This window comes from Lonchura striata, chromosome 6 (assembly GCF_050655825.1).
Source record: "Lonchura striata isolate lonStrDom1 chromosome 6, ASM5065582v1, whole genome shotgun sequence".
NCBI lineage: Eukaryota > Metazoa > Chordata > Aves > Passeriformes > Estrildidae > Lonchura > Lonchura striata.
In genome coordinates, this window is record NC_140708.1 from 37,254,160 (window position 1) to 37,394,173 (window position 140,014).

Sequence of the window (140,014 nt, forward strand, 5' to 3'; positions counted from 1 at the left end):
AGTTGTGACACATGGCTTTATTACCTGTGACTTAGAAAGACACGAGTGATCTCCTGAAGATCATCCAGGACGAGCACAAAGGAAACCTGCAAATACCCTGCAAATACGTGCGAGTGTTTAGGGCACAGGGAATTTCAAGTTAGCTGAGGCTTTTTTAGTGGATCCTGCTTTTTCTATGTTCTTAAGCTCAAAATATCTTGAGTGTTGTGGGAGATTTGGGCAAAACTTCACTTTAAGTGCTTAACCCATGTATTTCTTAATTCAAATTATCTGTATTATCTTTTTGGTGTACCCAGCTCCACACATCTTAAGGTCCAATATCTCATAAACTTTGTTTAAAATACCAAACCTTCAAAGGGATATAGCTCAGATTTCCAAGGATATTAAAATCTTTAAATGAAAGCTTAACCAATAATCCTGCTCTATTACTGATGTCACTGCTAGAACTCTCATGTGTCTTATCTTAGTGCATGACAGTGTGTGCAAAACCAAAATATTCATCTGTGTACATGGTCTACATGAAGGAGTGAGATAAAATACCTTCCTTGTAATCTGGTATTTATTGGATACATCTGGAAGGGCTGAATAAAAGAAATGGGTTTAAGTGTACCAGGACAGTAATGGGTGAGCTCCAGGAGTGAGAGACAGCTTTGCATAAGATGTAACTGGGGAAACAGAGACAAAAATTACACCACCCTCTCCTCCCTAACAGCACCTTAATTGAACCTGTTTTGGAGATTCACTTTCCTGTATTGCCATGGGCTTAGGATATTCTGAATTTAAGAACACGGGTCTTAAACAAAGCTCATAAAACTCTCAGATAATTTTTCTGCACATAAAAATACTCCAAGTTCCCCAGCTCTTGCAGAATTGAAAGCGCACAGGTTCCCTTGAAAAGGTGGATTTTTTTTCCCTTCTCAGCTGTCATTTCTAGCTGCAAATAATCCACATATAGAGCATGTAACACCTTTAAATGTGTCATATTCTTTAAGAGAAAGACAATTTGTTATGAGAACAAACTTTTCCTCCAGTATTTATCTCATCATGTCGTGTTAGCTGCTCTGAGCCTGGCAATGTAAGACCAAATTTAAGATGGAACAGAAGAAACACTTTTTCTTTAACACAAGCAAAAGGAACTCATTGCCACAGAGATCACCAAAACACAGTGAGATCCTCAGGACACAACATGTGTTTGGGTGTTGATAAAACATTTACAGATGAAGTAAATAATGTAAGGGTATGGCCATGAGCCTCAGAGCTGTGACAGTGTGGAGCCAGAGAGTGAATCATCAATTAAAAATGTACAACAAAAATGGAAAGACCAATGCCAAACAGTTGGGTTATATATATATATATCTAAGTGCAGGACATGGGCCAGCCCATTCAGTTTGCCTGAGAAGTGACTGTGCCACTGTGGGATCTGTGCAAGGAGTCAGCAGCTCTGCCATGTGCACAGAGAGGGGCTCAGGATGCCAGTCTGGCTTTGCTGTGCCCTTTCCAAAGGGATTTATTGGGGCACAGGCAGTCCTGGCACTGTGGGAGATACCAGTGCTGCCCAATCCACCAGCCTGGAGTGGACAGGAGCTCACCCACTTCCCTCAGAAACCACGGGAGCACAGGAGTCCCTCAAACAGGCAGAGGAGGAGGGTGAACTTCCACATTAATCACTGTTTTCACAAGCCAATGTGCTGATTTCAGGGATTTTTTTTTGCACTGAAAGCAAAGTCTCAGCCCTATTGGCACCCCAAAGTGATTCAGAACTTCTGGTGGGCTGCTGAGACCACCAACAGAAAACTCAAAGGAAAATCTCCCGTCCCAAAATACCATCGGTAGGAAAGAAACCAAGGTGTGACTGATTTGCAATTGTTTAGCTAGAAACAGAGCTAGTTTGAGGTGAGGAATGAGGATATTCCAGACTGTGGATTTATGAAACAATTCCAGCTTTGGGGAGCATTCAGCCCTGCAGATCTGATGGGAGGTTTATGGCCACACAGCTCTGGGACACAGTGAGAGCTCCCAGGTTGGGCTGGAGGTTCACAGTGCTCTTTTTCCCATTATGATCTTATTGGTTTTTTGGGTATCTTGCTGGGATATTTTTCCTCTCCAAGGCAGTGGTGTTGAAATTCCTGTGCCTATCCCACTCTGGATATATGGGGATTTTTGAAAAAATTTTGAATGAGTTAGAGGCAGAACCTCTAAATTGCTTGTGATGATGAGGTTTATTTTCTTATCTTCGACATAGGAAGGGTGAGTTCTGCTCACATCTTCACTGCATGGTTCAGAAGGTAACAAGACCCTTAGTTACAAGACCTTTCTAAGGAGTTATTGACCAATTAAACACTGCCAAAAAGGATATTTATTTTTTTGACCCAATCCTTAAATATTTTGTCTTATGGACCCATGCTACAGTGTCAGCTTTCTTAGCCAATCAAGTTGTGACACACAAACCTACAGTACTGAATTCTAAACTCCTTGTTTACCTCTGTACCTAATTTATTTTTTATATCTCAAACTCTAAAACTCTAAACTTTCCTCTTTTTAACTTAACATGTCTCTGCTTTAAACTATAAATCCACATTCTCACTTCTAGCACCTAAGTTTGGAGGCATTTTCCAAGGTCTCAGATCAAATCCTGTGTTCTAAGCTTTGGCTTACAAGCCCAAAGTTCTGAGAATTCCCTGCATGTTGGATTCAAACAGGATATCTTCCAAATCTTTGAGTATCTTGCCTGCAAATGCAGCTTACAGTAGTTCAAGAAGGAGCTGCAAACTGAATCCAAGGATGAATTCCACCAATTTTTCTATAGATCAATTGCTATAATGGGGGTGTGTGCACACAAACATACAACCAAGTATTGGTCAGGAACTTTGTGGAGGGTAAGACGAACAGAGAATGCATTAATATTTGGTTTTGTCCCATTTGAACGCAGTGCACCTGTTATTGGCTTACACAATTAAAACAGATTTTTCTCCATCATTCCATGGTGAAGCCATTGGGATTGTTACTGGTGCTGTTGGTGACTGATGTCCTGGTTTGTGTTGAATGTCACACAGCGTGCGGGAGCGTTGTCTGGAGGAGCAGAGGAGACGGAGGCAGCGGGCGACCAAGAAAATAAGTACCTTCATTGGTACTTTCATCCTTTGCTTTGCACCTTATGTAATCACAAGGTAAGTGGGAACCTACATCCTGGGAAAGGCTGCTGAGATGCACTCCTGGCTCAGGGAAGTAGGGCACTCTGTCCAGGACAGGATTAAGGTCTCCTGGGGAAATCCGACACGCCGTTTCCACTCCTGTAATGGAAGTTGCATTTACCGAGCTAACAAATGATGTAAAATGTCCCAGTGCTTCTCCTCCCAGTCCTGATGCAGTCTGAGGGGCAGATTCTGCTCACTCAGCCCAGTCAATGTGCTGCTAGCATGGGAGGGATTTAGGAAGTCAGTCCATAAGGATTTGCAGATGATGCCTCAGGTTCAGCTTTTCTATTTCTCAGATTCTGTGCTGCTTTAGTGTGTGGATCTGAGCTTCATACCAGGGGATGCTGAGCTCTCCTCACAGAGCAGGGAGACAAAACAATTCCTGCTCCAGCTGGGCACCAAGGACAAATGATCCAAACCTCAGCCCAGGAGCACAAACACCGTGGGCTGGAGAGAGAAAAACCAGCAGGGTGGGACTGCCTGGGCTGGAGCTGGAATGGGACAATGAACTCCAAGGTGCCAATGGAGCAGAACTGATCCCAGGGAGAGCCCCGGGAGCGCTCGTGCATTTTGGGACCATTTTGGGTCATTTGGGTGCAGCTCTGGCTGGGCTCTGGTGCTGCCCAAGGTGGATCCATGAGGAGATCCTGGAATAAATACCTGCTTTATTCTGTGACTCTGCCCAGCCTCTTCTCTAGGGCAGCCTCACAAGGCATCACAGACATTTTTTTTTTTTGTCACCTACTGCTCTGATTGACTTCCCAGTCCAGGGGTTGATGTCCAGGGAAAATCTTGCCTGAATAGCTCAGACTGTAAAAATTTGGTCAACAAGATTCAGCTGAGGTGAGAACATGGTCCACAGACTTAAACAGTTTTGTCTGATTGGGTAGGGTTTATTAGTCATAAATATCAAATATCAAAACTATGCTGGCTCATAACTGACAAATCTTCTCATGATTTATGGTAGATATCCATCCACCAGCTTATCTTTGGAAATGGCTTCTGTGGGAAACACTAAATTACTCCTGTGAAATAAAAAGTGTTAGAAAGTGAGTACTTCCAGAAAAAAATATTATCTGGCTGTTAAAGGAAATTTACAGCCTGCATTCTTTTTTATAAGATTTTGGAAAAACTGAGATGCTGCTATGCAACAACAGAGAAAGAAAAAGGAATTAAAGTATCTCCTATTCCAATACTGTTAAGTAGAAATTAGTGGAGCCAACCTCATTCAAACTCAGATCCACCTTGAAAAAAATCATTGAAAAATCTGGATTAGGAGTCAATATAATTGAACACTTGGCCAACCGTGAGCTTTTCCAATTCAGTGCAATACCCTGAATTCACAGAAATAGAAAATTAAAGTAATTTACTAGAATTACCTTCACTGTCACTTCATGGCCACAAGACACCACTGCAAGCCATGCACTTAAATAGTATGAAAGGACTTGTAATTAAGGACATTTAGCCTTAATTCTCAAGCTGTAAGATATTAAAGTACTTGTCTTTTGGCAAATGGTTAATTTTTATTTCATGTTAGGTCTGTGAACTTACTGAAAATCCTCCCAGTCACAGAATAGCTGGCAGCTCATCCTGAGTGACACTGAGTGCTCTAAGCAGAGCTGTCAGGAGTATTTCTGTGCTCCTGCAAAGTCATCTCAGCGCTCAGGCACCACCTCCCCACCTCCTCCTCACTCCATGGCATCCCAGTTTGTGTCCCAGTAGCCTCAAAATACAGAAGAGGGGGTAGAAGAATCCTGAGCCTCCTCCCTTTAGTCTGTACAAGGATCACTTCAATGTTCTCCTGCTGAGGAGCAGCTTCTCCACAGAGGGTGATGGTGAGGAGGGGGAAATGCAGGGTCCTGGATGCATGAGGACGTTTTGGGGTAGGGTGGGAGCTGGTCAGACGTGTCAGGAGGGGTGAAGTCTCCCACATTCCTGGCCTTTTCAACCCTGACGGGTAAAAAGATCACTGCATATCATTGTCACTGCTAGAAAGGAAGGGATGGGACTATTTTCAGGTTAAGAACAATTTACTGCTCAGATAAACATCAGTCTCAGGCCCTGAGATTTTAGAGGAGCAGGCATTCAGCCACAGCTCAAGAGCAGTCACAAGTTCTTGGTTACAAGGCAGTGCAGAACTTTCTAACCCAATGACAGCTGCCACAGGGTTTATTTTGCTTTTCTAACCCATCACCTTTACTCACTTCTGCTGCACTGTGGATACTTTTGTCCAGTGGGCTTCTAACTCACAGCACACATCTGCTTCTGTTAAAACTTCTAAACTCTCAGTTTGTTCCATACAACCCCACCCTTACATTAGAAACCCTTCACCATCTCACCCATCCAGTTTCTCACTTAAGGCATTTTCTCACCTATGACTACGGAAATACGAGTTTATGATTTTTCTGCCTAATATCTGTGTATTGTATTTTTACATCAATCCAAGCTTCTTCTAAGACTGCAGATCAAACCCTTCAGTGTCTGTGGGAGTTTCTGTTTTTCCAATTCCCACAACTGCACAGCAGGCTGAAGGGGAATTCCCTCCCCGAGAGTCAGGGATGCTCCAGGACACTCATCCCTGCCTGCCCTGAGCCTCACACACAGGGCTGAGCATCCAGACACCGAGGGGATTGGGAGAATTGGATTTTCATTGTGTGAGCAGGTGTGTAATTGTGTGTAATTCCTGGACTCTGTCCAGTGCTTTGCATGCTCAAGAGAGACACGGTCAATCACAGTGCAAGCCGTGGACAGAAGTCAGGAGAGGGAGTGCCTTGCCTCTCCTAATCAGCAATATATTTAAATTAAACATGCTTTTAAGTGCTCCCTGAACTGGGGGCTGACAGCAGCAAATCACAAGTTTTCACTATAACACCTTCCTGTTTCCACACTAAAAATATTCCATGGACGAGTGAAGGAGTTGTGCTCATGACCCCAGGCAGATATATGCTTCTCTGGGTAAACCAGAGTTTTTCAGATCACACTGAGGTAAAAATCAGATTAGGCACTTCATTTATCAAGGAAACACCTTCTAATTAGTTCAGTAGATGACCTTAAGTAGCATATCAGAATCTGATTGTCTTTGATCCAGTGTTTCCACTTTACCAGCATGACAGGTGTAATCCCCCATTATATATTTCTAGGCATAGCTTTTTTTCTGTTTTGTAAAATAATCTGCTGGTACACATTTCTTCCTTTGCTGTATTTATCATTATGCAATTAAATATACTTGTTCCAAACCTCTTTTCTCCAAGGAACTTTTTAGTAAGAAAAATGAAGATAAGTCATATAAATTTCTAAAATTAATTTCCAACTCCAGGCATTTCATACTGAAATACAGAACTCTGCTCATGTAAGTTACTAAGTGCTGTCAATGTGTGAGGAAATTTGCCTTAAATTAAAAATCCTGAAGTAATAGTAGGCAGAAGTTCATAATCCCAAGACCTCAGGTTACAGAGGAGGATGGTGAAATGGGAAGAAGATGATTAAAATTCTGTTGTATCAACTCTGGGGGATAGGGGGAAAGCAAACCCTGGTTTTGAACACAAAGCAGAATTCTGCAATTTGTGTTCTTCAGCATCCCAGCTGAGTGGGCACATATTCAGTAAAATATTTGAGTGTAGTGATTAACTGCACATGTAAATAAAGGATTTCCAGTGTGCATTATGTGTGTAGAGATCAAGGTCCCACTCTTCAGCATGGCATTCTTGTTTGTTTACTGAAGGGGAAATAAAATAATTGGATAGCCATGTGAAATGACACACTCTACAGAGTTGTAAGTTTCTAAAAGATGAACAATATATCACAGCAAAAGAGCTTAAAGCTTTGAAATAAAAAGATTTTGAAGACCAGACAGTAGAAGAGAGGCTTATGAAAGCAAGGAAGGGAATTATGTAGTTGATATTGTAAAATTTAATTTACAGGTGGCACTGAAATACTAATGTTCCTTCACTGAAAATGTCTTCTTTTAGGCTGAAACTTTTCATGAAAATGGAAGCTGTGCATATAATTTCCCTCACAAATGAGAAACAAAACCTTTCAAAGGCAATAAATTCTGTGATGTGCCTTGAAAGGCTGACATTTATTTGTACATGAAATGGAAATGCATAGCTCAGGGTTTGGCTACATTTCTGTGTTTGCTGCTTGATAACAGCAAATGTAATTTACTATAAAAAATAACACATGAGAATTGAAAAATGTGTAAATGTCAAGGAAGCTTACAGAACACAAGGAAAATATTTAAGATCTTGTTAATAAAAGTGTAGGCTTTTCATTTGATCAGTCAATGAAGGTAAAATTAGCAAGTCTAGGCTTGGAACCCTGAAGTGTCTGCTTGATGTGCTTTAAATGGAGATTGTTAATGCCTCATGGAAGTGACTGACAGAGCCTCAGACACAAATTTGTCATATTTTGGTTTTTCAAGGCATCTGCTGAATTTAATTAAATGTAATCAAATTCACATCTGTAAAGCACTCAGTAAAAATAAATCATCCAAATGGGATTCAACGTGGTGAAATTCAAAACATGAAGTAGGCATTGAATAAATGAAGTGGAGAACAACAGGGATGGCTCACGGTAGATTACAAAGCAAATATGACTCAGTAGATGAATAATTTCCAAATTGTCAATTCTCATTTTAGAACACGTTAATGTGGATGCCTTAAGTTGCATTTTATTAAAGAAGAGAGAATACACCAGATGAGACCACCTGGAAACTCAAGCAGATGAAAATTATGTCTCAGTTCTCATCTTTGTAGGAAATATAAAGATCATGAATTACCAGGAGAGGTTGAAAGAACATTCATTTAGTTGAGATGGGAGAGAAATGGGACAGATTAAGGTTCTTTGGGGCTTCAGACCTGCTGAGCCAAGCAACACCAGTGGAGTGGCACAAACAATTCCCAAATATTTTCATGTGACATTCCCTGGTCACCTGAAACATCCCTCACATTGACTGGACTGTGACATCTGCCAGCATTATTTTAAATAATACATCGTAGTGAAAGGTTATGAAATGGTATGACTGAGGTAAAAAAAAAAATCCTCATCTCCAAACTGCTTGAAGTACCAACCTTATTGTCATTGCTGCTTCAGGAGCCACCCTGCAGAATGTTCTTTGGAAGTGCTGCTTTGTCTGGAGAAACGTGAGCAACTGAAGTATTTCCCTGGAGATTTAAGAACACCTGCTGCTGCAGACAGGTCCAGCAAAGACCTGACCTGCCTCGTGGGGCTCTGTAACAGCACACGTGGCTCTTTGACCTCTGTAAAATCAATAGTTTCTAACAGCTACAGAGCCATATTGAACAGAGCTGCCCTTTGATGCTGCTCAAAGGCGTGGGGTGTTATCAATATTTCCCTGTCAAAAATGCTCTCAGTGCACAGTGAACTATCTGGGCTAGTGTAGGTATGAGCAGTATATTAAGCTCTTTCCTCTCCCCCTCCCCTAATGATTTAAAAGTTTTGTCTTGCTAAATTTGTTGCAAATGTGAATCCTTGCCCTTTGAACTGGCCAGTTTTTAAATTCAAGGTATGACACGCTGTCTCTCAGCAATGTTTTTTCCGTGTGTGCTTCTACAGCTCAAACTGTTCAAAGGCATTGAGCTCTCTCCAGGAGCTGGACTGGCCAAAAGTGCTGGGCAGCCCTGGTGAGGTGACTCAGGTGCTCTAGAGAGGACCTAGAACCAGGAGTTCTGACTGATGCTGGGTTTTTAGGTTGCTCACAGCAGAGGAATTTGATTCCCCTGAGACCAAGCAATGGCACTTTGGCAAACAGGCCTCAAGTTTACATTTGCAGCCTTTAAAATTTTTAAGAGGAGGACAATATACACATTTTCATGAGCAGGGCTTTCTTTTCTTTAGTTTTGTTGCAATTGCCCAACAATAATTTGAGGGTGTGGGGTGGGTTAATGTAATTTTTAACGTTAAATCCTTCACCCTCCCTCTCTCCCCAGACTTGTTGAATTCTCCTCTGTGGTCCACATCAACTCCCACTGGGGGATCATTTCCAAGTGCTTAGCTTACAGCAAAGCTGTTTCAGACCCTTTTGTGTACTCTTTGCTACGGCACCAGTACAAGAAGACGTGGAAGGACATCATAAACAAGATCCTCAAGAGAAGCTCCATCAACTCCTCGGCGCTGGCGGGCGAGTCGCACAACCAGAACCCTCCGCAGCTGAACGAATGAGGAGCCTGGTATGGGACCTGCCGAGTGATATTTGGGAAACAACAGCAACTGGCCCACCCCTAGTAGATCTCCTCAGCTGTCCAGGTTTTGGGAGGTGGCTGTGGGCAGGGTGAAGTCCCTCCAGCAGCCCAGGTAACATCCAGGCTGCTCTGGACCTCCTCCCTCCGACTGGAAGAGCGCTATTGACCCGTGGTCCTGCAGGCTCCGCAAATACAAATCTCCCATTGATTTCCATCAGCAGCTGCATTTAAGGATAAAAAAACAGTCCTCAGCAGAGGGATCCATGAAGGTAATGGGGAGCAATCTGCTGCTGGTGTAAGTTTATTCTGAAAAGCTGCACAAGGATATTTGTGCTGTGTTTGTCGTTGGCTGCAGGTAAAGCTCCTTCTGATGTAGCTGCCAACGTGGCTTTACAAAAACACCCCACCCTAGTGGCTTGAGAAGGTTGTTTGTAGAAAATATCTTAATGGGAAAAGCTTAAAAAAATCATCTCAATATTCATCCAGTGCCCAACACAGTTCAGCCTTTTCTGCTATATATTTTAGGAAGAATCACGTAGAATTGAAGGAAGAGAAAAACCACTTTTGGAATGTGCTGGATTCAGCCATGTCTTCTCTAAATTTTTAAAGTTATTTACATAGAATCCCACTAATATTCTCCCCATTAAATTTCAGGGAAATACAAATGGTAGGCAGGGTGGAAAGGTCAGGATGCCTCCTGCCTACCTTCCATATATCTGAGCTCTCGAATAGCTGGATTTTGCCCAAAGCTGCAGATCTGGGCCCTGTGCCCAGGAGGAAAAATAAAAAAAATCTCTTTTTCTGAGGAGTTATTAATAATGGGGTTTTTTCCTACTTAAAGGAAAGATGAGCCTAAATCTGAGTTTTAAGTATAATTTCCAAAGCAAGTGGAGCACAAATAATAGGCCTCCCTCTCCACCATGAAAGTGGAGGCAATAATCTGAATACACATCTGAATGTGCAAATCTCTGGAAGTGTCAGTACAAATCTTTATAGCTCTGGATTGCAGTTCTGCATAGGAACATTATTAACATTTACCATGCACTCAGATGCCTGCCCAGATTTTAGAACAGGCTTGGTTAATTAGGCTTCATGAATGCAATGGCAGCTTCAATAACAGCTGACACAACTGGCTGTGCTGCCATCCATCCCTGCTCACATCCCAGCTGTCAATGACACTCTGAGGAACTAAGGCCACAAGTTGTAAAAAATGTGGGATTACTTTTTACTTGCCACCTTCTCCCATGCAAGAGAAGGGCTTGGTATGTTGCAAAAAAAAGTCCACTGTTGAATTTTCTGGCCTCTGATTCAAAGCCCAGCCTGGGGACTCCATGAGGGGCTTCATCCCAAAGTCAGTGAATGTGGGGTAATACCTCAGTTATTATCTGAACATTATCAGATACCATGTAAATTAAAATTTTCAGCTTAAATCTTAATTTCAGTTATAAAAAATACCATAATTACAATAAAATCCACACATCATTGTAGCCACAGGATTTAAGAAAGCTTTTACAACACTGCATTCAAATGAGCCCTTAGCAAGATTAAATAGTCTACCTCATCTTAATCATTTTGCTTCTTAGGCTTAACATAATTTTCTCAGGTGCAATAGACAAAAACACCCAATTCAATACTTGTTTCTTAAGAAATTCAAGACATATTGATGATTGGATTGTATTAGAATACAGGATGTTAGAAAGTTAAATATTATTGAGTTTAAAAAGATAAACAGCTCCATATTGAGCATGTATGACTTAAATTGCACCAGGAAAGGCCACAGCTGTTGTAAACTTACACATGGAGCTGATGCCAAAGCCAATGGGAGGTTTGTATGTCAATAAGGGCAGCTCCAGAAACATTTAAACCTTCAATTTCAATTTTTAGTAAGCTAATTTCCCAGGAGAAAAAAGCATAATCCGTTTAGGATGTCTAGTGAAAGAGAATACAGCACTGGACTTGTCTCATTATGCTTGTGTATCACAGTCAGTCACTGGTTGATTTATATCCCACCATGAGCAATAAATCTCTCCCCTTGTATGTGTTTAAAAATTTGTCTCTCTTTCATGGTGCCTTTCTTCCCTAATTAATCTTATAACAGAGAATAGATATAATTTCCCCTTCCTTGCATCAGCTCTCTGTCATTTTTTGACCATCTGAAGCAAGCAGGAGTTGTAAATGCTGGTGCTTGACAAACTGCCTCAGTACATGAAATAAAAACACCCCAACATTTCCTGATGACATTTTATAGGATACTCAAAATATGATACTGTGGCTTGTTAAGTGCTAGATTTTCAGCTGAATTCTTACAGGCAACTGGCAAAATTTTCTAAAATGTGTGTCTCAGTGCTGAATGTAGATATGAGTAACTTATCTGTCTGCTGAGTATTATATGTACTATACAACACTCTGACTTACTGGAGTGAGTTGAAATCATGCTGGTAAATGTAATGCACAGTATTTATGATCTCTGCTCATGAAGCAGAGCTGTTCTCTTGTCTAACACACATGTGTGCAAGGGTGGGGTTGGGGAATTTCCATTTGTTGCTTAAATATTTTTCGCAAAATTTGTCAAGTTTGGCTGCAACCTGTGCCCAAAATCTGGAGCTGCATGTGCAAAATCTGGGCAGCTGCTTAGGCAATATGCAGATTTCTGTTTGTTGTATCTGTGACCCATATGCAATATCTACTCCTCACACGCATGTTCAATTAACATTTCCTTCATCTCTTGTGAATTTGGCAGGCAGAGCACTGGCAGATGATTAAGGGAATGGAGTCCACCACGTTGTTTTGTGGATTCTGAGCTTTCTCCTTTGTTCATTTTAATGGTTTTTACACCGTTTCAGAGGCCTGACTGTGAGCTGTGATCCTGGTTTCTGTTGTGCTCTTGAGCCACTTTGAATGTGAAGATCTGGGTAATTGCAATTGGCAAAACAATGAGAATTGATAAGGGTTTGTTGAACAGTTATTACGTACCAGGCCCTCTCTTGACATAAATCAAAACAATGGTGGTTTCACCTGAGGATTGGGTCCATTAGATGATTTAATCCAGGGTTTATAGATTTCTTCTCTATGTGTAGGGCCCTGTTTTTATGGTGTTTACAAATGGAAGGATGTAAATAGGATTTAGGGAGTTCCTCTGATGTGCAAATGCTCACTTCCAATGTCAGGCAGCCACATAACTAATTCAGTTCTATCCCTGTCCTTACACTTTGAGTAGATGAACCTAAAAACCTCTTTTCAGTAGCCCCAAATCAGACCTTTCAGAGCTTCTTTTATGTCTGAAAAAAAATCCATACAAACCTAGAGATTAAAGATGCTTCAGACAAATCCTTATGGAGCCTGATGACTGCTGCAGCTGTAGCCACACATATCACATCATCCCAGTCCAGCTGAGATTGGAAGGAACCTCAAAAACCCCCAAAAACCCCCAAAATTCACATCCCTGCCTCTGGCAGTGATTTACCCTCTCAGTTTTGCCAGTGCATCTAGGTAATGATCTTGATCTGCTTCAGGTCAACAGTAAAATCTTCTAGCAAGAATATTTTTTTAAAAATATATCTTTGAGAAAACATTTTAGACTAAACTTCAAAAAAAAAAAATTGAAATTTTAGTCATTATTTCCAAAAAAACATTTAGTTTTAGTCATTTTAGACTAAGCTTCAAAAACCAGCTGTATCAGAACATCTTAAGGTGTTCCAAAAGTGAGGCAGGAATGGATGTGAATGGGGGCTGGGAAGTCCAAACTGGCTTTGCTGCAATGGTTTGGGACTCCTTGGCTGCAGTGAGCTTTTCCCATGCCCTGTTTCCACCTCTCCAAGTCTCTCAGACCTTCACTCATTCCAAAGAAAAAGGTGAAAATCCTGTCAAAGCCCTGTAGCTGTGCCAGGGATTGGGCTGAGGCTGCAAGACGATCCTTCTGGGTTTGGGAAGACTCTCATGGTCTTCAGATGGTTTTTATGGGAGCTACTCAAATGGTTTGAATGATCAGAGAGTCTAATTCATAAAGTCCAAGAGGTTTAGGTCACTTGCAGAATGGGAATTTTTCTGGACCTACATACCTAAGGTTTCACAGCTCCCTCATCTCTCTTAATCCTAAATGAAGTTTCTGAATATTTTGTCCTATAAATTTTTATGTGTACAGTGAATATCGCTGGAATAACACTTTGGAAATTGCTTTTCTCTGCTGTTAGGTCTGTCCTCTCCCCACAGTCTTCTGATTAAACAAAGCTTAAAAGCAGAGACTTCACACCTCTGCCAGCTCGTTGTTTCTTGACTAAAAATCACTGATCAGCAGGGAAAGCTCAGTTAGCTCCTGACCCCAGAGTCACTGTGAGTTTGCTTGGCTGGATTGTGGGGCTGAGCACAGGCTTTGTGTCTGCAGAATCAGGGATTATGTCTTTGCAACCTCCCCAGACCTGAATAAGTGAGAATAATGACATCGTAGCCTTAAATCTATTTATTTTTAATTTGCTTCTTGTGCTTTCAGCATTCAATATAGTGAAAATTTTCGATGGGTAATTTTTTTTTTTTTAGGAAAACTATCCTGCTTCAAAAGGCAGCTGTCCCTGTTGGGAGGTATAAAAGTTTACACGGAGAAAAAAGCTGCTGCAGTCTTTGTAAAATGTCAGTTTCTCACCTGTACTCCTGGTGTTTGGTGTAAATATGTATTTAGGATTGTTGGTTTTTAAGCAAATACTGCTTAAAAAAAAAAAAAGCTGAAGAAGTTGCTGTAGTTTATCACATATGTCTGTATTTCTAAGGAGGAGGATTAGCCCCACAGGCTGCAAGTGCCCTTCAGAAATGTGTGTGCCAAGAAGAAAAGCATCAGGGCTGTGACAGCAGGGGTGGCAACTGAGGAGTAAAATAACATATATTTTTTTTTTTGGTTGAAGAAATGCTATTTCACATGCTTTCAATATACCCAAAGGCACAAGTCCATATGGCTGATTATTTACAAACAAAGTCATGCTAGGAAAAGGATTTCCATCTGGAATTACTAGTGAGTCAGAGACTCATGGAGGGGTTTGGGGTTGGAAGGGAGCTTAAATCCCATCCCATGCCACCCCTGCCGTGGCAGGGACACCTTCCACTGTCCCAGGCTGCTCCAAACCCCAATGTCCAACCTGGCCTGGGACACTGCCAGGGATCCAGGGGCAGCCACAGCTGCTCTGGGCACCCTCACAAGAAACAATTCCTAATTCCCAATATCCCATCTGAATCTCTGTCAGTTTGAATCCATTTCCCTTTGTCCTGTCACCCCCTGCTCTGGTCCAAAGTTCCTCTCCATCTTTCTGAATTAGAAAACTGATTTCTAGTCACTGTAGTTCTACAATTAGAGCTTTAAAACAAATGTTTTTTCAAAGGCATAGAAAGAGCAAAAAAAAAATCAAAAGTCCCCATTCCCTTGGGATTTGGATCCAGTGGTTTTTAACGCAATGCCAGAGCATCCCAATGGGATTTTAGTGGCAGTGCAGCAGGTCCGTGGTGCAGAATTGGCTGCAGCCTTCCCCCTGCTGCCCTCCCCTCTGTCCTGCTCTGCATTGCACTCTGAGCCCTTGAACAAAAACTTGAAAAAGCCCTGTCAGACACCAAAGTGTTTTAATTTACCTCCTAACCACTAAGCCCTTGTGCACGGACAGGTAAATTCTTCTCCTGTTTTGCTAATGGGATCAACGACCAACAGAGGGGTAAAAAAATACAAAGGAAGAATTCTCATTAATTGAGTGACTTTTGTGAGGAAAGTCAGTGAAATGCTCGGTGCCCTCAACTTGTGACAAGGTTGGGGACAAATTCTCTGTGCTTTGTGCCCAGCCACATTTGAAAAATAGTAAAATAAAGCTACCTGCATCATCCAGACTAAAGAATGGGTCTTTTTATAGCAGAAACCATAGGGCTTCCCAGACAAGATATTTGAAAACTATTATCACATATTGCCTTGGAAAATAGAAATAGGTAACTAAGAGGTGCCTTGATTAACTTTATTTATACACAGGGCATTTTTCTAATCCTTAACATTTTTTTCCACTGCGTTTTTATTTTTGAAGATTATTTTAGGATTAAAATTTCCATATATTTGTCAATCACTAATTGTTCCCTTCTTGCAGGAATGTAACTTATTACCTAATAATCCTTCCAGGTGCAGTGGGAGATAAACTTTTGTCCCTAGATTAGACTATTAGAAGATTATTTGATTTTTTTAAAAAAGTCGTTAGGAGCTGGTTTTACAACTCCTTGCTGCAAGGACAGTGGGGTTGCTTGGGTGAGTAAGAACCATTCATATAATGAGAAGTATAAAATGTTCAGTCTATGTATTTAGAATATTTATTTTGTTTTGCAAATATTGAAAATAGATGGTTTCCTATTTCTAAAAGCACCTAGAGCCAGTCTGAAGGAAGATAATTATGAAATAACATTAACAGCTGCTGTAGATAGGGCATGTTTGATTATATTATTATAAATATTCCACTATAATTTATTGCATTTAACTTTTTTTTTGTATAAAAAATGGTGTCTAATTGCAGGGGCTATTTATTTAGGGGGAAAATGGGAACATAAATGAAATATTTCTAAGTTGCATGGATAAAGGGATGCACAGACCTCTTTGTAATGACAAAACACTTAAGAGTGCCATGAGTTAACATGGATTTTAGGGTCCCAGGTAAGCTAAATTCTGAGTCTCCTGAGAGATATTTCAGATAAACAAATCCATTAATGCAAAGGCAGACACGTAAAATTCTCTGTGGCTACAGTTTAAAGGAGTGCAACAAAATAATTATTATTCCTGAGTTCAGATTTTGAATAATGGGGCCTGTGCTGTCTGTTCTGTTTACAATGGCTTGTGCTTTGTGGATACATATCAAATGTTGTAATATATTTTTATTACATAGAGTTAATGGTTGATACAAAGTGATATATATAAATAAATACATATTAAATCTGTATATTGTGATTTTGTTAACTTTACTGTTAATGAAATGTGATTATGACAAATGACTTGGCATGAGCTATTTTTTCATATAAAATTAATGTTTTAAAAAGCCTGTTTCACTTCATTGTTGCAAAAGTCAAGCCTGTGGTGTCATTGCAATGATATGATCTGGTCAGTCCCTCCCATATTTTTGGAAAGCAGCTACAAAGCCCATTGCAATGGAATATTACTTCATTTCAATATGAGCAACACAAGTGGAATAATTGGAGAATCTAAGTACGCAGTGCTTATATCTGATCTTGGATATATATTTAGCCTTGGTACACGTGATTCTACTTAAATTGAGTTATTCCCTGACATCTTGGGCAGGTTTCAGGGCTGGTGTGAAATCAAAAAGCAAGGTTGAGTGGCTTCCTTCTCCTGCTCCCTGAACATCCTCCCCCATTCAGAGCTCCCACAGAAAGGCTGAAGACTCTTCCTCAACACCACCCAAGTGGTTTGCACCCTGCACAGGGCACAGCTTCTGGTCCTCACAGAGCAGAGTCTTTCATTTCCATGTAAAGTCCAAATTCTTGCTCCCCAAAACCAAATGCTTTGGGTTTTTTTTTTATTTACAGGGATTCATCATTAATACTTTAATAATTAATAATGAATTTCATTAACAACATAGAATCACAGAATAGTTTGGGTTGGAGTGGACCTTAAAGGTTATCTCATTCCGCACCCCTGCAATGGGCAGACACCCTCCACTCCCTGGAACCAGAAACATTTCCAGTCTTCTCCCTGTGATCTCCAGACAGAGATTTGAGCTGAAGATTAAATTCCACTCCAGTGCACACATTAGGCCTCTTAAGGGCCCTTTTGCTTCCCATACAGGTGTTAAATCTCCACTGTAGAAAAGCACAAGAGATCCCAGAAGAGCTGAAAATTTGCAGGCGTCGAATAATTTCTGATTTAACCACCATGATTACTTTGTGCTGCGTCTTTTATTCCCACTTCCCCCCATTATTTTAAATAACTATTTTCCCCACCTTTCTCTGTGCATGGCCCACCTCCCTGCCAGGCACACATGAGCAGGAGGCTTCACAAATTCACACCCTGCTCCCACAAAGGCTGGCAGGGCTGGGTGAGGTAAATCATTTATTCACATTCAGCCTGCAGCCACTTGGAATTTTTACTGAGAGCAAGGCACAAATCAGGCTCCAAAGGCAAAGATTTCACTGTTATCTTTGAAAGGAGGGAAAGGCATTTCCCAGGATCCCAGCTCCATCCTGGGCTCCAGGCTCAAACAAACAGGAGAGGAAAGCTGCTAAAAGCATGTGAGAGATTCTGGGATGCTGTTCCCTCTCTGAATCTGTGGGAGGTTTTATTTTGCTCTGGTCTCCATTACAACTTTTTTTTTTCCCATCCCTTAGGAAGGACCTAAATATTGTCTTTCACAGTACAAAGGCAAATGCAAAGTAATATTAATTCCTGGAAAGTTTCGCCTGGAGATTTAGCAGAGACAGAATAATTACCCTGGAAAATGCAAGTGTAGTTTCAAAGGACTTGCCATCCACATCATTATATAACTTTTTTTTTACTAGCATCATGCTAGGAGCAAGTTAAAAGCCTCATGCCAACTTCTGCTGGCCTGGCTTTGGGAGGAAAGCAGCTGCAGTGCCAGCAAGAGAGTGGGCACGTTCCTAGCACCTCCAACAATGCCAATATTTACTTGAATCCTTTGTACTCAGTAGCACGTGCAGTGCAGAAGAGGAGCCCAGCCAGAGCTGCAGGAGCCCCAACACAAAATAAAGAGTTCAGGTGTGTCCCTGAGCCACTCTGGTCCCTGACACTGGAGCAGCAGAGCAAATCTCAGCACAGCACCAGGGACCCAAGAGACCTCTGAAGGGAAAAAGGTTGGGAGCCATTCAGTGGCCTCTGGGACATTTGGTGACAAGCAGCTGACCTAAACTGATCTTACATCTCCTTGTGGGCTTGCACAGATTGTTTTCCAGTGGGTGTGCTGGAATATGCTGTGCAAACATCACAGAAATATCCATTTTGATCAGAGGGATGGAGCACCTTTGGTATGGAGCAGGTTGGGAGAGCTGGGGGGGCTCACCTGGAGAGGAGCAGCTCCAGGGAGAGCTCAGAGCCTTTCCAGAGCCTGAAGGGGCTCCAGAAGAGCTGGAGAGGGACTGGGGACAAGAGATGGAGGGACAGGACACAGGGAATGGCTTTAAGATGAAAGTGGGTAGGTTTAGATGGGATATTGGGAATTAGGAATTGTTCCCTGGCAGGGTGGCATTGCTGTTGTCCTGTCACCAGCTGCCTGTATGCAATGTCCCTCTCCCTCCCTTCTACACCCCCTCTTAAGCTGCAGAATAACCCAGAGACAAACAGCAAACCTGGCTCAGAACTGATCCATGCTGAGTTTTTTCTGCACTTGGGCAGAAGAATAGAGCCAGGGTTGCACTTTCCTCCATTAATATTTACAAAGGCCTACACTTTCTCAGGGCTGCAAATTCTTGCTTTACAACTAAGACAAAAAACCCCAAGATTTAGAGTTTTTAATACATACAAAGTCATCATTTGTTAGTTAGCACACGGCTACTTTTTCCTTCCATTTTTTTCTGATCTAAAGATTGCTTTCAGTGCTTTGTCATCTGTCCTCATTTAATCCATTTCAAAATTTATCCTTGCAGCATGAAACATTGCTGTTGATCCCATTAACTGTCTTCTAATAATTTCAGGGTTTAAGAAAGCTAAGGACAAGAACTGACTGAAATTAAGCTTGAAATGAATAAGAACATGAAAAAAAAAAATGAGTAGGAGTATGGTAATTACATGCTTATGACTGTGACATTAGGCAAAAGAAAACAGAGCAGCAGATGGTATCTGAATCTAAAGAAAAATGTAAATGGTGATGAACTCACACCATTCCCTAAATAATGGTATGTTTAGCAGCAGGTAGATGTTCCATGTAAAGAAGTGCTGCCTGGTAATTCAAGGACATACATCCAATCCAGGAGGGACATACCAGCATCCCTTATCAGATGAGAAATCACTTTCTCAGTTTCTGTGTACTGCAGGGCCTGTACCTCGCTTTCCTGGCCATCTCTACCATTGTGCCTGTCAATAAATGCACATTAGTGTTGCTATTTGTCACTGGAAATCACATAAAACATCATCTTCTCCTGTGACCTTGGTAGCCTTAACACAGCAATTGCAGCCTGGGTTGGTTTGTTACAGATATTTTTTCTCAGAATTTGTCCCTTCTTTGCAATGCAAAAGAAAGAAGAGGAAAGGAATCTATATCTATGCATTTTTTCATATTTATATACTTCTATATTTGAAGCACCTATAAATATTTATGGTCTTTACAAACATATTCCTCCAAAGGAATACTACAGAGGCAATAAAATCTATTATCTAGTAAAAATTGGTCAATTAATTTTATAGAAGATATTAGTATTTTGTAATTATACTCTCCACTTCTTCCATGTCAAGATTACTGAAAGAATATTTCTGCCAAGCAGCAAACAATGAATATACATGGGCAGTGAGATCATCTCAGAATTTGTAGTTACTTTGGATTGTTTTCTCCTCTATTTTTTGGCCAGTGTTCACAGACTCCTTCCAGGGACTGGGGCATGTTCTTGTTATGGCAAAAATGGGCACAGTAGATGGAGTTGATTAGGTGACATAGGTACTACTGATGCCTCAGGTTTAGGTTTTCTGTTTTTCAGATTCTGAGCTGCTTTAGTGTGTGGGTCTGGGTTCCATACCAGGGGATGCTGAGCTCTGCACAGAGCAGGGAGACAAAACAATTCCTGCTCCAGCTGGGCACCAAGGACAAATGATCCAAACCTCAGCCCAGGAGCACAAACACCGTGGGCTGGAGAGAGAAAAACAAGCAGGGTGGGACTGATGGGCTGGAGCTGGAATGGGACAATGAACTCCAAGGTGCCAATGGAGCAGAACTGATCCCAGGGAGAGCCCCGGGAGCGCTCGTGCATTTTGGGACCATTTTGGGTCATTTGGGTGCAGCCCTGGCTGGGCTCTGGTGCTGCCCAAGGTGGATCCATGAGGAGATCCTGGAATAAATCCCTGCTTTATTCTTTAGCTCTGCCCAGCCTCTGCTCTAGGGCAGGCTGCACAAGGCATCACTACCTGTGCCTTTATAATTTTACTTTTTCTTCCTCCATAACCCAAATTCCTTGTGTATTCTAAAACTTCTGTCAATTCTAAGAGGGAGGCAAATATCCAGTGTGAGCTTCATTACACCATCCCAGGCTGCCTTACACTGTATTTTCTCTTTTCCCAGTCCCCCCAGTTCCCACCAGCTCTTCCCATGCCCCACAGATGGGCTGGCAAGTTTCAGCCTGTTATTCCCTATATTTTACTGCTTTTAATGGATGCAGGTGCACACACTGCTGCACTGCTTTCCACAGGAGTCCACAGCTCTTCATCATCCTATTAAAGTGATTCCATACTTGCCATCATTTTCACATTAAGATGATCTGCTTTGACTGCACACACAGAGAAGTTCAAATTATTTGTCGTGAACAGCTGATCAAATTTAGGTCTGCTTGCTCACAAACTACCCCCTGTCTATTTGAAGGGTTAGAGAGCTGCTGAGTCACTGGAGTTATCCAAGATGTTTCAGGTGTTTTGGGCTAGAGGAGCACCACTGCTGCTTACAGAGAGCTGATGTGACAATTGGTGGCTGAAATGCCAAGGGGCACTTTGTAGGGAGCACCTTGGTGGTGGCAATGCCTGATCTACAGGAGATTACCAGAGTTTTAATCATCATTAATTCACATGTGCACAGAGCAACACCGCAACACAAACAGCCCCAGGGCTAACCAGCGGCTCTGTCGACAGAGCACTGAGGCATTAAGCAATTAAAAAAATATATATTATTGTCCCTGCTGTGGCCTCAGGACCAGGGAAGTGCCTGTCCCCTGTGCTGGCACTGCTGAGGGACCTGAAATCCTTGTCCAGTTCTGGGTCCTTCACAACAAGAAGGACATGGAGGAGCTGGAGCATGTCCAGGGCAGGGAATGGAGCTGGGGAAGGAGATCTGGAGCCCCAGGAGGGGCTGGAGCTGGGAAGGGGCTGGGGAACTCCTGAGGGATTTGGGAAGGGGCTGGAGAACTCCTGAGGGAGCTGGGAAGGGGCTGGGAACTCCTGAGGGATTTGGGAAGGGGCTGGGAACTCCTGAGGGATTTGGGAAGGGGCTGGAGAACTCCTGAGGGAGCTGGGAAGGGGCTGGGAACTCCTGAGGGATTTGGGAAGGGGCTGGGAACTCCTGAGGGATTTGGGAAGGGGCTGGGAACTCCTGAGGGATTTGGGAAGGGGCTGGGAACTCCTGAGGGATTTGGGAAGGGGCTGGAGAATCCTGAGGGAGCTGAGGGGCTCAGCCTGGAGCAAAGGGGGATCAGGGGGACCTTGTGGCTCTCACAGCTCCTGCCAGGAGGGGACAGCTGGGGGGTCGGGCTCTGCTCCAGGAACAGGGACAGGAGCAGAGGGAACGGCCCCAGGCTGGGACAGGGGAGCTCAAGGTGGGAACATAAAATTTGGGAACAATTTCTTTATAGAAATATATATATTTCTTTATAGAAATATATTTTTTTTTCTTTATAGAAATATATAAACCACTCTTTATGGTGGAGTCCCCATCCCTGGAGGGATTTAAAGCTCTGTAGATGTGGTGCTTGGGGACACGGCCTTGGCAGGAGGAATGGTTGGACTCAGAGACCTCTCAGGGCTTTTCCAGCCTGAGCAATTCTATTACATGAAAGGCTCTATAAATTTAAAAAGATACCTCAAATTACATTTTTATTAGCAGTTTGTTTCCAGCAGCACCCACAATGTGCTGGACCTTTTATGAACATCCAGGTGTGGATGAACTTTGATGTAGAAAATCCTCCTAATTTCCCAGTGGGAATCAAAGAGTAACTCTTGGCAAGCTTTGGGATGCTGATAAGGAAGTCATCAAGTGCAGTGCCAAAGGGGCTGGGCAGTTTTATCTCGACATAAGCAACCTTTGTATGGTTTCAGCAGATGAGAATCTGTTGTTTCCTCTCTAAAGTCTGTTTACAACCTGGCATGAACTGTGGCCAAATTCCCAAGTATTTCAAGGTAACATTTTCAGATACAAAAGTCACAGGAGACTCTGGGGTTTCATCAGCAGGATGGGGCTTCTGTTTTGTTTGTTTTCTTTTTCCCTATTTTTTTTTTTTTTTTTTTTTTGGATGGTGGGAGGGATGTTTTAAGCACTATTTTACATCCTGAGTTCTTAGGCTCACTGAAATTCGAGGAGATGCAATCAGGGAAGCTGAGAAACACTGGGGACTCCTACACTCTGCTCTGACTGTTACTATATTAAGTCTGCATTTGTACAATTTGGGGTTTCCAGTGTGCACCAATTGGCAGCTCTGCAGTGCTGATGCCCTCTCATTTCTTGTGTGCCCATACACCCCACTGCTGCTGTGGGTCACAGACATTCATTTCTACTTCATTTTTAACACCCTGATTTGCTCTTTCTTCCCCCTCCACAGTTTATATTTTTCTTTCTAATAACAAACATTTATTTTATTTTAAATTGGAAATGGGTGATTTCAACATCCTCAACATTTCAATCAACAGTTGATTGTCAAATCACAAACTCATTGAAGGAATGCTGCTCTGACCATCCCTGGGCTTTTATCAGCTTTGAGGTCCTTTGGTGTGAAAAATACCCACTGAGCTTTCTGCCAGGTCCCAAATTTCAGAGTAATTTTCTGTTTGATGATAAACTCATTATCAGATTTTGCTGAAATATAATTTGCAACCATCTGCTTCTGAACTCTCTGGCTTGGGCTGGCAATCCTGAAATGCCACCACTTATGATGTTCTTTGTTGTTCACCTCAGTGGCTGCTCCAGGAACGTGGACTGTTTGAAAATCCAGCAAAAAGAAAATTTATTCAGGAAAAATAAGGGACTAGAAGATTTCAACTGGAATCTTCTTTTCCATCTTTCAGTTTTTCTTCTGTAGTAGACGCTCTGTTTCTCCCACCCCAATCTCACACTTTTTCTAGTCTCATTTCCCAAAAATCTACCAAGTTCCCTGCAGGGGAATGAGTTCTAGGGAATGCAGGGATGAGTTCTAGGGAAGCTCTATTGATTTATATTAATATTAAATCAATCATGCAGCAGTCAAGGCCTTAATAATACATCTAAAGAATGTGATAATCTGAAAAGTATCCTCTGGAGACTCATACTGCTTTAAGAATGATACATTACTTCTGCAGCCAAGATGGAAATCAGCAATTAATTTCTATGGACACTTTCATTAGTGAGAAAAAGATTTTAAAATGCTGGATTTTTCCCAAATCAGGTAGGTTCTGCACACAGTGCTGAGGGTGCATTGACTGAGGGTGGACAGGACCATCAGTACCCAAATTTACAGTGACTCAGAGTCATCAGACTGGTCCTTGTTGACCTTTTTAGGGCAAAAGTCACAGAGAATGTGTAAGTAAAAGCAGATAAATACCTCTGAAGAACAACTCTCAAAGTTCTAGCATTCAAGGAGTTTTTGTTTTAGCATTTAAAAATGACCATACAGCAGCCAACAGTAGCAAAGCCCTTTAGCATTAACCTGAATAAGGAGATTTAACAGCTTATGTCTTTCTGGTGGAGCTGTTGATTGATTGTCTTGGTCCTTCAGTGCAATCATTGGGGTTTGGATGTTCCCAGAAATCATTATGTTCATTACAGTGGCTCCAGCTGCCCTTCATTAGCCAAATATAGGAAAATAAGGCAGATACAGGTGGATCATAGAAACAGTCAGTTTTCCCCTTCACTTCCCATTCCTCTCCCAAGTATTTTGTAAATTCACCTGTTCTGCTTGTGAGGACAACACTGGAGTCAGGAGATGATCCCTGAGCTTGACCAACCCAAATTAATGATTCCATTCATCTGTGAGTTCTGGGGCTCACAAAACTGCAATAAATAGCAATGTGATGTTACCACTTTTTACATGGAGGCCATGGAACCAGATCCAGATCCTTGTGGCAAGAAACAGAACTCAGATTTAAATCCCCCTGGTGTGCTTAAGTGAGATTATGCTGCCATTGCTCCTTATTAACCCAGGTATTGAATTTCTGTCACATCCAAACATCAAAAAGTAATCCCATTTCTCATATTTTTTTCTTCTGAGTAAAAATACTGGATGAATAGTTAATCTTTAAATGACAGTTTACCCTGAATGCTCTTTTTTGTTGTTTTTTGGACAGCAGAGTTAATAAGAATGGTTGGGCTGTTGACATAAGTGATGTATTGAATTTTAGAAAGCAGCTGCTGCAAATTAAGGGAGAGAATTAATGACTAGCATAATTAAAATATCAGGTGGTTGAGATTACTTAATGCAATAATACATGGGAACTGTTACTGTTTTCTCTAAACACCAGCAGTATTTCAGAATACACAATGCAATGCTCTTTTGTAGTGTTTTGGTGGGAAAAAAATCACTTTCAAAAGTGCTGCTGTGACGTGAAAATCCAAATGTTCTCTGCTGGAATTCCAGTCATACTCCAGGGACCTTCCCTGATGAAGGCTGGACCTTCCCCTGGGAGAGGCAAGTGCTTGAAAGGGGTCTGGTCTGAAGTTCAGTTTAGTAAAGAGCAGAAAACTGGGATATTGGTTAATCCAGCCTGTGGGAATCACCAAACACCAGCGAGGGGAAGGAAGATTTAACACCTCTGAGTGTGACACCCAGCAGGTGAACAAAGGCACTCAAACTCCTGAAAAGGCAGATTAAGTATTAAAAACATGCACCTGTAAAGTACCTTTGTGTTTACTGCCTGGAGTTATTTTACAAGCTGTCACAAATCCCATTATTATTGTCATTTTTTACTGATGAAAACACTCATTTACCTATTAAATTGAAATGTTCCACCAAAAATTGTGGAGTCAATACAGCCCCTCTGAAATGTGTGAAATTTATAAAAATATTCTTTATGTGTCTAATGAGAAAAACTGAGATGATAATTAAACTCAAGCATGTAAGCAATGTTTAAAATTTTAATGGAAACTGTTGGAAAATCTCCATCAAAATCAAACTGAGTTTCTTGTCAGGTTAAGAGGACAGAGAAGCCACAAAAGTGATCAACAAATTATTCTGCAAATCTCAGTGTGGATTTGGTGGATCTGTGAACCTCACCTAGCTATAAAGTGACCTTGGATGCTGCCAAATGTTGATTTTTATAAATGGAAAATGGCAGAGAATGGTTATTTAGTGACAAGATTGCATTCACTGTTATGGCTTCACTGAATGCAATTTTTTCTACTAAAAAAAATCTTACAACATTACAGTGAAATACAAAAATGTCATCTGAAGTTGAAAGACCTTCAAAAAGAAATTAAAGACCAGTAAACACTTCAGATTAAGCATATAGATATGATTTAAACTTGGAATATTAAGGAGGTATCAGAAGAAAACACTAAAACTTCTAGAAGTTAATCACCTGAAGCCAAGAGGATTTATAATTGTTTATTAAGGACTGGAAAGAGCCAAAAAACCCTGTTTGTCTCTACGATAACACAAAGCAGCACAGCCAAAAGTGGTCCTAAAAGTACCCATGAAATCAATGTAAAAAACACTGGTTCTTTTCCAGGTGTGCAGCTGCTGCAGTAGGAGAGGAAAAAGGCTTTGAAAAGTTGTGTTCATGGGGACTATGAAGCAGCAGAACTCCTGTCCTGCACAATTTATACAATTTATCTGTGCTTTTCCACTTCCCCTCAGGCTTAGGGCTGCTGCCTAAATTCACTCCGAGCCTGGTTACAAAATAAAATTTAAAAAAGCTCCAAACTTGGGCTTTTTCAGACCCACAGCAAAGGAATGTCATGCCAGTTTTTAAAGGTTAGTTAGTGGAAGGATTGGTGAGAGTCCACTTGTGTCCTGTTTCAAATTTGTCTCTGTTTTGGTGTTTCTCAGAAAGGTCGAGCACCTGCCACAGAGTGACAAAAGAGACAAGGAAATCTGGCTGGATCTCTGTCACTCACTGCTGAAATCCACACTTGGGGAGATGTCCCAAATTCTGTGAATATTATGAGCTGAAGTTAGAGGGGAAAAGCCACAACTATTCATGGATAAGAGAAGGGAAAGTGGATGGTGACAGAAGCTGAAAATATGTGACAGGCTTAAATGAAAAATTGTACTTCCTAACTAGCACAAACAATTATTTCATTCACATTCATTTTCATCAGTGTTTTACCCACACAAAGCTCAACCTCCTAGTAAAAGCTGTACTCAGATATTCCTAAAACTCTTCTGCTGCCAGGAAATTAAACTTGAATTAGAGATTGCCAAATGACACTACATTTTTACCAACATGTGTAAGCAGATATCATTTCTGTAGATTCCCAACCTGACTCACCCATCCCTGGAAGTGTCCAAGGTCAGGCTGGACAGGACTTGGAGCAACCTGGGATCATGGAAGGTGTCCCTGCCATGGCAGGAGTGGAATGAGATGGATTTTAAGATCCTCCCAACCCAAACCAGTCTGGGATTTGCAGGTACTGAGAGCTGTCTTTGAGATGTTACTGCACTTGTGGTTATCAGGCTGGATGAGAAAAACCCAGACGATAATGAAACCAATAAAAATGAGCAGCTGGATAACCTGACAGGGATAGTTAAGGAGAAGCCAGGCAGCTCCCACTGTGTTTTATGATTGTCAGGGCTCTGCATGGGAGCAGATGACTGATGGTTGGTATTATCAAGCAGAGTGGAGAATCTCCTGTTTTAACCTTTCATTTGTGCAACCTTTCCTGTGTGGGTGAGGTTGTGCAGCTGAATTTCTTATTACTTGGAAGGGAATGTATTTGTCTCTTTTATATTGGGCATGATCATGATTTAGCAAAGTTCTCACATAAGAGAACTGCTATAAGCTGTTCAAATGGATCTTTAATTACAAAAGGGCTGAATCCACCCTCAAGTTTTATTTCTTGGCATCTCTGCAGGGTTGTCTGTTTTCCTACGACACTAAAAAGAAAAGAGATTTAAAGAGCAGACTTTAGAAAAAATTACCTGTTCTAAAGAGGTGGAAAAGGCAGCTAAACAAAAAACATTGGTATCCAGATTTACTGGTTTGTGGTTTGGTTGTGTCTGAAGGTTAAATAATGGTGCTATGTATTTCAAAGGAAAGGAACATTTTAACTCCCAAATGCATAACTACAGCAGGAAATAGGGCACACATCAGTTTGCCATCATTACATCCAGGGAAGGCATAAACAACACAAGATATTCACACATTTGATATTCCTGGTAAAATTCCTTGGAGCCTGAGTGTTTTCCAGTGCTGGACAATCAGAAAATAATTGCACAGACAAGTCCACTTGACAGCTATTAGGCTATTTATTTAGGAATGCCTGGACTAAAATGGAGTAAGGTCACCTGCATTAGTCCCAGTTCTGCTGTGCCCAAACTCGTGTAAGCACTAGTGACAGCCAGGAAAGAACACCAAGGCCACTGTCCCCAGCACCTGAGGCCTCCAGCAATCACAGTCCATCCAGTCTTAGCCAACAGATGTCCAGGAATTCCCCACCAAATCCATTTCTTGTTATCAAATGGAAAATAATTTCTCATGGGAAACCTCAATTCTGAGAACAAAGAACCTCAGTTCTGAGAACAAAGCACAGGAACCTCAAGGTTTGTAAAGTAAAACTCTCACATCATTATCTCAAGGTAGAAAGACCTCACCTGCCAGGACTAAAGCAGTGGTTTCCACCTTCAATCCCATTTAAATTTGGCTATTTTGTTCCACTTTTGCCAGTGCATTCCAACCACCTACAAATTGCCTTTGTGGGACTCAAGAGAGGATCCACCCAAAAAACTCCATTCTTAACCCAAAAAAATCTTGTGTGCTCTTGATCATCATGATGGTCATAAAATCTACATCTGCCAGTGAGCACATCAAATTTAACTGCAAACAAATTTTCTGCTGTCATTACTCTATATTCCAAAATGATTTCACTTTGTTACCTGCACAAAGACATCATTAATTCCTTCCCACCTCTCAAGAAAAAAATATCCTTCTTTACAAACTGCAGTTACATTTGCTATACAGAAATATATGGCATACAGGATGCTGTAAGGGTGCAAAGAGGGTGAAATTAGTAAAATATAATTCCACATGATGGAATGATTGGATGAGTTGTTTACTTCTGTTACTTAATTGAAATGATACTGACTTGGAGGTGTTCCATAATTTCAGTCACAGAGAATTAAAAGTGCACTTTTCTGTTTTATTGGAACCTTTGCTGTTATTTAGTGGTATCTGCAGAACAAGGAAGGGCTGAAATTGCCTAAAAAAATTAGGAATATGATTATTTACCATGCAAGGGCTCTAGATTATGTTTTTCATTCTGCAGTCTTTCACCTTTTATGTGTTTCCTTCATTCCTTGACAATAAAAAATAATTAATACAGATGGCACATGGTGTTTTTACAGTAACTTTTCTGCTCATGCTTTATTTTTTCCTCAGTTTCAATGACATTTTGCTGAACGTCTTTTCCAAGAATCCTATCAAACTGGCAAAAACCGTAAATAGAAATCAAAATTTTCTGTTTAAACAGAATTGTATTTGGAAGAGTAAGCTGCAGTCTTCTACCAAGCATGTTAAGAGATGTTTATTTAGCCACAGACTGGCTAAAATAATGCAGCTGTCTCCTTTTTTTTTTTAGGTATAATTTAGGTCATAACATTAAAGCTGATGGAGCAAAGTCGTATTTTCATCAGGCACTTTGCCCAGTGTTGGTTCTTTCCTAGATGTGCTCTGCATCTTTCCTGAACCACAATCCCGTCCTGCTGTACAATTTTACTACTCAAAAACCAACAAAAAAGCACAACTCCTGCTCCCAAAGAGGCATAAGGCCAGAAAAGCAGCAGCAAGAGGAGCCGGCTTGCAGAGGAACCCAGAACCCCTTGCATGTCACAGAAGACAGTGGCATGAGAAGTGCAGGAGCACAAAAGGCACTTCAAGTCAGGCCAAAAATCAAGAAAAGAGATGGTATCAGAGGATTTGTGAATTCAGCACCTCTCAGTGGCTAAGCCTCTCCTCTCATACATGACACACCTGGCTGTATCCTCAGGAACAGCTTTGTCCAGGTCCTTCTCCCACATCAGGGAAGAACTGCCACACCACAGTGCTGGAGTGCTCCTGATCCCAAAAGCTTTTGGTCAGGTTTAGTTCATGGAGCAAAATTGCAGCCTTAAAAAGCCAGACAAGAAAACACTCCTGGCATTAAACTCTGGCAGCACAAAGCATCCTTAAATCTAAACAACCCAAGCAGGAAAGCAAAGGTGGGTTATTCGCTGCAGGCATTTTTCCTGAAATATAGTGCTTATCAAAAGGGGAACTTTCAGAGAAAGAGAGAAATTTTGACACAAGTTTTAATCACATTAAACAAAAGTTGTCACCCCTCAGCTTTTCCTCCCATATGAGAATAGAATATAAAGTGTCAAAACTGTTCTGAGTTGCAAAAATATACCAATTTCATACTTTAGATACGTCTTTTAATTTTTCATTCAGAACACTTCTCCTTTATAAGTATCTCTTTTTTGTTGCTGTTGTTTTTTATCCTCTCTCTTCAATTTTTAAAGAAAACAGATTGACAAAGGATTGAACAACCCAACAAAGCAACACCATTTCATTCCAGCTCGACTCAAAACACCTTCCTCCATTCTCCCTGTCTCTCCCCTCAACCGGGAGCTCCTTTTGCTTCGACTTGAACTTCATTTCCGATTCTTTTCCCACCACAAATGAGAACCCCCCGAGCATCCATCCAGCTCCACAAACAGAAAGGCCTCGTGCAGAGAAAAAGGCATGAAGAGATGGGCTATGTAACTCTCACTACGACTACAGCCAGGCTGAGAGAAGCAGAGCCGGCGCCGAGCTCTATCGCCGCTGCCACCGCCGCGCCCGCTGCCGCAGCCGGCGCGCCGACAGCCCGAGGGGCTGCTTCCCAAACTTCCTCATGATCTCCTTGATCCTCGCCAGGTTGGTCTTGGAGATGGTGAAGTCGCACTGGGTGGCCCCCATGTCGTAGCCCACCTCACAGGTCTTGGTGGCGGTGGTGTAGCCCTCGGCCTTGACGCCCACCACGTACTCGCCCGGGTTGAGGAGACGCCAGTAATCCCCGTCGGCTCCTGGTGGGGGAAACAGAGATGGTTTTCAGGATTTTGGTCCTTTCTCCTTGAGGAGAGTGATGTTTAGAAAGTCACAGAATCGCTGAGGTTGGAGAACATCTCTAAGATCATCAAGCCCAACCGTCAGCCATCGCCATCACGGTGACCACATGTCCTCATGTGCCATGACAACAGATTGTTTGAACACTTCCAAAGATGGGAACTCCACCACATCCCTGGGCAGCCTGCTCCAGTTCTTTAAAACCCTTCCCATGAAGAAATTTGCATCCAAACCTTTCCTGGAGCAACTTGAGTGCATTAGATGAGGACACAGGATCACACAGGAAGGAGCCCACAAGGACCATCGAGTCCAACTCCCAGCCCTGCACCAGCCCCAGGAGAAGTCCTTGGCCATGGGTAAGATGACACCACAGGTAAAACCCTCCATCCTCACACCAGGAGGGTGTCCAAGGGGCTGCCCCCACAACAAATACCCCTCCTTGTCACTATTGGACAGGAAATGAATACACAAAAGCTTGGTAAGTTCAAAGGAAAAAAAGGGGATTTTATTCAAACTTCTGATATTTATAGAATTCCAAAGGTGACCGTGGATTGGAAGGTGGAATTACCACCTCTCCAACCACACTGGTCCAAAGATCAATCAATCATTTCTCTCCACCCACAGAGAACTATGTAAACTATTCCATTTTTACATGAAATTGTGTAGAAACTCTGACTCTCAAATATGTAAACATTATCAGAAGGCTAAAGAAGTTTTATGAGAACTTTAACACTTTCAAAAGAATTATAAAAGAAAACTTAACACTTCTAAAAATCAGGGCAACATCTCCTTCTCCTGCAAACCCTAGAGAAAAACACACCTCAACAATATTTTCCAAATGATACAAAAAGCAAACCAGCTGTAGGTTTTTGACAATTGGAAAGGCCTGAGGCAAAATCTGGTGATTCCCATGGGGTTGAAAAGACCTTTCCCAAACGAATCCTAATTGAGGGATCCAGAGGAGCCCCAGTGAAATATCCACATCACAGAACCCTGATCAGACTGCCAGGACATGGATTTTGGTGCTATTTGTTAGGAAAAGTGTGCGAATACATAACATGAACTCACTTTGAGGTGTAAAAAAATACTCCTTTCTATTAAGCCTTACATTGGGGTTTATTACACTGATTTTCCTACAAAGTAAATTCACCAGGATGTTTAACTACCTGGTTAAATGTAGATGCACAAACCAAGCTCTTGCAATCAACTAACCTACTCATAAAAATGTATTTTAACACCTCATTGAATCAGGAGTTTTGGTTTTCTTCTGAGATATACCCATTTTATGTACCCATATGGGCAACAGGATCGTTTTAGGCTTCTTTTAAATATGATTTTAACCACTGAGTATTCTTAGCTCTAAATTGAAAAAGGGGAAAAACTATTACCTAAAATTAGTTTTGCACTCTGTCCTGGAGAAACTCCCTGTGAATGAAAGTACAAATTCAAATATGCAATTCCATGTAAAAATAGAAATGGAACATATTCTGCATGAGGAGGGGTTGGGGTTTTTTAGCACTGATGAGACCTGACAGCCTTACTAACACCAGCCTGGGCTCACTGGCAGTGAGTAGCAAAAACTGAAGATGATTTGCATAAAAATATTATATTTGGAGAAGTGTCAGGCTGGTCAGACTGTTAAAAGAAAAACCATTTTAATTTAGAGTTTGGTAAAATAAAAAATCTGTTTGCAAACAGCCAGTGTTAACAAATAGCAATATTGACTATACCCTGATAGAGCAGCCTCAGAGTATGCCAGAATTGTACCTGATCAGGTCCATTCTTAGATCTCAATATGATCAGGGGGTTTTTAAGTCAATTTGACCACATTTGGGGTGATAACAAGGCCCAGATTTTCTGCTCCTCATGAGTCGGGTGTTTTTAGGAAAGGCTCTAAGAGAGGCTCTTTATTTAGTTCTCCCTCACCACTGAGACTGTTGGAAGCTAAACAAAAAACCAAACCACAAATCTGCCCAAATTCCTCCTATTTATCCCCCAGGGCTCATTTTTAGCTGTAAATGCTCTGGCAGTGGCACGGGGCAGGCAGAGAGCTCTGCATCCCCCCGTGTGTGGCTGTGATCACATCCCTGCTCCCAGCCTGCCTTTAGCCCCAGGACTGCAAACCTGACCCACATTTTTCTGACACATTTAACAGTCACTTCATCACAACCCCACACAGGGCCAGGAATAAACCTACACATTCACACCTCACTGGGAATTTGTTGCAAAGCTGGGTATTAAGCCTTTAGCAGGATGCACTTTCCCTGCTTTCCACTTAGAATCAAACAGACAGGAGTATTTCTGTCAGCTGTCAGTGCCCAGAATTTAATACCAGGCTAAAAGGTTGGGTTTTTTTTGAAAATCAGATTAAATCCAGTTAAAAAAAATATTTCAGAACAGATGGCAAAAAAGAAACACAATTAAAACATGGATAAATTTAGTAAATAATAGGTTTGCTGAAATAATAGGTTCCAGTGGGAGCAGGCTGGAGGCAGACTGCATCCATACCCACCTATTGGGGCTGGAAGAGGATTGTCATGTCTGCTTAGATAAAATAACAATGCATTACAGGACAAAGATAGCATTCCTATGAATGTAATATGTCAGACTACTCCATAAATTTTACAATTAAGAGAAATGTCCTTTGAGCCTGATAGGACAGGCCTTAGTTACAATTAAGTAATTGTAAAAGTGCAAAAGCAACTTTTACATTTAAAAGTACCAAACTGATCTGATTTAAATAGATTATAAAAATCTTTCTAATGCTTTTTTGCCAACAAAAGACTCTCCAGGAAACCTGGCCATAGTGGTCATACTCAAAGCACGTAAAAACTTAAACTCAACTTTTCTGTGTGGACTAGGCAGCCAGGAGTGAGGCTGCAGAGTTGTAATACCAGAATTATGCTTAGCTTGGACTAATTAAATAAATATTTACTATATAAATATATTTAATATATTAAATATTACTAAATGCTACTTCAAAATCCTTTGGTTTTGGTACATAAAGTATACTGAAATCACTGCAAGCTTACCAAGATATTAATAAAAATTTCTCTGGACACTGTGTGAAATTAAATTAATTACACTTTGGTTCAAAAACCACACAGAAGCATCTGTCTTTGAAGTCTGGCTGTGACACAGAAGTGTTTCACCAGGAAGAAACTGCACATTTCTCCATCAATATTTACTTTATCATTTCCCAAATTACAGGAAGCAACCCCCAAATCTGCCTTGGCACCATGGAGGGGGAAAGGTGTATTTGTTCACCCAACTGAACTCTTTTTCCAGAGGTTTTCTCACAGAGTCCAGCCCAAATCTGACTGTAACAACGTGGAATCGCTCAGACTTAATCAACAGTTACATCTGCATTGAGGGAAAATGCTGGAATAATTCCTCACAAGAAGCTTTGCTCTTGTAATCGATGCCTTCAATTAGCCCATTAATGGTGTCAGCTGAATGCCAGCATCCCTCTCCTTCCATCAGGGATATTGTATCCAGGAGAAAGCCAAACCAAGCTGCTTTTATTTCAGCTCACAGGAAGAGGCAAAGGAATTTTCTCAAATCTTTAAATGTTATTACAGGGCTTTTACAGGCAACTTGTGTCTGGCTCTACGGGGCAGCTGACCACGTTAATGCAGCAGTGAAACAGCAGAGCTCAGCTCACTTGAAACAAAACTTTTGTGAATAGAGATACTGGCCATAATTCTCCTGCCTGGCCTATTTTTATATCAAGGCAACTCAGAGGTTTAAATGGGCATATTTTTCATTTTAAAAGGTATAAATGAAAGAAGACTGCTGACAATTTGCCTTCTTTCTCTGGAGTTATACATGTCATTTTAGCTTTTTGGCTCCAGCATAAATCCTCTAGTTTCAGGGACTAATGAGACGTGTATTGTTATCTGGATAATATGAAACAAGATAGAATTTTATGTTCCCATCTCCACAGTGATTCCAGAGTGTGAGCTTAAACGTCTCATTAAAAAGAAAAATTAAAGGGAATGAAATAAGTAATTTTATTTTTACTAACAAGTGCACATGGCCTTGAGCCATAGAGGCTCAGCAATAAGTCAAGATGTAAATAGCTGCAAGATTCCCTGAGTGTTACAAGGTGGATTTTGGGATCTTGCACATTTATTGCACTTTAATTTTTTTTTCATATGACAATCCAGAGCACAGAGAGCTGGAGATTAATCACATATTGCATTAACTCAGAGCAATACATTAATTTTGTTAACAGAGCAATACAACCCACACTTTATGGCAGACTTTCAGCACTGCTGAGGCTTCCAAGACAAGAAAAAACAGCTGATTACTTTAATTCCCACTGTCGTTTCCCAGTGGTCCCATTTTGAAATATTTAAGGCAGAATCATTATTGCTTAATTAAGTATCTGTCATTCAATGCTTTCTTTTACAATTGGAGACACAGTAGGCACTAAATTAATAATAAACTAAGTTAGATATTCCAAGATTCAATGTTGGTTCAGATCACCTCTTGTGGCAAACATTAAAGATTTGGAAGTCACAAAGCTCTATGGTATTCCATGGCCTGAAATCAGTTTATGTGTCCAAATCTGCCACTCTGTACCTCAGTGGCAAAGCACACGGAAGTGGCAGCAAATGAAGAACACAAAACACCCATAAAGAGATAAAAATACATAAAATTAGCATTCAAAACACATGTGGATGTGGTACTTAGGAACATGGTTCAGTGGGGTTTTTTTTAAACCACAAATCTGTTCTTTTGCACTGATGTTTTGCATTTTTATTGTGTGTTTTTTTTACCTGTGCGAATGTCGTGGTTAACACCTTCCACTGAAATAACAGCATTTGGGATTCCCTTTCCATGCACATCTTTCACAATGCCTTTGATGCCACGATGGACCTGAGAAAAGAATAAAAGAAGCAAGTAAATATTGCACAGCAAAGAACAGTAGTATTCCTAAGAACTTACAATGAATCTTTTTCCATAAGTGAATTCTAATTTTATATTCCTACTTTATGGCTCACAGCATTGTGGAATATCATTATTAACCTTGTAGCAGCCCTTCAGGCATTAACTTGTGAATCAGTTTGGGAATTTTGATAGGATTCCCAAGGCATCGAATTCAAGATACAAGTACAAAAAACAGATGAAGCAACAGACACAATATCAGGGTCTTTTTCTAGCAGCCCTTTCTGGCAACCTCAGCATCCACATCAAATTTTCAGAAGCTTCATTACTTTATTCCCTGAAGTCAAACCAGCCTGGCTGAAGTGCAGTGTCTATCAAAACTAATCACATAATTAGTCATACAAAAAAACCAATAGGTGTTGGAACCCTAGTTGCTAAGAAATTTAGACTTTGGACTATCAGGCACTGACCCCCAGAAACCACTACATTTAACCTAAAACTATTAAAAAATTTCAAAAATTGAATAATAAAATTAAAATTGTAAGTATGTAGTTTAAATAAAAGTGTATGATATCACATAATAGAAAACTTAAAGTTTTAGACTATAATAATATGTATAAAATAAAAAAAGTTTTAAACCAGAAATGAATCCTTCTTCTTTACCTTCTTCTTCACCTTCTTCTTCATAAATTTAAGTAGTATTATATCATTAAATAAAAAAGTCCACATTACAAAACCCAAGTAATTGAGTTAAAAATAAAAATAATGTAAGTATCATTTCTTAATTTGAAAATTTATACTTTAAAAATCTTAAAAAAATACAACTCCATTTTTTAGTTGATCAATAAAATACTCTAAAACTCACAACTTACAAAACTGTAAATTTAAATATTTAAATTTAAATAAATAAAAAATTTAAATAAAATCTAATGAAAATCTAAATCCAAACAAAAAATACCAAGTGAATACCTGTTCCATAAAAACAATCAGGGACTCGCGGTTGTTTTCCCACTCCTCTGGCAGCTCGCTCTCGTGGGGATATTTGTCACAGCCAACATAGATGGAGAGCTCAAAGCAGTTTGTGTGCAGGTAGCTGAAGTCATTGATGCCTGTCAGTATTGGAGAAAAAGGGAACAACTTCATGGCCTTTTTAATCTATTGATCAGATCTCAGTTTTTATGCAAATTAATGGAACTTCTATAAACACAAGTTGGGTATTCATCCAGCTGGCTTAGCCCACAGATTTGGAAGGGCAAAAAGGTTTTAGAAATGCCAAATGTTCTGTAACAAAGAACCAGAGTGCTCAAGGCTAGGTTGGGCAGGTGTCCTGGATTGGAAAATGTGGCTGGGGCAAGGGGAGTGTGTTCTGTTCCCATCTGCCAGAGCTGGGGCAGTTCTCTCTGTTCTTTGGGCAGTTTTCTTTATCTCTTCCACAGCAAATCCTCCGTCCAGGAGATATCTCCTGTTCATGGTCCATTAATTATTAATTATCTTCTGTTCATGGCCAGTGAGTGTCCATGCATGGCTGAGAAAATTCCATCATCCATGGGGAGATTCTCCACCCAGGGGAGGAGTCAAGCATTCCTACCTGGATCCAATCTGACCTGGGAACAGCACAGCAGCCTTTGCCCCCTGCATTCCCAGAGGAGCAGCTTCCTTCCCCCTGCATTCCCAGAGGAGCAGCTTTCTTCCCCCTGCATTCCCAGAGGAGCAGCTTCCTTCCCCCTGCATTCCCAGAGGAGCAGCTTCCTTCCCCCTGCATTCCCAGAGGAGCAGCTTCCTTCCCCCTGCATTCCCAGAGGAGCCCAGGCCCATCTCCCCCAGCCCTGGAGCTCCAGAGGAAAACTCCCCTCTTGTGCAGGATCCTGCTCCAGCAGAAGCACAGCTGGCACTGCAGGAGGCTGAGCCCCCCTGGGATGGGACTGAGCCACCTCCCTGACCCACAGGGGACAGGGCATTTCTGACTCTGTCAAGGTTGTTTTGTATTACTGCATTTTTTATTTTATTTTTATTTTCTTCCCTACTAAAGAACTGTTATTCCTATTCCCCTTAATTTCAAAATCATAACAGTTCAGAAGGAGGGAGTTTACATTTTCCATTTAAGGGAGGCTCCTGCCTTCCTTAGCAGACACCTGGCTTTCAAAACCAGACGACAGGGCTTGTAGCAATCTGGGATGGTGAAAAGTTGCTCCAGATAGGGGTGGAACTCAATGAGCTTTAAGGTCCCTTCCAACCCAAACCCTTCTGGGATTCTATTGATGTAGAAGATGGGGACACAACCAGCAGAAAGGTCTCTCTCTACAAGAAAAAATTGTGCTTTTTTAAGAAAGCACTAAGCATTCCTAATCCTGGACATTGCCCATGGAGCAGCTCTCCCTTATGAGTGCCCTGGCTGGAAAGGGAATTGTCTGTGTTGGGTGTCAGGGAGGTGCAGCTGTTTAACCAATTCACAGAATTCCCATTTGACAGAACCCTGAATGCCAGGACACAGAGCAATGTTGTTATGTAAAAGAGATTTATCAGAGCAGTTGGTGAAATAGTTCCTCAGTCTGTTTTCCTCCCTGAGTAATCTAGCAGATAGAAAAGCCAGAAAAATCAAAGCAGTAATTTTTTTAAAATATTTTATGTTACATATGGTGTCTGTAGTTTGTAAGAAATGAGAGGGTCTCTTTTCTCCCTATCACAGTGCTGCAGAATACTGGGATCTGCACTGTTGCTCTGCAATTGGGATTTCCATCAGAAATATGTCCTGATCAAGCCCCAGGAACCTCAGTGCCTCCACTCTCTGAGGAGCTGCAGTTTAATTCTGCATTACAGAGGCCACTATAACCTTTGCAAAGGTCTGTGGCACTAAGGAAGGCTGTCTTTACATACAGAGCTCAAACATTTCCATTCTCCAGGCTTCTCCTCCTCTTTCTCACCATTATTTTTCCTCCCTATTAGTTCTCCACTCTCACACAGATAACGAGATACAGAACATGAACACTAAAGGAAGAAATTCTGTGAGCTTCATTTCTTGTTCCACCTGCATTTCTAATAAGAAAATATTTTAAAATATGTTTGTTAATGATCATTAATTGTTATGTTTTAAATAGCAAATATCAGCAGGAGTTGGATTCACTGAGTGCTTCTTACCAAGAAGAGTTAACCCAAAATCCCTGTTCCTGTTCAATTAGCACAGAGCAGTAGTCAAGTATTTAATGAGCCCTCAGTGCCTTCTGGAAGCAGAGCAGGAGGATTATATAATACAGATGTTAAACTTTTCACTTTTGTTGATGGGGAAAACCTAAACATCAGCCAGTGGCATATGCTACTCTACATAAATGTGCTTCCCCTCCACTTGAGAAACAGCCACAATTATTTTCCCCTCACATACTGTATAACATTCTGATTAATCTGCTGTGAAATGTTTTGCCATACACACTAATTGCTCAGTTTTAATACATGTATTTAAGAAAATGGCTTTGTGCTGCCAAGAGTGACTCTTTTGAGTGCCTGAACATGCAAATCCAGCCTCCAAAACACAGGATATAAAATTAAACCAATCCCTTTTTTCCCTCTGTGCAGTTCATCCAGTGCAGAAATTTTATATGTAAAATTGCTGAAGAACTTGCATTTACTGCAGTCAAAATAATGTGCAGGAAATATCATGGCTGGGTTTTAAAGGCATGAGGAGGTGCTGGGTATCTGTGGTGCACATGCTTCTCTAGGGACTGACATGAAATTAGAAAAATCCCATTTAAATTTTCCCATGGCATAAGCAGTGAGAAGTTTCTGTGCAGGACCACTGCAAGGAAGCAGATGGATGAGGAGAGAGGGGACAGGCAGTTTCAAGGCATGGTACACTGAGGGGATGCCACTCACACAAAAGGATGGGTGGGAGAGCGTCTGCAAGCACTTTTTTGGAGGTCTTACCATAATGTAACAGAGCAGGACATAAATCATAATTACAACATCATCAAGAAATAAAGAAATCAGATGAAACAAATCCAAAATGTAATTGGTCCTAAGAAATCAGGGTAACATTCAGCATCTATATTGTCCATCTTTACTTAATGGAACTCATTGTGACAGCTGTTAGTTACAAGGCCAATGTCATATTTTCTGGACTGACTCCTAATGATGTTTCTGTAGCACTCATGAAAATTAAATTCATAAATTAGATAATTAAGTGGCCAAGTTAGCTCTCAGAGAATGCTTTAGAATCTGCAGAAATGTATTGCATTTCTGTACTGAAGAAATTACAGAAATGTAATGCATGGGAATGTTCTGTCAGACCTAAGAGTTCAAGGTTTCCCCCTCAAATTCACTCAACACTTTTTAACCTGCTGAAAAAAAATATTTGAAAAGCTAATTCTCAACTGTAGTCTTTAAAGGCTGGCCAGCACTAACTCCACATGGGCCAATATAAAAGTCATAAAAGCCATGTCCAAAATCCCGAAATGTTTATGCAGTGGAAGGACCTGCAAGTTCCAAACATGAGCCAGGTTCAGCTAAACCTGGATTTCAGAGCCACTGGCCTGCATCTGTTTGCCATTAGTCCTGCTCCTGTTGTCAGCCCACTGGTGGCAGATGCCTGTCTCACTTCCTAATTTCAGGGAATATGCTGTTTGACTGATGCACTTAGAAACATATGAGGATTTTGAGCAAAGGCAAACGTGCCTAATGCTGTTAAAAATGGGCTTCTAATTGGGCTTTCATGGAAATTGAGGTTTTTGGCCACACCATAGGCCATGGCTTCCTCTCTGGGCTCCTTAACAGGGTGACAGGCTTGGGTGTGGGGAGATTGATCCAGGCTGTGATTTATCCTGGCAGCAGGAATGCCTGTGGAGCTCATGCAAAAATTAAGTGTATGGACATCCAGGTGTTCTAGAAATAGGAGAGTAGCAGGCAAACGGTAGCTTTTTATGGCATTTCATTGCAACTCCCAGTGAATGTGAGTGAGAGCTGATCTGAGGCTTAGTTCAGTCAGCAGGAGGCTGAAATCAGTATTTCCTTATCTGAGAGCCACTGGAATAATTCCCTGGATCCCCTGCTTCAGCTCTGACACTGGTTGTGGTGCTTGGCAGCAGTTTTCTTCTTGTCACCTTGTGTGGGGGTTTGGACTGTGTTGGTTTCTTCCTGATAAACTGTCTTAAGTGCACAGAGTTCTTAAAGCTAATATACTGCATGTGCATTTTTGGAAAAATTGGCTGCAAAAGAAGTAGTCACCGGGTATTAATAACAGTAATGACATCTGGAAATATTCCTCTTAGAACACACATTTCACTACCCCCGCTGCTGCGACGTACACCGGGCAGCGCTGGCTTTACCCTAATTAGCAAGGTAACGCTAATTGGAGTTTCTACCACTTACTTCCAGCCACGGTGTGCCACGAGGCTCCGTTGACAGTGCCATCCTCCTTCTGGAAGTCCTCGGTGTGGCAGGCTCTCCTCCTGGCATCCGTCATCAGGCGGTGCGTGGAGGCGTAGGAATAGGCCAGCCAGCGGAACACGTGGTCGTCCGGGGTGGGCGTGTAATCCTGGGTTTTCCACATGGATCTCACCATGTCGTAGGGATAGGCCACCACCAGCTCTCCCCCCTGCAAGTTGCCACCCAGCACAAAAGGGATTTTTTCCATCCAGGCGATGATCGCCCGCGTCTCCACCGCCACCTGGGAGAAAAAGTCACAGCGGCTCTGGTTCAGCCTGGAAGTCTGATCGTGCTGTTTCAAAGGGAGAGCTCAGGAGTTCCTGGGTGTGAGGGGCCAGCAGAAGGGATGTGGGCAAAGAGAAGGCCTTCTTTAAATTATGGTGCTTATCAGCCATCCTTGGGAGGTCACAGACATCCCTTAAAAGCTAACAAAACCTTCACATCAGCAGTGTAAGGAGCAGGAACATCTGTGTCAAGTGAGGCCAAGAGCAGGAACAGACAGAGGTGTCAGATGGTGACATCGCTCTCCCTCTTTGTTTCCAAAATAAGGGATTTTAAATGTAGAAATATTGGTCATAAATTAAAACACAATCCTCAAGAGGAGGATGAGGGTGGCAGAGCGCTGGAACAGCTGCACAGGGAGGTCATGGAGTCTCCCTCTCTGGAAACATTCCAAACCCACCTGGATGTGTTCCTGTGTCACCTGCTCCAGGTGACCCTGCCTTGGATTGATCTCCAGAGACCCTTTAAACTGTAACTATTCCAAGATTGTGTGATTCTAAAGTAGTAAAATAAAAACTGCCACAGTGAAACTGCTATAAATAGATGCCATTATATTTAAAAGGTCAGGCCAAAATAAGTTACATTTCTGGCACTACAATCCAGTAAATAACTTTAACATAAGCCACAGCACAGGGTTTGCATATACCAGATATGTTGCTGTGTTTTTTGAGATAAGAATATATTTCAAGTAAGAGTAATAAAATCCCAGGACAAATATGTGAGTGAGTTTTCAAAGAGCTCATCTATGCCACAAAACTTGGGAGAAGCCTGATCCACATGGCCGAGGTCATGCTGTGCTTCTCCTTGTCTACCTTGCTACATAAAAGTTGGGGTTTGAGTCCTTCAAGTTCTTACTGATGGGAAAGAAAATCCTCTAGGAAACAGTTTCTTCCTCAAGATCTGCCTCTAAATCCTGGGAGAAAATGGTGTTTTTGTGGTGCATTTTTTATTTCCACTGACATAAAGGGAACTACTGACTTAGATCAGGTGTGGAACTTCACTCCCAGGTTATTCATTTCTTGAGAAATGTAAATCTCACTCTCTCAGCATATCCCAGCCTTTGTGTCCCCTCTCCTGGCCTTACTCACAGTGGCATTTTCAGACAGGTACCAGTCAGGGATTGGGATGTGATGGTTTGGAACTTTTCTTTTACTCTTCTTCTGATCTTCTGACTCCCAGAGCAGAGAGTTTAAGTCAGGGAAGTTATTGTTGATGTCAATGCCATCCTGAGTCCAGCGTCCCAGAGACCAGCCCCCCAGTTCTGAACCCTTAGATTAAAAAAAAAATAAAATAGAAAAAGCAAGGAAAAAAAAATTAATGTTCATTCAGAATACAGAAACATGTGAGCCCCTGCAGAATGTTTGGGAATGTGCCAGAGGTAATTCTACGCAGAGAAATGGAAGATTAATTATTTAATAAACTGAATTAAATAATTGGCACTTTTTAAAAATTTTGAATTAAATCTTGAATGAGGTGAAGGAAAACCCATGAAAATTTACTTGGGGTTAGCCAAAATATATCTCTCAATGGAGACAGCAGACATTCCCTCCCATGACTATGATTTTGACTTTCCTGTTCAGTTTTCTGCAGACTGCTCTGGAAGATTTTCCAGTGCATTTGACCGGCCCCTACAATTTTTCCTGGTGTCTGTCTTCATCCAGACTGAATTATTACAATGCCCATCACATCATGCTCTCCTTAAAGGCACACTATTAAATTTCAGCTGCAGAGGAATGCAAATTTTCACGTGAGAAACAGATTGCAGGGATTTTCCATTTTCCATAATGGTGTTCCCATGGTTCCGTACACCCCAGGATGGTTTGTTCTGGCAGCCTTTGTGACCCTCCTTTCATGTACATTTTCCTGTTAGCCCACATCACATCAAATACTGTTTCTTTCAGCTTTCTCCCAAGATAGTTTGTGTCTACTTTGACACGCCCATCTTTTCATTTTTAAATTTCGATCGCGCATAAAAACATGATCTTTGAAGAAAATGAAGACAAGAGAAGCATTTTTGAATCATTTACTGGGAAGAAAAGAATTTCTTGATGTGTTCATAATCCTAATTACCGCTTTGTAGGCCTTGTCATATCCATCAGGGTTCACTGAGGGCAGCAGGTGGATTCTGGTGTCCTGGATGAGGTGCACAATGCGTGGGTTCCCAGCCAGGTATTCCTGGCACATGAACTGCATTAGCAGAAGGATTAGCTCTCGTCCAAGCACTTCATTCCCATGAGCTCCTGCAATGTAGTGGAATTCTGGCTCCCCTGTGGAAAAAAAACCCAAAAACACAGAGCAGAGTTGTAGTCAGAGCAGCAACTCAAATCTCTATCAAATGGCATCGATGTCAATCGGCAGCGTTTCACTTAAGGGGTGTTGGAGAAATGTCTCAGCTGCACAGATGAGTGGCGAAAATGTCACTTGAGGGAAATAAATTGCTTTCTGTTGCTATTTTAGAACAGGCTTATGTAGTAGTGATATCTAAAGCCACTGTGTAAAACCTCTAAAACCCATATTTGATTAACCATATCTTATTATACTCACATATTCAACATGTTAGAGGTAGATTTTAAAAGTTTTGATGGTCTAAAAGTCACATGAAAAATAATTTGCTAGAAGAGAATTTTCCTAACAACCAATCTAAACACATTATCAGGGTATTCATGGATAGAGCAAAGCACAAAATTCCTTTATTCCAACAGCTGTCCCAGGCACTATCACAGTGAGAAGGACCAAAGACTGAATTACTTTCTATGCTGAAGAATTATATCATGGTAGGAAATTGAACTGCAGACCTCATGAGTGAAAAATTATTTGGAGATTTGACCTGTCCCTGCTTGCAATGCATTAAGGTAAATTTCTATCCAAAGCTACATCAATCCCATGACTAAAATCCATTCCCTGGTATTAAAGTTCACTTTTATTTTATTACTGTGAAGAATGATCATTAAAGAATTTGATCCCACATTCAAAATGTCCTCGAGTTATGCTCACCCTCCCCTTCCCAATTTAGAAATACAGTGCTGAGGTTCCTCCCACATACATTTGAAATCTTTGCTGCCATGAATATAATTCCATCAGTGATAATTAGTGCAGATACAGAGAAAGAGGAAGGGGGAAAAAGCCAAATCCCAACACCCCTTCAACAGATTTAGTTAAGATTAAAATCCTAACCAACTTCGTGTTCTCCTGGGTTGTCAGAAATCTCGACTGCATACAGCTTCAGTCCTTGGTTGCTTTTTCCAATATTATAGATTCTTGTGATATTTGGGCACATTTTATTCACAGTTTTCATCAGCTGTCAACAAAAAAAGAGAAAGAAAGAGAACATATTTAGACAATGCAGCATCAAAATAGATCCACAATAAATTGGTTCATTCTAAATTGGATGTGGCACAAGCTCTTCATTGCTTCTCTGATTACCTCTTAGTTGTAAAAACTTTATGTTTAGTTCATGAATTTATAGCTCTGCTATCTCCTTTTTAAAACATTATGCCATGGAGAATAATTAAAATAATGGAGAGTGATTAAAACAACCACACTCTGTGAGGCACTATAGATAAGGTGACTGAGGGTGTCAGTGCACAGAAATGCATTTATTTTGCAGGCTGCCACATTTCAATAGAAATATGAATTTCTTTTTCCCTCTGCCAGCAAGTAGAGATATTGCATTAAAAGCAGTTCTATTTTAGCTAAAGGCTAAAACCCTAGTGTATAAATAATGTTACTGACTCAGAGCTGTGTTTACTAATTTCTCTCCTCACACCTTCTTCCAATTGAAGCCAACTGAGCTGGCTGTTTGTTTGTTTGTTTGTTTGTTTTTAATAAGAAGTTGACTCTGGCAGTTATTTCATTTTGCACTGAAGTTTTGAGAATAATTTTGGGAATATAAGACTTGTTGCAATGCAATCCACCATATTCTGCCCACCAGTGATTAAAATCCAATAAGCTTTACAAAAAATAACTATTTTGACACAGAAGAAAAAAGAAATTGGGAAAGTGCACAGTTCACAATTCTCAACTACAGTCACAGATTTTCCATTTGTATGAAGAGTGCAAAAACATTCTGGTTTAAAGCTGTGTTCTTTTCCCCAAGATATTTCTAACCTGACCAACCTGCAATGACAACCTAAATACATTTTATTTTATTGTTCTTGACAGTAATTATGCCAATTGCGTTCCTACTCGTCTAATCTTTGTGCTAAGAAATATAGGCCATGAAATCTCTACCAAAATAAACGTGTGACTCAGTACACAATTGCTCAATAAAACCCAGTGGTGATTCATGCAGTATAAATACACTGAAAATCCAGCACACAGCAAGTGATTCACACACACCAAGTCCAAACATATTATCTTTATATTTGAAGAGAAAGTGGGCAGAAATATTTCTTCAGGATAGCCCACACTTGTGTCTGTGGTGATATGAAGCAAGATTAAAAACAATAACAAAGGCAAGAACTTGTTTGAAGTTAAAGGAACAAGATTAACAAGGCTGGTAGATTTAAAATTATACAAGCAGAATTTTTTTTCTGGTGTTTCTGGTGAATTTTTGATGATTTTCACAATTGTGAATATGGAATTGGACTCTAGAGTTTATTCTGATTATTCAAACCCACTGAAATATATGAAAAAACTGATGTCTAAATCAGAGTAAAATCTAGAAGGAGAAACCACTGTGTCATTCACCACTCAAATACATATGGAAGAAAAAGATTGGCACATTATATGAAAATTCTTCCTCTGTCACATAGTGTCACCTATTTCAGGTTAATTTATGTACAAATTAGGACTTTGGGACTTTATTGGACTGCTTCATTTAATAGATTAAAACAGAGAAAATATTTAAAAAACATATTGCAGACAGAATTTATTAATAATTTAAAATTAAAATAATATTTTTATTTTTGTGGAATTTGGATTCCACAGGACTGAAAAGCCTCACCCATCCACCACCCAACACACACCAGCCTCTTTGCCTACCTGCCTCATCTCCTTGTAGTTGTGATGCTTAAAATCCAGATTATCAGTGGTTGTCATTTCATTTCTTCTGTGGTAGTAATTGTTTGGGTCTGAGAAAAGAAAAAAAGGAGTTTTCTCATGCTTAGGAATTTCAAATATAGAGGTGATTTGGCACAATGCATGTAAGGAATGTGGAAATCTGAATTCCACTGTCCTGTGTATACTTAAAACAGGTTTTCGAAAGCAAAACTCAGAGAAACAACTAATTTTAAATATTTCTAATCACTGCACAAATCAATTCATAAAGATCCAAACAAAAGTAAGGAGGCATCAGCTTTCCAGACAGCTCCTCTGAACAGAAAACCTAAACTTCAACAGAAAAGCAGAAGGGCAGCCTTAGGCTGCAGAGGAGGGAAAAGTCATTGGGAAATGATGAGTCAGATGCAAGATAAAAGAGTGGAAGAAAAATCAAATTAGAGAGAAAAGCCACACTAAATGTTTTGTGTCCACTTGATTAATTTACTTTTGCAAGGAATTTTAGTTTTCCTGATGAGTATTTTCCATGCCTATGCACTGATTGCAAAACGTGGAAAGGAATAATTTGGTATATTAAACATTCTTAATCATCTTCCAAAAGAGTTCCTGTGGAAGTCAGAGGTGTTTATTACTAAAAATTTACATATTCACTTATTTATGGATGTAATTTATTGTTTGTTCATTTTGAAGTATCAAAAGTATATATGGTTAGAAAAGAATTTTTTGTCTCCTTGACATTCCAAGCCCTTCACCTGGAAAAAAAAAAAAAAACAAAACAAACAGGTCAAGACTGTTATGGCTCAGCTTTGAAGTTCCTGATAAATGTGCTCCTAGCCTAATCTATTATGATTTATTTTCAGAGACAAACAAGTCTATTTGGAAAACATCAGACACATTCCTTAACTTGCCACATCTGGGATGTCTGGAGTTCTCAGTAATTATTTGTCAAGCCAGTGGTTGTCAGGCTTCTATGAAAAATTGTTTCCCTTCACACAAAATCATCTTCATTGGTTTAAAATTATTGGGGGGAAGTGAAATATGAAAAAGTCTAAATATCATCCTGTCTTATTGCAACACAAAAAGACATTGTCCCTAGAGAAAAAAAAATTGGTTTTAAACAGTGTCACCTGTCAGCTGTGCCTTTTTTTTGGGGGAAAAAAGAACAATTCTGAGTAGGAAAAATATGTAGTTACCATCCTACAGCAACAAATCCTCACTGAAATTATGGAAAACTCACAACAGTGCAAAATACTTTATAACATTTTAAGTTTCATATTTCTGGCATTAAAACCACTAAATATTCCCATAAAATCCTAACATTTTTGGGATGTTTTGCACTATTTAAGTTATTTATGAAATGAAACATGCATAAGCTTCACAGTACCATGACCCATCCTTGTCTCCACTTCCATTTCCTAATCTACAGCAGAGATGCTGGAAGGTCAGTTGAAGTCTGCTCTACAAATACGACAGAAAAATGTCCAAAAAAATCTTGTCTCATCAAAACCCATATTAATTTGTAGAAATTACTCATTAATATACTGATGAGGAATGGAAATCATAAAGAAAACCCACACTTCTCAAAAGAGACAATGTGTTCAATGCCCCCCACAATATCTTCATCATTGAAAAAACACCTCCATGTTGCAAAAATATAAAAATAAACGCCATAAAACTGCCAGGATGTTGAAAGTTTTCTGTATCCCCATGAGCCAAAATATACAGCAACTGATTTTTTTTTTTTTCCCTGATACTTTAATCCCATTCCTTTCAAAGCCTGGCTCTTTTTCCATACATCAAACACTAATATCATGGGAATGACTGTGAATGCTGTAGAGTTAGTGGAAACTTAAAAAAAAAACTATGCAGTGAGAATGATGGTATCTCTGGCCCTTCCTCAACAACAGAGCTCAATTTGACAGTTCCCTGGGGAATTAACACTCATACTTTGCCAGGCTCTGCTGCAGCCTGCTTGGATCGCTGGATTTCTGCTGCAGCAGGAATACAGATTAGAACATTAAGAGCTAAAATATAGAAAGGCAAACAAGGCTTGCACACAGCTGGATGGGTCCACTTTGGCAATTTTTTTTTTTTTTATAAAACTGAGAATAAGAGACTGAAAAACTCAAAACAACGAAAGAGTTATAAGAGAAATAGACTGATTTATTCACAGAAATTCTGGAGGAAGTCTGGCTTTCTTCCATGCAGAAAAGATCCTGCAAAACTGTGGCACTCATGTTTATACAGAGGGATATATTAACTTTTTCTGCCATTAATCTGTCTTTGTATCACCAGTAGAGGTAATGAAGTTTGCTGGTAGAGGCACCTTGTGCTCTTCATCCTTCTATTGTTGTAAAGATGGACAAGTGACTAAAGCTGTTAAATCATAGAGTCATAGGAGCACAGAATTCCTTGGTTTGGAAGGGACCTTAAATCCCACCCAGTGCCACCCCTGCCATGGCAGGGACACCTTCCCCTGTCCCAGGTGTTCCAAGCCCCAGTGTCCAACCTGGCCTTGGGCACTGCCAGGGATCCAGGGTGGGCACCCTGTGCCACAGCCTGCCCACCCTGACAAGGAATAATTCCTTCCCAAAATCCCATCTAACCCTGCCCTCTGCCATTGGGAAGCCGTTCCCTTGTCCTGACACTCCAGGCCCTTGTCCAAAGTCTCTCTTCATATTTTTTTGGAGCTTCCCTCAGGCACTGGAAGGCCTCAGTTAGGTCACCCCAAGGCCTGCTCCTCTCCAGGATGAACAATCCCAATTCTCTCAGCTTTGCCTCACAGCAGAGCTGAACCATCCCTCTGATCATCTCTGAGGTCTCCAACAGCTCCGTGTCCTTCTGATGCCTCGAGTTTCAGCTTTTCTATTTCTCAGATTCTGTGCTGCTTTAGTGTGTGGGTCTGGGTTCCATATCAGGGGATGCTGAGCTCTGCACAGAGCAGGGAGACAAAACAATTCCTGCTCCAGCTGGGCACCAAGGACAAATGATCCAAACCTCAGCCCAGGAGCACAAACACCGTGGGCTGGAGAGAGAAAAACCAGCAGGGTGGGACTGATGGGCTGGAGCTGGAATGGGACAATGAACTCCAAGGTGCCAATGGAGCAGAACTGATCCCAGGGAGAGCCCCGGGAGCGCTCGTGCATTTTGGGACCATTTTGGGTCATTTGGGTGCAGCCCTGGCTGGGCTCTGGTGCTGCCCAAGGTGGATCCATGAGGAGATCCTGGAATAAATCCCTGCTTTATTCTGTGACTCTGTCCAGCCTCTGTTCTAGGGCAGCCTCACAAGGCATCACCTTCTGTGCTGGAGATCCCAAAACTTCAGGTGGGTTAATGCCCAAACTACCCTGCAGCATGAGGGCTCAGAAAACTGCCCAGCAAAAGTACCAGAAAGGATGAATTGCTTGGCAGTTGATGGGAAAAAAGGGCATTTTCACTTATTACAGCTCTACAGCACCTCAGCCAGTGAGGCCCTGATGCTGCCAGCAAGTTTCAGCTTCTCAGAAGTGCTGCTACAAATTTAGGGCATATTGAAGGCAATCCAGGGATTCAGAGAAGTTTTTAATAAAATGAATATTCTGGTTTAAATCCTTTAGGATGCCTTAAAAACCCCAAAGTGCTATTTCACAAATGACTGGGTTTTTTTTCATTTTTTTAATTTCCGTTTAATTTAAGTGAATTTGACTTGTCTTCATTAAATTGAACATCTCACAGACAGCAAATGTGTAATCTGGAAATAAATCCACTGGCAGCCACATCAGGTGATCCTAAGTTTTTTTCCACATGATCTATTTCATGGCAGACTCATGAGCATTGCTCATGAGCATTAACATCACACATGAAATCAGCAATGAAGTAATATTTTTCAACTATAAACTGATTATTTTTTCCTTTTATTCTCAGAAGTAGATGTGGATTTAGAACTGCTGTTTACATGGACATTTATAATGAAAGATACTTGTAAAAAGTCACATTTTTATCAAAAAATGAACAGAACTTTAGACTTGACCAGGTAGCCTGGAACTAAAAGAGAAGCAGTAAAAATCAGACTGAAGCCACTGCAAAACATAGTACTCCATTACAGAGCTGTTAAAATTAATTTTATATCTTGGGTTCAAAGTAATTTCATGATCATGGTACCAGTGATAGTTTTCTATATAAGAACTATTAAAAATTAAATTTCATCACAGATTTATTCCACTAAAATAATTGTCTCCTGCCCTGAGTACTCTACAATATAAATAAATGCATGAAGGACTCAACTGATTTTCTCTTCCAAGTTTCTGGGTGCTTTGGATCCCATGCAATTTCATTTTGACCTTCCTTAGGTTTGAAAAAGAGAAGGCAAGGAAAGCACATCCATCCCTCTGAGGCAATTGCAAAGATTGTGTGTGTCAGTCTCCCTCTATGTAAATACCAGCATTTTTGGAAAGTGGAGAGGGAATTAGATGTTTTTGGGTTTTTTTCTCTTTTTGCCCTCTTTTTTGAGACATGGCAGCACTGATTGTTGTTACAGGTAAGATTTTCTGGCATCTTTCCTCCACGGAGAAATGTCTTTCTCTTGGTGAAACAGTAAATCCCTTCTGTTGCCCAAAGATAGCACTGACAGTTGAACAACACAGCTTTCTTTTTTTTTTTTTTTTTTTTTTAGAGCTACTGCAACAATCTAGAAAAGGTTGTTTGTCCAAATACAACAAAAATGTATGTTATGGAAAAGTATAAGCATTTCACTGATCAAAATTATAATTATCTTATATAGTACTGATTAGATAAGTATGTTCCAGCTGTCCAAATAGTGTTTTATCATGATTTATCCAATTTTTAGTGCATCTAGCACATGCAGCAGGTTTTATGGACAGAGCCCAACCCACAGGAATGGATTCTAGCTGTCTTTAACCATTTCCATCTCATTCTGACAGTTAATCAAACCTGAATATCAATCTTATTCAGGTTTTTTCTTTTTCTTTTATCCTTTTTCCTTATTCCTTTATTACCCACCCTTGAGAGCCTGCTTGATGGAAAGCTGATACAGAGCACAGACTGAATGCAAATGGTTTAATATATTCAGGTATTAATGAAGGCATAAACCCTAAAATCACAAGTCTAGATGACATGAAAAAAAATTCAGAATTATAAAAAATAGGTTTATTTCCCTCCACCCTCCTTTACTTGTTAGGGTATTTCCCTATGCCCTGGGCTTTGGAAAGGCTATAAAAGTGTGAATTAACAGAGATTTACCTCCTAATTTTGACAAATTTAGGAAAATCGGTCATTTTTATGGGAAAAAACCTGCCAGGCCTTAATTTCCAGTCCCACAGTCAATACAGAGTGTTAGAGCAGCACTGTCAAAGTTGCTGCTCTCATGGCCAAACCAGCCAGAGATTTAACTTGGAATGAGCAAAAAGACACCAATAAAGGGGTGAGGAATCCACTTAGAGGGAGCTGCAAACACAAGTCCCATCCCAGAGGAAGAAAACGTGCGTGGAGAGGCCTCTGGAACCTGGGGAAGAGCTTTGTCCCGGGCGCCTCGCGTGCGATGCGCAACATGAGCAAGGAGAAAGAAATGCCAGCTCTTTCTGAGCTAAAAAGATGGGTCAGCACTTATCAAAACCTATTAGTTCTTCAGTCCAATTACATTCTGAATGAACACACCCCATTCCCATTGTGTTTCTCAATGAATGATTCTGGCATTTTCTTTCAGGAATATACTGAATCAGCCACTGCGGGCAATTAACTCAATAAATGACTACCAGGGGGATGCTCTGATGCTGTTTCCATGTGAATCCAAGATCTGTGAAAAGCTGGAAGAGCACTCAGCAGGACAGTGCTGAAAGTGGGGATGTGTTCCCAGCTTCACCCACTGACACAAACCCGTGAAGCTGAAGGATAACCAATGCCAGCACTGCCAAGCACAATCTGGCCCTGGATGGGTGTAAAGCCAGTAAGAATCCAGGGTAAAAAAACTGCTGCACTCAATAAAAATCATTCTTTCCAAATGTCTTCAAAATATCTTTCCAAATACTGCCTTTTTCCTGTTTAGATGCAGTTTTAGGGGAGAGAAGTGGATCATAAGGATTTCCCTACAAATTGCCCTACAAAACAGTTTGGGTGTCATCTCTGTTGTTCCCTGGAGACCTCTGTGTGTGTGTCCTGTGTGGCAGTAAAAAGTCATGGTGCTGAAGAAAGGTTCCTCCTCCTTCAGCCTAACACCCTGGTTTATAGAGAGCAGATCCACACAGGAATTTGGGAGAAATTTCTGCTCTCAGGGAGTCCTTTTAGGAGCTGAGAGGAAATGTTTGCTGTGGACTTGCCCATCACAATGGGAAACAAGCAACACACAGAGGTGCAGTGTTCTAAACCCACAGCTGAAAGAAATCAGAATCCTCCTGAAAACAGGGAAATTCACATGTACAGGCACCTTTGGTCACTGCCATCAAGTCCAGGATGCATTTTTTACCCATTGACTATCTGTGTGCTGCTAAATTTCAGTGCTTATGATAACACATCTACAGACTAAAATTTATGACAATGCTTGCCCCACACTTCTCTTTGGCAGAGAATTATCCCTTCCATGCCCCAAATAGTGTTCTTTTGTTTTGTTTTTCCCTGAGTGTTTAAAGATCTAAAGGACAAAAATCAAGCTTGGTCTGCTTGGCATGTGAAGACCCTACATCACCAGAGGAGCTGGAGGCAGCAAGTTCTGAACAGAAGAAGGAACAGTAAAAGCAACGATGAAAGGCTCTGGTAAGGCAGTTTTTTTATGGCTCTAGTATTTCTTAAAACACTAATCACAGACCTCTGCAAAAAAAAAAAATCCCCATGGTGCCAGAATTTGAGATCAAAGAAAACAACAACAACCAAAAAAAAATAAAAGCAGATGAGAGGTGTGGAATGAGTAGTGAGTAATTTAGAAAATATTTGAGAAAAGAGGGTTTTTAAATATTTATATACATGTACACCCAGAAAGGAAGACATAAATCCACTACAAGATTATTCACAATTTGCCTAGCAGAATCATGGCTTTGGCAGAATTTGCAGTATTGAATGGTTTTGGGTTTCTTTTTTTAAGTGGCTTTGCATAGCATAGGACAATTTCCCCTCAGTTCTGATTTACCAGGGATGATGCTGGATTTAATAACACTTGAAGTATCCTAGAAATTCCTTACAGCTCAAACTCCCCTCCTTCCTCCCTACTAGCTAAGCACTAGTTCAGCAACAGGATTTGCCTTCAAAATATTTCAGGGAAGTCCTATGACCTATATAATGAAATAGAAATAAAAATTGAAAATCAGGCTCTATGATTGTTATTTCTTGCCTTACAAGCTTGAGACATCTGCAAATGCTTGTCCTAGTACATAATCCAGTTGTCTCCATTGAACATGTGCACTCAGGAAGATTTACTGATAGATTTACTTTACTGCGCTGCATTTAAGCCCAAACAACAAAGAAAATCTTGTTAGATCACCAGTGCAATCATGTTTAATTAATAAAGGGAATTGCCTTTATTAATAAAACAGATACCATGAGTTGCATATCAAAACTTATACTGTCTGTGGGCTTGGGCAGACATTTCTGTTTCTTTTTGCATAACGCTACTCACTAAAGATAAATATTATACCGAAAGCAAAGCTATCCAAAGGAAATGCAATTTTTGAGTCTTGCCACATGCAGCCATGCCAACATTAATGAAAAAGGCTCTCACCTGGCAAGGGGCAGCCCAGGATTTCCAGCCTCATGCAGATGCTGCCCTCCTGGAACCAGGAGCGGGGGTTGATGCGGATGTACCGCGCCACCAGCGGCACCGGCAGCATGTTCAGCACTGGGATCTCCTTCTCGCTGTTCCCTTCAAAAATCTGGCCAGGCCAAACAGGGGGAAATGGCAACGTCAGTGCTTCAAACTGTCTCTGAGTTCTTTTGGTAAGAGAAATGTAAAATCACCTTTCAGGTCCCGGCTGATGGTGGCTCGGGCCAGAGCTGCTCTTTGAGGATGGCAATCCCCCCATTCCCCCTGGGTAAATCTGTGCCTTGGGATTTGCTCTTAAAAGTCATGGGACCACTGAGAGATGCTGCCACTGACTAATCTGTGGCCAGCCCCTGCTTTCCCACCTCTGTTCTTCCTGATAAAACATGTTTTGTTGTACTCACCACATCTCCAGATTCGTTTCTGACAGCAGTCCACGCATGGCTGTCATTGCTCACCAACACTCTGTAAGAGGTCACCCAGTTACTCCTTGAAAAAGAGAATAAAAAACTTACTTTTCATAACTTAGAATGACTGTACATTATTTAGCTTATAAGGCTGCTAGAAGTGGAAATCCCATTTGGCAAAGTCATGCCAATCTGGATTCAACAGACTATTCAAAAAGCCTGGCACATAGAAGCAAAATCCTGGTGAGATAATATTCTGGGATTCCAGGGGGTGAGAAACTCTCTGCTCTCCTCTCCTTTTATATGCAGAGTTTGGGATAAATGGCTTGCCTAGAACAGATTTATGCAGTGTTCAAAGATCATCTTTTCAGCTGCAGAACATTTATTAGTTCTGCTGTTATTATCAGAGAGATTGGGAAAAAAGTAATAAATCCTCAAGGATGAACCATCTGTGAATTTCAGCCAGCAAAATTTCCATTTCTTTCAATAGAAGAATAAATGGTGCCTGCAGTTATTCTTGTATTTATTATCAAGCGATAGGGACAGAGAGACAATTGATCACAGGACTACTGCACTCCTACAATATCCTGATCAATCCCCAATAGGCTGATTTTTCTAATGTCATCTGATTTACAGCAAATTCCCCTTTCATCTAAAAAAGTCAAATACCTCAGTTATGCCTCATCTGGATCCATCTAAAGAAGAGTATGAGGAAATGTAAACTGCTGCTTTCTGTATTCTGGATTAAAGCTGTGGAGTTTCACAATGCATTACCTGTGGAAATGTGTGTACAGGACTGGAGAAAGTTATACCAACTCTCCTCTCACATTTGTTACTCAGAAAGAGCAGCAGTGATTTAATTTTTCCCCTAACACCTGCTTTCAGTAGGCAGGGACTTGGAGGAGAGTTGTGGCCTGGAGGAACATTTGTACCATGAAGTCAGTGCAGGATGATTAAATTCTATATTTATGTGCAGGGCTCTGGAGCTGCTCTTCTTCAGCACAGGTTCTTAGCTAAGCTACAGCCCATGGCTGGGAGTGAAACCAGGGTTAGGAAAGCTCTTGGCACTGGAGAGAAGAAAATGGGACTTTGGGGCAGATGCTGGAGAAGCAGCAGAGCATAAAAAATTGGAGATCAGGAGTGCCTGGAAGGACAGACACACCTAAGAACTTCCCCTTGTACTGCTCCTGTACAAATACAACTTTGATTTGTTTTGGTTTTTTCCTTTAAAATCAACTAATAATAGCAAAGTACCTATGAACACACACACCCACACTGAGCCCACTGTGCCTGTGTGGGTTCAAAGACAAACCAGCTCACTACAGAGTCAGGCTTCTAATGAAGATCAAAAAGGGACAAGGATGAAACCAGAGTAAAACCATCAGTTCACCAAACCTTTTACAAAGCAGTCAGCTGAGGATTTTTATATATCTGAAAACAAAGATGAGGTAAATATTTAGTAGGATTTTGAAACTCACTCCTGGAAATTCTATACTAGTGCTCCCAAAACTAAAAAAATGAGATTTGGAAAAAAACCCAACACAATAACAACTGAACAAACCCAGCTCTGTTTTAGACACTAAACCAGTCCTTTGCAACTCTTTCACCAGCCTCCTTCAATGAATAGACTTTGCCATTCATGTTAGATTAAATGGAAAAATCTTGACTATTGCCAAACAGACAACTTTTTGTTATCGCAGTGAAAAGAAGTGTACATCTATCACTTGTAATGCACACAACTTTAGTATTTGGTAAACAACTGTAACAAGTTAGCAGCACTCTGAAAATCCTAATTGTCTGCCTTTCAGTAGAAGGGCTCCTGGGGTAGGAGATTTACTGCAGAGCTGAGAAGTGCCGTGCTGGCTTCCCTAGAATTTGGCTGTAAATTGATAAATGACACACAACAAAATAAATAGTGACTTCAGCATGTTGGATAAGTTTCTCCTGACTCTTGCAAAGAACTTTCTTGCCTCAGCTTCTCTGTGTCCTTAAGCTGAAGAAAGGCTGATTTACTTCTGTCAAATAAAGGAGCTGACAAGAGGGAAAGAGAGGGACTTGTGACAAGGACATGGAGTGCCAGGACAGGGGTGATGAAAGAAAATAGGTTTGGATCAGATATTGGAAAGAAATTCTTGGTTATGAAGGTGGTGAGGCACTGGCACAGGGTGCCCAGAGCAGCTGTGGTTGCTTCTGCATCCCTGGAAGTCCAAAGCCAGGTTGGACATTGGGGTTTGGAGCAGCCTGGGACAGTGGAAGGTGTCCCTGCCCAGGACAGGGGCTGGTATGAGATGAGCTTTAAGGTCCCTTCCAGCCCAAACCATTCTATAAAATGGCCAACAGCAAAACTCTAAAAAGAGGAAAATAGCCTTTTCTGAATTACTATAAAAATATAAGCTGAGAGCAAAACTCCTGGGTTTGAAGGAGGGTGCTGGTGGCACTGTACATATTCAATGCACATAAAATTATATTGAGCTTTTTGGTATTTTTTTGTGGTTTTTTTTATTATTATTATTTTTATTTCCTTTTTCATTTTGTTGGGGGTTTGCATGAGCTTTGCATAATTGGTTCTTGGCCATCTCTCAAAATCAGACTAAACGACCAAAAGAGACAACAACACAAACTAGGTAACATCATTGCTTCTGAAGTATTACAGAATTTTTTCACTTCAACTGCACAGATCAGATTAGGAGGACAAACACAACACATCCATATTCATTGCTCAACATCTGCATAAGAAATTCAGAGTCCTAAAGTCACATAAAACCACAACAACCATGGACTTTTGTAAGAAAATCATGGCACATATAGGATGTTCTAAAAGAACAAGCTTGCTGTACTGACATGAGAAAATGTTGCTGTCACAGTAACATTTCTAAGCTCAGACTTTCATTTAACATATTTTGATTTTCTCACTCCCTAGCATTACAAAAGTTCAAATTTCTCCCAAAGGAAAACATATACAGATAGTCCTGCACATTTTCCATCTTGAGTGGCAGCAAGTAACGTGCTATGGAGAGGCAGAATGCAATTAAAATCCTAATGGGCTGCATCCAGTCCTGGACACTGGCAGGATAAAATGACCTCAGAGGGTCATGGATGAGGTAAATCAGTGCACACCATTAACTATTTATTGTGTGCCTGTGAGCAAAAAGCAGAATAAAAACATCACAGGGAATCAGATTCTTCTCTCACTGGCACTGCATGCAAAGCTGCCTCCAGGGGCTTAAATCCTTCCCCCTTTTCCCCCCAGTGTCACAATAAAAAACAGATTCTGATAATATTAAGAAGGTTCCTCTCAATTCAGACTCCCCTGGGACATGGCACTTTCTCCCTAAAAGCCACATTCCCCATGCTGGGGAAGGGGAGCTCTGTGTGTGTTCTTGTGGTCAGAGGATCTGGGAAAAAAAACTAGCAAAGCCTAATGCTCAGGGCTTTGGCTGAGTGTCTTCAAATCTCAGACACTTTTACAGCTCCAGACCAGACAAGAACACCCAACTCACTAAATCCTCCCAAGAGCTGCAGTTTTCCCACCGTGTGTGGCATGGGACAGCTGCTAACCCCAGGAAGCAGCTGGATGTGTGGCACCTGCTCCAAAAACAGCATTTCCCAGGATCCCGGAGTTCCAGAAATACCTGGTTTATTCATGTAGACACAGAAATCTGAAGCTTTTCTGTGGCAATCCATCAGAGGAACACAGCAGCTACAGCAAAGCCTTGTGCTAGGAGAAGAATTGGGGAATTTTGTCTGTGTGATCACCTGGTGACACCAAGATCCATCTCCTCGGGTTTGGGATTTGCAGACAGGGATTTCTGTCACATCCAATCTCTTTGGGGCCCATCAGCACTGAGCAATAAAGCTGTCTAAGGAAGGCTGAAAGAAAGCTGTAATGACTTCCAAGACTCAGGATGTCCTTGCTGTTGTTTCAGAGAACCTCTTCTGGTTTCATTCTATAAAATCTCCCAGGATCTACCATTGCACTCATAAGAGAAAAATACAGATATTTTCTGGGTTTATAGAGCTGATGAGACAGAATTCCAGGGAAGTCCTAGGCCAGCATTCAAAAAAGAGTTCATTAATCATGAAGCTCTTTCTTGGCAGAGGGCAAGGCAATCCAGAAGCCATTGTGTGACAATCCAAGAGGGTTTGAGGTTACCCCCAGCTTATCACCCTCTGCCACTTCTGCCTCACAGATTTCCTCCATGCTGGAAAAAGATCATGAGGAACAGATTTGACAGAGATCCTTTGGATTCAGGTGCATCCTTTTTAAATAATCTCTTCTAAAATTTATGGCAGCCTTATTTCTTCAGAAGCAGCCTATCTGAAAAATCTCAGTATCTCCTGACAATATTAATCAATTCCTTTCAGAGACAGTAAATGCAAAAATCAAATTACTCGAATTCACTTCATGTGGTGGATTTTTGAATTATTACTAATTACTTGATTTTTATCTGCAATGCATTGGCCTTAGACAAAGCTTATTTGAACACCTTCAGTTTCAAATTCAGTCTCTTGTGATGCATGGAAATATCCTGCTTTTCTATTTTCATCCAAAAAGAAAAGCTGAGGGATTAAATAACTTGCCTGGGGACAGAGAGAGTAAACCTGAATCAAAGCAGAGAATTAAAAGCAGCTCTCCTACAGCTTTGCAGGTTCCTGTCCCAATAATCAGCTTTTCCTTATCTAACCACGGCATCAGCTACTGACCATAGGCAAAAAGATCATGGGCAGCAGCAGAACAACAAAACATCTCCCAGCTGTGCCTGCCCTGATACCATTTCCTGGCTTTTCTCTGTGAGTGTTGGACCCAAGGCTGAATCCCAGCTCAGGAGAGCACACAACAAGTGCTGAATGGGAAGCAGTGGAGGGATGCCAGGTTTTCCTGCCCAGGTTCCAGCAGGCACTGGATCAGCTGGGAACTGGGATTGTTTGGGTTTATTCTGTTTGAGCAGCACCTGCTGCAGGTCATATTTTAAGGCCAAGCTTCTCAATCATGGAAAGCTGAACTGGCAGCAAGTGAAATAAATCTAACGCTTTGATCCTCATCTCTGTGGGTGCTTTTCCACATCAAGGAAAGCCCAGGTGATCTGAGGGGCTGGTGAGCAGAAGCTCAAGCCCAGAGTGGCACTGATGGGCCACAAAGAAGAGTGAAGGGATGGAGCACCTTCCTGTCTGCAAAGGAGAGAATTGGGGTTGTTCAGCCTGGAGAAGACTCTGGACTGGACCTTAGAGCAACTTCCAGAGCCTGAAGGGACTCCAGGAGCGCTGGAGGGGGACTGGGGACAAGGGATGAAGGGACAGGACACAGGGAATGGCTCCCACTGCCAGAGGGCAGGGATGGATGGGAGATTGGGAATTGGGAATTGTTCCCTGGGAGGGACTGGAATGGATTTCCCAGAGAGGATGGATCCCTGGAAGTGTCCAAGACCAGGCTGGACATTGGGGCTTGGAGCAGCCTGGGACAGTGGAAGGTGTCTATGGCAGGGGGACTGGAGCAGGATGATTTTTAATGTCCCTTCTAACCCAAACTCTTCTGTGATTCTCTGTCATTCTTGGAATGAGACCAGCAAACACCAGCAGAGCTCCCATGAACAACAGACCTGGCCCCAACTGAGCATTTCATTCTTCTACTGTCAGGCTAACCTGATTTATCTGCAATAGAAACCCCTAAAATTAATATAAAATAGACCCAGTCAGGCAAATAAATGTGTACCCAGCAATAATAAATAAATGGACATGCCAAAATACTTGATACAGCAAAATCTCTATACCAAAAAAATGCTGGACAAGGCTTACACTAAATGATACTCATGCAACAGAATCAGCATGTTGTCAATTAAATCACTTTCTACGTGAAAAATTAATTTGTACTCTCATGCAATTAAATGTAAAACTATTAATATTAACATTCTATAATAATATTTATGCAGATAAAATTTTAAATCACCCACTGCCAAACAGCTTCCAAATAAGCCAAGTCAAAAAATGCCCAGGCAAACCACAGGTAGCCCAGCAAGTTTTGCAAATTAATTAAAATAAATATGATTTAGGAGATGAAGATTGACTCACCAGCAAGGGTATTTTTTTAATAATTGAAATCTTTGAATGTTTAATTTTTAAAATTGCTCCTAGCTGACTGAAATGAATGCACTGCTGTGAAATCCATGTCTTTGGAGGCCCTATGAAGAAAAGCTCAGAGCCAGAATTTCACTTGCTTGAACTGAATTCAGCACACACTTTTCCAAAGCTTTACTCAATAAACAGGAGTTGGGGTTGCAAATACCTTTCCAACCCAACAGCTGCAAATTACAGCCAGGTTTTTACAAGGATTTTATGACTTTCTAGAAAATCTGGTGTCAGCTGTGGATGCTTATTTTTGCTGTTGTACATTCAGCCACTAATGCCTGAAGGTGCCAGGGTCAGAGACATTCTCTGCCTCAAACATTTTGATCTTAACATCCCTCATTTTGGGCTACTCTTTGCAACGAGATCTGCCTGAGTTTCAAATTCTTTCTGCAGCAGATCCTCTGTATCTGCTGAACACAACCAAGCTGTGATGCCTTTTCTCCTGAACCTCTTTTTGTGGCATTCTTAATTTTCCGTTCTTTTTTGTGGCCTACCTCACCTTTGTAAATCAGTCGTGTATTTGAGGAGAAAAACCCAAAATTTTCAGGCAATGCAATACAGGAAAATGAAAAGCCCTGAGAGCAACCATTAAGCAAACACTGCCACTCGTGTCCACAGCTGAGAGAATATTTGCAGTGATGCTGAAGGCTCTCACCCTTGGGCTACCAAACCCACAGAGAGGTGGCCAAATGCCACTCAGTGTGTGTGTGGAAGGGACACTGGTGTGGGAAGGGCACAAGTGGAGGGACAAGGAGCCTGATGACCCCAACATGATCCCCACCCAACCATTCTCATTACAACAAGTCATGGTGCACGTGCCAAAGACACAAATCCAGGCTGTGGTGAGTAAGGGTGAGTAATCAGCTGCAGCAGATCCCAAATTCACTGGAAGTCGCCTTTTCCAAAAGGATTTGGCTCATTTGATTTCAAGTGCCTTCCACAGAGGTTAAAAAGCTTTTCTTCCTCTTCTGAGCATCCCCACTCCCCTCTGAGAGCACAGAGTGACTGGGCAGGAGCTGTCCCTGGGGTGGCAGTGACCTCCTCCCTCCCATGAGTGATGGAGGCTTGGGCAGAGAGAGGATCCCCATGACAAATCAGAGCCACAACAGAACAGCATCAGCTCTGACATTTCTGTCAAACAAACTTGTGAAAGCATGGATCTGTCCCTGGGTGTGCTGTCAGCACCCCACCCACACAGGATCACCCCAGCTGGTCACTGAGGCAGCTCCCCAGAGCCAAGGGGAGGTGGGGAGTGCTCACCAGGGTGCCCAAGGCTGTGACAAAACCCTGGGCAGGGGACAAGAACTGAGCTGGAAAATCAACACGGGCTGAAATTAAACAAATAGATGGAGAGCCCTGGAGGTGCAGCTGCCAAAGGCTGGCTCATGAAAGCCCTTGAGAAGTATTCACCAAGCCACGCCAAGAGAAAATAAAACCTATTAGGCAAACCCATCATAAACATTAGTATAACACACAACTGCTGACATTATTATCTCAAGGGAGCTTTTTCTGCAATGAGTTCAGGTTGTTTTATAACTCCCATCAATACACTTGATATGATTTCTATGGATTTGGAACAATTCACCCCATGAGGCTGACTTTGGGAAAGCTGTAATCATCTCTGCAGTCCTGTCACTCAATCAGGGCAAATAACAGTTTGCACTGATTTAATGCTCCAGAATTACTCTGCACACAGCAGCTGCTTGTTTTGTTACATGATCTGGATAAAACATCGAGACATATCCCCTGAACTTGTTGAAGTTTCACCAGGGTGTGTTTTCACAGCTTCTGCATGGGGACAGGAGGAAAGTCAGTGCCAGTTTTGTCTGTTGTACTTGTGAGCTGGGCAGGGTTTAGGGTTTATTCTTCTCTGCTCTCACAAGCAGCACTGCACTGCTGAATTTTGACCCTTCATGTGCACAGTGCAAAATTCTATTATCTTAGAATGACTTTCTTGACTGCTACCACAGTGTCACTGGAAGGATTATCACTGCTCTTTCTTCTGTTATTGTTTGAAGACTGAAGATGCTCATGTGATTATATCTTCAGGAAGTCAGTGTTACTACTGAGACCATGACCTCAGTACCAGGAATAGCTGAAAAGACCCTGGCAGTGTTGGACTTGATGATCTTAGAGGCATTTTACAGCCTTAATGATTCTGTGGCTCTGATTTTTACTGCCTTGTAAGCAAAGAAGTTACTCTCTTGCCACAGAGACTGCCTAAAAAACAAATCTGAGCTTCTGAGAAACTGCCAGTGAGTGCAGCCATAAGTTGGAATGTGGGGCAGCACATTCATTTTGTGACTAAAGAGCAGAATGCTGCAGCACCGAAATTAGAAGCAAGCAGGCAAATTGCACTGACCTAAATTTATCCTCAACTGCATCTCTGGAAGGCACCCAGCTTGTTACAGACCTACAGTTCCCTCAGGACACTTTGTCAAAAGGGATGCTGGGGCATCATGAAGAGCTACACTGCACACATGGAAGGCTGAGGTCGATGGTGTACTACCAAAAAAAATTGCAAAATCATTCCCCTGTTCAATCACAAGAATCTTATCTGTAGCAGAAGCATGATCAGACACAAAATCCAATCTGCTGGATATTAATTATTTGCTATCCCTACAGAACAGCACTGGGAAATCAAACAAGTGCCACAGTAGGGAGTGTGCAATGGTGTCTACACCAGCTTCTGGTTAAAATGTTTCTTCAGCACTAATGAAAATAAGTGACCAGCTTAAAAATGTGACAGTTTTCAACCAGACAAAGACATGAAAGTCATTCCTTCCAGCCAGCAGCACCACTGGTTTGGTGTCTCCTCAAACCTTTCAACAGCTATTGCAATTTTGGAAGACACGGGGAATAACTTCTACCCAAATCAGACTTGAAAAATTAAGATGCTCCCCTACATTTTTTTCCTAAAGACAAATATCTTGTATAAATGTAAAAAATCCTCAATATTTTTATGAAGCTGAAAGATGTTAAAGAGAACATACTTCAAAGTAAGTCTATTTTGATTTTTCTCTAAAAATTTCATAATTTTTCTGCTGAACTCCAACTTTCTGCACAGATCATTTCATCCATGCTTTTCCTTATTGTTGTCATTTTGTCATTCCATGGCGTGGGGTGATTGTTCGCAATTTACCATGACTGAAAGGTTAATTTTTAGAAAATACATCTCACTCACTGTAGCATTACATCCTCTCCTGAAAACCAAAACATCCTCTGCATTCACACAGCCTGAAGCTTTATATTACTGTAAGCACACACTATTTTGACATGTGGGTTTCCTCTTGATACAAAAATGATGCTGAATTATCAGAAGAGAGTTTGGTTTGTGGGAAAAAAGTTTACTCTGTTTTTCAAATTCCTGCAAAACTGCTAAGAGTGATTAATAGTTTCTCTCCTTCTGTCAAGAGAGTGCATACTTTAAACTATCACATCATTCATTTAAATCCCTGGCATAATTCCACAGTGATGTTTCCAGTGTCCCACTCTACAGCCTTGAATAGTTCTTTAAGGATATTTGGTTCCTAAAACTGGAAGATGTATTGGCAACAGTAGGAAGAATTAAATACATTATTATTACATTTATTATTATACATAAATTATTATTACTTAAGAATTACTTATTATTAAGAATTAAATATTTTATTACATAAATTATTTCTCCCCCAAAGCAACAGATATCCTGCTCACTTTCAAGGTATTGGATTTTATTCCTATTAACCAGCACTTGTGGCACTCCTGATTTTTTTTATATCTTCAGTATAAAAATCAAAAAGAAGTCCTGGTTCTCAGAGCTCTCCACTTTTTCTGTGAAATTCACCATCTGCAGATATTTTGGATGATCTAGGGAGATTTGCTCTTTTATGGTGGCTAAAGAACACTTTTCCATGATTTCAGGTTTCCCAGGAATGACCAAAGTGCCTGAACAGCAGCAGCCCCCAGGCTCAGGTGCTTTCTTTGACTGGTCAAAGGAAGGACTCCTCAAATCCAGGATTTTTCATTCAAAGCCTGTTTTTGCTTGTTACAGGCTTTAAAAAGAGAGGAAAAAATCTGATTCACAGAATTCACAGCTGAGCAAAAAATTCGACTCAGAAGTGCTTTTCCTCAAAAAGGAAATTATTAAACAATCCAAGTATTCACTACAAACCAGGCCCAGTTTCCTTCTCTCCCATCAGGTCATCTGTGTTTCCAAGAGCTGCTTCTGCAACCCAACATCTTCCTGCTCAAGGCTCTCCTGTCTCGAGCCTGGCATGGGCAAGAGGAGCCCCAATCCACCAGAGGAGACAGGCAGAGAAGGGCTGAGCAGAAGCAGCTCCGCCAGTGCACAGGAAATGGAAACCCCAAACACCAAATTTCGGTGCTCTTTGCATTGTGTGCAACACTCAGTTGATCATTTCCCAGAAAGCCCCCAAAAAACCCCAGTGAGCAAAGGTGCAGGTGAGCAGATCGTGTCTTGTCAGAATCCAGGACATCCCTCTGGCTGCCCTGGAGGTCTCGAGACCCTGGCAGGGGGTTCAGAGAAGTCAAAAAATGGCACAAAGTCAAAAAATACTTGTGGCTTTAATTTTAGCCCGTGGAAAAGGTTACCAAGTTTATATGAGTGCTCAAGCCACAAGGGTTTGGGTAGTGTGATATTTGGATTAACACAGGGTGAAAAAGTAGAATTTTATAATTTTTAGAATGTGGTTCAGGGGGTACAAAATGGAGGAATTTGGGGGTGTCCTGGCCTCCTTCTCCTTCGTCTTGTCCTCCATGTCTTGCTGTGATGGTGACACTTTTCTATTGGTTTAAGGCAGAGATTCACAGTCTAACATAGGTGATAGATGTTGGCACAAAATTGTAAATATACGATATGTAAATTTTGATAGAAAAGGTAAACACCACCCAAGAGGGCAGAGCAGATTGCCATGGTCTCCTTGCTAGCCAGAGCTCGGCAGGTCAGAGAAAGAATGTTACAGACAAGGAGAAATAAACAATCTTGAGAACACGACCTGAAGCATTCCAGACTCCTCCTCTGGCTGTGGCGGGCTAGGAAACGAGGACTCTCACAATCTTGGGGTCATTTCAAAGAAAAGCAGCCCCCAACAGTATCTGATCAGAGTGGTCATGAACAAAACCAGGCTCCAGGTGCCAGAGCTGCCCCAAAGGAGGAAAAGGATGAGAGTCCAGCACCAGTAAAAGCTCTGGCTGCAGCATCCCACAGGACAGCAAAGGCCAGATTGCTGTGAGATCAAGTGTTGCAGCTTTGCAGAGAAGGGAAAAGATGTTTGATAGAGGACTCAGCAGGGCCCTTGCCTGAGGACAGGTATGACTGTCCTGTGTGAGTGCAGAGGATGTTTTGGCTTTCAGGAGAGGATGTAATGCTACAGTGAGTGAGATTTTCTAAAAAATTTTTAGTGAGATTTCTAAAAATTAACCTTTCAGTCAGGGTAAACTGAACTACCACCCCACGCCATGGAATGACAAAATGACAACAATAAGGAAAAGCATGGATGAAATTATCTGTGCAGAAAGTTGGAGTTCTGCAGAAAATAAACTTATCCTTGCCTGTCCTCCCCTGGCATTTTAAATGTCCTCATTAAATCAGCAGCAGGAAACTACAGGGACCGGGACAGGTACAAATCTGATCTAGGCACATCTTCCAGTGAAGTACAGATTTTTCATTTTGCAAAGATTTTTGTTCAGTAAAAAGAGTTGGTTTTCTGGCTCTTTATCACAGTCTCATGGAATCACAGAATGCTTTAGGTTGGAAAGGACCTTAAAGATCATCTTATTCCATCCTTGCTATGGGCAGGGACACCTTTCATGGTCCCAGGTGGCTCCAAGCTCAGTGTCCAACCTGGTCTTGGACACTTCCAGGGATCCAGGGGCAGCCACAACTGCTCTGGGCACCTGTGCCAGGGCTGCCCACCCTCACAGGAAAGAATTTCTTCCTAATATTTAATATAACCCAGCCCTCCTTCAGTGCCTTGATTTTTTTATTTTTAAAATATAAAGCTGGGCAAGTCTCCAAGGCTTTGGACTAAATAAAAATCTTACCTCGGCTCCCCTGCTTGGCAGGTTTTCACTTCTAATACAACACAGATCAGAGAGGTGTTTTTTTGGCTCACATACCTACAATAAGATTATTCTCCTTCATATGTTTCCATCAGTCATGAAAGCACTCTCTTCTTGTCACACAGCCTCATAAAGCTGGGAAGGTGCCTCAGGTAACAGAAGAGCATCTTTTGGTACAAACTTTCATATCACAAACAATCATTTTTGATACCATCCCAGGCAGCAGCTGAGGGTGAGGGGAGGAAGCTGATGAGTCTCCTTTGCTTTCTGAGCAAAACAGGCACCAAGGAACCTGCCCACCCCAAAAATGTCCCACCCTGCTCCTTTTCTGTCCCTTTCTGGGACTTTCTCCCCACTGCCCTGCTCCTACCGTGGGGCACAGCTCAGTTCTCCAGGAGGTGTTTTCAGGAGACATTAACCTGCCCCACATTGCAGCTGGCTCTGGTGAAACCATCTTTGCTCCAATCAGGCAGAAATGTGCCTGGATTTCCTCAAATCTCAGCAGCAATCCAGGACCTGCTCTGCCAGCACCAATCCTGCTCTTCCTGCAGACCCTCAGGGTTCTGCCCACCAATTTTTTATGGGGAAAGAGGCAAAACCAAAATTCCCAGCCCATGGCAGAGGAGTTGGAACTCAAGGATCTTTAAGGTCCATTCCAACCCAAACCTTTCTGTCATTCTGTGTTTCTGTGGTTCAAAAAAAACCCAAAAACCCCAAGATGACAGTGAATACCAGCCATAAATAGAGTGTCAAGATCTGCTGTAAACTCCTAACAGAGCTGAACTAAAAATAGAAGCATGACAGGATGAAGCAGTGCAGCTCTGGCGTTGAGAGGAACAGCAATGTCAAGAGGATGAATAAAGAAAGGAATAAGGCTTTGCTACAGTAATTATCTACCTGGCACAGAACAATGTGGAATAAATATAGAAACCTTATTGCCAAATAAGCACCTACTCCCACAAGCATGTTAAAAGAAATTACACACACACACACACAAAAAAAAAAAAAAAAAAAAAAAACACCACAGAAAATTCAACTGTTGAAAGGAAAATATTCTTTTTCTAAGATGCAGTGGCATTTTTTCTGGTTTGCCTTCAATTGCATGTCACATTCATTTTCTAAGGGAGAGTTCTGACAGAATGGATCCCTCAGAGTGGTCGTGCATCTCCTGCACATTTGTGCAAAAGGTTCAGCAGCACAAGTGGAATTATCTGCTCACATAAATCTGTGAGACTCAGTGACAAATTAAAAGGCCAAACAAACATGTAAAGAGCAGGAAAATATCCCAAATCCTCCCCTCCAGTTCCTGTTCCTGCCATCTGATTGCTGCATCCCTCATATACACACCACAACAGTCACACAGGAGTAAATGCAGACAAATCTGGGCAAAACATTTATTTTTTTAGTGCCATGAGCCCATTCTCTAGCACAAGCAGTGGCCAGAAAACTTAATCATAGTATATTTTAATATATATACAATATATGTATTTGCATAATAATATGCAGATATGTAATTCATACTTGAAATATAATTAATTCTAAATATATATATAAATGTATAAATATATTTACATATAGTATATATATGTAAATGTACAGATATATATAGTATAGTAAAGTTTTTTTTTATCTCCTCACATAAAAATCATGTTGTTTTGGAATTACAGCAATTACTTGGTGATTACCTAGGGATTAAGACATCTCAAAGAGGCATGGTTATTTGAAACTAAATTTAAAAGCTCCCTGAAACTGTAACCTGAGCTAATCAAGTTAAATACTGGAAAAGAATGAGGAACTTTAACACAAGCAAATATGACAAGATGTAGATTATGGCTACAGAAGTTTGCTACCCTTAAACTTCTATTTTATGCCACATATAATGACTTTGCCCTTTATATATATAAATATATGTGTTATATTATTATTACTTTATTAGATGTTGCCCTGATTTTTAAAAGTGTTTTCTTTTATAGTTCTTTTGAAAGCGTTAAAGTTCTTTTAAAAGTTTTCTGTGCCTTCTGATGTTTACATATTTCTACTGGAGTTCCCACACACTGTTCATGTAAATAATGATTGTTTTGCATTCTTCTTTGTGGGAGGAGAGAATTGATGGACTGTTGGTTTGACCAGTGTGGTTGGAGAGGTGGCAATTCCATCCTCCAATCCACTGTCACTTTTGGAATTCTATATATTGCGAGGTCAGAAATAAAATTGGCTCTTTTTCTCTTTTGAATTTACCAAGCTTCTGGGTACTCCTTTTGTGTCCAATAGCAACAGTTATCTATATTTATTTATTTATATATATAATGAGTTTGCTTTTATATATATAAATATATATTATATTATATTATATATTTTTAATTTATTCATATATATATATATATAATTACTTTGCCTTATATATAATAACTGCTGCCCCAGTCAATGACTTGATGTCCCACAGCATTTCCAAACTGTGGGGTTTTTTTCTCTTGAAGAACCAAATCAATCAGGACACGAATTCCTCAGTCTGAAAGCTCAGAATGCCATGGAGAAAAGTCAGTGTGTACTTACGACCAGAGGGAGTTTCTTCCCTGTGTGATGACTCCAGTGAATTTTGTCAGCCTTCGAGCATCTACTTCAATCCACTGGTAGGGGTCATTTCTTCCTGCACACCAAGCACCATCATAAAAATCATTTTCGTTAACACCTGCCTGAAAAGAAGGCAAAGCTGACCATAAATCAGAGCTAAGGAACTGAAGGTCTTGCATGGGAAAAAGAAAGGAACACATCATTCATCCCCCTCACTTGAAGACCCTTGAGGGCCTCACCAAAATATTTCCTTGCTCAAGGCAGGGCAGGAAATTCTGGGAAGTCCCGTTGAAAACTAAGAATGTTTACACATAAATTTAAGTCAGAAAAGATAAACAGAGCTTCAGTCTGTTCTTGTGGCCTGATAGAGCCACAGTCTTCATCCAGAACAAATTATCCACATGATCTGCAGAATTTGGAAGGTCCTAAAAAGCCAGCTCCAGCCCATGTAAATAATGGTCAGCAATTAGAAAATCTTGTTTTCCCTGGGAGCAGCAAAGCAGAGTGCAGGGCACGAGGAAACAGCAGCACTACTTCCCACCAGAAACAGAATTATTAATTTTCATAGCAAGGGTGGCAAAGGTTAAAAATTCAGGAAAGTCTGGCTGCTCTCCAGCTTGAACACCAATCTGTATCCCAATTTCTGCTGGGAAACCCACCACAAACAGCCTTCCCAGCATTTCAAAGAAATAGCTGAAGGTATTTTGGGTAAGCTGTTTTCCAAATAAATCTGAACTAGAATTTAATGAAACATAGCATCTGAAACCTTCAGAGATTTATTTTCCTTCTAAAGCCCAGGAAATGTTTGGCACCAAGCTGGATACTGCCATAAAGAGCACAGAAGCTTTGCCACGTGGTCCTCTGAGGCTACATGTATTTTTGTGGTATTTCATCTGTGGTTTATGTGGATTTATCATTGCCATCCATGCAATTCCAAGAATGGAGATTGTTAAATATTTCCCAGATGAAAATGAAGAGGTTTACAGACTTTTTCTACCCAAACAGGTGGCTCTAACTCAAAGAGGATGTAGTGGTTAATCCCTTTTTCCACTGTGGCTCTGATGGCACCTGAAGGAAGTGATGCAAAACACAAGACACTGATTCAATTCCTAAAACTTCTCATTTTCTAATTTTCAGGTATGAGATAAGTCAGCATAAAAATTACTTGTTTTCCTGCATCTACCAAAATTAAATTAAGCCCCCTACTTCTATTAGCTCTGATATTTTAAGGAGAAATTTGTATAAAAGTCAAATAAGAAAACACAGAGGAAAAAGCCTGTTAACAATGGGAGATAAATTCTTCAGGGAGAGCAGAACAATGGGAAAACATGAGAATACAAACATGGTCACTGACCTGAGTTATAACCCCTGGCAAGAAAAGGTTTCAATGCATTTTAAAGTAAGATGGAATCTGAAGTAGCCTGAGGCTTTAAAACCTTGCCAGGAAGTGTTAAAATCTGCAGAGCACCTTGAACAGCATCCTGCTAAACCCTTCACACTGGAAATTCCACCAGTTCCTGCAGAACAAGTGCCCCTATCTCCCAATCCCTGGTCCTTTTTAAGCTGAGGATATTTCCCATTGGGGTGATGCTCATCAGGGAATAAACCTCTACTCCAGGTTGCAATGAGAAGTAGAAAGCAGAGGAAAAAAGTATGAAAAAGTCCTTATTAAAATAAAAAACTCCTCCCACCTAAATTACATTCTTGAGCATCCATGGTTTCAACTGGGTTTAAATAAAGTTAAGCTTAAATTGAATATCAAGTATGGGGAGTCTTAGTTATCCACAGCTTAAAATACTCTAGCCTTAAATAGGGGCAAAGATACCATAAAAAAATTAAAATAAAAATAAGAAGAGGAGGAAGAAGAGGAAGAAGAAATAAACAACCCCATGCTGCTACTTCTCCCTGTTCTCTTATTTTCTGATATCAGCTTCTCTGGAGCTAAAAAATAAGTTTTTCTGGGTAAAAAGAAGCAGGTGTCTGTGTCTAATCAGCATAAAATACTACATGAAAAAGAGGAGTTTAATCAATGAGAAATTGTTTTTAGAAATGTTTCTGAAGGAAAAAGACTCAAGAAATTTATGCTAGAATTTCTCTTCTCAAGCTTCAAGTCTATTTTATTTTCTGAAGATGCTTTATTTCCCTATGGCCACTTAAAAAAAGTTTCTATAAAATACAAACTTATAGACTGAATCAAGTATTTAGTAATTAGAATTCCTATTCAATTTCTTTGGAAAAATGGTAATTCCTGAGAGATAGGTACAGTTATCACCAAGTAGTCTATCAAATAATACAGATCAAGATACCTTTCCTCAGTAAGGTGTTTACTTGAATTTTAAAAATCCATACTGAATTACTGGAAAAAGCAGATTCAAGTTATGTTATGGGTACTTAAATTCTCTTCATAAGCAGGAGACTGAAGGAGCTAATGAAAATTGGAAGCCAGGGGTAAGTCTTCAGCAAATCCTTTTTACCTTCACAGAATATTCAAGAATAACTCCAAGTCTAACCCAGTTTGTGTTTCATTTGCAGCCAATGCAAAAATATTTCTCAATATGCAGTGTCTTATGAGGAAAAAAACAAACAACAACAACAAAAACCAACCCTTTTGGACAGAGGAAAAGAGACTTTTTTCTGTCACTCACAAATCAGTTATTCCCAAGTGTGAAAGCTGAAAAATGTAATTCAGCTAAACCAAATTAACTGCTTATTAGGTATCTAGAAAATAATATGAAGGTTATAAACTCCTTTATAAATAATATGACTTTGCATTTTAATTCATGTTTCTCTTCTAAATTAGATGTGTGCAAGGCAGAATAAAAACTTTCTCATAATATCAGTGTTCTAAAAGCCTTATTCTATAATGAGGAGAAAGATGATACTACCAAAATGTACTCAAATAAAGAAAGAAACTCCAGTCTTCTGCCACAAATCAGCTGGAGCAGAAGTAAAAATACACCAAATATCAAACTACCTCTGCTTAAATTCTTTTCTATTCCCAGCAGGATGATCAAAAAAATTATTTTACCATAGGAAGTTTGGGAGGGGGAAAAAAGAAAGCATTACTCAACACAGGTATTTATAGCAACCATTGCCAGTAGGGAAGAATTAAAACACAGGCTGCGAGTAAATCTTCAATAATTTTGTCTTTTCCTTGTGATTTAATAATGCAGATTTCCAAAGGGAACAAAGATGTGGAAAAACAATCATAGAACCATGGAATGGGTTGGGTTGGGAGGGACCTTAAAGCCCATACATTCCCACCACTGCCAAGGGCAGGGACACCTTCCACTGTCCCCCAGTGTCCAACCTGGCCTTGGCACTGCCAGGGATCCAGGGACAGCCACAGCTCCTCTGGGAAATCCATCCCAGTCCCTCCCCACCCTCACAGGGAGGAATTCCTTCCCAATATCCCATCCATCCCTGCCCTCTGGCAGTGGGAGCCATTCCCTGTGTCCTGTCCTGTCAGAACTCAAAATGTCCCTCAGACATTTTTGGATGTTCCGGGCCCAGGTCAGAAGCATTTGAGACCCTGGCAGGCAGCTGGAAACAGCTGTGATTTTGGGTTTGAGCCATGGAATGAGTTACCAACCTAGCAGGAAGAACAAGAAGTCACAAAAGTTTAGATATTATGGTAGAAGTAGTCACAAAGTAAAAGGAAGAAATTTTGAGTCTTGTACAGGGAGGTTTTAAGTCCTGTACAGGGGGGGGTTTGGTTTTGTACATGGGGGTCAGAGATTTAAGATGGATTTAGGATTTGGGCCTGCCCTGCCCTTCCTCTTTCTTCTTCCTTACCTCCATGTTCTTGGTGATGTTGGCACTCACAGATTGGTTTAGAGTAGAAAATCACCATTTAATATAGGTAATAGGCATTGGGAAAAACTGTAAACATGTAACACGTAATGTACCATATAAAAGATAGAAAATCACCATTTAATATAGGTAATAGGCATTGGGGAAAAACTGTAAACATGTAACACGTAATGTACCATATAAAAGAGAGCAGCAGCCCTGGGTGGGGAGAGAAGAAGCAGTCGGGGTCAGAGAGGATGTCAGGGTGTGTGTGTGCCTCTGCCTGAGCTGTGAGCAAACCACAGCAGCCCCAGGAGAAAATATTTTAGATAACTCACAATACATTACCTTGAGACTGAACAACAGAGACTTCTGAGCCTTTCTTTGGAAGCTCGGGGTGGAGGAGAGACTTTTCCACCACATGGAGCCACCCCTGACCCAGGGCGAGCTCCTGCACTGTCCCTCCATCCCTTGTCCCCAGTCCCTCTCCAGCTCTCCTGGAGCCCCTTCAGGCCCTGGAAGTTCTCTTTTATACAGAAATGTCAGTGTTTGCAGACATGGGATTGCTTTAATTGGGTAATCTTCAGTGTTTGGATTTCTCCAAGCAGGAAAATGAGGAAGGGAAAGAAACATAGTTTGACAAATTATTCACGTGACAAATACTAATGAATTTTATCCCCGAAGGCAGACCGCCTGATTAGTATTATTTTATGCCATGATTCCCCTTGATGATGTTAAATTACTCCTGATTGTACCTCTGTTGCAGTTAGATCTCCAAAATACAGGGTTTTACTAACCTGGCTCTTGAGAAATCCCACCTTAATCCCCATATTCAGGCAGGACTGGGAGGAAAATCAGGGCCCACACAATTCAAGGACACAAGAGAAGCAGATCCTGCAAAGATTTATTCAGTTCTAAGCCTATCCTGCTCTGGAATAAAGCACACACCAACTGATTCATTTCATGTGCTTCAGATAATCTAAACAGGAAAAATGAAATAACCAAAACAAGCCCGGAAGGCTTTGGAAAAACTTAATTATTCTGCAAATTCTCTGCGAATTGAGGCATTGCCAGTTACCTGGGGAGAGCCCTGAGCTTCTCAGCTGACTTTGCATCACATGATATGGTTGGGCAGAGAGAGGATTTTGTGTTATTCGGGGTGGGGGGGGAACACCACAGCCCCACGAATATTGTGACAGCTCTAGGGTGAAATCCAGATCACTGGACAGGGGCAGCAGCCCATAAAATTGCTTGTCACCATCCCCACAGCACAACATGTTCACAGAATAACAGTGGCACAGTAGTGTCTGTGAGCTGGGCCAAGTGTTTTCCTTCATGTACAGCTCTGAACAGCAGGAAAACACAGCAGCCTCAATCCCAGCTTTTTGTGCCTTTTGCCTTCCCCCAGCACGCTGCAACCTCCTGCGCTGAGCAGCAAAGAGAAATCACCAGGGACCTCATTACCCACCTGGCACATCAGCCACCTGCAGCACCTGTCCCTGGTTAAAGCAAAGTCCCTCTAAATATGAGTGAAATTCAGAAATCTTTATACACTCAATCCCCAGTGACAGGGACCTGCAGCTCCCAGGTTTAGAAAAGTTTTAGTGCTATTAATTTTTAACTAAGCCCAAAGAAAACTGTTTTTAAAGAAAAATAAAGGCAAGCCCATTTTTTTTAACAGCAGTAGCCCTGTGTGGTGAGGGGGTTTAGAGAATTATTGTATCTATAGTTTCAGTAGGGGTAAAAAAAATTGGTCTGATCCAAGCTTTGGGTAATTTCAGGAAGAGCTGAGTGGCATTTTTCTTCTGCTTTGCTTCCCAGTAAAAGACTGTGCCCTTGCCCTTGGAGATTATATTTAGAGGAAACAGCAGCCATTGGTAGCACTCTATTATATATATATTATATATATTTATTTATCACCTCTCTATTTATTTTAATGCACTACTGGCGATGACAGGACTGGATGGACAAAACCAGTGTGGTCTTGTGTTTAAATAAATTGAACTTCAACGGCAGCATGAAAAATAAGTAGCCAGAACCAACAGAGAACTCAAGTTTGCATCACAGTCCTTGGTTTTATGCCATTATATAAACAAGACTGTAATAAAATAACTGAGCATTCCTCTAAAACCCCCCTGAATATCATCTGCACTCCATTTTTGTGATAATGAGGGGTTTTTTTTCCAGCAGAAATATCAAGAAAAGAAGCAAACTCCCTTGGTGGCTCTCCAAAGACAATAAATCTGAAGGCTGCAGGTGAGAGCTCACCTTGCACACAACCCCTTGGACCTGGATTGGGAAGGAAGGGCCCATTCCCACTCTGTGCTGGCTGCCTGCCACTCCCCACAGCTGCCTTTTCCAAAGTGGCTTCCTGAGCTTTCTGACCAGCTTTAATACATTAAAAATACATTTAAAAATAAATAATACATTTAAAAATAAAATTAGGAGGGCTATGCAGGCGTTTACCCCAGAGATGTTTGTGCAGGGGCACAGTGAGATTTTAACCAAGGGTGATCCCTCTTCCAGAGGGAAGTGAAACCAGTGTCCTCATAAGACAGGAAAGCTGGACAGGACAGAACACAGATATTGAACCAATATGGTTAATCAAATGTTCTCCATTTATTAGCGAGAAGATGGCAGTTTATATTCACTTCTATATAGTTTACAGGTTACAAAGGCACTCTCATTGGCAAGCTAACATTGTTTATCTTTGTCTTAAGGTGGCCTAAACCTCACACTATAATCCTCTACTACTTCACACCCAGACAGCCCAGTGCTCCCCATCACACCTGAATACAATTTCTAACTGTCACAAACTCTTAATTTCTAACTGCATCACAGCCTGGAAGGCCTCACAAGGCCCAGATCTGAGGGCTAGACTGGAGTAGCTCAAATCTCATTCCAAACATAAATCATGATATCTCTCTCTCAGAAATTCTGCAACAGGGAACCATGTGGAGTGGCCCTGCTGATTAGAGCTCACCCTCCCAGTCCCAGCCTTAGTCCCCTAAGCACCAAACCCCTTCAGCTGGGGAGAAACACAAATGGAAGGGTCTAAAATGAAAGACAAATTAAATAAACTTCAGAGATATTTCACTGTTGGCTCGGTGCTGATATCCTATTTATGACTCCAAGTGTTGTGCTTTATCATGCAAAGTAACATTTTTAGTCTGGGCAGACTGTAATTCAGAGAACAGCCCTAATAATAAAGTGGGAAACAGAAACACCAGAAATGGGACAATGGCATTTGGTCCTGCAAAGCACCAAACACATTTTTAATCTGAAACAAAAGAATCTAAACAGGATTGTATGTTAGGGAGTTTTGAATAGAAGCATTTTTTGGATGGTATAATCACTGCTTCTGGAAAAAAACTGCCTTAGGGAAAGGGTTTCACTTGAAGCCACACTTTCAATTAAGCGTTGTCATTAACTACAGGCAAAAGACAAAAGCAACTTGCTGTGAGAGCTTCCTTGCAGGCTGGTTGTGAAGGGAGCAGGAAGGGAGCTGCCTTCACCTCTGCTTCCTCACAGAGTCTGGATTTGCACACCAAGTCTGCAGATTTTCCTAACGAGCCCACGAACCCAAAGGTTATCCATCAAACTTCCTCCCTCCTGCAACCCCACTGTTTCCCCTTGATTTGAATTACATGAGCTGACAAAGCAGTCAGAACCAATAACTATCCACTGCTTCTCTTTATTCAGCAGCACAACCTGCAGCCATTCTCCCACTTAGGAGGAAAAATTGATGTTACCTGAATATTGAGCCTTCCTCGGTGGGCCCCGAGGCCGTAGCGCTTTGCTGTGGAGGCATGGAGCTGGAAGTCAGTAATTTTTAATGTCTCCAGACCAAGTGGAGGGCAATCTACAAAACAAAAGGTTGATTAAATTTTAATTAAACAGGGAAAAAAAAAAAAAGCCACCCAACAAAACAACACAAAACAAACAAGTATTCAAAGTTTCTGGATTTCGGCAGTGCCAAGCTGGCTGGGTCCTCCCTGGGATAAAGGAGCAGAGCAGTGCTGAGGGCAATGAGGATTGGCAGTTCTTAGAAAATCAATGAGGCAATGCAGATTTACACCATTTTCAGGGGCTCAGATAGTTATTACTGATAGTTATTACTGCTCTGTGCTTCAGTTTTTTACAGATATGCATAATATTTCCTATCAAGTGCTTGTCATGACTAAAACGCCCCTTTTGTTTTTCTTTTTGGTGTTTTCTTTTTCATCTCTTGCTTGGATTTTTTTTTTCCACCCTCCCTGTACTCATTCCAAGCTACTGTATGAAATTATGTTTCTAATTAAAATCTCTTCTGGAAACTTCACTCAGAGTTCCTCCCATTGCACAACAGCATCTGTTCCAGAGGTCTGGGAGCCCAGAGAGAGCTGAGCTCTGCAGAGGTGGTGATTAAACACAAACAGAGCAATTTTGGACCAAGAACCATCTCTCTAAGCCCCAAATTCTGCACATCCTTGAGGACAGAATAGCAAATGCCATTACTTCAGCAAAGCAGTGCTTGGAACTCTTTGGCTTTGGAAGATAAGAGGCTGGGAAAAATCTGTTTCATGATTATCAGACAAATGTTTGGCTTTTTAACTACTCACCAAAATGTCATGAGGTTATCAAAGTATGAAAGAATAGTTTATATTGGGAAAGCCCTCGAAAATCATCAATCCAACCATTTGCTCAGCACTGCCATGCTCAGCACTATTGTATTTAACTTTCAGGTGGTATTTAACTTTCAGGTGCAGTTTTTTGCATTATTAGGCACAAACTGACAATGTTTGAGATTTCCCAGACTCCTCCTTAGTTCACAACAAATTAAAATCCCTCAGGAAGAATGTTAGCTGTCAATTCATGCTGCTGTTTCTTTGGTCATCCTTAGGAAGTTCTCACACAAATCCAGGACCAAATGTCTCCTTCAGAAGTAGTAAAGCCAAAATGTAAAGTTAATATATTTTCTAAAGTACCAAGAGTGATTTTAGTCTTACATAAGAGCTGAAATGTAGACAGCTCCTCATTTCAAAGAGTTTTCAATTCAATTATCCAAAACAGAGAAGAAATGGGATGTGTAATGAAAGCCAGAGGAAGGAATAGCTGGAAGGATTTTGGTTTGATTGTCTGATTGTTTTAATTTCATTTCCTTATAAAGTGTTGCATCTTTCATCATACTCCAAGTGGAAGAAGTCTCAGGCTCTGACAGATCTCTACTGGGAGTAAATTACATTGTTGGGAACTGCCTGCTTTTTTTAACAAGTCTGGTCCTCAAGACAGCTTTGGAAATCAATCTCATGGTGCAATCCTGAGAAAGGTTTGGTACTTTGGTGTATATTCCTCTGTGAACAATCTCAAATTCCCCTTAAGTTACCCAGAACTACCTGTGCCAGGTTTGAGCTGAAAATAAAGGCGAGCTGAAAACTAAAGCAAGTTGTTTTTGCATGCTCACTTCATAAAATATCATCTAATTCAGCGTTTATGCTGCTCCTACCAAAGCCAAGGGGGGATCTACAGGTACTGCTGGGAGTTATAAAATAAAAGTTGAAAAGTCTCTGTGTTTCACATCCTGTTCTCTGCTGCCAAACTGCTGCAAACACTCAGGGAGCTGCCCCAGGTGTCACATCCCTGCTCCATGGGATGCACAGGCACAGTCCCAATCTGCTGGAGCCCTGCATGCTGAGAATTTCAGACTTTCTGTGCTGCCAGGCACTGACCCCCAGGAGAACTCTGCATTTGACCTGAGGCTGTAAAGAAAACTTCCAAAATTGTATGGTAGAACTGGGATTGTGGGTGTGGAGTTTGAATAGAAGTGTGTAACATCACAGGGTGGAAAACTTAAGAGTTTAAGGTTTTAGATTATAGTAATAGATATAAAGCAAGATGGAGGTTTTAGGGCCAAGGCTGGTCCTTCTTCTTCACCATCTTCTCCATGGGTTTGGGTGGTTTTGTGTAATTGGATAAAAAAGTCCACATTGCAGGGCGTGGGTGATTGGTTTTTGGGTTAAAAATAAAAATAACTTAGGTGCCATTTCTTAATTGGACAGCTTATCCTTAAAAGGCCTTGTAGAGAGAGAGACAGGGCTCCATTTTGAGTTTGTTAGAGCGAAGTGCTGTAAAACTCAGGATTTGTGGGACTGTGACATAGACAAGAACTAATAAACATCTGAGTCCTAACAAGAAATACCCTCTCACACATTTAATCCTGACCTTGGCAGAAAAAATAAGCAAAGAATCTGCACCTACCCACCACTGCTCTCAGCTGTGCAAAATCCCATTTTGATGAAAGCTGTAGGAAATGCACTATTTTTGAGCCTGGCAGCTGCCTGTCAAAGCAGTTCAGTGACATTCACCTTCCCACGCAGGTATGAGAAGCTGGTTTAGTTTTATTCAGAGTGAAATGTTATTAATTCACTATAAAGCTGCAGAATTCCTGGGTTGCCTGTAAATTTAAGCTGCAAGATGGATGAGTATTTCCAGGCTGAAAAAAATTCCCAGAGTGTTTTGGTGTTTATCTCTATTTCTAGAAAAACTGAAGCTTACTAATCAAATGCTCACACAGATCTCAGAGAAAGGTGCTTGACTGCTCTTTATTTTTCTAGGATTAATTACTTGTGTTGCCTGAGGATGCATCAGATTACCAGGCTAATATTAGGAAATGCTTAATTTAGCAGGAGCTGTCAATGAAACCAAGAGTGGGCTGTGTGAGCAGGCAGGGACTACAGGAGGCAGAACAGGTAACTCTGATGAAAATCCTCAATGTCCACAACACGCTCCTTTCCCAACCTGCTCAAGCCTTACCATATTCCAAGTGAAATAACAAAAATCTTTGCCATCAATTCAATAGTATCCTGGAATGTATTTTTATAGCTATTCATATAAATTAATAGAACACCTGCTTTCTCTAGACTTTGGGCTGTGACTTCAATAACTAATCAAATAATTTCTTTTTTTAATCTTGGTAAGAAAAAACATGAATTATTTTCCTTCAATACTTGGCTGAAAATTAATGAAAATACTTTCTTCCACTGTTGGCTCCTCTTTCTCCAGTGGACACCCCAAAATGGGAGCAGGGCAGCAGGATTTGCATTTGAAGACCTTTAGATATTTCCACCTGTGTAGCCCTGCATGGGGATGATATTCTTGGAATCATCAAGACTATTTTTTGCAGCAGCTTGGATGTATGGGATTCATTAAGTTTTCCACAAGAGAAGACTTTTGATTTTTCTTTAAAATAAAACTATGTTTTCTATTTATAGCCATAATATTTTAATATTAACACTTTAGGAAATAAATGTTTTCCACATGCATACAAATTCCAACATCGATAAAGGGATGAAAAGAGGAGCATGTAGACCAAAACAACAATTTGTAATGTACAGAGATGGTGGGGACAAATTTTTCAATATAGCCTCTTCTGATTTCCTCAGATTTACTCATTGTAATACAGCAAAATCCACCTGAAGTTGCCATATCACTACTGAAAAAAAAAAATTCTGAGTCATACTGAGAATTGAATTTTGGATAAATTATTTTGTTGGGGTGTGTGTCCCCTGTTTCTTAAAGCTAGTGGAGATAACCAGGACAGCCTAGTTTTGAAAAATATACAGAAAAAGAAACAGATTTATGGCATTCATAAAAACTTTGTGAAGTATTGCTTTAATACATTTTATTTAACTTGAAGAAATATTTCATGAAACAATGAAAATTTCCAGCCAATCAGTGGGGTTGTCTTAATGATTGTGTATTCCATGCCAGTTTGAAAAACAGTTTCCCTTAGGGAAGCCACGGAAATTGGACAGCAGGAATGACCAGAGATTGTGTGACTCCATTGCATAATGGATTCAGCTGGAAATTACCCAGTTATTTGATTTTTTTCTTTAACCAGCTGAAAATTTAATCATTATAAAACACAAGGAATTCAACTGTGGCTTTGAGACATTGAAATATGCATCCTGTGTACATAAGAATTTAATAAATAAATGCACCTACAGAATTCCTGGTTTAGAGAGATAAAAAGCAAACATTAAGCTTGAAGGTGCAGGGAAGGGGTTGTTGTGGACATTTCTGCCCTCCTGGCCTATATTCAAGCATGATTTTGTGTGTGATTTGCAGCTATGGATAGGTATTCAATTTAGAAATGAGCATTATTGAGATGTCTGGATCAAATGAATTAATTCCAGTCAAATATAATAACGTTTGTATGTGGAAGTGTTTCAGTCCAGAACAGCTGCCCTGCAGCAATGTTAAATGGCCACATCTCAGTGGCCAGGATTGTCAATTCTCCTTCCCCCAGGAGTGCCAGCAGGGCACCAAGGCACTTCTGGTACCTGGCACTGGGGAAAATCCCCTGGCCCTTAAAATCAGCAGGAGAAACACTCAGGAATCAGCTCAGGCTCCACCTCATCTCCTGAAATCTGATTTTACCTCTTATTCTAGGTTTGCCTACAGCAAGAACAACACCTGGATGTGCAGCTGAGCTCCCTCCTCCAGCCAGCAGGTGTGGCAAGCACATTTCTCTCCCTCTCAGGATTTTCATAGAGGTGCACAGAGAGAAATGAAAGAGAAAACAATTTCTATTTCTGCTCCTTGTTTTTCCCATGTGGAATGTGTTTGGAGAATTGTTTACTGGGGTGATTGCTTGGTTGGATTCTGGTGAGGATTGTTTGAGCCTGATGGCCAATCCAATCCAATCCAATCCAATCCAATCCAATCCAACACAACCCAATCCAATCCAATCCAATCCAATCCAATCCAATCCAACCCAATCCAACCCAATCCAACCCAACCCAACCCAATCCAATCCAATCCAATCCAATCCAATCCAATCCAATCCAATCCAATCCAATCCAATCCAATCCAATCCAATCCAATCCAATCCACCTGTGGCTGTACTCTCAGAGAGGGTCACGAGTTGAGCTAGAGTCAGAGAAAGTAGTATGTAGTTTTAGTATCCTCCTTTAACATAGTATATTGATGTATTTTAGCATAGTTATAATAAAGAAATCATTCAGCCTTCTGAATTGAGTCAGACATTGTCATTTTTTCCCATTGGGTTCTCCTGCATTTACAATAAGCAGAGGCTCACTTTGCAATCTCAGTGTGTGGGGGTATTTGAAAGCAGCTTCATCCTCCTGATGGCTTTGTCCTGTTGCTGCAGCATCTTCAATTCAAGCTCTGGTCCAAACCCCACCTTTTGCAGAGCCAGTGTGGCTTCCTTCACTCCTGCAGGATAATTACAGCTGCTGTGCTGCAATTGCAGCTGTTCTATATCACACAGGCAAGGAAAACACTTGTGCTCCTCTCTGTTGCCTAAGTTACTCATTTCTTTTATTTCCTTCTGCTCTAAATAAAGAATGGCATGTAAGTCCAGACTGCCTTTATGGCTCTTGTATCTAATAAAGATGCATTTAGGAAATCATTCTGTCCTCCTCTTTCAGAGGCAAAGCAGACAAACAATTCTTTACTTAAAGAGAATTCTCCATCAATTTTGGAATATGTTCAGCTTTTCAAATGGAAGGGCAGAGAGAAGCATCGTATTTCCTCTTCAGCCCATATCACAAGAGCCATACCTGTAACTCTCTTCAATTCCTGCAAGTCTGTGCTGGTCTAACTCCTTATGAGCAGAGATATGGGATCTGGAAAAGGAGAAATACCAGCTTTGTGCTTCTGACAATCTCCCATCCCAGGGGAGATTTAAGCCTTGTTTAAACAAAACACTTCAACATGCAGTTAAGAGGCAAAACTGTGAATTTACCCACAGATACAGGTAAATTAAGCACACAAATAAGTGTATATTTTGTGGGAAGTAAGACTTTAATGCTCATTATACTGTGCATACTGTTCTTAGGTCATGATGGTCTTGCACAAAAACTTCTTAATGAGGCCAATATCATAAATTTTGCCCTAGCAGCTAAATTTAGAGGTTTCCCCATGAAAAGTGTGGTTGATTATTCATCTTCCAACAGCAGAAACTTTTAATGGGAACTCTGGCAGTCTAATTTCTGTGGCTAAACTTATGCTTAGGTCACAGGTATGCAAAGCACTTTAATACTGCAATGCACCTGCAAGGTGAAATAACAGTAAACGCACATTTCTGATAACCTTCACCTTGCTGAAAATAGCTTTTAATTATGTTTAAATGATGGACAGCCTTTGTAGGGGCTGAGTTCAACAGAATAAAGTTTTCCATTTTCTAAATACTTTGTTATGCATATATTACATAAATAATTTATATTTATTTATGAGGGCATGGGGGGGGGGGGGGGATAGAAATTTGGTCTCTAAATGTTGCTGTTTTGATGATGTGATCATGGAAGTGTGAAATTCCCACAGATGTTCATGACTCACACTCCACAGTTGCTATGGCCCAGCTCTTCCCTGGAAAAATGTCCATGGATTTCAGTCTGAGTGGTTTTCTGACTCTGCTCATATCCGAAGTGTTGCTAACAACATAACAAGTTTCTTTTCTGGCTTGAATTCAGGCCACCCTACACCCCAGATCATTTGAAGCAGCATCTCCGGGCAGCCTAAAGTTCCCTAAACACTTTTGCTTTTATTCACTTTTTCTGAAAAACTCATTCCCAGAGCACTGTGAGAGCAAAGCAAGCAAAGTGCACTTACAGCAAATTCCCCACACAGAAGCTGAAATACTGAATTACAGTCCCAGGCCAAAGATCAAATAAAGAATTAAGGAGATGCCAACATTTCCTATCCTAAGAGCACATTAATTATTGGCTAATGTTGCACTGAAGCTGTATATTTTTCCAGGACAAGCATCAAATGCTGCATTGAGGGCTACAACATCAGGGGCTTCTCTCAGGAGGAAGTATTTATCACAGCACTGCAACCTACACTTGTGATTAGTCTTGAAGACTTAAAAAGAAATAAGGAATAAATGAAGAATTCTTTGTGTTCCTTAGGTCAGGTCTGACATGAAACCAAATGAGATTCCAAAAATACACTTTTTCATTTTCTCTCATTAACTTTTCACATTTTTGCTCTCTCACAAACCCGGGTTGTGGCTGGCTGGAGATGCAATGAAACATTCAGCAAGAAGAGTTTCTATTATTGCTGGCACAGCTGGAGGCAGCAGTTTCCAGAGTGCCTGGGAGTTTTGTGGCCAAACTTCAGACTCAAGAGGTTCATCTAAACTCCAGACATCACACTCACTCCCTGAGCTGCCTTCTGCTGCCACCAGCCTGGCACAGGATGGGATTTGTGATGTGGCACAAGGTACCCTCCAATTTCTACCCATATCTGCAAAGATCTCCCCTCTCTCTACAGAGAAAGTATTTAATTTAATCACTCTGAAGAATACATATTTTCTTTATGGCAAAAATAATCCAGCCTGAAAAATATCCTATCAGGTCTTAACTTTTTATTATGAGCTTTGACAAAGGCTGAATTTTGTGCTATTAATTTTAAAATGTCTCCTTGGATGCATTTTTTTTTTCTGAAGCACAGGGTGAAGAGTTTCTGTAATTCCAGCTAAAGCCACAAAACTGAGAACAGACATCAAATATGAGAACCATTCTTTTTTTTCCAGAGCCAAACAAACAGAATTAGCCAAAAAAATTAAGAACAAAACTGAGACAGACCACTTGCACAATGGCTGGGTATAGGACAAAAATTACCATTAAAAACACATCTTCATGCCAGAAATAGCTAAAAATACCAGGTCACTGAGGTGTACTGCAAGAGCAGAGATTCTATGTTCAAAGCATTAATTGTAGCCATCAAAAATAAACATTAAAACTTGGAATGCTATTAACAAGTATAAAACCAAGATAGAAATAACTCTGATCTTAAGATACAACCCTGGCTCAATAAATGAGACATCTTAAAAGTGCTCAAGTTTAGCCATATTAGCAATCCAAACTGAGTGCCTTTTACCAAAAATAGCATAAATCTATAAGAAGTTGTATAAAACTGGCTTGTGGTGCAATTATTCCCCTCTCCCTCCATGAGAGCTGTAGTAGGAATTTTATACAGCTGTAAATATATCCAATATAGCCATAGTTGGTATAGAATATTCACTGGGCAGAGTGACAGCATAGTCATGAAATTCCTTAAACATAAATAAACTGGAAAGGATCCATAACTCCTGGTCCTAGAAATACACATTTACTGGGTATTCAGGCTGTTTTTTGAGGATTTTGCAACACAGCTGTGCTTTTGGGGAAAAAACCCATGGATCTGAGGTGGCCCAAAGGAATTATACAAGTTGGGGGACACAGGAAAGGGGCTGTAAACAATCCACTCTGAGAGTGAGAACTGCTCACCTGGGGCTGACACATGCAAGAACAGCTTCAGAAATCCTCTGTAAACACCTAATTCCACTGGAATAAATGGCACTACTTTGATATCCCCCAGCTTTCACCTTCCCACCCTCTCCACACACATGGAGCAGGAAAAACCTGAGAAACTGTAAAGTTCTCATTTGTAGTGACGAGCCATTAAATTTCATCCCCACTGCTACAGTCACCTCCACTCCCAGGTGCTAAATTTCCACTTGAGAAGGACTGAAATCAGCAGCTTCCCAGTCAGTTCCACTTAACGTTATCCCAATTTTAATCCGGTTAAACTCCAGCACAGACAAAGCTAAATTTTTTTACTTCTCAACAAGGCAGAAAATGAGCAGAAAATGACACTGAAACAGACTGTAGCTCAAAGCCTAGCAGGAGTAAATCGTGGATGTAGATGGAATCACTTGGCTCTCCAGTTTTGGGTTTCCTAGGCTGTTTTCTACCCCCTTAGCTGTCTGACTTAGCTCCTGGTGCAAGGCAGGAAACTCCAGAGCCACGCTGATGAAGTAGCACAAGCTGTGCCTTTAGGCAGCCGAGAGTCATTAGTCATCTTAGCTGAGAGCTGAGATGTCATCTCTCATGTTTTTATTATTAAATTTCAAAATACTCGAATTGCCAACAGAGTTCAGACTAGCAGCAGTCTGTATCTGCAGTGAGACCTGGGTGAGGATCGTCCTTCTGACCTGATCCTCAGTCCTCCTCTGCTTCCTGGGGGAAAACTCATCCTTTGGATGGGTGAAATCCTTCCACGTTTTGGATTTGAAATTGTGAAAAATGCATATTTTGTGATTGGCTTTTCGCAAATGTTACAATGAATGTTATTTGTGCAATGTTAGAAAGTGATGCTGTATTAATTCTTTTACGTAGAGTGTTAAATAGAATTTTAGGTTACAACATAATGTTAAAATAGAAACTCTATGTAGAATTTTTTTATAGAAATAATATAGAAATAGAAATTCTATGTAGAATTTGTTTACTAACTCAAGCAAGAGATGTGATAATCAAGAAACTTCACATAAAAACTTACAGCCTCCTTATCAGAAAAGACAAACATTCTTCCATCTTCTCTCTATCTTTGTGGAACCAACAGGATTAAGGAGAAGAAGTTGACAAAAACCAGAAAAGTTCTTAATTTGCAAGGAATTTATGCATCATGCGTGAGATATATGAATATGCAACAGGCTATTCCTTTTAAGGTTATTCCTTTGTTCACAAGGGATGCTTTTCATGACTTTGTGTCCGAGAGCATCCACATGTCCGTAATTCTTTGCTTTTTATTATCTTGTAATAGTCCTAACTCTAAACTTTATTACTCTAATTATATTATTATTTTTATAACCATTTTATTATTACTCAACTTTTAAAATTTTAAAAGCCAAGCGATTGGCGTTTTTCACAAAAATCTTCCCAGCAACGTGCTGACATGAAAGTTTGAACACACGGCTGCAAACGCAGCTCCGTGCACAGGCAACACCCTCAAAGATGGGCTGGGGTTGCCAAGACAAGCCTCAGTCCTTGGAATTGCCACCAGATGGGCTGGGGCTGGCCAACCAAGCCTAACTCCTTGGATTTGCCACCAGATGGGTTGGGATTGCCAATCCAAGCCTCAGTCCTTGGAATTGCCACCAGATGGGCTGGGGTTGCCAAGCCCAGCCTAACTCCTTGGATTTGCCACCAGATGGGCTGGGGTTGGCCAAGCCAAGGTTCACTCCTTGGATTTGCCATCAAATGGGTTGGGATTGCCAATCCAAGCCTTGCTCCTTGGAATTGCCACCAGATGGGCTGGGGTTGGCCAAGCCAAGCCTAACTCCTTGGAATTGCCACCTCTTCTCCTCCAGCAGCACTGGGAGCATGGCAGGGAGGCTCTGCTCCAGCCCCAGCATCCCTCAGAGCTGCCACGCTGCTCTCCCTCCCTCCCAGCCCAGCCAGGCTGCACATCTGGGAGAAATACTCGACCTACATAAGGAGCCTGTGACAGGAAATAGCTCAAACCAACCCAGCTTGCTTTTAAAACCTTTTATAAAGTGTAAACTCTGAGTTTTATGAAGACCTGGTGTGTCTGCTCTAGCAAGTTTAGACATTTATACACTTTTTTTTTTCTTCTAGCATCACATCTGTTGTTATTATTTCACAGGCTATAATAAGAGAAATTAATAAACCCAAACACTTCTCATAAGGCACGGAAGTTTTCATAGTGCCTGGAGCTGTTGCTCAGGCTGTGATTCCAGAGGAAAATCGTGTGGTTACAATAAACCTGAACTCAAGCTTTGTACTCCTTCCCAACCCTTAAAAAGGAATCAGTTTGTAAGTTCTAGAGCAGAGTAAAAGAAAAAATAAGTTTAGTTGGGTTGTCTGCTTCTCACTTAATTATTCTTTTTTATTTAACTGGTTATTCATTGGATAGACTGTGTATTCTTTGAATACATGTAATTCTTTGAATTCTTGGGTGTTCTTTGATACACAGCTCTAAGACAGCACTAAAATGTCAGAAGTAATTTATACATTAAAATTCCCGAAGTGGAATACTGCTTCAATGGAGGGATAAAAAATTAGCCAGGTGCACATAGAAAATAACCAGAGGTTCTATGGATAAATCCAGAAGTGCAGAAAAGCAAAAGATTTAGGAACTCATATAACAGAGTTTTCTTGTTTTCTTTAAAGCCCACTATGTCCAAGCTGTTGCACCCTGAGAACAGAGGATTTAAGAGTTCAAAGCATCAAGAAGCAACATTTCAAAAATATCTAAATCTCTGAGATCTGAGAAAATCAAATCCAGGTCTGGATTGAAGTATGAATACCTTCTTTTATTAAAAAAAAAAAAAAAACCCCAAAAAAAACCCCAAAAAAACCAACAACAACAAAAACCAACAACACAGCCCAAACTAAACCTCAAAAACAAATAAAAAAGAAAAGAGGAGTGGAATTGTAGGGGTGCATGAGAGAGGCTTCCCTTGGGAAGAGGTCTCTGATTGGCATTTGGGCTCACTCAGGGGACACCAATCCCACACCAGCACGGGAATCCCACTGGAAAACATGGAAAATGTAAGGACAGAGCCCAGCCTGCAAGGGGAATCAGTTCCTCCCCAAAGTAATTTTAGAGGAAGGCATGATTCTTAAGGAGCTCAGAAAGCCCCCTCTGCAGCCAGGCTCTCCCTTTCCCACCTTTCAGCAGGTGTCATTCCCTGAGTTTCTGCTCATCTTCCCAAGGATTTCAGCTCTCAGGTGACTTTTTAGCTTTCATGTGTCCATTGTGAAGATGACATTTGGACCAGAGTCTCTCTGTTCAGCTTCCCCTTCCCTACGTGCCTTCAAACCAATCATGGAAAATCAGTTTATGGAAATAAATATATCAGTTTTAAAATGCCTTAAGCCCAAGCAAGCACCAGGAATTTGTGGATTTAAAAGTTTGGTTATTACCTTTGGAATTCTGAACACTCAGCAGTTTCTTAAGGCTCTGAGTTTCCTGTCTGCAGGAAGAGAAATGCTAAAATTGAGGAAGACATTGCTTTTGGGTATCTCTGGGAGGGTTGAAGGGAAGCTTTGGAGCTTCTGCTGGGAAGTTGGTGTGAAGCTCCAGCTCCAAGCTGTGGAGCAAAGGAGATAAAGCAGTTCAAGCAAGGTTCAGACAAATATCTTCAAGGGTGGGCACCTCTCCAGCCCAAATGTTCAGAGCTCCCTTCTCCCTATTCCAGCTTCCTACGGCCACGCAGCAGCCTGTGGAAGATTCCCAAAATTCATTCTGTCCAAACATCTTTTCTGCATTGTTTAACAATTCAGCTGTGGTCCAGCAAAGGCTCATCATCACAGGCTCCACATTTAGCACACTGGAGGCCTCACTGGATCAAAGCAAAGTGTGTCAGGAGCTCCACATGAATTGGAATATGAGTGAGTATAAAACTGACTGCATTCCCCTCTGCCTGCTCCAGGCTGAAAGCCCAAAAATCCAAAAATCAAAAAAAAAGCCCAAAAATCCAAGCTGAAGGTAATACATTTCCCAGCCTGTAGAAGCAAGGACGAATGCTCAGGAGTGCACTCAGATAAAACCTAATTTTTATCAGTTTCCCAGTGAGGTTTGACATCCTTTTCCTGGAGAAAAGTGCCCACATTATCACCATCTGCACTGCAAAACATCAATGTGTTAATGTTGAAAAGTTCAGGTTATGATTTGGGATTTATTAACTCCAGTGCTGCCTTGGAGAGTCCAGCCTCCTCCCCATCCACAGGAGCCAAAAGTGTTTGCTAAGTACAGGTATTCTGCACTTGAAAAGCCATGGAATAGGGAAAGCTTCAAGGCAAGTTTCCCTGAGCATAAAACTCCTCATTTTTCCACTTCCTAATTGGAAAGGAAAAAAATCTGGTTCAGGATTAATGAGCAGAAATATGGAAAGAGTCACAGAGGAAAAGTTCTGTGCTATTTTCTGTCCACTTTTTCAAAGAGCTCAGTGTCATTTTATCTGCACTAATTCCATACTAGCACTTTTTGACCATTTTTTTTAAAGTTTCCCATTTTATTCCTCTTGCAAGATGGCAAGGGGTCTACATGTCTGATTGCCATTTGACTTGCATTCAGGCACCAAAAAAGCCAAGTACATATTTGGGGTATGGAACAAATCAGATGTGTCTGGAGGATTTTGGATTCCACATGCAACCAGCCTCAGACCCCCCAGCCCTCCTTCCTTCAAGCTTGGAATTTATCCATTTTCTTTGGGCCTCATGCCTTTCATCCATCTCTTGGCTTCTGCAGTCCCTGGACTCACTTTGTCAGCATTTTCAAAGATCTTTGGAAGAACACTCAGAGGTCTCTCACATTTCTGGTTCTGCATATGATTCCCCAGTCCTTTGTTCCACTACAAGATGGAATCAAGGTTTTTGGGGTCCCTTTTTGTCACTTCTGTGTATCTCATGAAAGGCAAAGGAACTGGTCTAGACCTGAGCCACTCATCTGCACCTGCAGGAGTTCTGGACTGCAGGCCTCTGCTGGGATCCAAAATGGTCCAGAGGAGCCTGAGGAACAAAATATCCCCCAGGAGAGCTGCCAGACACTTTTTTCCTTGTTTTAGCTCAGGTGTGTGCTGGGCCTGGCTCCTCTTCTCCTCATCCCTCTATTCCCCAGCAGCATAAGAGCTCTGGCCTCACCTGGGGACGCCTCCTGCTCCAGGGACATGGACTGAAGGCTGGGACACATCCCCATGTTCTGGAGTCAGCCCCATCCTGTAACAAATCCAAATCCACTCCAGAGTTACCATGGGCAATTCCAGCCTCCCGAAAAAAGAAAACCACTAAATTTGTGATACATGAGAGACTAAGGAAGAAATCATCTTCAGGAAGCACTCAAGCCCCATAATCTAAGCAAGAAAATCAGATTTAGGAAGGACTATCAGCCACTGTTTGGATGAGCTGCTGAGGTCCAAAAGAAAGAATTTACATGAACAGAGGACTCTGGTGATTTATCCAGCTGAATCCCACTGTGGAACTTTCACAATTCCCATATTTTTAAGTTTATATCTATAAATATACACATAATTCTTTACTATCAACTTCATGGAAGATCTCAGTTGGACTTGGCCTTTGGGAATCATGTTAATTGTAGAATACTTTTGTCAGGTACATACCTTAAATAATTCACCAGCAGCCCCAGGCTGATGTACAGTCACACAATAAGTCTGTCTGGCAATTCATTAAAAAAAAAAAAGTAAACCACAAGACAAATCTGTAAGTAATTAATCCACCCCCCCCCCCCATAAAAAAGCTCAATTAATCACTTCCACTATCCACTTTGAAAGCAGTATTTTCTATGTCAGTAGCTAGAAGCTACAGAGCAGACACTCTGTGTAGCAGAAAGTAAAGACATGTAGCTATGATCTATGTTTAACTTATGTACACAACTTTTACTGTGCTCCTTGCTTGGCATGTTGGATGCAGCAGCACTTTTGCAATTACAGCATCCTGCTAATGCTTGTTTGAAGGCAGGAGAACAATCTATTACTTACTCTTATTTACAGACCTGTACAGGTAAATAACCACAAAGAAACAGAAGATTAATCCCATATTGGGTACTTTCACTCCTAAATCAACTCAAATCCAGCCGTAAGTCACAGCCACTGGAAGTCACTGTGGTCCTCTGAAGCTTTTTTTCAGTTTTCTGCAATGTCAAATCCCATCAAGGCAGCCCCACAGAGCCCAGGCAGGGCAGTTCTGGGGGGCATTCATGTGTCAGAACAGGAAAAGATTCACTCTTCCTAAACCAAGACTAAAATGAGTTTCTCCACTTCCAACACAGTAGTATTATCTCATGTAATTCTTTGAAATGTATTGTTATAAAATATGCTTCAAGTGTATTTGAGCTGATTCCCATTTATAAGACAGCTCATTTAAACACCCCTCAAAAATCAGGAAGTCACTTCAAAGCCTTTTTTTGTTTGTAAAAATGGTGTAAATCACTGAGCAAACAAGGAATTAAGTTCTTCTCTTCCCTTGTCTCCATTTAATCCATCATAAGATGGATGTTCCATAACACTGGGATGTTCTCCACCAGGAGGGAAGCATTTTATGTCCAAAAGAGGACTTTAGATCTCTATCAACAAACTCACCAGAACATCCTTTGCAATTCAATTCGGGCAGGGCTGGAGGGATTAACAGCTAAACCCAAGTGCCCTGAAGATGCCTTGAGTGACCCACACACACTCCCTCTCACAGGCACTCTGACTCCCTGAGTCACCATCTGGCATCTCTTCATTATTCTTGTTTTTCTCACCTTTTTTTTGTTGCCATTTTTAGCTACGGGTAGAAAAGAGAAACAGTTTTCCCTTTAGACCTGCCAAATTGATTTAGCACTGCCTGGCTTGCATGAGGAATAAAAAGCCTTGCTCCTTTCTGATAGTGCTCCATCCCTTCCAGCACACAGCAGACATCCAGAAATCCCTGTTCCTGCTCACACCAGGTTGTTAAAACCACAGGGGAACGGAATCATAAATGTTCCTTTTGCTGTGCCACAAGGAAATTATAAATGTGGTTGCATCAGAAGTCATGAATTAACACTCAGTGTGTTTTACTAATGGTTTGATGTAGGTGTTTCTCATTGTTTAGTAGATATGTAAACACCCCACCAAACACCTTTTGGAGCTGAAATAGCCAGGCTCCAGAGGAGCAAGGCTTGACCCTGAAAGATGCAGGAATTTGTGGTTCAGCAAGCCTCATCAGGAAAATAATCCCAGCAGCAGTGGTGGAGACCTGTCTTTGGGCTGGCCAGATTCCTCTGAACATCCTCATTTCATTTCCCAGGCACTGAATTTAAAAGTGCATTTTAAAAGGCAAGTAACTTTGACTACATCAAAGCTTTACTTGTTCCCATTTTCCTGGAGCACCCAGTGTTAAAGGCACAGATTTCTATTTCCACAGACCAAATAATCCCACAAGACATCACCTCACTAGAGGCCTGACAAGAAGACCAAATCTAGAGCATCCTTTGCAACATAACAATAAAATCACAAGCAACCACTGTGTGAATATAACATTTAAATCCAAATTCTGTACTCAGACCCCCAGTCTTTTGGGTAATTTGCTTTTTACACAGTGAATTGGGCAAGACTTAAAAATCCCAGCCCAGACATAGAAAATTCAGGAAATTACTTCTTCTGCACCACAGCTTCTACTTCCACCACTTCATCTTTCTGACAGATTTGAAGTTCACGTAGCTGACAGAAACCTTCATTCCAAACCCAAAAGAAATAAGTGAAATTTGGTTGTGAGCCACGGGATTGACCTGTCTAGCCAGCTCACTGAACAGATAATTACATTAAACCTCAAGACTGAATTCAGCTAATGAGTGTCTCATAATATGCTGGCATTTCAGGAACAGCTCTAGGCTCAGGTTGAGACTATTAAAATCTATTCAGTGAAATCATCCCCTTTTTAAAGGTGTGTTTTTGAAGAGACATTTTTCTCACCTTAAACATGGGGTTGAATTCAGAGAAGGCTGCTGGAAGAATTATCTTTAAAAGTGGGTTTTCTCTGGCATAATCAGATGTGTTTATTCCCATTTTTTTCTTTCTCATGTTACATTATTCATTGAAGCCATGGGTAAGGAAAGATGCTAATCAGAAAGATTTGGCCAATTTTGAGGGTATTGCTCATTATTCATTTTTAGTCATCCCTTGTCCTCTTTTGTTGTGACATTCTTTAAAAGATGGGCTCTTAAATGGAATAGTGAACATTACATTATTCTGCATATTCTGGAAGTGCTGAGGGGAAAATAGAGGCTGGTAGATGAAAGAAAGCTCATTAAAAGCCACATTGCTTGTCACATATGGCAATTAGGATGCAATACAGGTCATGTTAAAATTCATGGGATACCCACCTAGGGCCAGGAAGTCCATTTTTACAAGTCCCTATTATGAGAAGTTTAAGCAAAAGTTTTAAAATGAAAACCTGTGTTCTAGGTCACAGGAGAGCTCCACTTTGGGCTGCCCAGAGAAGGAAGGTTTAGGAGAGGGGACATCTGAGGACTGGAGAATGCCGGAGCTCACCCCAGGTCAGGGGTGGCTCCATGTGGTGGAAAAGTCTCTCCTCCAACCCGAGCTCCCAAAGAAAGGCTCAGCAATCTTCTGTTGTTCAGTCTCAAGGTAATTTATTGTGAGTTATCTAAAAGATTTTCTCCTGGGGCTGCTGTGGTTTGCTCACAGCTCAGGCAGAGGCACACACACACCCTGACATCCTCTCTGACCCCGACTGCTTCTTCTCTCCCCGCCCAGGGCTGCTGCTCTCTTTTATATGATATATTATGTATTACATGGTTACAGTTTTTCCCCAATGCCTATTACCTATATTAAATGGTGCTTTTCTATCTTTTATATAGCACATTACGTGTTATATGTTTGCAGTTTTCCCCCAATGCCTATTACCTATATTAAATGGTGCTTTTCTACTCTAAACCAATCTGTGAGTGCCAACATCACCAAGAACATGGAGGTAAGGAAGAAGAAAGAGGGAGGAGAGGACAGGCCCAAATCCCAAATCCATCTCAAAACCTCTGACCCCCATGTACAATACCAAACCCCCCCTGTACAGGACTTAAAACCTCCCTGTACAAGACTCAAAATTTCTTCCTTTTACTTTGTCACTACTTCTGCTATAATATCTAAACTTTTATGACTTCTTGTTCTTCCTGCAAGGTTGGTAAATCATTCTATGGTTCAAACCCAAAATCACAACTGTTTCCAGCTGCCTGCCAGGGTCTCAAATGCTTCTGACCGGGGCCTGGAACCTCCAAAAAATGTCTGAGGGACATTTTGAGTTCTGACAGGAGAAGAGCAGCACTGGTGGTTTCCCAGCACATGAGAAATTCCGTGCTGCTGTATCTTGGTGACCAGGTCTCGGTGCTTTCAGCTGTCAGCTCAATGCCTTATGTGTCACTCTGCCATTTCTTCTTTCTAGTGAACAAAATCACCACCCAAATGCCAGTAGCATCCCAAACCTGTCATGTTTTTAACTTCACCTACTCCCCAGATCTTCGCCCCCATTTCACACCAAAATATCTCTAGTTTTTCCTGAATAACATCCCAGTTATTCAGCTTTCCCTCCTCATTCACTCACTGATCTCTCTCCAAGCTTTCATTATCTTGATAAACATCTCAATTACTATTGGTCTATTTTTATAAATTCAGATTCTCTCTGCTGGATTATTTCCCTGTTTTCCTTCCCTTACTGATTCCTCCTTACACACATGTTCCAGGAAAGACCTGGCCTATCCTATGCACTACAGGAATTAAAAATAAATAACAAACCAAACCCCTTAAGAATTGCATTATTGATCAGGTGGCAAAATTGCAGAAAAATAAACACATATGGGGCAAGTAAACGCTGAGGCATCTGAGGAGCTTCATCAAGCCTGGGGAAAGCACCAAATGAGATCAGCCAAAGGAAATCCTGATTTCAGCTAAACACAGACAAATGTTGGGTTGTGCAGAGATCAAACACCGGGAGATCAGTGAAATACAGAACAAATGTGCTCTAAGCTCCACTCTGAGCACTGCCACACAAATAAACATCAGTCCTTTATTTTCTGAATACATTCAGAATTGAAGTATGGCTCTACAAGAACTACAAGTTTCGAAGATCAAATCAAAATAATTACAAACTTCACTGTGGCAGGTTTGGGCTACACTGAGGAGGTTATTGGGCACTCAGCCCTATAAATGTCTTGATTATGAATTTTTGCCTGTAGTCAGACCCCCAGACTCTGAAGGGATCTGCCCCACAGATGCTAGCTGAGGTACCATAGATCAAACTATTAAAAGCCTCATAAAAGAAAAACATTGATGTTAATAAGACTCTTTCCACTGATTTGAATGGGCTTTGGACAGAGGCCTATACAAACAAGAACGGAATTAGGAAATGGAAATCTCTTTTTATACACAAAACCTGTCAATTCAACTGTTTGCCTTCCAAGGATGGCCTAGTACCACTTAATTTATGGGGAATTTAAAGGGCAAAGAGGCAGATTGATACTTTCAACTTTTACCTGAATTGACTATTTGCAAATATTGTTTCTAATATTTTGAACAAAAAATTGCAAACCCACAGGCATCAGTTGAGCTTTTTTCTGCATTAATATTTCACAGACTGCAAATATCTATATTCTGGCCACATTGAGTAATTAGCTGAAATAAATGAAGTGTGTGTCATCTGTTTAGTGCCATGTCCTTGAGACTGCTCTGTTTGACTTCCACTTTGATTCAAAGCTGGAGTTGATCAGGACCAGCTGCTCAGCCAAAGGGCACATCACACATTCCCATTCCTCCTTCCCCATCCCAGCTCCCAGCCAGGCTATTGTTTGTTACAATTAATTAATCCCACATGTCCTGGCTGCCAGTGAGCCTCACAAACTCCAAATTTCAGTATTTACTGCATGTCCAATAAATTAATTCCACCTCTGGAGAGATGAATAAACACAGTCGTGTACCTATAAGCACAAGACACATTCTTACCCAGCCAGATTTATGGTTATTATTATTGATATCTGTTTGACAGCTGCTATTATTATTTCTAGCTGGCCTCCTAACATCCAGATGTGAGTAAATATAGGTATGTATTAGTATTTCAACATCTCTGTGAGAATTATATTGTCAGATCTTCATTCCAAACTGATCCCTGGTGACATGGGGACATGGCATTAAGCATCAGAGTTACTGCCCCGGCAGGACCTTGCCCTTGCCTGCCTCTGGGTGAGGAGAAAAGAGAAATTTTAAATATTATAGCCAGGATTTTTAACACTGCAGCTCAAACTGCCTGACACTTCCTGCTGGAGCTCTCCTGTTTTCACTCCCATCTGTAACAAGTGGTGCCCCTTCTCCTCACTGGGTATCCACCTCAGGGATTATGATGCCTCTTGGAGTTAAAATTGTTCATTTTCATCAATTGTTCATCAGCTGCTCCCAGGGAAATCCATTGAATTTTCCCTGATAAACAAGTCCAGTTTTCTGAGTTGATGTCCATCACCCATGTCCTGGATCAAGGAGTATTTTGGTGGAGGAGATCAGTTGCTTGTTGTACCTCTGGCTGTCTTTTTAAAAGCTCACAGGCTTTGAAACCTCTTATTGCACATGGCTGGTGAAAGCTTGGAAGCTCAGTTGTCTCCAAACAGCCCAGAAGTGCTGTGGAAGGAGGGATTGAGCCATTTCCAGCTGCTTTTGGTGCTGCCCCACGAGCCTCTCCCCCTGTGCTCAGTGCAGCAGGTGGGAACGAGGATGATGCCAGTCTGTAAAGATAAACAAACTTTGCCCTCATGGTTTGGATTTTCTTCTCATCACTGTCATGTTTGGAGCAAGTGTGAATCCCCAAGTGCTGGGAAAATTGGGAAAAAGCCAACGGGGAAGGTGAAAGCAGAGGTGAACCACAGAACATCCCACCACAGGATGGACATCTTGATTGTCTCCACCACAATGAGGAATCAAAAACCTAATTACAGAGCTTTAATATCCAAGTGTTTCCCATGGTCATGAATTTGTGGAATGGCTTGGGTTGGAAAGGATCTTAAAGTCCATTCCACTATCCCAGGGTGGTCCAAGCCCCATCCAACATCCCTTGGACACTTCCAGGGATCCAGGGGCAGCCACAGCTTCTCTGGGCACCTGTGCCAGGGCCTGCCCACCCTCCCAGGGGACAATTCCTTCCCAAAATCCCATCCAACCCTGCCCTCTGGCAGTGCCAGTGCTTCGTCTTTGTCCTGTCGTAATCCACCTGACTCAGTCTGTGGAGGTGGTGGAAAGCAGAGCCTTTTTCTTTAATTTACAAAACAAACAAACAACATATTGGAACAAAAACATTCTCAGAAGATCTCATGCAGACTGCAATGGCCATGGTGAGATAATGAACCTTGAGATGGGCCAGGCAGTGTCATCCCCTTGGGAAGCTGCTGGAGCCCGAGGGGACAGGGACACAGATGTTTTGTGTTTCTGCTCCCCAGACAAGGTGCATCTGCCACCACCCTTGATTCTGCCTGGAGTTACCCTGGCAAGCCACTCTGCCTGCCCCAAAAGTGCTTTTAGAAATGTTAGGTGTTAGAAATTACATTTTTCTTACCACTATTTATTAGTATAAAAGCCCATATTTTTGCTGCACAAATGCAAATTAATTTCTATTAGTGCTAACAATAAATCTCAATTTTTTTTTTTGCTATCTGCTGGATGTCACTTGACAAAGTTAAAGCCACTCCACAGCCCCTGATCCCTTGTTTTGCTGGAGCGATGGTTCTAAATTACCAGATTTTGTGCCCCAGTCATTAACCTGAAGTTTCCTCCTGAAGTAAAGGGAAGTTCAGCTGTAGGAGAGTGAGATTTGACCCCAAATTGTACAACTCTAAACTTCACGGACCAAACTCACTCCTAAGTATCCCAAAGCAGTAAAGTCAGGGAACACAGAAAGGGATTACTCTTTTGGGGTGGTGCAATTAGGTGTTAATGGGAACAAGTGGGTGGTAAAAACTGGTCAAATTTCTGCAAACTTTAGAAAATGGAATTAAGGGTGGCTGTTTTATTATAAGGCCTTTTTGTTGCTGTTAAAGTTCTTTACTTAACTGGTCCATAATTAAATTGAGCTTGTTAGGGCTTAGTCTTTTCCATGAAGATCTCTGTTTACATATCTTCCTCTGGAGGGCTTAAAAGTGAAATCTCAGAGAAATTCACAGGTTTAGACGTGAAATTAATTCACAAACCTGTCTTGGATTAAAGTGACAAGGGATAAGGTGAGATGTCACTATCAATAATCACCTTTTACTACAAAATCTGTCTCTGTTCTTCTGCTTATAGAACAGCAGCTTTCACAGCAAGCCAGTTGCCAAGTGTAATTAAGAATAATTAAGAAGGAAAAGTCCACAGACTAGCCAGGGTACAGCAGAATTACTACATTCCGACTCTTTAACTCTTTCCCTTTCAAGTAAAGAGACTTTCAAAGTATGTAAAAGTTCTGCAGGTCTGTTCTGTGGGATATTAAAATTTAATGTGTTCTCATCATCACCACAACTGCGTTTATTGCTATTATTACCAAGACTGCCATTAACCGGATATTCATTAATGCTAAAAGTCGCAGTCAGCGTGAGATTCAGCAGCCTCCAAACTCTGGAGGAGAAGGTGCAAAGTTACCTGGTGGCGTTTCAAGAACGGGTTTTCCTTTTTTGTTGTTTTTCTTCTGTTTTAACTCCTTCCTGCTCGGTTTGAACCCTGGGCGCTCCTCTGTCTCAGCAGCACGGATAGGTCCTTCCTCTCCGGGCTGCTCCGTGAAAGGAAAGAACTCTTCCCCAGGATATGGAAAGGAGTAATAATGATCCCTGTTGGTGATTTCCTGCAGGTAATAATCCTGCTCGTCCACGGGCACGGCCCGGGACACGTCCCCCAGCAGCGCCAGCCCGAAGGCGCAGAGAGCGAGGCAGGGCCCGGGACGGCCACGGGCGAGCATCGCTGGGCTCCGGGGACTTCGTGTGCGCGGAGGGCGGAGAGAGTTTGGGCAGCCGGAGCAGCGCTCGGGAGCGGCGGGGGATGGAGCCGAGCCGGGACCGGGCTGCGGGGAGCGGGCGGGGCGGCACCGCCGACAGGCGGACACCGGACAGGCGGACAGGCGGACAGACACACGGACACACAGACACACGGACAGACGGGCACTCGGACAGACGGGCACTCGGGCACTCGGACAGACGGACAGACGGGCACTCGGACACACGGACAGACGGGCACTCGGACAGACGGGCACTCGGACACACGGACAGACGGACAGACGGGCACTCGGACACACGGACAGACGGGCAGACGGACAGACACACGGACACACAGACACACGGACAGACGGGCACTCGGACACTCGGACAGACGGACAGACGGGCACTCGGACAGACGGGCACTCGGACAGACGGACAGACGGACAGACGGACACTCGGACACTCGGACAGACGGACAGACGGGCACTCGGACAGACGGGCACTCGGACAGACGGGCACTCGGACAGACGGACAGACGGACACTCGGACACTCAGACAGACGGACAGACGGGCACGCGGGCACTCGGACAGACGGAGACTCGGACAGACGGACACACGGACACACAGACACACGGACAGACGGACACTCGCGCACTCGGACACACGGAGACTCGGACACACGGACACACAGACACTCGGGCACTCCCACACTTGGACGCTCGGACACAGACACACGGACACTCGGACACACACACACGGACACACGGACACACTGACACTCGGACACTCGCACACTCGCCCCGCAGGTGGGATGCCCTCTGCCGCTCTCCTGCCCCGCCGCTCTCGGTGCCGCTCTCTTCTCTCTCTCTCTCCCTCTCTCTCTCTCTCCCTCCCAAGTTTCCCGAGTTCCCGCTCCGTGCCCGGACTCCTCCTGCGCGCAGCTCATCCAAGAGAGCGCAGATTCCAAGGCAAGGCGGCTTGGCAGGCAGCCTTGTTCCCCTCCCGGCCGCGCCGGAGCGTTTCCCTGCCCCGGGAATGGCCCGGGCGCGCCGGGCAGGGTCATCTCACCCTGGGCACCGGGGGACACGGGGATGCGGGACCGCGGCAAATGTTCCTCGCTCCACACAAGTTATTCCCTTTTGTGGTGCCTTCTGTCCCTCTTTTGACTTTTACAAAGTAGGATCCATCTCCAGCAAGCATTGCTCTCCTTTTTCACACTAGTTTACCTCTATATGACAACAAAATTTCTATATAATTTAATAAATCCTCCCTTTTTCACACTAGTTTACATCCGTATGACAACAAAACTTCTACATAACTTAATAAATCCTCCCTTTTTCACACTAGTTTACATCCATATGACAACAAAATTTCTATATAACTTAATAAATCCTCCCTTTTTCACACTAGTTTACATCCGTATGACAACAAAATTTCTATATAACTTAATTTATAGCTCTAAAACTGTATTTTAGTTTATAGATATAACACTATATTTTAGTTTATAATCTAAAACCATATTTTATATATATATATAGTTATATTTGTTTATAGTAACTTTTAGTTTACTGTTCAAATAATATCATATGGCTTTAGGTAAATTTATACATTGCAGTAGCTTACTATTGTAGAGCAACTTATAGCAAGTTATCTATAACTTATAGTTATCTATAACTTATAATAAGTTATCTATAACTAATACAACTCAACACATATCATGTGCCATGTTCTCCTGGGGTACTTGGCAGCTCCCTGGATTCAGTCCAGGTGACAACCAGGAAGAGGATGGCTCATCTGTGGCCCTTTTTCTCACTCTTTCTTGGGATAATCCTGATATTTGTTCCCCCTGAAACATCTTCCCAGCAGACCAGGATGTTTTTTGCTGCACACACGCAAGCCAGTGTCGTTAATGAAATCAATTTGTCTGAGAGCAAAATCTTATCTTTCATCTTTTTCATACCTCTAAAATAACATTCAGTGCTGAAGGAAATGTGCAACAGTTGGCTCACATGAAATATGAATTCTTACTCCTGTGTTGAAAATACCAGCTTATATTTTCATCATGAATATTGTATTTCTTGCCATGATCCAGTCAGCTGGGAGAAAGCATCACATCTGTTACCCCAGTCTTTATTCTGGCTTTGTGCTCACATTTTTGGTTTGTTTCTCATAATTTTAATACCATAATAAGCATCATTTCATGTCTTGGTACCTGTATCTTTGGATGCATTTGGTTTCCAGGCTGTGGGTGATCCTGCTCCATATATGCAATGATCATCCTTGCTTTCTTAGTTGTTATCCCAAAAGGAATGTAGTGATCATGTTGTGTCTGGTGTCCTGCCTTTTATAAAAATGCAGCTGTACTTTTATCCTTAACTTTTACTTTTGTTTTCCTTTAAATCTGAAAATTATGCAACTTTCTATTTTAAATACAGGAATTTTTGGTTTTTTTAAGCTAGATTTAAAAGTTTTTTTTTTTTTTTTCATTGCTTCACTGAATTTTATATATATACATAAATAAACTTTGTTGAAAAGCTGCTTCCCATCAGACTTTCAGGCCCTTTTATCTGCAATAAATGGCTTTGTCACCTCTGCCTCTGGAAGCAGTGTGGGAGCAGGCTGAATATCCTGGAAATCCCCTCTTAGTGATTTCACAAATATTCTGACTTCATTTTCAGACTTTCCAGAGTCCTCTCCCTCCTTGGTCCTAATTTATGAGGGCAGAGCACAAGCTACAGAAAATGTGTTTAATTTTGCTGCCATTTGCAGCACAGCCAGTCTTCTGAAAGCATTATGAATATTCACATACCTAGAGAAGTAGTAGAAAAATAAACTTTTCCATGATGTTTCCATAACTAAAGGAGCTTTAGCTGCAGATCATTATTTAACTTGCTGTAGTGTTTAAAGATGGACAGAGAGATGAGTGTTAACGTTTTCAAGCACAAAGAAGCATTTTCACAAAATACAAAGTTGAGTGTGCTTTATTTAAAGACCTGAGGAATGTGATTTGGGGAAATTTTGCCTTCCACTGGGAAGAACTTTACAGGACATGAGACAGCACTAAACCCATTGCTGCTCCTTCTCCAGTCACCACAAATAACTCCCTCTTTTCTCTCTGTCTGCAATTACCCTTCAGAATGATAAATTCAACAATATCTATTCCAGAGTATCAACCTGTACAAATAACCAGCTCCCCTGTATTTCTCTTTTAGGGTTTTAATACTTACCGTGGGTGTGGGTATGCCTTCCACACCCACCTCTCTTTTTGGGATGTGCATGAATTCAGCCAGCTGAGACTACACAAAATATGTCTCTAGGCACAATTTTGATCTACTTCACCATCAAATGTTTTTACTACCTTTTTATCTGTCAGCATCCTAGAAACAACTTACAGGAAAGGAGGTTTTACTTCTACGAGTGGCACAGAAGTGTTAAGATCACTGAGGGCTCAGATGTTTTGGGCCTAAGGGCTGTTTGTTTTCTTTTGCCTGGGAAATATCACAATACCTTATAAAAACCTGCTGTTGATGTGGAAGGAGATAAAGCAAATTGAGATTTTTGTAGAAAACAACTGTAACTAGCATCACCCTCCCTCCCTGAAATGATGCCAGTGGGAGTGTAGAAGTCATTCCACACTTTGCTTTAAATATTTGTCCTGCTGCAGTGCTGGGGTCTGCAGATGAGTGGGCTTTCCCCCTCTGTTCCCAAGAAGGATTTCTTTGGAAGATGATGGTTTGCTCGCTAAACTGGGCTCATTTCAACAACGTTTCTGGAAAAAGAAGCACTCCCAACTCTTCCTTGGCCCTTCCAGGGGAGGTTTAGGGTGGATATTAGGGGAGGTTTCATCATGGAAAAGGTGATCAAGCATTAGAGCTGCCCAGAGCAGTGGTGGGGTTCCCATCCCTGGAATGATTTAAAAGCTTTGTGGATGTGGCACTGGGGGACATGGGTGGGACTAGCAGGTTAATGGATGGACTTAATGATGGTAGAGATCTTTTCCAACCTAAATGACCCAGGAAAATGCAGTTTCAGAAATGCTTTTCACTGAGGAGAAAGTAAAGTTGTACCTGTTAGCACAGTCCTTGCTGAGGATCTTAGTTTGTATTTATACCCCACAATCGATGACCACACATTTAGGTTTAACTCAAACAGCTCAGTGACTTCTGCAACTTCTCCTGCAATTGGAAAATCATTTTTCAGTTGGAGCAAAGCTTCATGGTTGGAAAAAAAAAAAAAAAAAAAAAGAAAAAGACAAAAAAACAGGCATCTCTGTTTTCCTTGCCATTCCAGGGTAACTTTCTGAGGTAGCACATAAGGTTTCTATATGCTTTGGCAACAAAATGACTCTAAAAATAACTTTCCTCCTGAACACCAGTGAAATTTCTGTTCGTTTGTACTTCATCTCTGTAGTAAATCATGAAAAACAGAATGGAGCAAGAAAAGAGAATTACGCTTTCCAAAGTAATTTTCTTTGCTGCATAAAGCATTTACCCCTGCTGTCAACAAGGTCAAACCATCTCAGAGGAAATGGAAACCTAAAAATGAGGCTGGGAAATACAAAGGAAACTGCATTGAACATTTATGTGGCTCTTTGATGCCTGTTTCTTACACGTGTAACAGAGACAGGTACTGAGGTTCTGCTCCTGCTTACCCTGAGTATTCTGGAATTTAAAGCCCTGTTTGCACTTGTTGATAAGGCAGTTCCTCAAAAGAATGGTTCTTACCACAGAAAAAAATGACTGGAAACAGAAACAAGCTCTTACATGGAGACATTTTAGTCAGTTTTAAGATGCATTTAACTTTAAACAGAATAGAATTGTTTTACCAGGTGAGGAATGCCAAATATACCCAGAATCTCAACATTTGTCTCTGAACGTATCAAATAATTGTACAAAATATCATCCTGAGCAGGCTGCTGTTTCCTTTGGGCAAACAGAATTTAAAATAAACTGATGCCACTAATGAAGGCAATTATTTCCTTCAGCAGTTGTTTATTTGAACTGATTAGAAATGCAGTCTGCATCCTGGCTGGGGAATTTATCCCAGTTCATTCTCCCTAACTTTTTCTCCTAAGAGCAACATGACCTTCAGATAATCATTCAGCATATTGCCTTTGTGCTTGTGTCTGGAGAAGGATCTCAGATTGCCATGGAAACAAAAGTTCCTTGTTCTCTTATACTTCCCCATGCTGTGATATCATGTTCACTATATGAACCCTCTTCCAAGCCAGAAATGGAATTGTGGGATTTTCCTGTTTTGAGCACCTCCAATGATGGATCAGATCATGGTGCAAAATGCTGTGAATGCCAAGCAGAGACTGCACCCACCATGTCCCAGATTGAGAATCCAAACCACGCCATCATCATTATTTGGGGATATTTACATCAGATCCATCTGCATCAGCCCCATTCTGCTGGAGAAATGAAAATTCTCTACCTACACTTCCCCAGAGTTTTCTTTACTTTTTCCTTCTGTGCTGAACGCATGAGAAGAAACAGAATTTTAAGAAAGGCAAAGTTAACTTGTGACATAAACAAAGCCAGAAAAGAAATTTCTGGCATTTTTGCAAAGAACATAATAGATTTGGGGGGGGCTTTTTATTATTATGGTAACTACATTTCTTCATACCCCAGAATGTCTGTAGATTTTGTGGTAACAACACATTGCCCTGGCATTTGGCAGCCACTGCTGGGCCAAAGCCAGCAGGATTATCACTAGGAAAGTGAACTGGAGAAGCAGACTTGGGATTAAAAATTCTCTAATGCTAGCACTACAAAAAGGAGAACTAATATTTTATTTTTTTCTAATACTATTTGAGTTTTGTTGATTCATCACCATTGGAAAGACTGCAGCTCTGCACTGGTCAATGGTTTAGAGTTGTCTGCATTGTCCAAAAATGGGCAAGTTTAATGCCTAAATTTTATTTTAACTGTAAAACTGAGACAGCACTGAGACAACAGAGATGAGTGGATGACAGTGGTTATATGGAACAGTTGGAGAAAATGGGATGAAATTCCCCTGCTGTGCTCTCAGCCTGTCTGGAACGTCCCTTTTTGGTTCACTTGGATGAAAACAGCCACTTCCAGCAAGTCCCCGTGGACATCATCTACCTGCCAACATCTGAATCCCAAAAAGTAACGACTCTCACATTTCAGTCTGGTATTTCCTGGACTGAAACTGCTGCACATGTGCCATGTGGAGTGTGAGCAGCATGTTTAACACATCCCAGGCAGCAGCAGGGAAATGCAGTGTGGGGTTTGTCTGAAAGGTCATTTTTTTCCTGGGATTTCTTCAATATCCACAGCCTGAGTGTAGCCTGAGAAGTCGTGGATGAAGGTTCAGTGGGAAGTGAAGATGACACGTAAATGTAGAAATATTTGTTATGCTCAATGTGATAGAGCTGGAAAAAGCATCATCAGAGAGTAGTCCTTAAAATTCTGTATTTAAAGATTTTGTTTTAAAGACAGAAGAGCCAGGAATTATTCCTTTCAGGTACAAGCAGTATTCGTGGCTGGGATTACTTTGGGTGAAGAAATATTTAATGTAATGCAACATTTTCATATGATAACAATGTCTCTGCAAGCTTTATTCCAACCTCAAACTGATTAATTTAGTGATGTTTCAAGCCAATATTTGAAGATCTAATTTTATCTTCATAATCACCTATTTCTGACAACATACTGAAGGTACCTTCCGCAGTTCATTCACTTGTGAAAACACTGAAAATGGAAGAATTAATGTGAAAGGAAGGCAGTGAAATGAGTTTTCACTTGTCACACAGAGATTCATGTCAGACTTACATTACTGGATATGCCAATATAATTTCACAGCTGTGTAATAAACTTGTTTGAACTTAACTTGTAGCCATTAAAAAAGGGCTTGTGCCAGCATGCTGGACAAGGCTATTTGAGAGGTGAAATGATAGGATTTAAAGGCACAGTGAAGTTCTATTGCTATGCAGATTCTTGCTAATAGGTGGCATAACATAAATTATAAATTTCACTGTTTCAAAGCATTAATATATTTTTCCACACAGGACTTCACACTAATTTTGCCAAAAAAAGTAGTATATAAAAATTACCTTGCATTTTACAATTTATCCAAAGTAATTTTTTAAAAAAAATCATAGAAGAGCTTAGGTTGAAAGAGATTTTTGTGATCTCAGCATCTCTCTTTTTTAACCTTCTTTGCATGTTTAACTATATGATCTCTTAAATCAGAGTATATTTCTTACAGTGGGGTTAAATTTCCCACTCATTAATGTGATCAACAGTGCTAGGGATACTATTGAATCCAACAGATTTACCCTCAAGAGTGTCATTATCATTTAGGTTACTGAATTTGGTTTTGGAAATACTGAATTTTAGCCAAATGCACCCCATAGTGCAGTTCAGATATGGTTTTGTTTGCTTCCTACTGGTTGTGGCAAACTCAGTCCAAGCAAAACACCTCAGCCTCAATTGAGGCCAGATAAGCTTGTCAGCAGAGTGGGGAGTCATTTCCAGAACCATCCATCAGGACTTAAATGGTTTTATCTCAGAAATAATGATAATATTTTTGAAAGGAAACCACTTGTGATGAAAAGAAGAAGATCTGCTGGTTCCTTTGATCAGCACCTAGACAAGGACTTTATTACTCCCTATTTATTGCTATAACTGGATTGATAACAAAACTGGTAGGAAGCAATTTCAACATTTTCCTGATATTTTAGAGATGCTGTTATGTGCTTTTATTACTTATGATGTTCTCTTTCTCTCCTTCCCGTGGTCCCTACACATTTGCTCTGGGAGAGGCCTCCATAAAATATGGATATTTTATGATATTCAGCATAGTGTGTCAGGGGGGAGGCTGAGCCCAGAGGCTGAGCAAGGACCAAGGTTCTCCTCCACGTGGTGAGGTGAGGTAGAGTCAAGGAGGCTCCCAGTGCCACTTTCCCAGATTTCCACACAAATATTGCTACAGAGACCTCCCCACGCTTGGGATTGTGTGGTGCTTTGTGGCTCCTCTCTGTTTGTCAGTGACCACAGGCTCGGGGCTCCACATGATGGGAAATTTCAGATTTGCAGCGGTTTGGTGTCGCCCTGATTCTTAAAATTTTGTAAAGCCTTCTGAGTTTACATTGTGTTAGAAAACTTTCCCACACATTTTCTATAAACAACATATTGTTTTGCATTCCTTCGTGGGGGTGGAGGAAGTTGATGTACTGGTGGTTTGTCCAATGTCTTTGGAGAGGTGGCCCATTCACTCTCCAATCCACTGTCACCTTTGGAAAAGTATAAAAGTTGGAGCCAGAAAAGAAACCTTTTTCTTTTTTACCTTGCCATTGCAGTGGCTTGTGTTGTGCTTTCTCGTGTCCTGTAGCGACAGTTTGGGAGTGGATCAGCAGAGCTGCTGCAAGGCTGGCAGCCTGGGGAGTGGGACATCTGTGGGAAATGCAAGAGCTGAGAGCTCCCAAGGCCTCCAGCATAAAAGCTCAGAGATAGAGATGGACACAATGGTTGACCTAAGACCTTGGAGAAGGCTTGGAGCTTTAGAACAGAATAGTGAAACAGACAAAAAATTAGAATAAAAGTTTGTAGTTTAAGCAGAAATATGTTTTAAACAATTAGATATAGGCCTCATATAAGGGAACAAGTACATTTAGCAGGATAAAAGATTTTCAAGTTTAACAATAGAGTTGATAAAAAGCAGAAGATGAAGCAATAAATTTCTGTAGCATTATATGATTTGGTAGAAAAAGACAAATTGTGGTAAACGTGTAAAATGTAGCAATTAGCAATTGGTTATGAAGATGCTAGCAAGCTTTGTGGAAGTAGCTGATTGGATAAGAAATTTAGAAGACATTGTAACTAGAATTATAATGGTTTCTGATGCAAGGCTTCTAATGTGATAACTTTGGATGTAACAACCTTACAGTCTCACCCTTCAGTGAGACTGATTTTGCAATAAACCATATTTTAAATGCCTCTTCAGTCAACCCTGTCCTTCTGTATCCCAAGCAGACATCTGCAGAGCTGAGCCTGAGGTTGGCCTGGTGTTTGTGCACACCATCCCATAATCATCCTCCCCACCTCTTTCACAGGTGGCTTGGAGATGTAATAAATAGAATGGGATTTCTAAATATAACCAAGCATTTTCAAATGCATTCATCATCTGTGTTTTATTCACTTCAGACAGAATCCCAGCAGAAACTCACAAGATTTGGAGGGAGGGAGTTAACAAAGGCCTCTGCCAGCAAACGAGGAAAGAATGAAAATGTGGCTCCCCTTTCTCCAGAGAACTCCATCATGGATTCACAAATGTTGGTTATTTAATGCTCAGTGACAGCTTTAGGTTTTAAGGGCACTTTTCATATATTTTAGATGAGATTACAGTCATATGAGGTCAAAATGTTTTATAAATTTTAGAAGTCACTTGCGAACAGTCCTTTAAAAACTGGTCCTAACAAAAATGCCTCCCTTCCTACACATCTGGATCACCTCCAGCAAATCCAAACTGTTACAGAAGCATCATTTTTTCTTTTTTTTCTCCCTCAAGCCCCATGGAAGATCATTTATTTCGTAGTTTCTCTGGAAATGCCTGTCCCATTGTGTTGCCCTGTCACCAAGCTGCCTGTCCGCTCATTTTACCAGAAGTCTGTCCATCTGCAGTGCCCCCATCTCTAGTGATGCTGGAATTCCTGATGGATTTCATTTTAACTGAATGGAAAAATCAAGATGGCAAATAAATTCCCTTCACATGTTATGAAAATCGGCTGAATAGTAAAAACACAGCCAAGTTAATAACCCCAGGGATGGAAAACTGTGTTGGTGAATTGAACAATTTTCTGTTTTCTTTAGCTAGCTGATTTCTCAACATACAGACAGCTGCAGACCAACCCAAGCACAGGAATTCTCTTGCAAAAATGACAATTTGGGTGTGTGGAAGGGAGCCAAAGGTACTTAATTAGGACAGAGGAACTGGAGATATGAAGAAAAACTGAACTCAGAGTGATGAGCAGCCCTAGGCATTGAGTCCCTAGAGAAGAATCATAGAATCTATGGAATGGTTTGGATTGGAAGTGACCTCAAAAATCATCTCATTCCATCCCCTGCCATGGGCAGGGACACCTTCCACTATCCCAGGGTGCTCCAAGCCCTGTCCAGCCTGGCTTTGGACACTTCCAGGGATCCAGGGACAGCCACAGCTGCTCTGGGCACCCTGTGCCAGGGCTGCCCACCCTCCCAGGGAATAATTCCTTCCTAACATCTCATCTAAATCTTCCCTCTGCCAGTTTGAAATGGTTTCCCTTGTCCTATCTTGACTTTTCCTTGTAAAAAGTCACTTTTTGTCGTTTTTTTATAAGCCTCCTTTAAGTACTGCACTAAACATCTCTGGTGTATGATTTGCACAGCCCTCCCAAGGCTGACAGGCTGGGCAGGAGGGCAGAATGCCAAAAGCTCTTCCTGAGTGAGCTTCCAGACATGGAGGCAGCACATCACCACTTGGAATGGAGCTTTAGAGGCACGTTTGGCTTAATTCACATATATTCACCCCAATGCAAAGGGAGAAGGAAAATTCCCTCCCAATAACACAGCAGGCAGAAGGATGTTATGTGCCTAGAAAGTTTTCTTCTGCTCTACCAGAAGTATCCACACCTTGGTAGTGGAAAATAACCTCCAAAAGTCCAGCTGGAGGATCACTTACAGCTATTTTCTACATGGTTTGCTTCTGACTGTGATCCATCACACATACCAGACTAATGGATTGCAGTGCAGCAACGTTAGCTTCATCTTCCTTTATCTTGGAAAATCTGGGTAATGGCATTAAGTGTATTTTTCCATAAATAATTTACAGGAGGAGACCAACCTTGTAATTGCAATGGAAAATATTTATTTCTTGTTATTTCGCCCAATCATGTGCAAATTCCTCCTGCCTACTTGTCTAACACTGCCACAAAAGAAAAAAAAAATACTTAAAAGGCAATGTTTAAAATACCCTGGAAAACACCAGAAGCTTAAAACGAGCCAGTAGGGTAGTGAAAGGCAAAGCAAGACACAGTAAATTCCAGACAGACAGCCAAATTCCACAGATAAACATTAAACAGCAAGAAAAAAAAAAATCCTTGCAATTTCTAAGATTTCAATTTCCTGTATTTCAATTCTTTTTAGCATTTCTGCCCTTCCTGCTGCAGGAATGGCCCAGCCCTTGCTCACCTGCCTCAGCCACAGCAGAGTGAAGCCTTAAGCAGCTGGAGCAGAAGGTAGATGGAGTTAAGGGGGAATAAAGTGAATATTTATTGAAGAGCCTTCACAGGCCACACCCTGGCAGGTCTCATCTCTGCAAATTTCCTGATTAAACTGGTGATAGAGTAATCATGGTTTCCCTTTGCCACAAAATGAAAAAAAGAAAGAAAATGCTATTTATATTTTATAGCTGATTCAAATAAAAAGGTGCTTTCCAAAGAAAATGAGGCAACAAAAATGTTTATACTTTTCACTGAAATTACGACATTTTCCTAATGGGCAAATCTGGTATGCAAAAATTTGAGTTACACTCTAAATATCAATTTCTGCGTATAGAAAATGTGATAGGTGACTATATTTTTTTTTTTAGAAAGGTAGAAGATTAGTTAATTTTCAAAAAAGCTCCACAGTTCCTGAATTTAGGGCTGGTACCCCAAGAAGATTTGTGGACTTGTCATAGCTGGTTGTGTCAGCATTGGTTTTTTGGTGCTGCTGGCCATGAATCCTGTGTCCTTTGGGATGTCAGAGGGATTGGCCAGGAAGAGATGCAGCAGGAGCTGCACTGGTGGGTGTGGAGCAGCCTGAACTCCTCTGCAAATGCTGCTAATGAGGCTTTAAAACTAAGGTGTGGGATTTGGGTTTGTCCAGAAAGACATGGCAGCTGGTAATGACATGTAACTTCTCCTTTCTTCACACTTTTCATTAATTCAGGCTAATTCTGAAGAATAGGCTCATGATCTGGATGGTAAAAATTGTTATAATTGGATATTTAACTCCCTTTCCGGAAGCTCTGGGGAGCTGAATGCTCTTGGACAAAAGCAGCAAAACTCTTTAAAATGTCTGTTGACATTCTCGGCTGAGAATGATGCCATCATGCAGTTTTTTAAATAAAAGGTTGATAGTGTGTGTGCCTACAATCAATTAACTCTTCTTTCTGTGTGGCTCTGGGTAGTTAAATGATTACCACTTCTATTTGCATGATAGTGGTCAGAACAGATTAGCTGTAAATCGCTCTGTTTCATCTCTAAATAAATGCAGGTCATAATACCAAATAAACAGCAACAGCAGCCAAGCTGACCTTTAAGTATAACATGCAAATGAGCCCAGTACAAATAATGACCCTAAATTAGGAAGAGGGTGTGAGTGTCCCTCTCTCTACAAGTAGATGCTCTCTCAGGGAGTTTCTTGCTTCTGGTTTGTATTGATATTCATTCTAAAAGCCATCCCTCCTGCCCAGACTTGTCTGAGTCCCCAGATTCCACCAGCACATATCCTGTGACAAGCCCAGGGAGGATGGGTTGATTTAAGCTGTAAATGGGATTTTTAGATGCCCAGACAAATATTCCTGTATCCCCCAGACAGACAGTGAATGAGCCCAGGAAGAATTTTCTTGGGAAAGGAACTGCAGGAGGGTGATGCCCTGTTTGCTTTGAGGGCCTCTGGGTTTCCATAATTTCCTTCATTTTGTGATCTAGTTTTTCCTTTTTTTAACTCTTCTTTCTTCTCTTTGTATGTTGTTGTGGGTTCACCATGTGGGCAGGGGTGATTGGGAGATTCCCAGGGGTGTTTGCCTCACTGATCCTGATTTTTCCTAAAATCCATAGGCATCATTGTGCAGACACCAAGAAATAGCTGTGTTCAAATATGGATCCAAAATCTGTCTCAAAATCAGAACAAAAACTATAATATACACTACATAACAACCCATTGCAATAAAATTTAAAATTAATAATGTTTTATGGTGACTGGGCTGCTTATGATGTATCTGCCCAGTAAATTCTGTATTGGCTGTTAACAAATCACTTCAAGCTATGGACTCTCCCTCACCCAGAGCATCAATAATCTGTATTTCATAAAATTATGAACATGGAAGATGAAATCTGTAGCAGTAAATTTAAATCTCTGTGTTTTAAATCTCCATATTCTCCATCAAAATCCAACGATCCAGGCCAGTTGAAACAAAAGTTTATTAGAGAAAACACCCTCACAGTTTGGACATAAAAACCTGATTAATTAACAAAACAGGCTAATTAGAGAATCAAACTGGGATTTGGTAACCACATCCAGAGCACTAATAAAATTAATTACATGGCTGCAATCAACAGGCTGTGATGATTTGGGTCAAGAGATTATGACTCTGGAATCTCCTTTGAACATCAGGAAAAGGTGAGAGGGGTCTGGTGATCAGGTTCAGATCAACTAGGTATCAATTAGGGCAGGAGGCCTTCTAAAGCAGAGTCCACTATTAGAATATTGTTTAGAGGTTTAGAAATCTCTAAAAATAATTAGAGACTTTTAGAAATCTCTAAAGAGATCTCTGCAGTGCCACTGGTAACAGTGGCCGAGCCAAGATCATCCTCTGTCTCAGGGGAGCCTATTTACTTTCAGCTTCTTGAGCATGTCTTTGAAATTATCTCCATTTCCATGAATCCATTTACAAGATGTTGCACAGAAATGTTCATTATAATTAATAATAATAATAAAAAAAAAAACTGCCAGGACCATCCCTGCTCATTTCTCCAGCCCCCAAGGTGGCTCATGCTGAGCCCCATCACTGCTGCCAGAGCTGAGTGCTCTGGGCCTGCTGGTTTGAGCTGATCCTGCCAGACTGGAGCATGTGCAGCTGTAAATTGCTGTAAATTTTTGCAGACAAAATAAGCATTTCACTCTGGCTGGAAGAGATGACCCAGTCCTGGTTTTCACAAAGTGAATTTACTCTCCAAGGAGTGTCTTTAATGATGTGTCTGCAGCCAGTGTGCCCTGTCCATTCCTTCCTTTTCTTCTTTGAGGTGCCCCTAAATGCCTGTGCTAGTCAGAGGGACACCCCTGTGCCTGCCAGGAAGGATCCTTCTTTCTTCACCATGGATTTTTCTGCAGGAAAAGCCCATGGGGATCCAGGTCCACCAGGGTGAGGGGAGCAGCAGCCAGAATAGAAAAAAACCCTCATGGAATGTTCAAAGAATGTTCACAGAAACCCACCCTAATGTTCACAGAACAGATGCTGCCTCAGGTTTTAGCTTTTCTATTTTTCAGATTCTCTGCTGCTTTAGTGTGTGGGTCTGGGCTTCATATCAGGGGATGGTGAGAGACAAAACAATTCCTGCTCCAGCTGGGCACCAAGGACAAATGATCCAAACCTCAGCCCAGGAGCACAAACACCGTGGGCTGGAGAGAGAAAAACCAGCAGGGTGGGACTGCCTGGGCTGGAGCTGGAATGGGACAATGAACTCCAAGGTGCCAATGGAGCAGAACTGATCCCAGGGAGAGCCCCGGGAGCGCTCGTGCATTTTGGGACCATTTTGGGTCATTTGGGTGCAGCCCTGGCTGGGCTCTGCTGCTGCCCAAGGTAGATCCACTGAGGCCTTTCAATAAATCCCTGCTTTATTCTTTATTTCTATTCTTTAGCTCTGTCTAGCCTTTCTTCTAGGTCAGCCTTCACAAGGCATCCCAGAAAAATGAAGTTTCAACCAGCACATTGCTTCCACTTTGCAGTAGCAGAGCTTTTGTTAAAGGTTCACACACTTTTAATGAGAGCCATGAAAATCAACCAGAAAAATTCAGCCTCTGGACTGTTTCTAGCTTCGGTGGCATTTGTAGGCACTGTAATTTTATATTTTTAAAACTTCATGTCCTTCTCCTGCTCTGAATGGTGATGCTGTAACGCACAGTCCAAAACAGAACCAACACACCCAGAACTGGCCTTCTCTCTGAGTGTCAAATCCACACCTTGTGGCTGCCTGGTTCTCACTAAACACAACATCTCAAATAAATGGCTCATTTTTGAACCATTCTACTCAATATTGTTTTGAAGAATGAGTTCCAGGTGAAATCTGAGAATTCAGAAGTTTGAGGAAGGGAGATGGGGGAGAAGGTATTTTTGAATCCCACCACAGCTGAAATGCCAGTGTTTGCAATGCCAACCCACACACCTCTTGGCAGCTTTTAGAAATGTTTCAGAACACAGCTATGAGAAGGTTGCCAGCATAAGAAATTCTGCCTTCCAAAAGCTTAAAAACTTGTTTTTCTGCACTATGCAACTGGACTCTTGGCTGTGGGTTAGAAGTCCCCTGGGTGGAAGTAGGTCTCCAACAGCAGAGGGCTCTTTTGGCTCAGTAAATGATGGAATTGTCAGCCCTAGTAGCTGAAACCAGTTGATAAAACAAATTAAAAACAGAACAGAAATGAGCTGTGAATTTAAACAGCAAGGCTAAACTTTATTGGAACAGCTCAGCTGCTGACAGATGTAATAGAGAAGTCAGAATGCCTTTAAAAGTGAATTTTGCTGTAGAAATAACCTAATAAAATACTCCTTCTAGCCTGTATTATGCAGTAGATCAAAATGAATTATCATAACCATCCATTCAAAATTTACAGATTCTTATTTCTCTATAAGAAATGTTAAAAGTTGAGGATTGGTGGTCAATATGGTTTTAATTCTTGCATTTTATATGCTGGGATTCTAGAAGTTTGTTTTGATGCTAGTACTGTCCACAGAATTTTCACATCTTATCAAGTGATTTTTTTTTTCTCAGTTCTGAATTTGTTGCTGATATTTATTGTAGAAAACATTGTTGTATCCTTCTATTCTATGGCAAAAATTGTGATTAATGTCTGTATAATCTGAGTCTGCCAATCAGAGGTTACTTAGCTCAGCATCATGAGTGAATACAGTGAAATTATTCTAGCCTACACTTGGGGTCTGTTTCTGGGACATAGGGAATATTTGAATGTAAACTGAATACAGGCAGCTCATTGAATTTCATAAATAAATACCATATGTCAAACCTTTTCACATTGCCCCTGTGTAAATTGTTGGTTTGTTTGCACTCTGTAACCAGATGTTGTTCTATAAAATATCTCCCATGCTGGGGGCTGTTACTACAGGCTGCAGAGAGCAACAGAAAAAAGAGTTCTTGCCTTTTTCCCTTCCAGGTACAGCACTTCAGAACATTTTATCTCTTACTCAGAATGGATCTGGTCTTGATTTACACCCCCAGAAAGCAGCAGGTGGTATTTATGCAATGCCCAGTGCTGGCATTTCCTTCAGCCTTAACAGCAACTTTTCTCCTCTTCCTTGGAGGTGATGCCACCTTTTAGCCCCCAGGCACTGGGCTGAGCCTCATGCACAAACATGCTCCTTTTCATGAAAAAAATCCCAGGGAATAGGATCCAACTGCACATCCCTGAAAATGAACAAGTTATGGAATCACAGAATGGTTTACACTGGAAGGAGCCTCAATGATTATCTTGTTTTCACCCTCCTTCCACCAGAGCAGGTTGTTCAGAGCCCCATCCAACCTGAATGCTCCCAGGGATGAGGGAAGCTGCTCCAGAGCCTCACCATCTTCTCTGTAAAAAAATTGCATCCTTATCTAATTGTAATCATTTTATCTCATCTTAATTGACTATCCTTTCGTCATTTCCAGGACCCCCTTCATGAGCAATAAAAGGCTGGGGGTGCAGTGGAAAGGAAAAAGGGCATTTGTGAGTATTTATCTCTCATAACAACTGTGGGCATTTCAGTGCCAGCAGCTTCTCAGGGCTAGCAGCTCCTTTTGGAAATAAAAAAGGTGCAGCTCTTCACACACAAAGGGATCTGAGGCAGGATCTTCTTCAAATTCTGAATTCTGCAAAGCTTGTATCCCACTGAGAAAACCTTCCAGATTAAAGAAGAAGGCAGGGGGGAGCTCACAGACTTTGCTGAGTTCTCAGAGGGGTGAGAAGGACACATTGTCCTTTTGGGAGCAAAAAGGCAGATCCAGCCACGTTTATGAGTCTTTTGACAAAGGAAAGACTCCTTCAGATAATGAACACAGCACCTCACAACAATCTTCTGCTTTGATGTGCTCAGCAGCACAAAATGTGTGCATTGTCACTGCTCACAGCCTGCGTGCATTGCTGGCATTTGGAGAGGTCTGCAGCAATTAGAAGGAAGTGGGAAGAGCTCTTCTGCCATATGAGCTCAGAGTTCACTGAAATTGCACAATGAACAGGCCACCAACTGCTGAGAAGCTCCATCAGAAATCAGCATTACAGTGAAGAATTAGCCTGCTAAGGAGCAAGTGCAGTTGGGTTGGCCTGAGCAACGTTCTGAGAATGTCTCTGAGCATATGGCTCCCCTAAAATCCCCATTTAAAAACAATCTGAACTGATCGATGGAGGAAATTAAAGGGTACATCTAAGCATTTTCTACAGCTGTCACAAGAGAAAAAAATATTTAATTTTCCCCTATTCAGGAATACAGAATGTAAAAATTCTGTAAGGCCCCCAGCCCTACCAGCATGTTTCCCACATGATCAGCAGTGGGGACAGAAGGCCTGGGTGATGTTTATCCCATAAATGCTGCTTTTAAACACGTCCTGGCTTCATTCATGGCTGTTGTCATCTGATAGCAGAGTCTGTCTCTAGAAGTAAAACCATAATGCATTTCACATCAGCAGTGTGTTATTATTTTTTATTCCTACTACAGATTTCCCTAAGCCCATCAAGGGGATTTCTGCTTTCAGGCTTGGATGCAGAAGCTGATCAAATCAAAGTTGCTCATTCAGGAAGGGGAAGTGCTCATCTCCTGAAATTTGAACAGGTTTGGTGCTCTGTACTAGGGAATATCCCACCCAATTTTTGCTGCTGGTGTCTCCACATTTCTGCAGATACCTGGTATTTCCAGAGACTTCCACCCTATAGACTCCACAGGAGCCAAGATATTCCATGGCCACTACAAGTCACCAATATCCTAGAACTGGAAAAAGCCTTGTAATGTACTATGGAAAGGGGACAGTGGCCAGGTGAAGAAATCATCTTTTAGATCATGTCCACATGAAATTTGAGGGATCATTTGTAGGTACCTGTGTCCTGCCTCCTCATGTTCTCAGCAAAAAAGCAGAAATTGTGGAGAGGTAGAGACTCTTTGTCAGGCTCTGGGTCAGTTTGTCCAAAGTGTGATGGAATATCTGGATGTGGATTTGCAATTAAGGGAAATGGTTTTGTTCAGCTTATTATACTGGGGTGAAAACCAAGTCTTGAAATCAAATCTCCCAAATGTTTTCCTATTTTTTTTTTCCATGTGGCTGAACTAATAATATTTAAGAAAATAAAAAATCTACTAAAAGCTCAAGGATGAGCTACTGATTTGGTTCATGATCTGTGATCCAAGAAGAATCATGGAATACATTCCCCTTGCTCTTGGATTCCTTTGGGAAGCAAAGACACTACATGAGCCCAGGTTGAAGCATCTGCCATGCCCCAAAGGTGACATAACCCTCATTTCTGAACTGATCTCAATTTCATATTGGAATATTCAGTTCATTCAGTCTGGAGATACAGGCCTACCTTGTGCTTCCAAAAACTGATATTTGTCATTAGTGCAATATCAAGACGAGAGTTTCTATGTCTGAAACTCCCAATAATGCCAACAGTTTGATTTGTTCTTTTGCAACATTTTCTTATCTGTGAGTCAGCACTGAGTCAGTATTTGCTCCTCTGATAATGAGCAGTGAAATCTATTCATCTTTATAAACACAAGGAGGCTGAGTTAGTGTTTTAGGGAAAATTACTGAACTGCTCCAGAACTAAAGAATGCAGCTTCTTTGCATTTCTGGTGCTGTAAAAGGCTCTTTGCCTTCTACACATCCTCACTTGTAGTGTTTTAATAAGAAACAACTTTATTGAAACCCCACACCAATCCATTGTTGAGCAGCAGCAATAGCAGTGGTATCTTTTAATAAGATTAACATTAAAATTCAGTGAATCTCAGGCTGAGGCAGCTGGATATTATCAAATGTGGGGTGTCAGAAGATAAAGGTGATTGACAAGAACTGTGACAATTACTGGTGAAACCTGTAAACTCTTCAGCCAGGATCTTCAGTGGTAGTTCGATGTCCTAACTTTAATGGGAATTGGCAGTACAATGTTCCATAGCAAAATGTAAGTCTTGCAAAGAAAAGGAAATGAAGCAGAACTTTTAAAAAGCAATACATAATTTAAAGTCTAGAAGAGATGCCTTCTAATGAGAAACTTCACATTTGTTCTGCTTAACAAAGTGAAGATTGAGAGCCTCTTGTTTGCACCGAAAACATCTTTGCAAGTTGCAGAGATAATCAAGTTATCTCTGATCTAATTTACATTTTGAAAGGGGAGAAGTGATCTTGCTGGGCTCTTCAGCTGTCAGGTTCATGGAAAAACATGCAGAGCTTTTCTCCAGAGCCTGATGGCTGTCGATGACTGTGAGAAATGCACATATAAAACCTCCACAGAGCTGAGGAAGCACGAGAATTTCAGAACGCTTGCACTCATGTCTTTCGTTCCTTTTCTATTGCCATCCCAACGCACTTTTTCCACTCAGTGCCTCTCTTTTATGCATCCCATCTCCTTCTTTGCTTTTCCCACCTGGCTGTGTTTCTCTGTGCAAAAGCACAGTATTTCTGAGGTTGTACCAGGATGATTTTACTAAGCATCTCTGGGAGTTTCATGGCTCTGGACTGCTGTGTAAAAGAGCAGAGTGCTTCATATCCCACTAAATGTTGGGTTGTGGGTTTTTTTGGTGTTGTTTTTGTTTTTTGTTTGTTTTTTTTTTTTAACCAATGGAAGTCTTTCCTCTTGATCTAGAAATGTGTTGCACTGCTTCTCAATCCCAGCTTGTCCAAACATTGTCCCTGCTACTATATATTGATCAGAGAAGGTATCCTGATCTCCTGACTGCAATCAGGGAAAAGATAAATCTGAAGTGAATTACAGTATGAATGTAAACAGCATTTTTTCCATCCAAGTGCCTCTTTTCTGGCTTGTGCAAATGATAAAACTGTTTATGTGCTGTAATTGATTGTAAGTAGAGTTGACTTGAACCATTCATGCTGTCTGAGTGATTAAAATTCTCCAGGTGGATCCTCAAAATGCAAAGGTCATATAATTAGTCTCCCTTTAAGTGAGAAATTCTTTCTTCAGGGTCTATCTGCAAAATAGAGTGGAGTACATAACATGGGTGTCTCTGCAGAGTTCAGTTCAGAATCTTCATGCTGTAGCACTTCCCAGGTGAGGAGAAAGGTCCCAGTTTAAAATAAATTTTATACTTAACAGTGAGTGTCATATGAGTAGCAAGAACCTTTATTATGAATTTGCTAAATAACAAGCTTAACTTTTTATTCTGTGGTTTTAATCTCAATTTTGTCTACTCCTTTAGTCTGCATTTGCTACAAGAAAATATGAGTTTAGAAAGATGTCGGATTTTTATTTTCCATATTGTAAGTAGTGGAAATAAATAGTTGCTAAATTATTGAGATAATCCCGATTGTATTATTAAATGATTAATGAAATTATTTTGAAAATATAGAAAATTCATTGTCCCTCCTGCTCTGTTTTTCCAAAAGCTTAATTTAGATTAAGTCACCAGATGCCGTATCTCAGTGTAAATCTAAACCATGAGTTTTATCTTGTATTTTCTGCCACATTTTGCCTCTGATACATCCATAGGTGGTTGAAGTTTTTCTCATACATAGGACAGGTACATACACTCTAAAGCAGAACCTGAGTGCAGCTTTTCTAATAAAGTGCTTTATTTCCACTCAAACCAGAATATTTTTAGTCAATTATTTCCGAGCTGAAGAAATATTTAATTGACAAAATTTCCATTTTAAAGTAGAAATGAGTCTAGGCCAGTCAATGAATAGAAAGATCCTAAGGGGTTTTCCTGCAAGCTGGAGGTCTCCCTCAATGTAATTTTGTGTTTCATTGACCTCAGTTTAAACACAACTAAAGGAAAAGTGTGAGCCTGCCAAAGGGGATACAAGGAGACAATCCAGGATGGAAAACAAGGAACTGTGTGCCTCAGAAAGAGTGCCTGGCTCCAGCTGGCTGATGCAGGGAAATGGGGACATTTACAGCAAATCTGTGATCCCCACTCATCATTCCCTTAAGCTGTCCCTTCTCCAGGAGTGCCAGGACAGGAAGAGGATGCTCTTCCCCCATTAATGAGCAAGAAGCTCCTCCAGGAGACCCAAGGATCAGCAGTTCTCTCCCCCAGATGCAGAACTGTTATGTGCAGGAGAGATAACTCGCACCATTTCTAATATGATATATGTGATATTGAATATTTGTTGGAGTATACACTTTGTATTAGGACTCCCCCCAACCCTCGCAGGCGAAACCTGGTGTGTGTTGAAACCTGATTCACACGTAAAAGGACGTGGCTTGGCCAGGAGATGGGACATGTCTGGAGAGATACGGGGACCCCAGGCACTGATCATGGTGTGAACGACCCGGGATGGATCTCATGGAAATCCTCGGGCAGATCCATGTGAATGCAGCATTCCCCTAAAATTTCATCATGGGATTCAACAACTCCGGACACTGAATTGTTAAATTTCATCATGGGATTCAACAACTCCGGACACTGAATTGTTCTTCCTCATCACCAAAAAAGAAAATCTTATTAACCTATGGACTCTGAATAGAAGACTGATTGCTGAAATCTTGGCCTCAGGTGGAATTTTCCCTATAAAAACCTTTTGTGCCAGGATGGAGGTGTGTGGGCATAGGGGAAACCTCTGCTGAGGCTCACTCCTTGTTACACACCCAGCGCTGACCCTGGGCTTGGCTCTGTTCTTTCCTTGTGGCTGGCTAGATAGAATTTGATTGCAAAATAAATATTTTTTATTTTTTCACATTAATTTGGCTGGACAAATTTTCATTTATAGAGTTTCCCAGCCTCCAGCTGTCCCATGCTGATTTCCCAATTCCACAGGCAGACACCAATCACATCTCCTGAGCCGGAGCTGCTCCTTCAGGCTCAGCTGTGATCTCCCTTCTCTGGGACTCAAAAGGAAGGATTTGGTTTTTCCCCATGCACAATTTTGCCCACACAGCTCTGTTGCAGAATTTCTGAAAGAGAGAGGGCAGGATTTATGTCTGGATTAAGAATTGAGCTGCCCCTCAGACTAGGCCCTGATGAGCAGCCTTGGTGGGGCCTAGGAGCTTTTGATGCAGTAATAAATTAGTTGTGGCACAGTTAGAAATTATGTTAAGGTAACTACAAAGTAATGAGCTGAGTGTGAATTAGAGTAAAGCTGCAGTGTGAAAAGCCTGACCACCTTAAGGCAAAGATAAACAATGTTAGCTTGCCAATGAGAGTGCCTTTGTAACCTGTAAACTGTATAGAAGTGAATATAAACTGCTATCTTCTCTCGAATAAAGGGAGAATGTTGCATTAATCATATTGGTTGGATGGGTTTTCTGTCCTGTCCAGCTTTCCCATTATCTGAGGTCCCTGGCTTTACAGCTCTCTGCTCAGCCCTGGGAAGCAACTAAATATTGTTTTCAGCCTTGTCTGCACTAAATAAACCCTCTGCTGCCTCTGAAACATGCTGATACATTTCAATCAATACTGAGCCTGGAGTCGGCGCTCCTCGCTGGGAGAACATTTTTCATGTGGCAGGCACATTGCTGGAGCTCCAGAGGCTCCAGAATCCATCTGGGGCATCATTTTTTTTAAAGGAAAAAAACATTCAGGGTCATTATAAACTGCACTAATCCCCCTTGTTGAAATTTGCATTTCTAAACCATGATGCATTTGTCCTGTCACATGTTGTGGCATTCAAGCAGGAGGTTAATTCATTGATTGACTTACTCCCTCTCCTCAGCATGCTTTGCTACTAATCTTCCATACAAATGGGGTTAGGGAATATAATTTAGATTTACCAGCAGAAACAAAGCATCCAACAGCCCTGCTAGGGCGAAAAGCTTAGGGAAATCAGAGGATAAGAAGAAAACAGCAAGGCTGAAGCAAAAATCAAATTAACACTAAAACCCTTGTGCTGAAAATAGTGGCAATTAGAAGGAGCAAATTGAGGAAAGGAAATTTTCTGCTTCCAGCAGGCACAAAGGCAGAGGGGATGGAGAAAACAGGAGCATCCCTCAAACCTTGTAATGGATGTTCACAAGCTCCCTTCTTGTGAGGTCTGAAATGGGGACTCAGTGGCCAGGCTAAGTGTTCCCCTGACCCCCCCCGATGTCTGTGGTGGCTTGAAGACCCCAAAGGACACTGGCATGACCCAAAAACTGGCTGTCACTGCTGAGCCATGGCATGGCAGCTGCTCTACCATGGCTGTGATGGGCAGAAATCTGGTCTAGCTGATTTAAAGCACCCAAAATACAAAACCTAAAAGAAATAAATAAGTAATCAATCCCACTCGTTGTTCTGAACACCTTCCAGCAAAACTCTCCAGCTGACAGATCTTGCTTCCTGGGAAAAAAAAAATATATATATAGAAGCACTGGGTTTGTTTCTAGCTCAGTTTCTCAGCTCACCTCTCATCCTGCCCTGGCAAGGAGCAGTGCTGCCCCTGCAGACTGAGAACCAGCACCTCTCCACATCAATCCCTCCATTCTGCTGTTCCAGTTTCGGAGCAATTTCTGCCTTGGAGGTAAATCCTGTCAGTCTGTCTGTCAGCCAAGCCACATGGAAATAAATGCTGATTATTAAAAGTATCATGAGCTCACCAGCTTGGGGATCCAGCAGGCTCCAGAGACTCTCCGGAAACAGCCAGTGTGAAAGAAAACAGCAATTTTTGTCTAAGTGGCACAGGTTTTAAAATGTGCAGGGAACAGTTCTTTCTATCCATTGTCAACCTTGTGCTGCTCTGGTCATCACTGTTAAAACAACTATCGACTATTTTGCAATAGTTTCTAACCTACTTTTAACAATCACTATCAGCCAGCTGTATCATAGATTGCCAGGAAATGCCAGGAAATACCAGGGAATGCCATGGAATGCCAGGAAATGCCAGGAAATTCCATGGAATGCCAGGAAATGCCAGGGAATGCCTCTCCCATGCCAAGGGATTGAGGTGCTGATCTGAGACCTGATGATTTCTCCACGTGCACTCAGAGGAATTCCCAGACTTTTGGCTCATTCATTTTTGTCCCCCGGAGTGTCACAAAGGTGCAGAATAAAACCAAGCAGGTTGTCCCACAACTTGTCCCAGCACAGGAGCTTTGTGGAGGTGACACCAATGGAGGAGAGGGCTCTGCTCTGTGGTGACATTGTTGGGTCGAAAGATGCTTTGGGAGAAATGCTGGGATCTTGCTGAAACTTGTGGTGGGAAGGTGGGAATTATATCAAATTATATCATCTATATTATTATATAGAATTAGATAATCACAGAGTGGGTTAAGTTGGAAGGGACCTTAAAGCTCATTTAGCTTCAACCTCTGCCATGGGCAGGGACCCCTTTCACTGTCCCAGATTGCTCCAAGCCCTGTCCAACCTGGCCTTGGACACTCCCAGGGATGGGGCAGCCACAGCTTCTCTGAGCATCTGTGCCAGGGCCTCAGCACCCTCACAGGGAAGGATTTTTCTCCCAATATTCCATCTAACCCTGCCCTCTGGCAGTGCAAAGCCATTCCCTGTGTCCTGTCACTCCAGCCCCTGTCCAAAATCCCTCTCCAGCTCTTTTGCATCCCCTTTGGGTGCTGGAAGGGGCTCTGAGGTCTCCTCAGGGCCTCCATCTGAATTAAGGAATAAAGGTTAGGCAATGTATTTTACCCCTTCTGCCTCTGTTTTCTTCTCTCTCCCACTCTCTGGTTAAAATGCCTTAATTACAGAAGTCAGGAGATTTTCCCACTGGGCAAATGAGAGGGAAATGGATCAAGCTCAGGTGCAGAATGAGGGGAGGAATCACAGCTGCCTTTTCAGTGAGTCCTAGTGTTTGGACTGCAATCTCCTGCTTTCCCTGGCAGTGAAAATCCCCCTCCATAGATGGTGGCAAAGACCTCTGCTGGAAAAGGCTCAGTGAGATGCTGACTTCAATCTCTCTGCAGAACATTCAGACTTTTATGCAAAAAAAACGCAACCAAAATGAGCATGCTTTGAAACTGCTGAATGCAAATCCTCACCAACTTAGGCTTTTACCCAGGGGAAAAACTTTTCCTTTCAGTCTGGTCATTGTTCTTTGGCCTGGATGGCTTGTGTCATCTGAATTTTTTTTTCTTGAGAAACATCAAAATCAAGTTCTTCTGGCCTGTCTGTACCTTATATTCTAATAAAAATTCTTTACTGAAATGATAAGCTGGCAGAACTCTGTCTTGGGACAAAGCCTATGCAGCCCACAAGCAGAGTTGCTTTTACAGGCTTTGAGACAATTGTAAAAAGAGAGAAAAACCTAAAAAATTTAATAGAAACACCAATTTTTAATAAAAACAATATTTTAATAGAATAAGAGATTATTCACTTGTTTCCATTTTCAGAGTGGATCAAAATCATATTTAAAAATTATAAAATTCAGATTAAATTGTCAAAGGCTGATGTTCACTGGCTTTATTTATCACTTTTTAAAAAAATCTGTATAAAATTACTATGTAACAAAATTTTCCTCTGAGTTAAAGAAGACTGTAATTCAGGAAGTTATCATGGATTGACTCTCAAAGTTGCCTTCCCTGAAACATGTTTATTCCATATTTGGCTGCTTTTCACTCTTTGTCTGATTTCAGCCTCACAAAACAAAGAACACAAAGTTGAGGGATGCTGTCTGGGACTTGGACAAGAAAAATAGATGTGAGAGTGTTTTTTGATCTGCTCCAGTTAGAAATGGAATGGATTGTTCTTTATTTTTTTTTAATTAATGTGTCTGAACAATTTCGACGTTTTGGGACAACACCAAGCCAGAAGTATTCAAAATGTTCCCAGGATCCAACAGGGGAATTCAAGTTGGGGTGCTTGGAGGAGCTGGAATTTTCTGGCTGGTCTGACTTTTCTTTACCCTCCCCACTGAGCAGTAAAGGATGAGACTGAAATGAGTCTGGCAGATCCCAGCCAGGATGGGAACACAAATTTGTGCGGTAGAGAGAATTTAAAGGCAAAGATATCACAACTGACCAGGAAGATGTCACCAGTATATTAATGGCAGAGGGTTTTTTTCAACAGAATAGGGTGCCCAGAGCAGCTGTGGCTGCCCCTGGATCCCTGGAAGTGCCCAAGGCCAGGTTGGACAGGGTTTGGAGCAGCCTGGGACAGGGGAAGGTGTCCCTGCCATGGCAAGGGTGGCACTGGATGGGATTTAAGGTCCCTTCCAGCCCAAACTATTCCATAATTCCCATGTTTTGTCTTCAGTCAGCTGCTGACTGTGATGAACAGGTCCCTTCTCATGGGTCTTCAAGAAGCACCACGATGCTTCTCTTTGTGTGGGACTATCCCTGAATTCAAACTCTCTCGGCGTAGATACAAAAACACAGAGAATCAATAACACCCCCAGAACACACTCAAGGGGATAAACAGTAATTAAAGTTTCATTTCTTGAAGATTCCTGTTCATATTTTAGAAGGTAAATCCATGGTGGCTTCATCACACAATATGTCTAAGGAAGGAAGAGATTTTTTATGTTAGAAAATGTATTTTGCTTACCCTGGTATTCTCAGGGTAAGGATTACCCTGGATCTGTTTGTTGTACTTTCTGCTCTACAGGCTGGTCTCTGGTGGCTTCCTGAGGAGTATGTTTTGTGAAATAAAAAGCTTCTTCTTTAAACAAACTGTGGCATGGCTTTTCATCCAGCTGACAAAACAAAACACAGAACATTTTCAGCAGTGTGTGGGAGTGGGCTTGGGGGGCTTCTGTTTACATGCAAGAATTACTTGAGGCAATGAATCAAATTGCTGACAACATGTGTTGTCAGGACCCTACTATTTCTTTTTCTTTGTGTAATAATATTTACTCTCAAAGGACCTCCAAGTACAGCCTCAAAATGTCAGCATAACAGATAAATTTCACTTACAAGAAACAACAGACACTTCCTTTTTTTCCCTTACCATGAGACTGTGGTTTCTGCTTCAGATTACTTTCCTTAGTTCTCCCCCTATGTTCATTTTTCTCCAGCAACTTCCATAAGGTTATTCTTCATATCTATCAGCATGAAAAAATGCACATTCTGGGACAGAAATAATATTAAAAAGCTTTTGCAAACCTCAAACCCAGCTCGTTTATTTTATTTAAATAAGAACAGATTTTTCTGAATTTGCTACCATTTCTTGGTAATAACCCATGGTACATTAATAAAATATGTTTTGTTGCTTGCATTCAGTGTAGGCTTTCCAGAGGTTATCCCAGTAACAAAAAGCACATCCAGATATGTTCTTTAAGTAAAGAAAACAAAGTTCAGCCCAGCAGAGAGGTTTCAGTGGCATTCCTCAATCTGTACAGGTGTGAATCCTGCTCCTGGTTGGTTCCCCTAAAAAAATGAACCAAACTCTTCCCCAGTTTGACCCCTGCAGTCTCTGAGGTGCCCAGCAGAAGATGTTGCTGCCTGTGGAGAACAATGCAGCATCCTGTGATGTTCCAGTGCTGCAGTCAGTGACATGTGTGCCATTTTTAATCCGGATTTTCATCCAAAAGAAGTAAAATTAGTCCAATTTTCTGACTGGAAAAAAAATTATTAAGATTATTAACCTTAAACACTATTAAAAAAGCTCATTATAAAGTGCTATGTTGAGTCCAGGCAGTCAAAGTCATTATGATGCAACCAAGGAAACACAGTCAGTTTTAAAAATGTGTTGTTATTGCTATTGTTGTTATTCCTGAAGGATTGAGAGAACAAAAAGTAGAAAAGATCCTACTGTATTTTTTAATGTTCTCATGAGTCCTGAGTCACAGGTTTTTAGTTCTTAAGTTAGAGCTTTAATAAAAGGATAATTTCCAAGTTGGCTGCATGTCAGGAGTATAATCCTTATCCTGGTTTTTAGAGCAATTAAGACTTGGAAGGCTGTGATTATGTTATGTGCTATTCTGCAGTAACTACTGCAGGAATTCCCAAAGAAAATATCCCCAAAACTCCATTGTTCTGTTTAACTAACACGTGTTCTATTTAACTAACTTGGAGTGAAACCATGGACTCAAAACTCAGGCAGTGGTTGTAGTTCTGGTCCTGAACAGTTGGAAGCTTCAAGTACTTCAATTGCTTTATTTGTGATTTTGTGGTGATTTAAATAAACAATTTCTGGGTTATAAGGTTTCAGTCTGCAGCACTGTCAGGCATGAGGCAGAGTGGAGTCAGGCCATGAAAGTGTTTTTCATTAGAATAGAGATTTCAGTTCAGATTTAAATCTGAATTTTCTTTTGTTTCTTAAAAAAATTATATCAAAAAGTCACATATTGCTCAGGTAACATCTTGGGAATCACTGAAACTGGTCCTATATTCAACAGCAACACAAACTGCTGTTTCTGCGTTTGTTTTCAGCTGTAAAATGTCAGCTCTTCAAAGAGAGTAGATCCACAGCTCATTTTGTAGAGGGTTTTGACAGTTCAACCACAAAGCAGAGCCAGGAGACAGGAGATTTCAGGAGGATGTGTTCAAATTTTGATGTCTTCCCTTTTTTTTTTTTAATATGTGTACACTTCCTTTAATTTTTAAACCTAACTTCAAAAATTTCTAACCATCTGACTTTATTCCTTTTATTATCCACAGAAGCCAAAATTTAGAGAAGTATATGGCATTTTGTATAGAAAATATATGGAAATGTATATTCTGAGATTATATCTACAGTACAAACTCCAAAATAAGTATGATATAACTGATTATGGGAATTGGTGTTAAAAGGGGAGGAGAAGAGGCAACAAGAGGTTGGGAAAAATAAGGAAGAGTTGGAGGAAATAAGAAGAGATGGGCAGGAACACAATGAGCTCTGTTATATTCTTAGGATATGGGAACATCCCCAAGGCTGGATCTCCATCTGGCACAAATCTGTGGCTGTACATTGATATCAGCTCCTCAATGCCAAGCTAGATAACTCAGGATTTACATGATCAAAACCATGTTTAAAAATTACAAAATTTGGATAAAATTGTCAAAGGCTGATGTTCACTGGCTTTATATATCACTTAAAAAAAATCTGTAGAAAATTACTATGTAACAAAATTTTCCTCTGAATTAAGAAGACTGTAATTGGTAGATAGGTAGATAACTCAGGATTTCCCTCCCAGACTCTCAACATGTCCTTCACCAGCTCCACCACCCTCTAGTAGGTTGCCTTGAGGGACTGGAAAGAAGCAGTGATAAAAATTAAAGTTTGGGTTTCATGGATTGAAGCTCCCTGAGGAGCTATAAAGTCACTTGATTTGTGTATTTGTCTCATTTTCTCCAGAAATGGTGTCCAACTCAACACGATGGCACCTGGAATTGTGACAGTGTCTCTCAGTGCATTTCATTTCACCCATACAATCACTGCTTTACAAAATTCATGCCTGTTTTCTTCCAAACTAATAGTGTCAGTCTCATTCTGCTTCCTTGAGCTTAGCAAAGGTAAAGAGTAACTTTTCTTGGAATAATGAACCAAAATAATACCAGATTTTATAAAGATGGTTCCAGTCCTGCCATCCAGAAAATGACAGCTTTATGTAACTGGGCAAGGGCTGGCTTTTGAGTAGAAATCATAATAAATGCATTAAATAAAACCATGTGGTGCTAATTGATTCAAGGCCTGCTCTATTTTCCTGTGTTGGCACTTCCTCCTCCCTCAGCTCAGCATAGATTTGGTATTTCCTGAGAGTCTCAGGTGTTAGAACAGAAAAGGCATTTTTTATTTCAGTGGTGTTTGTCATGGTGAAAGCACAGAAATGTGTTGGTTTAGGGTCGAAGGGTGAGCAGGATCTTGTGAAAACAGATGAATGCAAATGCTTGGCTTTGAGGAGTTCTACCTGAGTAACCAAATCACCTGCAGCAATAATGGGGTAAATAATGAGGAAATAACGAGGCCAATCCATGGAGTTTGTTCACTGCCTTGGTTTCCAGAGTTGCAGAGGGTTGGAGATCAGCCAGGCACCAGGGGAAGCACCCAGCACTGCCAGGAGCCAGCCATGGCAGATTTTATTACAACTCACCTGGTAATGAATATTTTCTTTAGGGCTCTGTCAGCTGAACTTATTTAATGTGTAAAAGTCTCAACTTTCTTTTGAAAAGAGGTTCATTTCTCGCCTACGTGGCTGGGAAGGCAAACATGAACATGAAGTAGGAAACAGGGAAATGCAAGTTTTGGAAAAAGCACTAATGTTTTCTTTTAATTCATCTCATATTTCATGGGTTTGGACTTTGCATTTTTCAATGCATGGCATTAGCAGCAATTCACATGTTTTATACAATATTTTTTAAATTTAATTCAACCGGAATGATCTGAAAGTATAGAATTTCTTATGCGACCTAATGGTTTTTAGAGATCTTTTGCCTTGTAGGCACACCGTGGTCCAAGAACAAAGAACCTTGTGCAGGAGTGCTCAGTAAAACTGAGATTTGTCAGTACCTGTACAGAATGAATGTCCCAGGGATGCTTTGGCTGAATCCCATCCTCTGTAGACTGATACAGAGCACAGCCCATGTCAGACTAGAGCTGGTGGTGAAGAAGAAAAGGAAAAAGGAGAACCTGGCAGGCAGGAACTGATGTTTTGTTCTCATCAGTGAGCTCAGCTGTGGTAAATCCACACGTGGCCTGAAGGTGTTGCCTTCTGCCTCTGGACCACAGCTGACCCAGCTGCACTGATGTGGAATCAGCTGTATCGCCTAGCAGCTGTCCAAGGTTTCTGGAGTGTCTGATCCATCACCCAGTTGAATCTCCCTGCTCCAGGGGAGGGTGTTCCCATTTAACCTGAGCGAAATAAACCAAATAGATGGTTTATCTGGGGCTTTCTGCCTCCTGCTTCTTTGGGATTTCTCCCTCCACCCCGTGGATCCAGACCACGGGGCTTTGACCAACACTCATCAAAATTGCAACAATTCTCCTCACGAGGCTTACAGGTGGTGAGATCTTTCCGTTCCCATCCCTTCCTTCTTCTACATTTCCTCGAGTGATGTTTTTATGCTTTTATATTGTCATATTCCTATGGATAACAACCACCCACACAGCTCCATACCTGTTTTTCCTGCACAACCCAATTTTTCTATTAAAAACTCTCCATGTGTATATTTACAAACACTGATTGTTCAGTCTCATTTCACTCTAATCCATCCCAAGGGCTCTATTATCAGCAGCCTGGGTTATTCTTATCTTCTGGGGTAGAGTAACCACCCTGCAGTCCATAATTCCTCTCTACCAGTCTGTGTTATCCCAACAAGCAACACTGCAGGGCCGTGAGAAACAGAGGAATCTGAATAATCTCAAGGATATTTGGGAAGGATGGAAAATAATTCATAGGAATAAATGCAGTCGGTGTTTGAGAGGCTATACAGAATTTTAGCAGCCCAAATCTCTTTTAGTCTTTTCTTAAAAGCTTGAAGCACAGTTAGTAATTTAGGAAAATTACTTTCTTTATGGGACCACAGAATAGTTTGGGTTGTGTGGGACATCAAAGCTCATGTTGTTCTAACCCCCTGCCATGGGTAGGCAAACCACCCACTACATCAGGACCCCATCCAACCTGGCCTTGGACAGTTCCAGGGGTGGGACACTGTATTACTGGACTTTCTGTATAGGTAGACTGAAAAAAACTCATTATAAACAGTATTTTTTTTCTCTTGTTCTTGTAAAGAATAAACTCGTTATTTTCACTAGGGAGGTGGATGATGAGTACAAAGAGATCAAACCTTCTTTTACATTATTATGACCAATTAAAATCTTCTCTTTATTATATGAGATCTTCATCCTGGCAATTAAAAAGAGCCCCAGAACAGCAAACATTTCTTTTACTAATTTTATTAAATAAGAAGCGAGAAAAGACCACTTGAGTCATCAACTCCCATCCCATGAAATGAAAGGTTGCTGTATTAATAGATGCTCAGTTTAGAAGTGTCCCTAAAACCCCATCTGAGGTGATCTATCCCCCACACCCTGCACCACTTATCCCAGAAACACATTCAGGAGCTCAGCTCAGAGGTCATGTTGTGAAGTACCCCAGGGAGAAAGGAGCAATTATTCAGAAAATTCCCTATTACTTTTACTTCCTGCAAGAGAAACAGTATTATATTGGATAAAACTCCCAAATGTGCATATAAATGTCCATAAATTTTGAGTAAATGTTTGATTTTGTTTTTTTTTTTCTTTTTAAATCTACTTTTCATTTTTTCCTCTGGACCAGCAATTTGTGATATTCCAGTCTTTTCTTATTTATGCATCTGGAAAGATCTCATTGATGAAACACCAAGATCCCAAGGCTGTATAAAATTTTGATGAGACATTTTCTTCCAAGGATGAGAAGATTGAACATTTCACCCCAAAGTGCCTCTTTTACTAAAACTAGGCCACTCCAGCCTTTGGATTCACACAGCCAAGACAGCAGCCTACGCTTGGAGCTTGGATTTGCTGGTCAGAACAAATTCCTGGTGTGAGGAATGCTCCTCCAGCAGCAGCCAAGCTCCCTGCCAGCCTCCAGCTGGTGCCCAGCAGGTGTGTTGGATGCACATCTGTTTGCCCAGGACCTGCTGAGCTGTGACCTGCCCTGGCTGGAACAAACACTGGAGAAAACAGCTGGGACTGGCTGCTCCTGCAGAGCAGGATTTGTGGAGGAGAAGGGAAGTGTCTTTTCACCAAAAGGATCACCCAGAGGAGGCCCAGTGCTTTGGAGAACTCGTGTTGTGCTCTCCACAGGTGGCTTTGGCATTGTCCCACCCTCTCCAGCTGTCCCACCTTCCCTGCAGTGCACACCTGGGTGTGTTTGCAGGAGGGATGGATGTCCCTGCTGATGAGAATGTGGTGGCACCAACATGAGACGTGTGACACCCAGGCTGCTCATTTTCACACTGGAGCAAGGGAAGGCAATTCTTTTCCCAAATATATTCAATAAACTACAAAAACAAAGTTGTAGATGGTGGGAATTGGTGCTGATGCCCTTTACAGTCATATTCAAATTGACTTTAAGCATGTAAAATTATTTCTAAACTGCAGTGAACAGCACTGCATGTACATTTTGGGCATCTGCATTTCCTATTGTGACTCACCTAGAGATGCTTTTCTTGAATAATATTCTCAGTGCTTTGCATGTCAATGTGTGCATTTTCCTTATCCTTAACATGAAGTAACTTTGAGAAATAGTAGTTCAGGGAAAAAATTATTTATACTTCCATATTCTTCCTAATGGGTTTTAAAATCCTTGTGTTACATGGGCAGTGTCCCTGATCATGGTGGGGCTTTTGGACTTGGTGGTATTTGAGGTCCCTTCCACTTTGTGATTTTGTGATTCCACGAGTAAATTCTGGCATTACACAAGTGTTTTTGCATATCCCTGACCTGCAAACCTGGGCCCTTTGTGTTGCATCTGCTCCTTAAACCTGGGCTGGTGTGGAAATGCTTCAAGGACAACCAGGAACCAGCCCAGCTTATTCTGGGAAATGGGTTCAGTGGCAAAGCAGAAAATCTGCCACATATGTGTGGAAACAAGATAAATATGTCAGGAAACCCAAGCCTGGATGGGGCTAAATAACAATGTGCATGTTTCAAAGTATATGAAATATTTTTATAAGAAAAAAAGTCAATTTTTTTTTTGGTTCTTGGACTTAATGACAACCAGTTTTTGGCTACCCTCACAAAGCTTTGTGAACAGCTCCATGTACCAAAACAATCTCAGGATATTGTTCAAGCTCCTTATTCTAATCAGTACATCCCACATATCCCCTTTTTGTCTTGTCCTTTTAAATCAAACACTGGGATGGTTCCTTGCAGCAGAGGAATTTCTCCCCATGCTAGATGCAAACCTGACCAAATTCTCTCCACTATCCTTCAATCTTCTCATCTGGAGCCACGTGTGGGTAGGTTGCAATGCCTAAGTTACCTTCTTTATTTTTTTTTTTTTCCAGGTTGTCTCATAAGACAAGGAGCTTTTTGTGCTATTTTACTCCCAGGGGAATACCAGTTTAGGTGTAAAGCCAAGTGAGCATGGCTGGTTTGTCTCCTGAGGTTTGCCAGCCTTGAGGGGAAGGCAAAGTGAGCCCAGGGCTGTTGTTAGAGGCTTCCTTGAGGTTTGAGGAGGCTGTGGGGATGACAAGGTCCTTAAGGCCCTCTGAATCCCAAGGAAGCAGGGGATAGCTGCAGGATCATCATCCTTTCCTTCAGGTTTGGTGACTACAGCCATGAGCTGGGTATTGTCTGTGGGAAAATCCTTGATGGAGCATTCCTGGACATAAAGAGAATACAGAAGACATGAAGAATGAAGAAAATGTGGATCTTAAAAAAAGTAGTCCTTGGAGCAGTAACAGATTTTTGAACACCCACAGGCGAAGGCCCTTCAAATGTTAAAGATTTACAGTCTAAAATGTCTGAGACAGCTGCCAAGACAGCAGTGAACAGTGAGCAAACATCTCTTGTTAGCTGGTTCTCTCTGCAGCTGAAGGACCAAATCACTCTGGCACGTGCCTCAGTTTCTCTAAAATGAATCAGCAGGTGATGTAAATCATTTCTCTAAAATAAATCAGCAGGTGATTTAAATAATTTGTCTAAAATGAATCAGCCCTGCTCACCAGGGCTGAACCTGGAGCCTTTCACCCCTCTCTGCCCTGAGTTCTTCCATTCTCCAGCACATCAATTCTTCAACATAAGTGTTAAAATTCCCAATTTGCCAGCTCTGGCAGCTGTTAACTCAGCAAACCCTGCCTCCTGCAGTGCTGGACACCTACAGCTCCTGCCTCCTGAGCTTTTATCATGCTCACAACCATTCACTTCTGCTAGTTCAAGTGCTTTGAACCTCCTGGCTTCAGAAGCTCAGGGGTTGGATTTCTTGCTGAATTGTTCTGTTTCAAAGCTCCTGCTGTGCTGCCTTTGCCCCCCAGCCTGTAATTCCAGAGCAAGAGGTACCTACTGGGGCGTTCATTAGGTAATATTCACTTCTGTAGCACGTACAGAAGAAAGGGAAACTATTGAGAGCAGCCTAATGAAAATGTATAAATTCAGTTCTTCGCAAATGCAGCAGTACAGAAGCTCAGGCATGGTTATAATGATAGGACTGCTCTGCAGCACCACCTGCTGAAGTGAAACATTTTTTAATCCAGTTGTAGGAAAGCACATATTAACCATTGGAATAGGCCAGGCTTCCTGCTCATTTGGCTTTGGACTGGGAACAAATGTTCCAGGATTCACCCTGGGCTGTATGACACAGCACTGCCAAGGACTGACCCACATTTGCCAGTTTGGTAGGTGTTATTTCAATTTTTTTCAGTCCAAGAAACTTTTTTTTCATGGATTAATAGTACTACTGAAGCAAAAAATGCTCCAGCAGTGCTTGGTTTGGTAATATCACTGTGAGGCACCAGAGCACTCAGGAAATGCTGATAATGATTCAGTGAATTTGAGCTGGCTGCTGAGTGTGCCACTGTCTCAGGAGGAATTTTCAGTGGGGATGAATTGTTCATGTGTCCTTTTCCTGTCATAACCTGACACAGGATAACTGAATATCCCACTGAAATTATAAACTTAGAGGAGCTGGGCTTATATTTGCCACTCACAGCAAGGAATTGGGGTTTTTATATGGCACCTTCAAATTGGCACTGAGGTTTGAGAAGGGATTTGCATTCAGCAGCTGGATCAGAGTGAGTTTCAGCTCCCCCAGTTCTGGTTGGCTCCTGCAGGAGAAAGAAGTGGGATTATGAAGCCAGTGGCTCTGTGTGAGGAGCATCAGTGAGGGTGGACTTGATGATCTTAAAGGTTTTTTTCCAACATAAACAATCCCATGGTTCTATACTGTGTGCAAATTACACTGCTGAGTGTGTTTCAGCCCTTTTGTCTAACTCTCCCACTTATGTTTTACATAAATTATGAATTATATTGTGTTATATGTGCGTTTATGTTCCAGAGCATGAAAACCAATTTCTCTCCACCACTTGCTGCAATTCTGGTGAAATCTCTGGGGTTTTTGCCCACCAGACACACACTATCAGACATGTCCCTCCTTTTCCCCCTTTTTCCACCTTCCAGGTGACCTTTGCTGCAGCTGTGATGCAGGACAAGGAGCTGGCTCTGGCTGTGGCACTGGATTTCCAGCTGCAGCTGAATTTCCAGCTATGCCCTGCCCTCTCGTGGTGTGAAATAACCAGTCAGGCTTATTTCTTGCTGCTTTTACACCACTGGAAAATTAATAAATTGCCTGGAGGTCTGGGGTGGCAAAGTGCTGCACCTTACCTGCCTCTGTCAGCAGCAGCACACCCCAGCACCTAAAATCAATGAATTTTCCCCCAGACAGAGCCCAAAATGAAAGGCATGTTGTATTTTTGCCACCTGTTATACATTCTGCTCTTTTATGGGTCCTCTCATCTAAAGCCTGCTCTCAGACACAGATGATACCTGAGACATCTCTAATGCCAGTGCTTTCCTCTTTTTAGCCAGAAATGCAGCTTTTAGCCTCTCCTTCAGACTCTTAATCCAGTCAAGCACCTCTTGTTCTTTTTTCTGACCTTCCCCTCAATAATTGTTCTATTCCCTATCAGTGTTTGCTACTTCCCAAGCTTAAATATGGAGCATTTGAGTCTTGTACAAGCCAGGCAGAGGAAGTGAGGAACCCACATTGCTATGGATCCCATCCCTGATGCTGAATTTAAACCTCTCAGTGCAATAAACAACAAAAGCAAAGTCTGCAATGGGCTCAGCTGATGCCTTTCCAGTCAAGCCAACACACGTTCCCAGGTGATATGATTATTTTCCTTTTCTAAGCCTTTTCAGATGATGGAGAAAAATTCTACCTTTTCATTTTACAGCTACATATCCCTTTCTGCTTATTTCTCTGCCTTATTTCTTCTGGGTTTTTTTTTCTGGCTGCCTTGCTTGGCTTTACTTTTTTTTTTTTTCCATGCAATTTTGTGTCATCAAACTTGTTTTCAGCATTCCAGGACTTCACTAGACAAAGCTGCAGGACTTCTTTCTTATTTTTTTCCCCATTTTTCCATTCCTTTCTGTAGCTGTTTTACCACAGCCTTTGACTCCTTGCCCTGTAGCAGTGCCCAGCTTGTATTGATGGACAGAAGTTCCCATTGCTTTCTATCTCTGGTTTCAACAATGTAGAGGAGGAAATAATGTGTGCTGTCCCAATTAACCACCCCGACAGTGCAGCAGTAGCCCCAGATCTTTGGTCTCTGAGACACCCAATGTGTTCCATAATCAGGATGTACTGGTTTTAGCTTCTTTAAAAGCTAAATTCTAAGCGATTTGCAAGTCATCTATGGCTTAGGCCTCTGTAGCTTAAATTAAATGGAGTTTTGGGAGCTGCTCTGAGGCTGTCTATCTACTGCAGTGTTCTGAGTAGCAGCAGAGCCTTTCCCTTTCCTCATTCCTGTTCATTAATAGAGGAAGAAATAATTTTCCATGTGTGTGAGGCATTCCCAGACTGTGGAAAGAACTGGAAATCTGCCCCATTTCCCTCAAGGAAGGTGTCCTGTGCAGCTGCTCTGCTGTTCAGTGTCACAGAGCAGCTGCTCCTTCAGAGACTAAACTGCAATTTTAAATTACTTTAGTTGGATTTTTAGCATTTTTTCAGTAGATCTCCCACACCCCTGCCAGCCCAGGGCACCATCACACCAACTCCTGCTGGAAGGGAAAGTTTTCCACCCAGCAAAGGGAAATTCAGAAATGATGAGGGTGAGGGAAAGTGACTTTCCTCTGAGCTGTGATGCAGTGATTACTATTTGTGTCTCTTTCAGACCTTATTTTCTGCTAATTGTGCCTTAAAACATACACAGCAGGCCTCTAATTTTAATGGCAGCTTCCAGCCTGGTGGCCCATTAGGTCCCTGCCATGCTGACAGTAATTTTGAGGGTCTTTCTATTGATTGAGGCAGTGCAGAGTTTTCACTGTGCCTCAAGAGCATCTGTCCCCAGCAGGACAGGGATGAGCCCAGCAGGGCTGAGCAGCTCCCAGCATCAGCTGCTGGTGACATCCTGCATGAGTTGGGGTCAGTCTCTTCTCCCAAGGGACAGGACAAGGAAAGACCTCAGTTTGCAACAGGCAAGGTTAAATTGGATTTTAGAGGAAAATTCTACATGGAAAGGGCTGGGCAGTGGTGGAGTTCCCATCCCTGGAGGGATTTAAAAGCCATGTGGATGTGGCCCTTGGGGACACAAGGTGGTGGCCTTGGCAGTGCTGGGGTCTTGATCTTAGAGGTCTTTCCCAACCTAAACAATTCTGTGGTTCCACGATGCTGAGGCTGTGCCAAGCCAGCACTTCCCCACACGCTCACCAGCTCCTGAGCTCCACTGGAAATTGTATTCCTGTGAGCCTCTGAAAAGAAGTAGAAATTTTTTTTTTTTCCTTTTGCACCTGCCTCTTCTTTTTCCAGAGTAGGAAAAACCCGTGCTCATGGCACAAAGCAGTGCTGGGGTTGGCCACAAGATGGTATTGCAAGACAAGAATTCCTGTTGGAAACAAGCTGCTCGTGGAATTGTTAGGGTTGGAAAAGACCTCCGAGACCCCAGCACTGCCAAGGCCACCACTAACCCTTGTCCCCAAGCTCCACAGGTCCTTTAAATCCATCTAGAGGTGGTGACTACACTGCCCTGCACAGCCTGTTCCATACTTGACAACCCTTTCAGTGAAGAAATTTGTCCTAAAATCCAACCTAAACCGCCCTGATGCAAATTGAGACTGTGTCCTCTGGTCCTGTCCAATGTCCCCCTCACCCGTGTGAGGGGGATGGAGCAGAAATGAGTTTTTATGACACTGTTGTGCCTCATCTTGAACAAAAGAACGTTTGGCCTAGTTGGAAAATGGTTTCTTGGCAGAAAGATACATCCAGAACTGCAACAAGTTCACCATTTCTCCTCAGTTTTCCAAGCTGAAGCCCAGGGCCTGTGGCCTGGACTCAACAGATAACAACACATCCTTTTCCACGTCAAGCAGTGCCTGTTTTCCTTTGCAGGGATCCTTTGTTTTTATTGTACTTCTTCCAGACAGCCAAGGTGCTTGGCCCAAACACTCAAGGTCTTACAGAAAACACATTTCACATTCCTCTGCAGTAGCAGTGAGAACATTTGGAAACAAGCCTTTCCTCAGTGCCTCTGCACTCAGGAAAGCTGCATCTTTGTGTGATTAGTTTTGTTCAGCAGAGATAAGAGCAAAAGCACAGCAAGAGACAAAGAGGTCTCTGCAAGGAGCCACTGCTGTGCTTTGGCACAAGACACCAAAAATGAAAACATATTGTCTTGATATTAATTCCAACTTCTTGGAGAATTGCTCTTTTGGGGATGTGGGTTACCTCGGCGCTGCAGTGACTAATAACAATAAAATTGGATTTTTTCACAGCTAGGATTGTCAGCAGAAAGGTAAAGGGAACTGGAAGAACTTGGGTGAGCCTTGTCCTGTGTAGAAATTTGCTGTGCAGTCCCTGGCTGGCTGTGGCTGAAGAAGAGGGGCTCTAACACCCAGCACTGCCACATCGCTTGAGGAAATGCTGGTTTATTTTGTTCAGCATCACCAGATCAATTTTATTTTTACAGCCTGAGCTAGAGAGTGATATCCTTATCTCCAAAACAACTTCTTGACCAATATTTGCTGCTGTTTGATTCTTAGTCATGCCACAACCCAACAGCATAAGGCTGCAAAGTGTTAAAATCAGATCATATTTTGGAGTTCATGAAGGAGATGGCGACATAAAAGCTGCCTCAATGAAAACTTCACTTTCAGAAGGACCACAGGCACAAACCACAGTGTGTGAGCTGTTCAGTGCTCAAGTTAATGAAAAGGACAGATGTATTAATTAGCTTCTAGGGCTGGTAAAATAATATCATTAGACCATTAGGCTGTAGTTGACAGCTAAATGGAAATATTTGACTGTGGCAGGCCAGGTTAGGAAACATCTGTATAGAGTTATCCTGACCACAGAGTGTTGATTCCAAATCAAAGCTGGCTGAACGCTTTGGTGTTAATAAGTTGTTGACTGAATTTTTTACATCTGAAAATTGTGGCAAATTCATTCTGGTTTTCTGTTTCACAGTCCCATGATACTTTTTATTTGTACTGCTAAAGTAGTCCACTCTCAGCTCTCCAACCATTTTAGGTCTGTGAGCATTTCTGAACTAGAACTAATCCGTTTTGGTTGTCTAGAATACTTCACTAATTACTTATTTTAGGCTTTTCAAACCCCAGATTGAATCATTTTTTAAGCAGCACATTACCAGTTGGCAAAGAACCTAGGAACAGTCTTCTGTTGCAAAACATCTCACATGTCAGCAATCATATTTCTGTGTGAAAGGTGCAGGATGCATCAAGTTTTCAGCATTAATTCTCAGTTTGGAAACGCATGCAATGAATAATATATCCCCATGGAGGGGGACAGGGAGAAATTACCTGTAATATTTGTAAATGTACTTGTGAATCCGTCAGTAAAACTGTGTTGTGGTTGAAAGGACACATGAAGCAAATCTGGGAGGATTCTCTGGGGTTTTGATAGCTGTCAGCTGCACAGGAGCTTCCTTTCACCCACTCAACACACATTCAGGAGGAAATCGTTTAGCCCATGAGAGGAAATGACCAACAGGTAGCATTTATATTTGTCTCCTAAAAATTCTCTTACTTAGGTGGGACTTCCACCTGCAGAAGGCTGCAGACTTTAACTAACAGTGACCTAACCAGGTGTGAAATTAAAGATTGAATTGCTGCACATCTGTAGGAAAAAACTGATCTTTTCTGTCAAATAAAAACTTTCAGGTAGTCCCAAGTTTCTCCGTAACTTCCAAAATGTTGGGTTTTGTCCTCATGTCTGTGTATCTCAAATTCTTTAACTACATACAGACATTTTTCCTAAAGAGGGAAACACATAATCTAATTCCTCA

The 140,014-nt window shown here is 41.4% G+C and overlaps 2 protein-coding genes across 2 annotated transcripts in view; one reads left to right on the forward strand and one right to left on the reverse strand.

Annotated features, from left to right (window-relative positions):
* The window catches only part of GPR26 (G protein-coupled receptor 26), a 16,175-nt gene extending 3,201 nt beyond the window's left edge, over positions 1-12,974 (forward strand). The window contains exons 2-3 of the mRNA XM_021526369.4: positions 3,054-3,167; positions 9,143-12,974. Coding sequence (XP_021382044.3) covers positions 3,054-3,167; positions 9,143-9,374 — 346 coding nt within the window. The 3' untranslated portion in view covers positions 9,375-12,974. The remainder of the gene's footprint in view (positions 1-3,053; positions 3,168-9,142) is intronic.
* A 14,713-nt stretch (positions 12,975-27,687) lies between these two features.
* Positions 27,688-99,075, reverse strand: CPXM2 (carboxypeptidase X, M14 family member 2). The gene is made up of 13 exons (XM_031505292.3): positions 98,758-99,075; positions 76,574-76,683; positions 69,012-69,151; positions 54,270-54,354; positions 53,827-53,977; positions 46,110-46,198; positions 44,301-44,424; positions 43,197-43,393; positions 42,215-42,394; positions 40,788-41,085; positions 36,402-36,541; positions 35,324-35,423; positions 27,688-30,499 (listed from the first exon to the last, which is right to left on the reverse strand). Exons 1-13 carry the CDS (start codon positions 99,068-99,070, stop codon positions 30,249-30,251), a joined length of 2,178 nt encoding a protein of 725 aa, XP_031361152.1. The 5' UTR covers positions 99,071-99,075; the 3' UTR covers positions 27,688-30,248.
* Positions 99,076-140,014: the final 40,939 nt, after the last annotated feature.

Bases quoted from the DNA above. Each gene is read 5' to 3' on its own strand.
- CPXM2 (XM_031505292.3), bottom strand. From the start codon at position 99,070: ATGCTCGCCCGTGGCCGTCCCGGGCCCTGCCTCGCTCTCTGCGCCTTC. The intron at 76,684-98,757 runs GTAACTTTGCAC...TTTGTTTTGTAG, and splicing joins CGTTCTTGAAACGCCACCAG to ATTGCCCTCCACTTGGTCTG. The intron at 44,425-46,109 runs GTAGGCAAAGAG...TTTTGTTGACAG, and splicing joins ACTACAAGGAGATGAGGCAG to CTGATGAAAACTGTGAATAA.